This window comes from Dendrobates tinctorius, unplaced genomic scaffold (genome assembly GCF_039654945.1).
Source record: "Dendrobates tinctorius isolate UK_male_01 unplaced genomic scaffold, ASM3965494v1 ptg000383l, whole genome shotgun sequence".
NCBI classification, from domain to species: domain Eukaryota; kingdom Metazoa; phylum Chordata; class Amphibia; order Anura; family Dendrobatidae; genus Dendrobates; species Dendrobates tinctorius.
The window spans coordinates 295,871-440,049 of record NW_027362049.1 but is presented as its reverse complement, the minus strand read 5'-3'; the positions used below and the strand labels follow the sequence as shown (position 1 = coordinate 440,049).

The 144,179-nt window shown below is 44.2% G+C and overlaps 1 protein-coding gene across 1 annotated transcript; it reads left to right on the top strand.

The window, feature by feature from the left end:
* The first annotated feature begins 37,348 nt into the window (after positions 1-37,348).
* Positions 37,349-117,693, top strand: CYGB (cytoglobin). The gene is made up of 3 exons (XM_073563193.1): positions 37,349-37,757; positions 101,969-102,200; positions 116,514-117,693. The coding sequence occupies exons 1-3, from the start codon at positions 37,615-37,617 to the stop codon at positions 116,676-116,678; spliced, it is 540 nt and encodes a 179-aa protein (XP_073419294.1). The 5' UTR covers positions 37,349-37,614; the 3' UTR covers positions 116,679-117,693.
* Positions 117,694-144,179: the final 26,486 nt, after the last annotated feature.

Here is a 144,179-nt window from a genome sequence, read left to right as displayed (position 1 = left end):
ACACTAGTCAAAATAACATATTATGCATTACCCTTCATTACCCGGTCCTTTCCCGCACTGTGGCCAGGGAGCAGGCCACCAGGATGCCAGGGTGCAGGCGCTCCGAGTAACATGGTTCCACCTGCACCTCCACGCCCTCCAGTGGTATCGGGGCGCGGATCGGCAGAGCCACCATCGTCTGCCCCGGAGGAAGCACGAACGGGGGGCCGCCGGCACGATGACCTTGCCCAGTGCCTCACCCTCCTGACACTCCTGGAGCATTCGCACCTCCCGCACAAACCGCTGGAAGACCTGCCCCTGGGCCGTGTGAGAACTCCACTGACTTAGGGTCTCCTGCGTGGAATCGTTGAGGAGTAGATTGCCGAACTCCCGCAGTATATTCATGCCCAAGATGATCGGATGACGGTCGTTAGTCTCTCCTTGGGTTAGGACCAATCCCCGGTGGCTGAGGGATTTACCACACAATGTCATCTGAAGCCACACCACTCCAGCGACAGGTACCTGCAGTTGGTTTGCGGCCACTAGTCGTATCATGGTCCCCCACTGGGGCCTTGCCGCTTCCGGGAAATGCTGCCGGAAGTACGTTGCCGGCATGGTCATTACCTGCGACCCTGTATCCATTAGGCACCGCACAGCACGACCCTCGACTTCGGCCCATACTATTGGGCACTTAGCGACCAGTTCTTTGGGACTTCCACCACCCCTCGTGGTGGCTTTCGGCTCCGAGCGGCGTCCCCCATGCCCGGAGCCCTCTAGTTTAATGTCCGCCGGGGTGGGTATTTCCCACGCCGTGGACACTCCCGTGCGAAGTGGCCCAGTTCTCCACACTCATAACACCGGGGCGGTGAGGCTCGGCCACCCCGGGTATTGCGCGGCCCCCAGGGCCCAGAATTGTAGCCAGGTCGGCCGGGCGCGGGCTCAGTTCGTTTCTTCACTTCACCCAGCTCGCCCCGGATACTCTTCAGTTCTTGTCTCATTTCCTCAATCCATTGAGGTTCTTCGACAACACTTACGGAAGACTCCATGCTCCGGGCCTTCCCCACAGGAGCCGTCATCCCCTGCTTTTGCTCTCGCACCCGGGCCTGACTCCCCACTTCAGAGGCTAAACATGGGTTCACTCGGACCTGTTCCCGCAATGCCTGCTTGATTAGTGGGTCCTGGAGTCCAGTCACTAGCAGGTCACGCAGGGTAATGTCGATGGGCCCTACCCCTATTCTGTCCTTCCTTTCTATGGCGGTGTGTAGCTCCTGGAGGGCGTTCATATACTGGGCGATGGTCTCCCCCTCCATCCGACTGAACAACCAGGTTCTCAACTCCTCCACGTCTGTTGGATCCCCGTGGGTCTCTTCCAGGATCTGTAAGACCCTGGCAAAGGTGTTGCGACGCCCCGGGGGTCTCAACATTACCGACTTCTGGGCTTCCCCATCTAGCGCCATAAGGGCCACCTCAGCCTCTAAATCGGGGGTCATGGGGTGCATGCGGAAAAGGCCCAGCATACGTTCTGTCCAGCTCCACAACAGCGTATCGGAGCCAGAAAACTGGGGCAAGTTACTTAGCATAGCCCCCAGGGAGATGCTGGAGCGGGGACCCCCATCATCAGCAGCGCCCGCAGCCCCACTCTAATTAGGTGCACCGCCGACTGCGCTCGGAGACTGCATCCTGCTGACTACGCCAAATGTACTGTTTGCAGGTACGCAGGATGCAGTGACGAGTCGCGAGACAATTTGGTGCTTTCTATAATAATGTTTATAAGACTAGAGGGAACTTTCCTCCGTCACGGTCTGATCACCAAAAGGGGTAACACGGGTTGCCCTCGCAGGGGCTCTATACAAGCAAACACAAACGGGTAGAACACGACTACTTCCGGCAACAGCCGGTCACTATAGGGCCGCGGTATGGCCGACTACGGGTCCTTAATTATATGGTCAACATAGCTGTCCAGACGTCCCTCGCCGTTCGGGATGGTGGTCTTTCGGCGTAGTAGTTGCTGGGCCCAGTTGCTGAGGCGTTGATGAAGTCTTCGTGCGCTCCGGCACGCTGATGACACTGAAGCCCCACCGGCCCCGGCGGAGTCCTTGGATGGATGGGCCGCAGCCCCCGGCCTGGGGCAAGAGGCAACGATGTGTGGTGGCGAATGACAGGCCACCTGCGCAGCTAACGGCTGCGACGGGGAGTCCGCGGTCAGCAGAGGCCCAGCCCCTGCTGCGGACCGGAGCTGGACAGTGGTGGCCGCCGACGGCGCTGTACTTGCCGCGGCCACTGGTGAGAGCAGGGCAGCTGCGGGTGGTGGGGAAAAGGCCGCAGCCGCGGGCTGGAGCGAGACGGCAGCGGCCGCGGGCGACCGCGGGTAGGCCACAGCCAAGGGCTGAGGTGAGGCGGCAGTGGCCGCGGGTTGAACTGAGGCCGCAGTGGCTGCGGGCTGGAGCGTGGCAGCAAGTCTTTGATGATCGCCTTGGCACCGTCCCTCTGGAGTCTTCTGTGAGCGTCTTCCCTTGCACTGGTCAGTTGCTCTAGCTTTCAGTCGCTCCCACGGTCTCCTGCTGCCTCTCTCCCGGTCTGCTGACTCATCGTCCCGGGAATTCCGCGCCTCCTTTATACTGGTCCCTCCCCCAGCCCATCTGTCTGTCACAACGGTCCGTTCCCGAATTCTGTCCCCCGGGGAGTTTCCACGGAACCCAGATGACAGCTCCCTTGGTTCCGGCCCGGACAATCGATGGGGGCCGTTCCTCCCACATATGTATCACACATAATGTTAAGCGGTGAACAAAAGGGGCGAGACTTGCTTACTGTTTGATGGATAATATACTATATGTGATGTGATTAAGATGAGCTGAGCTGTAGTGTGCTAATTCTGTTGTATTGTGCCAATGCTGTAATAGTGGTGGTGATGTATAGACTATACATTAAGTAGCCTTATTGCACCTAATGCAGGGACAGACACTGACAGCTTGGGGCCCCTGTGCAAGAAATGTGTCTGGGCCCCCTCCTTTTATGGTGACAAAGCTACAGATATGAATGAATGAAATATTCCAGTTGCAGACATGTATTCATTACATATTGGAATGTGTTGAGAAAAATAAAATATAAAAATGATCAATGTAAGTCAAAATTTGAAAGGTCTGGATTTGGAATGATACTCAAAATCAAAGTGGAAAATCAAATTATAGGCTAATCCAACTTCAGTGGAAATGCCTCAAGACAAGGATATGATGCTCAGTAGTGTGTGTGGCCTCCACGTGCCTGTGTAACCTCCCTACGATACCTGGGCATTCTTCTGATGAGGCAGTGGATGTTCTCCTGAGGGATATCCTCCCAGACTTGGATTAAAGCATCAGTCAACTCCTGGACAGTCTGGTATAATGTGGCGTTGGTGGATGGAACAAGACATGAGGTCTCAGATGTGCTCTATTGGATTCAGGTCTGGGGAACGGGCACGACAGTCTATAGCATCAATACCTTCATCATGCAGGAACTGCTAACACACTTCAGCCACATAAGGCCTAGCATTGTTATGTATCAGAAGGAACCCAATACCCACTGCGCCTGCATATAGTCTCACAATGGCTCTGCATGACATCACATAGTCTGCTGCCTGCAATATCCTCCAGCATGACTGGTTTGGCATTTGGTCAGTAATAGTATTACTGACCAAATACCAAACCAGTCATGCTGGAGGATGTTGCAGGCAGCAGACTATGTGATGTCTGTCACATGTGCTCAGTGTGAACCTGCTCTCATCCATGAAGAGCACAGGGGTGTTGAATCTGCCAATCTTGGTATTCTCTGGCAAATACCGATCACCCTGCATGGTGTTGGTCAGTAACACCTGCTTGTGGATGTCATACCACCCTCATGGAGTCTGTTTCTGACAGTTTGAGCAGACACATAGATGTTAGTGGCCTGCTGGAGGTCACTCTACAGTGCTGTGACACTGCTCCTCCTGTTCATCCTTGCACAAAGGTGGAGGTAGCGGTCCTGCTGCTGGGTTGTTGCCCTCCTACTGCACCCTCCACTTCTCCTGGTGTACTGGCCTATCTCCTAGTATCTGCTCCATGCTCTGTACACTGTGATGACAGACACAGCTACCCTACTTGCCACAGTTCACATTGATGTGCCATCCTGGATGAACTTCACTACCTGAGCAACTTCATCACATAATCACCACTATTACAACATTGGCACAATAATAATAATAATAAATTTTATTTTTATAGCGCCGACATATTCCGCAGCACTTTACATTTCAGAGGGGATTTGTACAGACAATAGACATTACAGCATAACAATAATCACATACAGTAGATTATAACAAATACCAAGAGGAGTGAGGGCCCTGCTCGCAAGCTTACAGTCTATGAGGAAAGAGGTAGACACGAAAGGTGGGTGGTAACAGTTGCCCTGATTGTATGGACCAGCCATAATGTTAAGTGTGTAACAGTACAGACACAGAGGGCTAATGGATGCATAAAGCATGTGGGAACATGATGCTGGGAACCTGGTTATGGTAAAATTTTTGGCTCTGCCACACAGGGATAGGTTAGGTTAATGTGTTGAGGCGATAGGCCAGTCTGAATAAATGCGTTTTCAGGACACGCTTAAAATTGTGGGGACTGGGGACTAATCGTATTAACCTGGGAAGTGCATTCCAAAGAATTGGCGCGGCACGTGTAAAGTCTTGGAGACGGGAGTGGGAGGTTCTGACTATTGAGGATACTAACCTCAGGTCATCAGCAGAACGGAGGGCGCGGGTAGGGTGGTATACTGAAACAAGGGAGGAGATGTAGGGTGGTGCTGAGCCATGGAGGGCTTTGTGGGTGAGGGTAATAAGTTTATACTGAATTCTGGAGTGGATGGGTAGCCAGTGTAATGACTGGCACAAGGTAGAGGCATCGGTGTAACGATTGGTGAGGAATATGATCCTGGCTGCAGCATTCAAGACAGATTGGAGAGGGGAGAGTTTTGTAAGAGGGAGACCGATTAGAAGAGAGTTACAATAGTCGAGACGAGAATGAATAAGAGAAACAGTAAGAGTTTTTGCAGAGTCAAAAGTAAGAAAAGGTCGAATTCTAGAAATGTTTTTGAGGTGCAGATGACAAGAGCGAGCCAGTGATCGAATGTGGGGGGCAAAGGAAAGCTCGGAATCAAGTATGACCCCAAGACAGCGGGCATGTTGCTGGGGAGTAATAGTGGAACCACAGACGGAAATGGCAATGTCGGGTGTAGGTACATTAGTAGCGGGAGGAAACACAAGGAGTTCAGTCTTTGATAGGTTCAGTTTCAGATATAGTGAGGACATGATATTAGACACAGCGTTTAGACAATCGCCAGTGTTTTCTAGAAAGGCTGGCGTGATGTCAGGAGAAGAAGCGTATAATTGGGTGTCATCAGCATAGAGATGGTACTGGAAACCAAATCTACTGATTGTTTGACCAATAGGGGCAGTGTACAAGGAGAAGAGGAGGGGGCCTAGAACCGATCCTTGAGGGACCCCAACAGTAAGGGGAAGGTGAGAGGAGGAGGAACCGGCAAAAGAAACAGTAAAGGAGCGGTCGGAGAGATAGGAGGAGAACCAGGAGAGAACGGTGTCCTTGAGGCCAATGGAACGGAGCATAGTGAGGAGGAGCTGATGATCCACAGTGTCGAATGCTGCAGAGAGATCCAAGAGAATTAGCATGGAGTAATGACCAGTAATGACCACAATACAACAGAAATACCACACCACAATTCAGCTGTCTGTCTGTCTGATTGTGTCTGATCTTGCATGAATGTGTATGAGAAAACTAGCAAATAGATATGATATAACTGACTTGGCTATGATATAACTGGCTTAGGGGTGTTCCATGTCCAATTAAACCTTGTGCTATGTGTTAAGGCCCTTCATAGAATCATAGAATTGTAGAGTTGGAAGGGACCTCCTGGGCCATCTGGTCCAACCCCCTGCTCAAAGCAGGATTCGCTAAATCATCCCAGTCAGATGTCTGTCCAGCCTCTGTTTGAAGACTTCCATTGAAGGAGAACTCACCACTTCTCGTGGCAGCCTGTTCCACTCATTGATCACTCTAACTGTCAAAAAGTTTTTTCTAATATCTAATCTGTGTCTCCTCCCATTCAGTTTCATCCCATTGCTTCTAGTCTTTCCTTGTGCAAATGAGAATAAAGTTGATCCTTCTACAATGTGACAGCCCTTTAGATATTTGTAGACAGCTATTAAGTCTCCTCTCAGTCTTCTCTTTTGCAAACTAAACATTCCCAAATCCTGCAACCTTTCCTCATAAGACAGGGTTTGCAGACCGGTCACCATTCTGGTCGCTCTTTTCTGAACTTGCCCTTGTACACATTAGACTAACGTCAGACAAATCTTTCCATATTGATGAGGTCAGGTGACATTTTAGTGTTTCTGGGGGTCCCTTAGAGATGATTGTTTGCAGAGATAAGAATCTGACACTCGGTAGAGTATGGGAGAATTGGGTGAGATAGCTGATGGCCCAATGATCAGTTGTATAAGGGGGCTTTAGACATATACAATTGTTTATAAATATATTTATTATGCATATGCTGCAAAAAATCTTTTACATAGCATACAAATGATTGTTGTAGAAGTATTCAGACCATGGTGACTGTGGGAGTCTAAACAGTACTTTTGCCACATAAGAAGACAGAAGTACAGTACTATCAATGGTATTAATTGAGGGCCAGATTCAAGTTTTGCGCTGTAACTTGTTCTACACATGTCTATATAGAAGAAATACAGATGACAAGTCAATTTTGGTTATTCCTTACAGGTATTTTAGGAGAGCTTTTACATAAATAAAGAATTTAGAAAAACAACAAATACTAATTATGGCCATCTGATCCAGGATATGTAGCTAATTGTCATATTAGTCTGTGTAGTATTGTTTGCATTAGTGGTTAATGAGTAATAATTTTGTTAAAATTTATAAATCAGATACACATTTTTTGAATTTAGAAAAATTCCATTAAGTCACTGGAATGTGGAATGTTCTTTGTAAGCAGAGATATGTTTATATATTCTGGGTTGTAAAAAGTGATTTTCAGTCTTTGCAGAGGCATAGTAATAAGAGGTGCAAAGATGGCAGTCATTCATGGGCATAGGTTCCTTAGGGGTTACAAAGCTCACATAAAATACATCAGTAATATATGTTTTGCATTAAAGGAAGGGGTCTTTTTATAAAGTTTGCTTTATGGCCTAGTTTTGTATATAATTCATTCATAGTAGTGGGCAAGATAAAATTTTTAATCCCTGCCTGAAGAATAGGAGTCTAGGTCTAAACATTATAAATATCTTATTGCTGAGCTGATGAATGGGGATTCCAGAAGTCAGATCCCTATTCCTCTAACATATTAACAGTTCATCCCAAGGATAGGCCATCAATAGAAAGAGACAATTTGCATATTTCACAAAGTAGCATTGCGACTTAAAAATCTCCTCACCTTGGCATATCAGACTTTACATGTCACTCTCTACAACGAGAAACGTTACCCCTTGGATCCCGGTTAGACACCTCTCAGCCAGCCAAATCAGAGCTCACACTTTGCACTGACGAGGGTCAGTACCCCGAAACAGAGTGTATGGAAATTGAGATTTTGGTTTTGGCTTTTATCCTAAGTCATGTGACAAGACTCATTAAAGAATCAATATTGACTTCTAGGATTGCTAATTCCTATAGGTGGCACTAGAGTTCTAGTCCTCTTTCTGTCTGAAGATACAATTTGATAATATTAGTGTAACACTTTGTGGTGTAGTGACCACTGTGTCCGCTAGGGGGTGCTGTGTGGGTGTCCCAGGAGAGAAGATGAGTGGCAGGATGCTGAATGATCGTTATGTATCCCAAGGTAGGTGGCCTTGGGATGGAAGCTTGAATATGTGTTGATCAGCAGAGGTACTGCTGAGCTTTTGCTACACTGTGTCAGGGAGAGCTTTCCAGGTAGCTGGTGAGACGGGCGCGACCAGCTACCTACAAATCCACCCAGGGGTGTGTGTTTAAAAACGCCTATAATAAAGACTATGTGAGTGTGCTTGTAGGACCTGTGATGAGGTCATAGCCATGTGATCCAGTGGGCGTGGCTACGGACCATACAAGGTGGCCAGGGTAGGTCACATGAGTGAATACTTGGACCCGGTTGGTCCATATGGAAGGTCTCGTCTGGGCTGACGTGAGACCGAATGAGGAAGATGTGGCTGCCTTCCTAACAGCACGTGTGGACGCTGTGTTTAATGGCTGCAAGTGCCTGAGAGTTCCCAGGGGAGGGAATGGACGTCTGCAGTGTGGTGAAGCAACCATGAGGTGAGATAACTGTGAAGCTAGAGAGCCTGCGTATTGGACATTGCATAACCTGTGTGACTACAGGGTTAACAGAGTGGAGCTCTGTCATGGACGCTATGCTGTTTGATATGAACTTTCTATTGCTTTGGGTTTATGATGTGTTATGAATGAGTCACCGAAGGAGGAAAAAACAAAAATACAAGCTAAGTCCAGAAAACCGGAGAGGTTGGTAGCTATCGGATTGCAGACCCCTGATCCTATCCACAACAACTAACAGTAGCCGTGGGGGGTTCCTACGATGCCCTAGACCCCTCGATCACAGCCGGAGAACTAAATAGGCCTAAAGAAAGAAAGGGGAAATCTAAACTGCCCCAGAGCAGACCCCAAAGCAATAGGCAGCCCCCAACATATAATGACGGTGAAGCAAGATGAAAACACTAACACAGATAGAAAGATAGGTTGAGCAAACGATGGGGCCCAAGCTAACTAAAAAGGACAGGATAGAAAAGCTGCTGTCTGCAATCCGTAAAAAACCCTACCAAAAAATGTCCCAACCGTCTGATAGGAAAAACAGGCCCTGAAGTCGCTAGGACTTCAAAATGACTATATCAGCACTCAGGTAAATTCTGAAGACAGAGCAAAGAGACAAACTGATCAGAGACAAAAATGGAACTCAGCACACCCCCGACCGGGGATGGCTGAACTCCAAAAAACAAGGTAAACAAAACAAAACTAAAAGTTCAATAGCAGAGCAAAAACTTATCTTTGGGAAGCAGGAATCAGACTGGTCTCCAAGAATCCAGCAGAGAAATCACCAGCGACTCAGAAGGGCGTCGGCTGCCTTATATCCAGTCAGAAGTTCCTGTTACCCAGTCATCATCTACAAGATCAGGTGTTTGGTAATCAGCCTCACTACCTTCCTTCACCATAAGAGGGAGTTCATCAGACATCGACGGTGAAGGGGAAAATGAACTCACAACAGTACCTCCCCCTTGAGGAGGGGTCACCGAACCCTCATCCACGCCACCAGGGCGATCAGGATGGGCCCGATGAAAGGCACGAACCAATCTTTCGGCATGAATATCGGATGCAGGGACCCAAGAATTATCCTCCTGGCCATAACCCTTCCATTTAACCAAATACTGGAGTCTCTGTCTAGCCAGGCGAGAATCCAGTATCTTCTCAACCTCATATTCCACATTACCTTCAACCAATACCAGGTCAGGAGGTGCCACCACAGGAACTACTGGCCCAACAAACCTCTTTAACAGAGCCTTATGAAACACGTTATGGATCTTAAATGTAACAGGAAGAGCCAATCGAAAAGAGACTGGATTAAGAATCTCCAAAATCTTGTAAGGTCCAGTAAATCTAGGTTTAAACTTTGGAGAAGCCACCTTCATAGCGATATTCTTTGATGACAACCAAACCATATCACCCACCTTAAACTGGGGACCAATGGTCCTATGCCGGTTGGATAACCGCTGGGCCTTTTCCTGGGAGAGAGACAACTTATCCACCACTTGGTCCCAGATCTGGTGCATTCTCTCCACCACAGTGTCAACACCTTGGCAGGCAGAAGGCTCCACCTGCCCTGAAGAGAATCGAGGATGAAACCCAAAGTTACAAAAAAAAGGTGACATCAAAGTGGCAGAACTAGCTCTATTTAAAGAAAATTCGGCTAATGGCAAAAATGAAACCCAATCATCCTGATCAGCAGAAATAAAACATCTCAAATACGACTCCAAAGTCTGGTTTGTTCTCTCCGTCTGCCCATTGGTCTGATGGTGAAACGCAGAGGAGAAGGACAACTGAATTCCCAGCTTGGAACAGAAAGTCCTCCAAAATCTAGACAAACTGAACTCCTCTGTCAGATACAATGTTCTCAGGAATCCCGTGCAAGCGAACCACCTGTTGCAAAAACAAGGGCACCAACTCTGAGGAAGATGGCAACTTAGGGAGTGGTACAAGATGGACCATCTTAGAGAATCTATCACAAATCACCCAAATAGCAGTCATTCTCTGAGAGACAGGCATATCAGAGATGAAATCCATTGAAATATGGGTTCATGGCCTCCTGGGCACCGGCAAAGGCATCAACAACCCACTAGAGCGAGAACAAGGTTTAGACCGAGAGCAAGTCCCACAGGACTGCACAAAATTCCTGACATCACGAGACAAGGCGGGCCACCAAAAAGACCGACTCACCAAATCTCTAGTAACAAAAATACCTGGATGACCAGCCAATGCAGAGCAATGAACTTCAGACATCACTCTCTTCCTCCACTGGTCAGGAACATACAATTTTCCAATGGGACAACGCTCAGGTTTGTCCTCCTGAAACTCTTCCAGAGCACGTCTCAAATCGGGCAAGATGGCAGAAAGAACTACCCCCTCACCTAAGATGGTAGCAGGCTTGGTCACAACAGGAGAATCCGCAAAGAAACTCCTAGAGAGGGCGTCTGCCTTGACATTCTTAGTGCCCGGAAGAAAAGAGACCACAAAATCAAAACGTGTGAAAAACAAGGCCCACCTAGCCTGTCTAGGATTCAAGCGTTTGGCCGACTCCAGGTAAATCAAATTCTTGTGGTCAGTAAGGACCACGACTTGATGTTTACCTCCCTCCAACCAATGTCTCCACTCCTCAAATGCCCATGTCATGGCTAACAGTTCCCGATTCCCCACATCATAGTTATGTTCGGATGGGGAGAACTTTCGGGAAAAGAAAGCACAGGGATTCATTTTAGATGTTACAGGATCTTTTTGGGACAAAACAGCTCCTGCACCAATCTCAGAAGCGTCCACCTCTACCTGAAACGGGAGTGAGACATCAGGTTGCCGCAAAACCGGAGCAGAAGTGAACCTTCGCTTCAGCTCCTGAAAGGAAGAAACAGCCTCTGGAGACCAATTCAGCACGTCAGCACCCTTCTTAGTCAAATCAGTCAATGGTTTGGCAATACCAGAAAAATTAGCTATAAATTTACGATAAAAATTAGCAAAACCCAAAAACTTCTGGAGGGCCTTCAAAGAAGTGGGCTGAACCCAATCATAAATGGCCTGTACCTTGGCCGGGTCCATTTCAATAGTTGACGGAGACAAAATAAATCCCAAAAATGAAATACTCTGTACACCAAAAAGGCATTTCGATCCCTTGACATACAGGGAATTCTCCCTCAAAATCCAGAACACAGTCCGAACATGTTCCACATGAGAGTCCCAATCCTTGGAAAAGATCAAAATATCATCCAGATAGATGATCAAAAATTTATCCACCAAGTCTCGGAAAATATCATTCATGAAGCACTGGAAGACAGAAGGGGCATTAGTGAGCCCAAAAGGCATCACCAGGTACTCAAAATGTCCCTCCAGAGTAATAAACGCCGTCTTCCATTCATCCCCATGCTTAATGCGAATAAGATTATACGCCCCCCTGAGGTCAAGCTTTGTAAACCAGCAAGCACCTTTAACTCTGGAGAATAGATCAGAAATCAGGGGTAACGGATACTGATATTTAACAGTAATTTTGTTGAGGGAACGATAGTCAATACAAGGCCTTAGTGACCCATCTTTCTTAGCCACGAAAAAAAACCCAGCACCTAAGGGTGAAGAGGATGGTCTAATATGACCCTTCTCCAACGACTCCTTAATATAGGATCGCATAGCCTCGTGCTCGGGTACAGATAAATTGAAAAGTCGACCCTTGGGAAATTTACACCCAGGGCTCAGCTCAATTGCACAGTCATAACTCCTATGAGGAGGCAAAGACGCAGACACATTCTCACTAAATACATCATAAAAATCAGCCAAATAGTCAGGAACATCATGCGACTGTGGAGAAGTGTTGAAAACAGGAGCATCACTAAGGGCACACCGACAACCCCAACTCACCACAGACACAGATTTCCAATCCAAAACTGGATTATAGATTTGCAACCAGGGAAACCCCAGAACAATGGTATTATGCAACACCAAAAATCTGCAATCCTCTTGATGGTCTGGGGCGACCTGCATTACCACCTGGGTCCAAAACTGAGGTTTATTCCTCGTCAAAGGAGTAGCATGAATACCCCTCAAAGTTATAGGCATCCGCAGAGGTGTCATAGGAAATCCACAACGTTTAGCAAAATCCAAGTCCATCAGGTTCAGAGCTGCTCCCGAATCCATAAAAGCCTTAGCGGAAAATGTGGACAGGGAGCAGATCAGAGTAATTGCCAGAAGAAACTTAGGTTGAACACCACCCACAGCAAATGCGTGTGCAAAACGTTTCTCTCGTTTAGGGCAGACAGAAATAATATGCGAGGCATCACCACAGAAGGAACACAGCTTATTACGCCTTCTGAACTCCTGACGTTGCACCCTAGACAAAACTCTATCACATTGCATAGGTTCAGACATTTGTTCAACAGGTGGCAACACCTCTCGTGCGGTTTTGCGTTCACGCAAATGCCGATCAACCTGAATGGCTAATGACATAGACCAGAGGGAACAGGAAATCCCACCATAGTATCTTTTACGGTTTCTGACAAACCCTTCCGAAAGAGAGCTGCCAAGGCACCATCATTCCAGGTAGTAAGGACCGCCCACTTTCGGAATTTTTGACAGTACAACTCTGCAGAATCCCGACCCTGGCTCAATGCCAACAGGGCCTTTTCAGCCTGATCAATAGCATTAGGTTCATCATACAACAACCCCAAGGCTTGAAAAATGCGTTCACATTAGTAAGAATAGGATCATTAGGTTTCAAAGAAAACGCCCAATCCTGGGGATCGCCGCGCAGCAAAGAGATGACAATTTTAACCTGCTGCGCGGAGCTCCCCGACGAGTTAGGCTTCAAGGCAAAAAACAATATACAATTATTCTTAAAATTCAAAAATTTAGACCGATCCCCAAAAAACACATCAGGAGTAGGGATCTTTGGTTCAGAAGCATGTGAATGAGCAATATAGGTGGAAATTCCCCGCACTTCAGCAGTGAGCTGCTCCACACGATCAGACAATTGCTTCATCTCCATTGAGACAGAAAAAAAAATTCCCCCTATGGCCTCAGAGACATAGAGGAAAAAATATACACACAAAAAAAAAAAAATTCTGACAAACTCTTGCGCGACCAGCTACCTACAAATCCACCCAGGGGTGTGTGTTTAAAAATGCCTATAGTAAAGACTATGTGAGTGTGCTTGTAGGACCTGTGATGAGGTCACATCCATGTGATCCGGTGGGTGTGGCTACGGACCATACAAGGTGGCCAGGGTAGGTCACATGAGTGAATACTTGGACCCGGTTGGTCCATATGGAAGGTCTCGTCTGGGCTGATGTGAGACCGAATGAGGAAGATGTGGCTGCCTTCCTAACAGCACGTGTGGACGCTGTGTTCAATGGCTGCAAGTGCCTGAGAGTTCCCAGGGGAGGGAATGGACATCTGCAGTGTGGTGAAGCAACCATGAGGTGAGATAACAGTGAGGCTAGAGAGCCTGCGTATTGGACATTGCATAACCTGCGTGACTACAGGGTTAACAGAGTGGAGCTCTGTCATGGACGCTATGCTGTTTGATATGAACTTTCTATTGCTTTGGGTTTATGATGTGTTATGAATGAGTCACCGAAGGAGGAAAAAACAAAAATACAAGCTAAGTCCAGAAAACCGGAGAGGTTGGTAGCTATCGGATTGCAGACCCCTGATCCTATCCACAACAACTAACAGTAGCCGTGGGGGGTTCCTACGATGCCCTAGACCCCTCGATCACAGCCGGAGAACTAAATAGGCCTAAAGAAAGAAAGGGGAAATCTAAACTGCCCCAGAGCAGACCCCAAAGCAAAAGGCAGCCCCCAACAAATAATGACGGTGAAGCAAGATGAAAACACTAACACAGATAGAAAGTTAGGTTGAGCAAACGATGGGGCCCAAGCTAACTAAAAAGGACAGGATAGAAAAGCTGCTGTCTGCAATCCGTAAAAAACCCTACCAAAAAATGTCCCAACCGTCTGATAGGAAAAACAGGCCCTGAAGTCGCTAGGACTTCAAAATGACTATATCAGCACTCAGGTAAATTCTGAAGACAGAGCAAAGAGACAAACTGATCAGAGACAAAAATGGAACTCAGCACACCCCCGACCGGGGATGGCTGAACTCCAAAAAAGAAGGTAAACAAAACAAAACTAAAAGTTCAATAGCAGAGCAAAAACTTATCTTTGGGAAGCAGGAATCAGACTGGTCTCCAAGAATCCAGCAGAGAAATCACCAGCGACTCAGAAGGACGTCGGCTGCCTTATATCCAGTCAGAAGTTCCTGTTACCCAGTCATCATCTACAAGATCAGGTGTTTGGTAATCAGCCTCACTACCTTCCTTCACCAGAAGAGGGAGTTCATCAGACATCGACGGTGAAGGGGAAAATGAACTCACAACAATGATGCCTGAATAAACTGCATGGACTGTTATTGTTTTATGGAAAACCCGTACCGGATCTGGTTATTTGGCTGCAAAGTGAGTATCCCCAACCTTAAAGACAAGCGCTACCTTACAATTTGTTTAAGGCCACAGGCTCAAAAGGCTACCTCTGGCAGGCTTTGCACAAGCCACTCTGGCAGATTCTACAGAAATCTCGATACCCTTTAATCTCTGTACAGGGATCTGGTATTAAAACAGGACCCCAGTGGATGGCTATTTATGGATGGGCTACTATCCAGAGGTAGGAATAGTTGCCATGCAGGGTCAGAGTTGAGAGGTCACATCAAAGACAAAATCAAGATTTGTAAGACTAGTCAGAAACATAAGCCGAGGTCAAAACACAAAAACACTAAACCAAAAAGGAGCAGAAGACATACACCTAACCTGGACACACAAAGCTATATATGGCAGATTCTAGCAGCAAGGTGGAAGCTTTAGTGGGGTGTGGTGCTCTCCAATAGGCTGAAACAGGGAGCTGATAACTTCAGCTGGACAGCACACACCCATGCTGCCAGACTGGATGGCACCGCATATCCCATCCACTCTAACCTTAGTAGCTGGCCAGAGCTTGCTGTCCAGATCTTCTGGTTCTGACATCCCCTCTATTGCCAGCACCGCCCTCAGAATGAATATGGCGGTGCTTGGCGACAGAAGCAGACGTCGCAGGAGCAGGCTCTTGTGTAGATGTGACATTTAGGTTCAATAAAGGACATACCATGGCATGATAGGGATACTGTCTAAATTCATCTTTAACAAATAAATGTCTACAGAATTGTCATACGATGTCTCATTATGCCATGTGCAATTAAATCAGCCATTTAATGGTGCTATCTTCTGCTGCCATGAAGTCTGTATTTTAGCTGAGACTTATTAGTGTCCATTAGTGCTTTTAAAGGATCAGGCTGGCCCTATAGTTGAGCACTGTACCACGCCACTTTGATAACACCAGTTCACAAATGGTAATGATGTATACTGTAAACCTTTTCACCAATTTTTTTCTAATGAACTGTACATACCATGTAACTGAGGCTTCTGAGTTGAATAATTTTTTTTGTGTGTTTTTTTGTTTAGTTTCACCATTGCAGAGATATTAGCCATCAAATATTTGGTATCTAATGAGTTAATTTTAAGTCCAAGTGGGTGTTATTAGATATTTTTCACTGGGGGCGAGTACTTCTACCTCCTTTATGACACTGAACAAATAATTATAATCCAGACAGCAACATACTGTAGATGTGCCGAAGGACATGTGATGAGGTCATCAGAGTCATATGACCTAAGTCCACAGGTTCTGCCAGCCAGAGTGTGCAGCCTAAATAAGCACTGAAGATATATAACACAGCACGGGAGTGTGGAGCTACTAACGCCAGTTATTATTTCCAAAACTTCTGTGTTGTGTAATATACCTTCAGTGCTTATTTAGGCTGCACATTCTGATAGGCAGGACCTTTGGACTCAGGTCATGTGATGCTGATGACATCAGAGGTCCATCTGCACTTGTATGTTTCAGCCTGATTATGATTGATCACATTATACAGGAGGAAAAGTACATGCCTCAAATGAAAAATATCTATAATAACACCCACTTGGACTTAACTAAAAAGTTAACTCATTAGGTAAACAAAACCTAGAAGAAAAATAATGAACAAATATCCTGCAGTTAATAAACAAATAGTAATAGTACATATAAATAACAAAGGATACTTAGTTGATTATATTTTGATCAAAGAAGCATAAAAGGCATCCCTCAGCAACAAGGTGCTACCTAATGATGATCCTTAACGCTAGTATTTCATTCTGCTATATGCCAGTGGCCTAAAAATACATGAGGGCAGGGCAGGACCTACATCTGACTGTTTCACCCCTGGCCACGGAAAGCTAAATAAATAACATACACTCATCAAGTGCCAACTATTTTGGATATCTCTATGAAGGAGAAGCAAAACTTTAAAAAAAATGTTTTATTCTGATCTGCCACTATTACATTGTGTGTTCGGTTCAAAATGAAAAATTTGGTGAAATATTATCTTTAAATAAGTATGAACATATCCTTGTTGTTTCATAGCAATTACCTTTTGTTTGATTCTTACTGTGTATAGTAATAAGTGACTCAATGACTTTTTCAGTGGGAGGTAAAACATATTAAACTATGTAAGGTAGTAGGCCTAAGTTTGATAACAGCCTTAGGCATTTAATTTGCCACTGCAGTGATTCTGCTGTAAGACCCAGCTAGGTGGCCTCAATGGAGGTATTGGAGTATCGTTAGTTTATATAATGCTACAATCAGTAAAAAGGAAGAACAAAGTATTAAACATAGTAATGTGCAACATTTGGGTATAACATAAAAAGGAGTATCAGTTAAATAATAATATGCTACATTTTCTTCCCTGTTCCAGTGTAGTATGGAATAATATGACACATCAAGTGTGAATTGACAGTATTTAGTCAGGAAAATATGCAATAGTTTTTATTAAGCTCTCTTCATAAAAGAGCAAGGAGCAAGATATCAGGCAGCAGGATTGGTGTTGTATAATATTCCCTGTGGCCAATGGAATCCCTGAAATTGCCTTTTAAGACCAATAATAACTCTGTCTAGTGATGAGCGAGCATGCTCGGTAATGCTCGAGTGGACAAGTGCTTGTGGGCAGGGACGGTACATCTCGCTGATGGCACATTGGGTTAACATAATGGAAGCCGGGACCCAGTCAGGCCTTGGGATGGAACACGTTCTCCCGAAGCCGAGGATTGCGGGCCCTACATCAATCAGGGTTGCCCCCACAGTCTACAACTTCTGCATCTCCTCCTTCACCTCCTCTTCAGCCTACATCTCTGAAATGGCCACATCAGTCACAAGCTGGAAGCACTGCAGCACTGCCTCAGCCAAGCGGCAACAGGCTGTGCTGAAGCTAATATGCTTAGGTGACAAACTGCACAATGCTGAAGAGTTGTGAACAACTCTGAAAGAGCACTCAGATCTGTGTCTGACACCGCTGAACCTACAGCCAGGTATGGTAGTGTGTGACAATGGCCATAACCTGGTGGCGGCTTTGAGGCGAGCTCACACACGTACCATGACTGGCCCATGTGCTTAACCTCATTGTTCAACAGTTTCTCAAAAGCTACCCGGAGCTGCCAGATATGCTAGTGAAAGTATGTCGTCTGTGTGCCCATTTTAGAAGGTCAGCTACAGCTTTAGCCGCCCTTGCCGCGCTTCAGCAGTGTTTGCTTGCAGGTTTTGGCTCACCGACTGTTGTGTGATGTCCCCATGCTTTGGAACGCTACACTGCAGATGTTGGAAAGGATTTGTGAGCAGAAGAGGGCAGTTGTTGACTACCAGCATCAACAAGGCCATCGGTATTCAGTTCAGACTCCACACATAAGACCTCAGTAGTGGACATGGATTTCAGACATATGTACCATCCTCCAAAACTTTGAGGACTCCACCAAGATGGTGAGCGGCCATGACGCCATAATTAGCATCACCATCCCGCTTCTCTGTGTTCTGAAACGCTCTCTGCTCACAAACAAAGAGGATGCATTGCAGGCAGAGCATGATGAGATGAAGCAAGGAACAATACAGGGTGATTACATACAGCCCAGCCTCATCTCATCCCAACGTGGATTCGGTGACAATGAGGAACAGGAGCTAGTTTCATATGCTATAGACGATGCTACAAGCACAACTGTTATAACATCTGTTCAGCATGGATGACCTGAGGACAGGGAGGAGGAAGAGGAGGAGGAGGAGAGCATGGTCATTCATCCTCTTGGTGAGGACACGGAAGTCTTGCCTGTTAGCAGTCTGGCATGCATGGCTGAGTTTATGTTACGCTGCCTTGACCATGACCCTCGCGTTCAGAAAATTTTGGATGACAGTCATTACTTGTTGGTGACACTTCTAGACCCACGCTACAAGAACTTTCAATCTGTTATTCCAGAGGCAGGCAGGTGTGCTAAAATGGTGCAATACCAGAGTTTCTGTGACGGACTCAGCTTCTGCTGAGCCCATTTTCCTTTTTAGAGTGGACCCTCTGGGCCGTGGCAACCACCCACCTAGGGCGAGCTGACCTAGTGAGAACCCACCCCCTGTACAGGGAGTGTCAGGGGCAAGACCAAGGGGGTGAGCCACCACGACTGCTGGGACCAGACGGCCGGCTCAGGGGGACACTACGGGAGTGTCTGACGACCAGGGATAAGAGGTAAGTGCAAGGTATCTTCATTAAGATCTTCAGGATCACATTCAGTGCAAACATGAAAACAAGCAAAAGGTCCATAGCATGGTACGTGCCATGTGGCACGCCTAGGTACAGGTAAAGGCACAATGGCATCAGACTCCGGACCGCTGGCAACGATCGACATGATCAAGGCATCATGCTGCGGACATCAGCTCCGGACATCAGGCCGCAGTCATCCAGCTTACGATCTCTGGCAGCGATCGGCAGGTTCCGGCATCCGGCAGGCAAACCAAGGTTCAGGCAAGGAGGCACGTCAGATATCCAGGCATGGTGCATATTAGGGAACACGCCAAGGTCCAAGGCTAGGTGCAAGGCTAGGTGCGTGTGTAGGGGACACGCCAGGGTTCACAAAACGAGACAGGGTGCGTGTGTAGAGACACGCCAAAGCACAAGGTAAGACAGTGCGTGTGTAGAGACACGCCAAGGCACAAGGTACTAGACAGAGTCCTGCGTGTGCAAAGGGGCATGCCAGGGTCAGGCGAGGCAGAGTCCTGCGCCTGCAGAGAGGCACGCCAGGGTAAGGCGAGGCAGAGTCCTGGGCGTGCAGAGAGGCACACCAGGGTCAGGCGAGGCAGAGTCCTGCGCGTGCAGAGAGGCACGCTAGGGTCAGAGTTCCAGGACAGGGTTAGGGCCTGTGCGTGCAAGAGGGCATGACAGGGGACATGGCAAAGCCTGCACGCACTTTTAAAGAAGCACAGGGAGGTATGCCATGGGCAGGCGAGGCCTACGCGTGCTATAGAGAGCACAGTGCAGAAACAGCGTGAGGTGCAAGGGAGCACAGAGGGCACGGCTGGGGCACTGAATAGCTGATCGGGCTGCGGCACTGACAGACGGCCAAGACTCCAGCGAACCCGACTGAGGCATGGCAGGCGACACAGCTGACACTGACCGACGAGCACGGCTGAGGCACAAGCAGGCGGGCACGGCTAGGGCGGGCTCGGCTGAGGCACAAACAGGAGGCTAGGAAGGCCAGGCGCATGCAAAGAGCACACAAAGAAACAGAGCAAGGGAAGACAAGACGAGAAACAAGGCAGGGCTTAGGCAGAGTACAGAACCAGGAACGGAAGCATAGGCAGAAACACGTAACAAGAACAGAGCTAGCAGCGGAGCGTAGGCCGAAGCACAGAGCCGGGCCAAGGGAGAACCTTGGGACTAGCCTAGAATCGTGCAAGAGAGCATAAAAGGAAAGAGTCTAGCAGCGGAGCGTAGGCCGAAGCCCAGAGCCGGGCCAAGGCAAAGCCTTGGGACTAGACATGAAAAAGAGCACAAAAGGAAAGAAAGGAGGGATGGTGCGTGTGCCAGGGAGCACTACAGAGCACCATAGGAGAGAGCGAGGCAGAGCAAGCAAAGACTGAGACCATAGGGAGGAACAAGGCAGAGCAAGGCAAGGTACGAAACAAGGCATAGCGAAAACAGGCAAGGCAGAGAATAACAGAAGGACTACAAGTCCAAGCAGGACAAGGACGAACATGGCACAACGGACAAACATAAGACAAGGCACGGGACAAGAGATGGAGTACGAGCATGGAGCGTGTGCAGAGATGCACGACAGAGCAGAGTGCAAGGGCACAGAATAGAGGGCGCAACCCCACAGACCAAACAGCCATGCAGAGAAGCAACACAATACTCAGGCCCTGAGCATAGTTAGGGGCGGTCTAATACAGGGCATAGCACCTCCTCTTCCGGGTCAGGACCAGGGGAGAACTTCCTAGTTCAGATGCTCCAGGATCTCAGAGCGCAGTCACATGATCAGGGTTTCAGACATGATGAGATGATCACAGAACCAGACAGTGCAGGATCTTAGGAAACGTCACATGATCAAGGTTTCAGACATGACGAGATGATTGCAGAACCAGACAGTGCAGGATCCTAGGAAAGGTCAGATGATCAGAGTTTCAGACATGACGAGATGATTGCAGAACCAGACAGTGCAGGATCCTAGGAAAGGTCACATGATCAGAGTTTCAGACATGAGGAGATGATTGCAGAACCAGACAGTGCAGGATCTTAGGAAACGTCACATGATCAAGGTTTCAGACATGACGAGATGATTGCAGAACCAGACAGTGCAGGATCCTAGGAAAGACACATGATCAGGGATTCTAGACATGACGAGAAGATCACAGAAGGCAAAGCAGAAACGCAGGCATCTTGCAGCTCAGCAGACATGAGGTGAGTGTGCACACTGCTCTAGGGAACAAGCAGGATAGCAAACATGAGATGCGCGTGCACACTGCTCCAGGGTCATGAGGCAAAACAGACATGGCGGACATAACAGACATGGCGAGCATGACAGTTTTCTTGTTGCGGAATTATTAAAAAAAATTCCCATCTGAAAATTCTTGTGGCAGACGTCACAGTTCATTGGAAAACCAAGGAGTACAGGCAAGAGAGACACAACTCCAATCCAGCAGAGGCAGGGGAACACTGGCAAAGTTCTGGGAGAGTTTTCTCAGACTCTCATATCGCACAGATACTGAGGCGCTGGGTACTCTCATAAGGAGTGCAAAGTTTTGAAAGATGCTGAGGGAGTACCTTGCTGACCGTATCAATGTCCTCTGGGATTCCTCTGTGCCTTATAATTATTGGGTATCCAAGCTGGACATGTGGCATGAACTGGCTCACTAAACCTTGGAGGTCCTGGCTTGCCCTGCCGCTAGCGTTTTGTCAGAGCAGATATTTAATGCCGCTGATGGAATTATAACTGATAAGCGCATCCACCTGTTAACTGAAAATGCTAACAGGCTTCACAGGCTGACTCTTATAAAAAATGAACAAGGTATGGATTGGGCCAGACTTCTCAACAAAACCGAATGATAGCAGCATAACATAAACTCAAATTGAGTGACTTTTTTGGGAGGTCTATTGCCATGCACCTCTTCACACCCACACAGGGGTATATGCTTACTGATTTGACCTCTTTGCTGTAGTCCTGTTCCTTTTGCTCATCCTCATCATTCACCACCACTATACCACCAGGGTATCTGTGATCCGTGATGGAACACCAACATTATTGTTGTAAAGGGTGTTTATGATGCCCGTATACAACATTTTTAGACAGTATCTTGTTATATACCCCCCAGGGTGAAATGTTTGTCAGCCCATACACTTACTGCATGAGCATTGCAAGTATAGGAGACCCACTCCTTTGTAATGTGAACAGATTTTTAGGAGGCCCTCCTCCACGTTTCTTCATCCACCACTATTAGATCACCAGGGTGACCGTGGTCCATGATGCAACACCAACATTATTGTTTTAAAGAGTGTTTATGATACCTGTAAAAAAAATTTTTTAGACAGTATATTGCTGTATCACCCCCAGGGGGAAATGTTTGATAGTCCATACACTTACTGTATGGGCATTACAAGTATAGGAGACCCACTCTTTTGTAATGGGAACAGATTTTTAGGAGGCCCTCCTCCACGTCAGTTCAAAAGGTTATTGGGGTGCGTCCAAATTTGGATCAAGCCTTGCATTCAATGCATATTCAAACAATATGGGAGTACCAAATGAATAATGGGAACTCTGGTTTCATGTGGCCATCCAGGACGTCGGTTCAAAGGGTTATTGAGGTGCGTCCAAATTTGGAGCAGGCCTTGCATTCACTTCATGGACAAATAATATGGGAGTACCAAATGAATAGTGGGATCTTTGGTTTCATGTAGCCATCCAGGACGTCGGTTCAAAGGGTTATTGGGGAGCGTTCAAATTTGGAGCAGGCCTTGCATTCACTTCATGGGCAAACATTATTTGAGTACCAAGTGAATAATGGGAACTTTGGTTTCATGTGGACATCCAGGATGTTGGTTCAAAGGGTTATTGGGGTGCCTCCAAATTTGCAGCAGGCCTTGCATTCACTTCATGGGCAAACATTATCGGAGTACCAAATGAATAATGGGAACTTTGGTTTCATGTGGCCATCCAGGACGTTGGTTCAAAGGGTTATTGGGGTGTGTCAAAATTTGGAGCAGGCCTTGCATTCACACTTCATGGGCAAACATTATGGGAATACCAGATGAATAATGGGAACTTTGGTTTCATGTGGCCATCCAGGACGTCGGTTCAAAGGGTTATTGGGGTGCGTGTAACTTTGGGGCAGGGCAGGCCTTACATTCTATGCATAGTGTGGTGTAGTAACCACTGTGTCCGCTAGGGGGTGCTGTGTGGAGGTCCCAGGGGAAAGGATAAATGGCAGAGTATTGAGTGGCCGTTGTGTATCTCAAAGTGGGTGGCTTTGAGATGGAGATTTGTTTATGTGTGATCAGCAAGGACATTGCTGAGGTACTGCGTTAATATGTGAGGAAGAAGTCTCCAGGTAACTAGAGAGTTGGGGGGCCTGGTTACCTACAAACCCACCCAGGGGCTGTGTTTAAAGCACTGTTGTAAATAGTGTGAAAATGCCTGAAGGACCTGTGATGAGGTTAGAGTCATGTGACCCAATGGGCGTGGCTATGAACGATATAATGTAGCCAGGGTGAGTCACAAGGGGTGAATGCAGGGACCTGGTTGGTCCAGAGCGGAAGGTCCCGTGAGGAGAGTTGTCTCCTGGCTAACAGCCTGTGGAGTGGCTGTGTGTAATGGCTGCCAGCGTCTGAGAGTCCCAGAGGAGAGAGTGGATGTCTGCAGCGTGGAGCAACAGCCATGAGGAAACCCTGACGTGGGGGAGATAATGATGAGGCTGAAGAGCCTGTGTATGCTGCTATGTTTTGTTGGAAAACCTGTGCCGGATGTGATTTGTTCACTGCCTAGCGAGAATCCCCTACTTAAATGACAGCGCTACCTCACATTTGGTGGAGAAAGCTATGGGCATTGTTGTAGCCTTGTTGCTGGGAGCAACGGAAGAGGACTGCAAAGTCGGTTGCTAAGGACAACGCTGAGCCAGGAGGGCTGACGGTTGGGGAAGCCACTGCCCGGCTGTGGTTCTGGAACCGTGGGGCGCCTAGTGAGTAAGGCACTATCTGGATCAGGGAGCCCAGTGCGGCCGTTTCCCCAGGAGAAAGAGACTTATAGGATACCTCTGCGGTAGAGGGGTCCAAGAGCCTGCGCGGTCAGCAGGTGACGGCCATGAAAGTCGTGTGGTACTGACCTGGGTCAGTGGGAAAGACTGTGTTCCTGGAGAGTCAGTGTTGGGAGGATCCCTGGAGTACGTGGTATGACCTTGGACCTGGTGAGGCGTGAGTGTTGGGCAGTCTCAGGTGGAGACGGATGTCCTGAAGAGCACCCGCTGAGCCCCTGGACCTGGTGAGGCCGGTGTGTTGGGAAACCCTGGGAGGAGGGTCGGCTCCCTGAATAGCACCCGGTGCGCCCTGTGTGTTGGACGGTCTCAGGCGGAGACGGTACGTTCTGAATAGCACACAGACAGGACACGTGAGTTTTTGTGTGGTGTGTTTTTTCTTCTTTTCTCAACTCAGCCTGCGGTGGCTCAGTGGGAGTCAAGAAAGTGACAAGCGGCTTCCGGTAACTCGGCGGGGTTACGAAGTGGACAAGCGGCTTCCGGTGGATCAGCGGGTCCACGAAGACGGCGCAGCAGGAGCTGTGGCAGCACCAAAAGGAACTGGTGTGGTGTTGGTGATCAGTGACAGCAGGAGCTGTGGTGGTGCCAACAAGGACTTGTGTGGTATCGTTAAGACATAAACTGTGTTGTCTGAACTGTGGTCTGAGAAGACCGGTATAACGGACATGGGGAGATCCCGAAAGGGGGTGGAGTCCCAGAAAGGGGCGGTGACCCAAATCCGGGTGGTAACCCAGAAAGGGGTGGAGTCCCGGGAGGGGGTGGCAACCCAAAGTGGGGTGGTGGTCCAGAAAGGGGCCAAGTTTGAAGAAATGACAGCACTGGGTGACTCAGTGGGTATGTCTGAAGTACCGCAGTGTGGGTGTATGTCTTGGTCAGAATGTGGGATATCCTTTCCGGATAGTAACGATGGGCCGCAGGTGTGTACCGTGATGCTGTACCAGGAAGGAGTCCCTGGTAAGCTGGACTCAAAGAGTCAGGTGACTTTGACAGGAGCTCCGCTCGTTTTATCCCTGACTGAGAAAAACGTCAGAGTTCGCTGCGTCCACGGGGTCATTGTGAATTATAAGGTGGACAGAGTCCTGATTGAGATGACAAAGGGGGAGTACCAAGGTGGTAGTATGCCACCAAACTTAGTGCATACCTTTGAGAGGCGCTGGGACTTTGTCAAATTTGATGATGTGGGGCAGGAGGATAGAGACGTTTCTACTGTGGGGCTAGCAGACAATGAGACGCTGACGCCCCCTAACGTGGACAGGCCAGACGTAGGGGTGACTGGAGAAAGAATGGCGTCGGACGAATTTACTGACCTGACGTCACATGAAGGGTACCACAGTATGAATGAGAAGGGTGTGGTAAACAAAAAGAGCGGAGCTGACACACGGATAGAGAGTGCCTTGGGAGTTCACCATATGGTGTGGTGTGATTGTGACGTGTTGTTGCCAGTAGCCACCACTAGGACAGAATCTAGTGCTGTGCTGACTGAAACTCGTGACAGGACTGATGGTAACCTGATCGAGAAGATAACGGAAGTAGAAACACGGTCAGAGGGTAACGGGGGCTCGACTGACGGGACTAACACAGGGGTACACTTTGACGATATAAGTAAAGAAATAGTGGTGCAACACATGCTGGCCAAAAGAGAACAAGAGCAGGAGATACAGTTAATAAAAGAGACAGTGAAGGAACATCTCGAATGAGAAAGAGTGATGAGACAAACGGCCGAGCACAGAGTGGAGGAGCTCGAGAAAGAAGTCCTGAAGCTCAGAGGTCACCTGTCAACGTGGCACAGCGTGAACAACACCTTAAGAGAGGATGTGGAAGGGCTTGAGAAAGAAGTCTTGGAGCTCAGAGGTCACCTGTCAATGTGGCAAAATGTGAACAAGACCCTTAGGGAAGAGATGGAACAACTTAGAGGCGTAGTAAAAGGTCTTCTGCGGGAGAGGAGCTTGGACGGAGATGTAGAGCGGCCGGGTCCGAGTGATAACAAGATGGAACTGCCGGAACCCATCTTAACAGAGGGTAATGAAGAAATGAGATCTCCTAAAGTTGGTGAACAAAGAACTGAAGAAATCAGTCACCCGGTCGGGTCAACTGTAGGGAGGGAAGTGTCCGTGGTGAAGCCAGAGCCTCCTGGCCAGGAAAAGAGCAAGGCCACGACCTTCAAGTGAATGATTGATGTACCAGAAGACATGCAAGAAGCCTGTGCTGAGGAAGGTGTGCATGAGGCTTTCAAAGAGGCGGTCAAAGCGTGTAAGGTGCACTGGGCACCTGAGACTCGGCAGTTGGTGACAGTATCAGTCAGAGAAGATACATCAAACCGAGTAGCTGTCTTGAAAGAGATGCATTTGCAGTGTCTCCACGCCAAACAGTTGGTCAGGCAGAGTAATGTGAAGGCTGCTCGACACCTAGTTAGCAAGGGAGGCTATGGATCGGCCTGGTTTGCGGAAAGAGGTGGTTCTGGTACCCAAAGCTCTGATTGGGAGAATCATTGGAAGATCCGGGAAGGTAATGCAAGACCTTGTGAATATCTCCGGTGTGGTGAGGGTGAGGATCCCTCCTGATGATGAAGACCAGATATCCAGTGAAGTGGGTAGGATTCCCATCATGGTGGTTGGCTCCGTGAAGAGCCTGAGAGACTTTCGGATGCTCGTGGAGTATCGAGTGGGGTACCTGCAAGAAATTGAGCAGTTGAGGCTGGACCGCTGGTGAATTAATAAAGAAGTACGGAATACCAGGTGGCGGCCGCCTTCATCCCAAGATGTAAGGACCCGAAGGGTTCCGCCAGGAAGTGACAGGGCAGATGGCCGAAAAATGTCAGCAAGTGGTAGTTCGACTGGCAGGATGTTCCTGTGAGACGCTGAATGGGTCAGATGCAGACCAGACAGTAGGCCCAACTAAGACTGATGACCGCATCAACTGGGAGAGCCGGTCAGTGGGAGAAGGGTCAGGTGACAACGCGCACTGTAAGAGGTTGGTGAATAGACAGTGTCTGATGACGCAGACAGACTGTAACTGGAGGGTCAAAGATCAGGACCGATATTCTGACCGCTGGGGGCGGGGGAGGCCTAACGTAGAGAGGAGGCCGTACGACAGATGGAAAAGGTTCTCTCGACCTATGGGGCAAGGTGTAATGAGTGCCCGGTCTCGAGAGCCTGATGTAATGTTGTGTGTTCAACCCCACAAGTTTGAACAGAGGGGGGAGGTATGTGGTGTATTAACCACTGTGTCCGCTAGGGGGCGCTGTGTGGAGGTCCCAGGGGAAGGGATGAATGGCAGAGTATTGAGTGGCCGTTGTGCATCTCAAAGTGGGTGGCTTTGAGATGGAGATTTGTGTATGTGGATCAGCAAGGACATTGCTGAGGTACTGCGTTAATATGTTAATATGTGAGGGAGAAGTCTCCAGGTAACTAGAGAGTTGGGGGGGTCTGGTTACCTACAAACCCACCCAGGGGCTGTGTTTAAAGCACTGTTGTAAAGAGTGTGAAAATGCCTGAAGGACCTGTGATGAGGTCAGAGTCATGTGACCCAGTGGGCGTGGCTATGAACGATATAATGTGGCCAGGGGGAGTCACAAGGGGTGAATGCAGGGACCTGGTTGGTCCAGAGCGGAAGGTCCCGTGAGGACAGTTGTCTCCTGGCTAACAGCCTGTGGAGTGGCTGTGTGTAATGGCTGCCAGCGTCTGAGAGTGCCAGAGGAGAGAGTGGATGTCTGCAGCGTGGAGCAACAGCCATGAGGAAACCGTGACGTGGGGGAGATAATGATGAGGTTGAAGAGCCTGTGTATGCTGGACATTGCTATCAGAGGGAAACTCTGTAATGGACGCTATGCTGGTGAAATGAACTGTCTGTTGCTGTGATGGTTTATGCTGCATGATAAACCGCATGGACTGCTATGTTTTGTTGGAAAACCTGTCCCGGATGTGATTTGTTCGCTGCCTAGCGAGACCCCCTACTTAAATGACAGCGCTACCTCACAATAGGCAAACAGTGTGGGAGTACTAAATGAATAATGGGAACTTTGGTTTCATGTGGCCATCAAGAATGTCGGTTCAAAAGGTTATTGGGGTGTGTCCAAATTTGGAGCAGGCCTTGCATTCACTTCATGGGCAAACATTATGGGAGTACCAAATGAATAATGGGAACTTCGGTTTCATGTGGCCATCCAGGATGTCGGTTCAAAGGGTTATTGGGGTGTGTCAAAATTTGGAGCAGGCCTTGCATTCACTTCATGGGCAAACATTATGGGAGTATCGAATAAAGGGAACTTTGGTTTCATGTGGCCATCCAGGATGTCTGATCCAAGGGTTATTGGAGTGCTTGTAACTTTGAGGCTGGGCAGGCTATGCATTCCTTGCATAGGCAAACAGTATGGGAGTACCAAATGATTAATGGGAACTCTCATGTGGCCATCCAGGATGTCGGTTCAAATTTTGGGCAGTCCTGCCACTCACTGCATACACAATAACAGTATAAGAGACCCACTGTTTAATAATGGGAACAACAAAGCATAGCCAGCTGATGGCTCTCTAACAATAGTGAGGGCCGACTGCTGGCCCTTTAAGAATAGTAAAGGCCTCCTGATGGCCGTATATGAAATAGCCTTCATGACTTTCAGCGTACCTCCTTCATAAATGAAAAAGGATGTGTCTGATGATGTGTCACACACCACATGGCCAGCTAATGTAAAATGCTACAATGACATTTTCCAGTGAATGCATTTGTCTTGGTTGAAAGCAATGCTAAAGTTGAAAAACGCATCAAAAATGGTACGTGTGAACATAGCCCAAGTGGTGGAGGAACATTTTTGTTTTGGGTTATTTATTTTGCCTTACATATAAATCATTACCCTGGAAAGGATGTTCCTTAGCATATTTCCCAGGAAAATCCAGTTTGTTTTCGTTTCTGTATGTTTTATTGTGCGCCTGTAAAAGTGGCATCACACTCTGACAACATTGTTCACAGCTGTGACCTGAGAGTCAGAAATGCTTCCAGGGGTCTTCCCCATGATATTCCCATGTCATTTGAGCCCTGTTCCCATCGATTTCCAACGTTTTTAGACCCTAAAAAGACCCCGGGGAAGGGAGGTCGCGGCTGGGCTCGTTGCTCAGGTCGAGCACCCAAGTATTTAAATATGCTCTATCCGAGCATTTTAGTGCTCGCCCATCACTAATTCTGTCCAATCATAAGTAATGGGTGTGGCAAGGCTGGGTGAAGGCATAGTTACCAACATTGATGATGGAATACAGATGTTTAAGTACTGTCGCAAGTTCTGCCCAGGGATGACCCTCACCCTACACAGGAACACCCACTTTTGGGTAGGATTTGCATTAACCCTACCCATTTTCATCCAAGGACAGCCCTGAATTAGCTGGGATTGCATCCAAAAAATTGGATGGTCCGGGCAAATTCAGGAATGTAGGCAAGTATGATGGAAACTCCTATTAAAAAATTGTCTCCATAGTGATAGACTTATATAATGAATTGAAAACTTCCACTGACCATACTCAGATTCTACTTGCTTGGAAAATATATGCAAATTACCTCTCTACCAAGAGTAAAAAAAAGTAGCTTAGGCCGGTTTCACACTAGCGCATTTTCAGCGCGCGCACGGCCGGGGGTAGCTCCGCCCCCGATCCGGCTCTCTGCCCGGCGTGCCCGCCCCTTGCCTGTAGCGCCGCCTCCTAGCGGACGGCGGCGCCTGCGATCGGCGCACCCTATCTTTAGCATAGGGTGCGCCGATCGTGCGCAGGTCGTGCGCTAGTTGCGCTTTGACCTGCGCTGCGCACTTTTGACGGTGCGCCGTGCGCGCCAAAATCGAACTTTTCGGATTTTGGCGCGCACGGCGCACCGTCATAAGTGCGCAGCGCAGGTCAAAGCGCAACTAGCGCACGACCTGCGCACGATCGGCGCACCCTATGCTAAAGATAGGGTGCGCCGATCGCAGGCGCCGCCGTCCGCTAGGAGGCGGCGCTACAGGCAAGGGGCGGGCACGCCGGGCAGAGAGCCGGATCGGGGGCGGAGCTACCCCCGGCCGTGCGCGTGCTGAAAATGCGCTAGTGTGAAACCGGCCTCAGTGCCATTTTATAGTCACCCTATAAGTACCTTTTTAGAACCTCCAATAAAGACCTCTCATTGATACAAGTAGCACACTACTTCTCACTGATGAAGGGCAAGAACCCTGAAACAGCAATCTGCAGATGGAGGTTTTTCCATTTGGAGAAGACTCAGATTTGGCTAAATATCTTATGTGATGTGACAAGGCTTGCTAAAGATTTGACGCTGACTTGGGTGGCTTCTTTCAGAAGGCTGTAAGTTTGAAGCTCATTTGCTTTACTGCTGGTAAGGAATGGACCTAAGTGAGTGGTGAAGATGTCTAATGTAGGTGCTAGAATCAGACATGGCAAGTTTCCTATGATACAATCAAGTAGGGTCTATTTAATATCTTCCTTTTCTGACCCATAACCAAAGCTGTATTTTCCATTAGGCACATGGTGACACATACCAGGAACATAGAGTTTCTTATTTATTTATTCTTATAAGAAAGTAGTTGCAGGTAGGAAATATTTGTGCGCACCTGCATGCTAATTAATGTGCATATACTGATGTAGTGACTGTGCATATGTGAGCATGCTTTTAGAAAGTAAGCGTGCCTGTGGGTGCTGGTGAATGTGACTGATTGTTGTGTTTTTATGTTTGCATGTATGTACTAAGTGTTTGTGCCTTTTGGTGTTATAATTGTTAATATTTTCATTACCTTTAAAATGTGATAATTTATTGTGATATATTTAGCTATTTTAATTTGTACGTCAGTATGAAAGTGAGAAATATCCAGAGGTTTGTGCAGAGACATTTACTGTATAGTAGTCAACAAAAATGAGGCGCATTTTATGCGAGTGCCTAGGGTAGCATCAGAGGCATGTAAATAAACATGTTGCCAATACTTCTGGATGTACACAAGTTAGTGCTGCCTGTGGGTGGTTGATCCAGGCCCTCAACCTGTAAGCCATAGGCTGAGTTGTTTGAAAGTCCGAGGAGCACAGTGCCATAACTCATGGGTGTGGGAACTTCAGTTAAGGTTGGTACTTTGCACAGTGACCAGAAAATTGCCCACAGTAAAATTGCCCACAATAAAAATGCCCACACGGAAAATTGCCCACTCGGAAAACTGCCCACATGGAAAACTGCCCACATGGAAAATTGCTCAGCCGGAAAATTGCCCACACAGAAAATTGCCAATTGCATCATCACAAAGTTTCAGATCTTTGATATTTGAGGTGCAAGATGAGGATGTTCACATGATATCTGAAAAATGCCCACAGAAAATTGCCCACAGACATGAATACCCACAGGAAAACAGTAGCGAGTTATAGGTGAGATGCTCTGCAGAACAGAGAATAGCATAGATCTATAGATTAAATGCTCTGCAGCACAGGTGGATAGTATGCAAGTATACGTGAGATGCTCTGCAGGGCAGAAGAATAATATCGAATTATAGGTGAGATGCTCTGCAGGATAGAGAATAGTATAGAATTATAGGTTAAATGCTCTGCAGGACAGGGGGATAGTATACAGATATAGGTGAGATGCTCTGCAGGGCAGGAGAATAATATAGAATTCTAGGTGAGATTCTCTGCAGGACATAGAATAGTATAGAATTATAGGTTAAATGCTCTGCAGGACAGAGGGATAGTATACAGATATAGGTGAGATGCTCTGCAGGGCAGGAGAATAATATAGAATTCTAGGTGAGATGCTCTGCAGGGCAGGAGAATAATATAGAATTCTAGGTGAGATGCTCTGAAAGACAGGGGGATAGTATACAGGTATAGGTGAGATGCTCTGCAGGACAGAGAATAATAAAGAATTCTAGGTGAGATGCTCAGCAGGGCAGGAGAATAATATAGAATTCTAGGTGAGATGCTCTGCAGGGCAGGAGAATAATATAGAATTCTAGGTGAGATGCTCTGAAGGACAGGGGGATAGTATACAGGTATAGGTGAGATGCTCTGCAGGACAGAGAATAATAAAGAATTATGGGTGAGATGCTCTGCAGGGCAGGAGAATGATATAGAATTCTAGTTGAGATGCTCTGCAGGGCAGGAGAATTCTAGGTGAGATGCTCTGCACTCTGCAGGGCAGGAGAATAATATAGAATTCTAGGTGAGATGCTCTGCAGGGCAGGAGAATAATATAGAATTCTAGGTGAGATGCTCTGCAGGACAGGGGGATAGTATACAGGTATAGGTGAGATGCTCTGCAGGACAGAGAATAATATAGAATTATAGGTGAGATGCTCTGCAGGACAGAGAATATTATAGAATTATAGGTTAAATGCTCTGCAGGACAGGGGGATGGTATACTGGTATAGGTGAGATGCTCTGCAGGGCAGGAGAATAATATAGAACTCTAGGTGAGATGTTCTGCAGCACAGAAGCACATTTGCTTCTGCTTTTTGAGGGCAGGAGTCATGATAATGTTCTGTTGATTCTTGAACTACGTTGTCATCTTTTGTTTTGAGAATTGAATGGCACTTTGAGGAGCGATGCAGTCGGCATTGCCAAGTCACCACTGCGTTGCTAGTATGAAATGCAAGATACTCAAACCCCAAGTAAATAACTTTGTTGCTCCTCTGCCTAGAATACTTTAGATCAGGGGTCTCAAACTCAGCAGAGTAAATCTGCCGCACATAAAAAAAAATTAAAGTTGGCGGGTCGCATTCCTTTCAAACTTAATACAGTCACAATTGATAGCGGTATCTAAGGGGTTAAACGGCCGCGATCGGTGCTAATACCGATCGTGGCCGTTCAAATAGGTTGTCAGCTGCGATGTACAGCTTACCTCAGCGGATGATAGTGTCCGCTCTGCATGTGAGATGGCACTATCATCTCGCTGTACACGCACATCCACAGTCAACTGAAAAATCCAGCAATGGGGGGAAGTCATGCCTCCGCTCTCTGCGCGCTGGCGTGATGTCATTACACAGCGCCAGAGGGATGTCATCACGCAGGGCCACAGCCACTACGGAGCGGCGCACTCCTCCTCTCTTCTAGCGTGAGCAGTGGTGTAACTACAAAGTTATGGGCCCTGGTGTGAAGTTTCAAATGGGGCCCCCCCACGCCAAAATACACGCACACCTCGTACACACACATCTCCACTCCGCACACCTCGTACACACGTGGCTCCGCTCCCTACACCTCGTACACACGCGGCTCCACTCCCTACACCTCGTACACATGCGGCTCCACTCTGTACACCTCGTACGTACACGGCTCCGCTCCGTACACCTCGTACATACACGGCTCCGCTCCGTACACCTCGTACACACGAGTCTCCGCTCCGTACACCTCGTACACACGCGGCTCCGCTCCGTACACCTCGTATACATGCGGCTCCGCTCCGTACACCTTGTACACACATGCGGCTCCACTCCGTACACCTTGTACACACACAGATCCGCTCCGTACACCGCGTACACACATGGTTCCACTCCGTACACCTCGTACACACACGGCTCTTCTCTGTACACCTCGTATACACACGGCTCTGCTCCATACACCTTGTACACACACAGCTCTGCTACATCCACCCTGTAAACCCCTCCTGACCCCACACATAAACTTACCAACATCCAGCACCATGGCAACCAGCATAGACACAGACAGCAGCGTCCTGCACACACTGAGGCCCCTGATCATGTGACCCCTGACTCCTCCCCCTCCTGTGACCTCATCACAGCTCATGTGCACACAGAACGGCCATAGCATGCTCCTGAATGCGTGCCTTCCCCCTTCTACCTGCCTCAGGGGGTGAGAATGTGGTGCACCGCGGGCCGCATATGACTGCCTCAGGGGCTGCATGTGGGCCGCGTGTTTGAGACCTCTGCTTTAGATGAACTCAAAATACACTTTTATTGAAAAGAAATTAAAAAATATGGGGATAGAGCTATTAAAGTACATGCTTTAACTAACCAAAACACAATTGGCTGGCACAGTAGGAAAGCCATTGTTCACTGGGGTTGTACCAAAAGGAATGACAGGATTGCCAATTGGAAACAATGGGGGTGGGGGAGCGCTGGAAGGAACATGTGAAATAATGTCAACAAGGAAACCCAGTTGACAAAAGCAGGGAGCTGCTGGCAGAGATAGTTGTTCCTAGAAGCCCAGAAGGCACAGCAGAAAGGTGAAATTCTGCCACTTGTACCACCTTGTGTACTTGCTGAAAATGTATGTTTTTGCAGTAGTGTAACTGGAGTCCGATGGGCCCCATTGCCAAATTTGTACCTACCCCCCACCATACACCTTGTACACACCTGGCTCCGCTCCGTACACCTTGTACACACCTGGCTCTGCTCTGTACACCTTGTACACACGAAGCTCCTCACACCCCGTACACACGCAGCTCCGCTCCATACACCTCGTACACATACGGCTCCGCTCAATACACCTTGCACACACGGCTCCGCTCCGTACACACACATGGCTCTGCTCCGTACACCTTGTACACACACACGGCTCCGCTCACAACATACACACGCAGCTCCGCTCCTCCGCTCTGTGCACCTCAAACACACACGGCTCTGCTACATCCACCCTGTAAACCCCTCCTGACCCCACACATAAACTTTACTTCATCCAGCAGTGCACCATGACAACCATCACAGTAGAGCCCTGCAGCCACTGAAGCCCCTGATCATGTGACTCCTGACTCCGCCCCTCCTGTGACCTCATCACAGGTCCTGTGCACACAGAATAGCCCAGGAAGACATTGCTGGCTATGAGGTGGGGGGCCGACTGCTGGCACTGGGGCCCCCCACCGCCTTCTCAGGGGCCCGTAGCTGCCCCCTCTGCCCCCCGTAGCTACGCTACTGACCTCAGCCCTCACTCTGCTGCCTCCTGCAGCGCTGCTCGTCTCTCCTCTGCTCTCCTCCTTGCAGCGCTCCACATGGCTAATTTGAATTGAATAATTAGCCATGGGGGTGCAGGAGTCTGGAGGGGCCCCCTCTCCCCTGGGGCCCCGTTCATTTAACCGGCTGCACGGGCGGTAGGTCCGCCCCTGCCTTGCACATCAAAAATCATAGATCTTAAACTTTGTGATGCTGCAATTGGCAATTTTCTGTGTGGGCAATTTTCTGTGTGGGCAATTTTCCGCGTGGGCAATTTTTCCTGTGGGCATTTTTCCTGTGGGCCATTTTCCTATGAGCATTTTTCCTGTGGGCATTTTTCAGGGAACCACTTTGCACACGTTTCACTTTCTCATGTTTTGAGTGCATACACCTCTATTTGCCTAGCCTTCTGGCCAAGTCAATATGAGAAAAATTAATAATTCCAGCTGGAGATATCACACAATATGCATCTTTATTTTTTATGTTCCTTGTGTGTTCAATCTCCATGTTTGTTAGTCATAAGGGCTATTCTGGTCGAGGACCTTTATGGGATGTCCATTCTGAGATTCATTGGTTGGGTGTGCACCTATCAGGTTCTTTGTACAACTACTTTAGGAGGTTGACAGTCCTCAACTGTGGCTCTATGCCTAAATGAAGGGAGGCTGCCTGTCCTCATCCCTTGCTGGTTCAGAAAGATGAGTTTGTTGGCGTCCTTCTACTTTCGGAAAGGGTTTTCAATATATATCACTTCCTTTTACACTTTATGGTGTGGTATGCTGCACTTTTTTGCACTTGGGTGAAGAAAGTTACTATCTTCAGCTTTCAGTCCAAAAAGTATGAAAATTGCTTTCCTTAAATTGGCTTCCAAGTGTGCCTGTATTAATACCGTAAGCAAATATTGTAAACACGTGCATGAAAAACTATGTGTATGTCTGTGTATGGGTCTGTGTGTTGAAATTATCATGTTGTATTTCTTAACTAAAGTATTTGAATAAAATACAAATTATACATAAACAAAAGTAACTAAAGATAACATAAAGCAGAGTGGAAGGAAGTAGGGCAAAGGTAGAAAAAACAGAGTAGGAGGATAATTAATAAAATTGGAGACCATAAAAGCTGCAGGAGGAACAAAACAGATAGTAAACATGAAGCGGAGGCCAAAGGAAGGGCAGTAAAGGAGATGCAGAGTATAAAAGGGAGGACTAGAATAATAACTAACATGAACCCGTAAGGAAGGGAAAGAAATTTCATGGAAATTGAAAGGGTAAGTTGTAGAGTCTGGAGGATAATTGTTGTTTTTTCAGGAAAAAAAGAAGAATAAGCAACAAGTAAAAAGTCAAATTTACCCCAGAGATCAGAAGAAGTATGAAAATGTTCAATAAGGCACCAGGATCTGAGAAATGATTGTACAGGTTTTGCTGTAGTCTCTTAGCAGTGTGAGAAAGGAGAGCACATTAATCATCAAGTCATGTGTGACCATAGGTATCAGTAACTTTAATTATATGTTCTGTTATGTGCCATTGGCCCAGCATGTTACGGCTTAGTGTTACTAGATACTCCCAGCGCAGAAGGCTTTACAAGACAAATATGACTGAATGAAAGAGGAGAGTTGTGTGTGGCCTGGGAACACAGAGCAAGGTCAAGTCTGAAGGAGAATGAGGGAGAAGCCAAGGAAGAAAGGGGGAGGCAAAGAAAAAAATAGAAAACAAGAGGGGACAAATGGTAGAGGGATCACAAAGAAGAGGCTGCAAGATAGCAAATAAATGAGAACAGGTTACTGCAGCCGAAGAAGTGGATGCATGGATTAAGCAAAATTAACAGAGGAAGGAGAGACCTTTGCTTCTAGGTAAGTCAATTCCCAGGAGCTGGAAGATCTAAAGGTGCAATAGGAAGAAGCACTGGCGGACTCAGACAGAAAAGGGCGCCTGTGTAAGAACAATGTAAGGGCCCTTTGTAGCCCAAGAACCCAATATAATGTACAGTTGCACCTGTATGGAGGTAGAAATGGGCCCCCTTACCTCTCGGGCCCCTGTGCGGCCACACAGGTTGCACCAATGATAACTCCTGGGAGGATGGAGAACTAGATAGAAAAATAATAGATAAAATATGCACCTCATAAAGAGAAAAGTTACCAATTACTACAGAGCGCCAAGACATTCCATGGCTACGAATGTTGTGCCTGGGGGACCACAGTTTTATTTCCAGATCTCCCACCTATCTGAATCTAAGGTGGATTTGGGGTGTACGACACAGCTACAGTAACCACATGAAAAGATACACTGGCAATAGATGAAGGGGCAGGAAAAATAGAGAATAGAGCAAGGGATAGGAGGAGGCAACAAGGATAAGAAAATAAGAGGGTGGTGGAGAAGCGGGCGTATAGAATGAAGCGAAAAAAAGGCACGAAGAAAGAGTTAAGAAACAGAAGAAGGTAAAAAGGGGAGGGAAGAAGGCTGGGATTGAAAAAGAGAGAAGGAGAGAAGAGGAGGGGGAAGAGGAGGGACAGGAGATTTGCTCCCTGCCTCAGAATTCTGACAATGCCATGAAATATCTTACTTTTGATCAGTTTATTTCTGGGCTGAGATTCTCACACACACATACACACAGCAGCAATGGACTGAGCTCAGAGGTCTGACAATTAGACAGCCCTCTGAACAGACAACCCACATCCCCCCTCCTTTATACATCCTGATCTCTGCAGGGGGCTCTGATTCCTGCCTGGGGCTGTGTGTGATTCCATCCTGACGGGTCCATGGAGAAAGTCCAAGGGGAGAATGAGACAGAGCGATGGGAGAGACCGGAGGAGATAACGGAGAGCGAGAGGGACATCATCAAGGACACCTGGGCACGCTTGTACACCAACTGCGAGGACGTTGGGGTCTCTATATTGATAAGGTAATATCAGAATGCATGCTACTTGTGCTGAGGACATGGCATTTCTCAGTGAGCTATTATCTCACACAAACATAGCAAATGGAAATCACTAAGCGTCAGAATTCTTGTAGGAGAGGGAAATCCCTCCATGTGTCACCATGACCCTCTGCCAGAGCACCTGTGTACAGTCTGTTGGTAGCACATGCACAGAGCTCTACCTGCTAGTGCCACATACAGTGCTAGGTGCACAGTGACAAGGGCTTCCCCATTAGGATTCTTTAAAGAAGCACTAACCCTGAAGTCGTCAGCTTAGAAAAGTCCAGCCGATAAGTCATTCATAAATATGTAAGTTACGATCCATGACCAAGTCCTGTAGGACATCATACAGGTTTTTGTACAGTGCATGTGCCACCGTCCATTGCGTCTTGAAAAATTTATTTTGTAAGGTTTCTGAATGAATATATGAGAAAAAATTCACATACACCTCTACATACAGTATAACTGCAATAGGATAGACATAGACCTGTTGAAGTCTAAAGTCTAATGGTCTCATATTGCACATCCATGTAACACATATCTGTAATACTGCTTGTACATGGTTTTGTACAAGGGAATCTGTCACCTCATTTTGGCCTATTAGTTGCGGCCACCGCCATCAGGGGCTTATCTACAGCATTCTGTAATGCTGTATATAAGCCCCCGATGTAACCTGAAAGATAAGAAAAACAAGTTAGATTATACTCACCTGGGGGGTCCGGTCCGATGGGTGTCGCGGTCCAGTCCGGCGCCTCCCATCTTCTAGGGATGACATCCTCCTCCTTACTTCTGCCCCGGCTCCTGCGCAGGCGTACTATATCTGCCCTATTGAGGGCAGAGTAAGGTACAGCGAGATCGCTGTGTGTGACGGGGATCAGCGACCGGCCCCCCTGCCGTGTATCGCTGATCGTGTTCGATCATCCTGGGCCATTTTTTGATCGCTGGTCTCCCGCTGGCCAGCACCCATCGCTGCGTGTGGCAGCGAGAGACCAGCAATCAGCGACGCTGGATGCTGGTTTATAATGTAACCATCGGGTATCCAGGAGCCGCAGCTCTTGGATACCCGCTGTTTACCTTGGATGCTGGTTTCCAAGGTAAACAGCGGGTATCTAGGAGCCGCGCGGCTCTTAGATACCCGATGTTTACCTTGGAAACCAGCGAGTACGCCGGATTCCAAGGTAAACAGCGGGTATCTAAGAGCCGCCGCTCCTGGATACCCGCTATTTACATTAGAAACCAGCTTGCTTGCTGGTCCTGATCGCTGGAGGGTCTGTCTATGTGACAGCTCACCAGCGATCAGCCCAACGATGTCCCAGCGATCCCATCCATGTCGGATCGTTGGTGGGATCGCTGGGACATCGTTATGTGTAATGGGGCCTTTAAACTGAGGAGTAAAGTAGGTGAATGATTTAGGATGGGTTCTGAGATTCTGATGTCACAGTTTCCCCAGGGAGCTAGCTCTGTGATTTGTGTTTATGTTCAATTTTCTATTTTTTACTATTCCCTGTGCTGAGCTTGGCATCATACAGCGCAGAATGGAGGATTCTGGGAATGTCACTTTTCCATGCAGTTTTAGGGTCGACAATGATGGCGTATGCCCTACAAACCGACATCTCAAAGAACACGGTTCACTGATTAAGATTAGAGGTTTTGATTAGTTCATGAAGTTGACACCATAGGACCATCTTTTGGATGCGTCTATGTAAACACTGAATTCAATTGTTTCTGTACTATTTTAACTTATCCTGAGTATATCACAGACAGACGTGTCCTTCCTCAAGGGGATTTGCCTAGAAACCCAAGCTTCATCAGAAATCCCACAGTCATGGTGAATAAATAATTATGATGTACAGGTTTTTCATTGCATAATAGGCTCATATGCCGGGTTGTAACAAGTAACCATGGGGTGCCATAACAAAGCTTGGAGTATCGCCCCACACTACCATTATCAGCTTCACTGGTGAGCTGAGAACATGAAAAGCATATGTGGCTTCTGTAATGTACAAATTAATGCACACAGCACAGAACAGTGATAATGCTCAGAATGAAATCACACTGCGAGGATAATCTACTGATACACAATAATGTCACAGGACAGGTATTATATAGAGTGATGTCACAGCACAGGGTTAATAACACATTGCTGTCACAGGACAGGAATAATAAACATTGATGTCACAGCAAAGGGATAATAAGCACAGTTACGTCAGAGAACAGGTATAATAGACCCTGTGATGTCACAGGAAAGAGATAATAGACACAGTGATGCCAGAGTACAGAGATAATAAACATAGTAAAGTCATAGCAAAGGGATAATAAACACAGTGATGTTTAAGCACAGGGATAATAATCATAGGGAGGTCACTGCAAAGGTGTAATAAACACAGTGATGTCGTAGCACATGGACAAGAAACAAAGTGATGTCACAGGACATGGATAAGAAATGCAGTGATGTAATAGCACAGGGCTAGTAAACACAGTGATGTCACAGCTCAGTTATAATAAAAAAAAGGACTAACATACACAGTGATCTCAGCGCTACAGGGATAATAGGCATGTTTCCTTGTACTAACGACAATAGAAAATTACAGTGACTAAAAGGGAAAGAGAAGCAGATTGAAGATGGGACAAATAAATAAAAGAGAAAACTGATTCAAGAAAATGAGTAGGCTTTTGTTGCATATATAGGAGTAAAGATAGTAAAGCATGCCAATGCTACATAGAGGAAGAAGTTGTGCAGTTTCCCTTCTGTGCATGTAATTTATTATTAGCCACATAGATATATCCAAATAGGATGTGAGAAACTGATTATTTACAAAGCAGAACCATTATTCTTGTTATTTTTTCACCTAAGCCACAGATACAGCTAAACAGCTTGATGGTGTGAGGATTGGAAGAAGCAGCTCCTCATATTTCAATTTCTTGAACCCCTGATGGTGCACATAATTCTCAGGACTAAAAGAGAATGGTATTGCCACAAATACACCGTATCGCATTGCAATAGCATGTCATGGCGAATGCACAATGATTTATTACAACAACACAAAGTTGCCTTGTAGTTTTTTTCTTAAAATAAGGTCTAGTATAGACCTGAAATGCTTTGAAAAATAAACTGACTATCATTTACATTGTAGTTTCTTGTAAAGACTCATTCTTATCCATGGACATCCCGGCACACCTCTGTTCAATGACAAAAAGTAATGGTTTTTCAGAATTATATAATACACACGTTTTAAGCTGAATGGTGCATTGTGAAAATTTTATACTCAGTGCATACACCCCACGGTTTGTTTAGCACATGGGCGGGCATGTTTGTACTTGAGAAAAACCACTACACAGTGTATGGAGCTGTAGTATGTTTCACTTCTGTCTGATGAGGGATATGTGCACAGCTGAACATGGGGGTGATAGGAGTCAGACCCCAAAACAGTCTGATATTGATGACCTATCCAGTGGACATAACAGATATCCCCCATTTTACTGTAATCCTGTCACTATATTCATGAACTAGAAAACTAAAAGGGGTTTTCTGTTTTCATGCAAGTTGTGTACCTGAGTGCAGTTTGCTGGAAAACTCACCCTCCCCAGGTCCAGCGCTGAGTCTCCACCATTATTTCTGGTGTGTTCTATGGTCTGTAGAGCTGACGTCATGTTGACGATGCTACAGCTAATCAATGAGCTCAGTTGTTTTGCTCATGTAGATCATAAAAGTTACTGAGCTCAGTGATAGGCTGACCCCTTTAAATCCCTTTAAGCCACCCTTTAAATATTAGATACTTGTCAGCCATAGCGAACAGCATTCTCTCCAGACAACCCCTACAAAGGATCATTCGGTAAGTAAATGAATACATTACCAAAGCCATAATATATCAGCAGATTGGGCATCAATACTTAAAAAAAATCACCAGAACCATGATCAATAAATGAATATGTTATCAGAATCGCCATCTGTACACAAGCAGAAAATCAGAACAAAACTCACTACATGAATTTAGCAACAGAACCATCATTAGTACAGCACCAAAACCATTATGAGCACATGAATATAACACCAAAACCATTATCAATACATGAATACAGCACCAGAACCACCATCAGTACATAAATACAACAATAGAACCACCATGAGTACATAAATACAGAACCATTATTAGTATGAGTGCAGAGAACCACTATCAGTAAATTATTACATCAAAAGAACCTTCCTAAGTACATAAATACACCATCAAGTACCCCAATTACTAACTAATAATTTTACTTAGATAGCGCCAACATATTCTGCAGCACATTTTCAATTAAGCTGGGATATGTACAGTCAATAAAGACAATACAAAGTAGCACATAGGTCAACAGTTACAGGAGGAAATAGACAAGACACAATAGGTGCTTGGCATGTATGGTCCAGCCATCATTATAATAAATAGGGCATTTCAAATATGCTGCATGATCCAGTCATCAGCTAGTATTTGTCTAAGTACAGTTACCAAGTGCTATTGGGTGCATGGAGGATGTGGAGATAGATGAATTGGAAGCCCCAGATTTGTAGGAAAGTATAACAAGAGAAAGTAGGGAAGAGCTAGATTAATGAAGTGAAGTGATAGACTTATTTAAAAAGATATGTTTTTAAAACACACCAAAAAATGTGAGTGCTCGGTATTAGTCAGATTGTCTGGGGTAGTGCATTCCTGAAAACTGGTGCAGCACAAGAGAAGACTTGGAGACAGAGGTGCAAGGTTCAGATTATGGAGGATGTTAGTTTAGATCAGTTGCAGAATACTGTAGAGAGCACGGGTATGGTGATAGACAGAGATGAGTGAGGAGATGTAGGGTGGTGCAGAACTGTGGAGAGCTTTGAGGGTGAGGTAGATACATTTGTATTGTATTATGTATTGAATGGACAATCAGTACATTGACTAGCACAAAGTGGAGGCATCAGTGACATGGCTGGATATAAATATGACCCCAGCTGCCACATTCAGGACAGATTGGAGAGGAGAAAGTTTGGTTAGAGTGAGACCAATCAGTAGTTACTTGCAGTAGTCTAGATGAGAATGAATGAGAATGACAGTAAAAGGTTTTCCAGTTTCAAAGGTGAGAAAAGGTCAGATTCTAGAGATGTTTTTAAAGGGATCATGTCACCTGTTTTGGCCGAGATAAGATGCGGCCACTGCCTTTCAGGGCTTATCTACAGCATTCTATATTGCTTTTCCAGCGCCTGCAAACTGCAGTACTTTGCTCTGCCCTTAACAGGGCACGATGCTAGGGAGCGATGAAGCAAGCAGGAGGGCAGCGTCGCAAGAAGATGGGAGGCACCGGACCTTGACCTGCGACACCCATTAGACCGGACCGCACCAGATCCCCCCGGGTGAGTATAATAAAACTTATTTTTCAGGTCGGACCGGTGGTTTATCTACAGCATTATAGAATGCTGTAGATAAGCCCTGAAAAGCGGTGGCAGTATCTTATAGCTGCCAAAACAGGTGACAGGTTCCCTTTAAGATGCAGGTACCATGGGCGAGTGAGCAATTAATTATAGGGAGTAAAGGAAAATTCTGTCGCAAATATGACTCTATGACGGAAAGCATGAATGCAGCACCAGAATCATCATCACTACTTGAATACATAAGCAGAACCATTATCAGTTTAGGAATACATCAACAAGAACCAACATTAGTACATGAATACAGCATCAGAACCACCGTCAATAAAAGAATACAGCACCGGAACAACTATCAATACATGAACACATCACCAGAGCAACATTAGTATAGGAATACAGTACCAGAACCATTAACAGTATATGAATACAGCTCGAGAACCATCCTCAGTACATGAATACAGTTCTAGAACTGCCATTAGTACAGGAATGCAGACTCAAAATCATCTTCTGTACATGAATAAACATGAATAAATGACCAGAACCACCATTAGTATATGAATGTATAACCAGAACAACCATCTGTACATGAGTTAAGCATCAGAATCATCAACAGTATTGAATAAATCACCAAAACCGCAATATATACAGGAAAACAGCACCAGAATCACTATCAGTACACAAATACAGCACTAGAACCACCATCAGTACATTACTTCAGCACCGGAATCGCCATGAGTCCATGAATACAGTTGTGGCCATAAGTATTGACACCCCTGCAATTTTGTCAGATAATACTCAGTTTCTTCCTGAAAATGATTGCAAACACAAATTCTTTGGTATTATTATCTTCATTTAATTTGTCTTAAATGAAAAAACAAAAAGAATTGTCCTAAAGCCAAATTGGATATAATTCCACACCAAACATAAAAAAGAGGGTGGACAAAAGTATTGGCACTGTTCGAAAAATCATGTGATGCTTCTCTAATTTGTGTAATTAACAGCACCTGTAACTTACCTGTGGCACCTAACAGGTGTTGGCAACAACTAAATCACACTTGCAGCCAGTTGACATGGATTAAAGTTGACTCAACCTCTGTCCTGTGTCCTTGTGTGTACCACATTGAGCATGGAGAAAAGAAAGAAGACCAAAGAACTGTCTGAGGACTTGAGAAACCAAATTGTGAGGAAGCATGAGCAATCTCAAGGCTACAAGTCCATTTCCAAAGACCTGAATGTTCTTGTGTCTACCGTGCGCAGTGTCATCAAGAAGTTTAAAGCCCATGGCACTGTGGCTAACCTCCCTAGATGTGGACGGAAAAGAAAAATTGACAAGAGATTTCAACGCAAGATTGTGCAGATGTTGGTTAAAGAACCTCGACTAACATCCAAACAAGTTCAAGCTGCCCTGCAGTCCGAAGGTACAACAGTGTCAACCCATACTAACCGTCGGCTTCTGAATGAAAAGGGACTGTATGGTAGGAGACCCAGGAAGACCCCACTTCTTACCCCGAGACATAAAAAAACACGGTCCCTACAGTCAAACATGGCGGAGGTTCCCTGATGTTTTGGGGTTGCTTTGCTGCCTCTGGGACTGGACTGCTTGACCGTGTGCATGGCATTATGAAGTCTGAAGACTACCAACAAATTTTGCAGCATAATGTAGGGCCCAGTGTGAGAAAGCTGGGCCTCCCTCAGAGGTCATGGGTCTTCCAGCAGGACAATGACCCAAAACACACTTCAAAAAGCACTAGAAAATGGTTTGAGAGAAAGCACTGGAGACTTCTAAGGTGACCAGCAATGAGTCCAGACCTGAATCCCATAGAACACCTGTGGAGAGATCTAAAAATTGCAGTTTGGAGAAGGCACCCTTCAAATATCAGGGACCTGGAGCAGTTTGCCAAAGAAGAATGGTCTAAAATTCCAGCAGAGCATTGTAAGTAACTCATTGATGGTTACCGGAAGCGGTTTGTCGCAGTTATTTTGGATAAAGGTTGTGCAACCAAGTATTAGGCTGAGGGTGCCAATACTTTTGTCTACCCCATTTTTGGAGTTTTGTGCGAAATGATCAAAGTTTTGCTTTTTGCTTCATTCTCTTTTGTGTTTTTTCATTTAAGACAAATTAAATGAAGGTAATAATACCAAAGAATTTGTGTTTGCAATCATTTTCAGGAAGAAACTGAGTATTATCTGACAAAATTGCAGGGGTGTCAATACTTTTGGCCACAACTGTACATCACCAGTACCACTAGCAGTGCATGAATTCAGCACCAGAACCCCCCTCAATACAGCATCAGGACCACCATCAGTACTTGAATACCTCATCAGTACTACTATCAGTACAGGAATACAGGAACAGAACTGACATCAGTACAGGAATACAGCACCAGGACCAACATCAGTATATGAATACATGACTACAGCAACAAACTTAGATTAGTGATAGTTTTCAAAGTCATGCCACCCTATCATATCATTTGTATAACATGAACCTTTAATTCCCAGTTTGTCCTTAATAATGGTAAGGAGATGCTAGGAGTTGTTAACCGTCAACCAAACAGTTGACCCACTCCTCAGTATCTTCCCACGCTATCCCCCATGCTGATCCCTCTCCACACTGACTCACTCCACTCTGTCCCCAATGCTGAACTCTCTTCTCTGCCCCCTCTCCACACAGAAAATTAAGCAGCATTAAAAATTGAACTATTATCTGCTCCAATAGGGAGTGCTCATGTATGTCACAGTCCCCAGTACATCTATATCGTTCCTCCTCCATATATGAACCCATCTTGCTGTACATTACATCTCTCCGCTATAGTCAGCTTATGCTCAGTATATCACTTCTCTTATCTATAGTTGCATGTAAAAGTTTGGGCACCCCTGGTCAAAACTACTGTTATTATGAACAGTTAAGAAAGTTGAAGAGGACATTATCTTTAAAAGGGTTAAAGTTAAATATGACACATTTCCTTTGAATTTTAGACAAAAAATGTATATATTTTCAGCTTTTACATTTTAAAAATAGCAAATATATACCTACCTGGTAGCCACCTACCTTTTGCAAGTATCACAGTTTGTAAACACTTTTTGCAGCCAGCCAAGAGTGTTTTAATTCTTGGTTGAGGGATTTTCATCCATTCTTCCTTGGAAAATTTGCCCAATTCAGTGAGAATCCTGGGTCGTCTTGCATGCACTTCTATCTTGAGGTCTAGCCACAGATTTTCAATGATGTTCAAATCAGGGGACTGTGAGGGCCATTGAGAAACCTTCAGCTTGCGCCTTTTGAGGTCATCTATTGTAGATTTTGACGAGTGTTTAGAATCATTATCCATTTGTAGAAGCCATCCTGTTTTCAACTTCAACTTTTTTACAGATGGTGTTATGTTTGCATTAAAAATTTGTTTAAATTCAACTGATTCCATTCTTCCCTCTACCCATGAAATGTTTCCTGTGCCATAGGCTGCGACACAACCCCAAAGCATGATTGATCCACCTCCATGCTTTATGATTGGCGAGATATTCTTTTCCTGAAATTCCGTGCCCTTCTTTCTCCTCACATACTGTATCTTTGATGATTGTGCCCAAAGAATTTTACAAAAATACAAAAAAGAATAAACAGGACAATATCAGTATAAATATATAATAGATTATGAGTCTAACATCCAATAAAACATCAAGTTATAGGAAGTAAAAGGAGGGAAAGGAACATTTTAAGCCATCAATATTCCAATTATGAGGTTACTAAAATCCAATGGAAACCATACATAGTGCAGCCAGGCGCGGACCAATGCAGAGAACAGTCAGTAAAGAGAAGAAAAGCATCGGAGAAAAGGGTGGGTCACATCAGTCAGATGAAAGGCGGTAGGCATCGGATTCCTGGAATTCAATCCAGTCTCTCCAAGTCTCACAGTATCTAACAGTCAGTGAGGGATTGCGCAATCAAATGTTCCATACTATTTAGAAGGGCTATTTCACAGAACCACTCTTCCAGAGAAGGTGGAGAATTACTTTTCCAGTGACGAGGAATGATAATCTTAGCAGCCTGTATAAGGTAGCTTATTAAAGGTCTTTTGCATCTGGAGAAAATATTTGGGATCTTAAAGAGCAAAAGAGATTCAGGAAAGTCAGGCAAAGAATTCTATTTTAACCTCATCAGTCCACAGGATTTGTTTACAAAATGCATCAGGCTTGTTTAGATGTTCTTTTTCATACTTCTGTTGCAGAATTTTATGGTGAGGACACAGGAGAGGTTTTTTTCTGAAGACTCTTCCATGAAGGCCATATCTATGCAGGGGTCTCTGAAGAGTAGAATTGTCAGGAACACCGCACTACACTCGCTCACTGAGCCAGTGCGCGTGTCCTGAGTACAGAAACAGTGCTAAAAGATACCTGTGGAGCAGGGCAGCAGAGGTGATAATGCGTGCTTCAAACTATCGGTGTCAGGATCCTGTCAGCGCCGGAAAGTAAAGATGCACAGGACCTGTGGACGCTGAAGTTAGCAAGCTGGCACAGGACCTATGGTCATGTGACTGCAATGGGGAGGGGCTTAGCGTCCTGCTTTCAGATATGGCAGGACACCATACAACAACTCAGAGTCAGGCAAAACGTAGGTCACACACAGTATGGGCAAACGAGGCACAGGAGGGACAAACAGATGGGGTGGTCAGACAAAGCCAAAGGTCATACACAAGAGGATGACGTGGTACCAAGGGGACGAGCAGAGAGAAGTCGGTTCACAAGCAGAGAGTCATACACGAGAGGTAGCGCAGTACAAGAGGGACAGGCAAAAACTCGTAACAGGGACAGAACCGGATCAAAACCAAACAAGCAAGCAAGATATCAGGCACAAGGCACACGTACGCACAAGGTCAACTAACTCAGCCGAGGGCAGGAGTATAACTGACACCGGACCTAGGTCCAGTGAGCATTAAATAGCCGCCCTCTGCCAGAGAGAGGCGGAACAATTAACCCCCAGTCTGATCAGGACGGGCCAAAGCGAAACCCCGTCCTGGATCATGACAGTACCCTCCTCTCAATGGGGGGTCACCGGACCCCCAGGTCTCTCAGGATACTTGGCGTGAAAGGCGCGGACCAACCGATCCGCATGGACCGATCGAGCAGGAACCCACGACCGTTCTTCAGGACCATAGCCTCTCCAATGTACCAGATATTGAAGGGCACGACGGACCAACCTAGAGTTGACAATTCGTTCCACCTCGTACTCCGACTGCCCGTCTACCAAAACCGGTGGTGGGGAAGCTGATGATCCCTCCCCACCGGACCTCACAGGTTTCAAAAGGGCCTTATGGAAAACATTTGGGATCCGCAGAGATGGCAGGAGCCGCAACCGAAAAGCCACCGGGTTAACTGCTTCGGTAATTACATAGGGACCTATAAACTTGGGTCCAAGCTTCACAGAGGGGACCTTGAGCCTAGTATTCTTGGTGGACAACCATACCTTTTCCCCAATCTGAAACACCGGTCCCGCGGGTCATTTTTTGTCCGCAAAAAACTTAACTTTGTCCTGGGCTTTGGTTATGTTACTCTGGACCTCCCGCCATACCTCCCCCAACCGCTGGATCGTCTCATCCACCCCAGGACACCCAGAATTCAAACGGGAAAATTCTCCAAAATGAGGATGAAACCCATAATTGGAGAAAAAGGGAGATGTACCCGTAGACTGGTTAATGCGGTTGTTAAATGCAAACTCGGCCAACGGTAACAGAACACCAATCATCCTGTCGGGCTGAGGTCAAGCAACGCAAGATTTGCTCCAGAGACTGATTGGTCCGCTCGGTCTGCCCATTAGTCTCAGGAAGATAAGCGGATGAAAAGGACAGACCAATACCCAACCTCTTGCAAAAAGCCCTCCAAAATCTGGAAACAAATTGCACTCCTCTATCAGACACCACATTCAACGGTACCCCATGCAACCGCACCACATGCTCAACGAACAATCTGGACGTTTCCGCATTAGGTAGAGCTGCCAAAGGTACCGTGGTACAGTGGTACCAATTCCCCGGCCGGCCGGTTATGGGGGGTTTTTGCACGGGCACAAACATCACAAGCAGACACATATTCCCCAATATCAGAGGCTAAAGCAGACCACCAGAATACACTAGCAATGGCCTTATGGGTAGCTGAGATCCCTGGATGTCCACCCAGAACTGAGTCATGGAACTCCCGGAGGACCTTGAGGCGAAACTGAGCTGGCACGAAAAGCTTATCCACCGGCTTAGTCGGAGGTGCCAGAGACTGAGCCTCCCGAATCTCCCGTTCCAACATTTTAGAAATATCTGCCACCACCACCCCAGGCTGAAAAATGGAGGATGGAGGTTCCGGGGGGGACACCGGATCTAAACTGCGTGACAATGCATCCGCTCTGACATTTTTAGATCCTGGCCGAAAAGTGATCCAGAAGTTGAACCAGGAAAAAAAAAGTGACTATCTAGCCTGTCTGGGAGTCAACCTTTTAGCTGACTCAATGTAAGCTAGGTTTTTGTGGTCCATAATTACTGTTATAGGATGGACAGCCCCCTCCAAAAAATGCCTCCATTCTTCAAAGGCCAACTTTACGGCCAGAAGTTCTCGATTCCCCACATCATAGTTTCTCTCCGCAGGGGAGAACTTCTTTGAGAAAAAGGCGCAAGGTCTCAAATTGGTCAAAGTGGCGGGTCCCTGGGACAATACCGCCCCCACCCCCACCTCTGATGCGTCTACCTCAACAATAACTGGTTCCGACGGGTCCAGTTGAATAAGAACCGGGGCAGACATGAAACATTTTTTTAAAAACAGAAATGCCGCTACCGCTGCGGTTGACCAATTCTTGATATCGGCCCCCTTTTGAGTCATGTCTGTGAGGGGTTTAACCACCTGTGAGAACCCCCTTATAAATTTACAGTAGTAATTGGCGAATCCTAGGAAACGCTGCAGAGCCTTCAAATCACAAGGCTGAACCCACTCGACAATGGCCTGCACCTTATTAGGATCCATGCGATACCCTTCAGCAGACACAATGAACCCCAGAAAAGACAGTTCCTGGACAAAAAATAAGCATTTTTCTAATTTAGCAAAGAGATAGCTCCCGGAGCCTTTGGAGAACTGCCCGAACATGACCAATGTGAGCCTGTTTATCAGGAGAGTAGATCAATATGTCATCCAAATATACCACCATAAAACGTCCAATGAAATCAGAGAACACATGATTAATGAAATTTTGGAAAACCGCTGGAGCATTGGTCAGACCGAAAGGCATGACCAAATTTTCAAACAACCCTTCAGTAGTGAGAAAAGCAGTTTTCCACTCATCTCCGTCCCGGACTCAGATAAGGATATACGCTCCCCGTAGATCTAACTTAGAAAACCACTTAGCTCCGGACAACTGATTGTATAAATCAGGAATAAGTGGAAGGGGATACGTATTCCTCACACAGTTATCTTATTTAACTCACGAAAATCGAGGCATGGGCGTAAACCACCATCTTTTTTCTTTACAAAAAAGAACCCCGCCGCTACGGGAGAAACAGAAGGACGAATGTGTCCCTTACGGAGACTCTCGGAAATATATTCTTTCATCGTGGCCCGTTCTGGACCCGAATGGTTATACAAACGGGCTTTGGGCAATTTAGCACCTGGAACCAGGTCAACAGCAAAACCTCAGCCTCTTTTTCCGAGAAAACGTCCGTATAGTCTTTCAGGCACTCCGGAATACCTTCCAGACCCACGGACGACACAGACACCGTAACAAGACATTTTTCAGAACAATAGGGACCCCATTTAACAATGTCCCGAGATTCCCAAATAATTACAGGATTATGCAATTGTAACCAAGGGAACCCTAACACCAGCCCCGCAGGCAGGTTGTCCATCACAAAACATGAAATGTGTTCCTGGTGTAAAGAACTCACTTTAAGGTGAAACTCTTCAGTGCGAAACATAACGTTATTCTTAACCAGTGGTGTTTTGTCAATGGCATCAATGTGAATAGGAGTCTCCAACCTAACTGTCCCTAACTTACACCTGGCCACAAAGTCCGAGTCAATAAAGTTCAATGATGAACCACAATCCGCAAAGGCAGAAGTGGATGTAGAGACACTCCCACAACAAAGTTCCACTTGCAACATTTTAGAGAAGGCAGAAAAGGGTACCTGAGATCCTGAGTGACCTCCATGACAATCACCCGGGCTCAGTCGCTTGTTGGTCAGTGGACCGGAGGGGCAATCCTTTTTCCAATGTCCAGAATCGCCACAGTGAAAACAGCATTTTCCCATGCGCCGTTGTCTCCTTTCATTTTCTTTAAGATCGATGGTTCCCATCTCCGTGACTTCCCATGTATGACTAGCTCCCCTTCCTTGGGAGAATAACGGTCTCTCAATTTGCATCACTCCCCTCGCCCGTAGCCTGCGATCCATTCGGACGGCCAGTGTCATAGCCTCCTTCAGGGAATCAGGCGGAGGGTGGAGAGTCAAGGGATCTTTCAGATGTTCAGACAGGCCTCTACGGAACAAACCCTGGAGGGCGGCGTCATTCCAGCAGACCTCAGCAGCCCAGCGTCTGAACTCTGAGCAAAACCACTAGGCTGAGTGCTTCCCCTGGCACACACTCATCACCATGTCCTCAGCCATACGCATTCGATCAGGCTCATCATAAATATGCCCCAGGGCTTCAAAAAATGCATCCACATTTATACGCTCAGGGGCCGTGGTCAAAAGGGAGAAAGCCCAAACTTGGGGGGCTCCCCTTAACAGAGACATAATGACCCCCACTCTCTGACCTTCATCCCCAGAAGAGTGTGGTCTCAATGAAAAAAAAAGCTTACAGTCCTCCTTGAAAACTCTGAATTTCTTTTTATCTCCAGAAAAGGTATCTGGTAACTTAACCGGAGACTCAGGGGAAACAAATGTAACATCCTGAGCCCCCGATGAGAATACCCCCTGCACAATGTCAGTGATCTGCTGCTGAGACTGAGCCAGGACTCGTTCTCCAAGGAGTTTCTGAGACATCTGAGTCAGCTGCTTTACCTGCTCAGAAAGAGCGTGCATAGGATCCATCACATACTCAGGAGAAGGGGAGCAGAGAAAAAAAAATGGTATTGGTCAGTTATAATGTCAGGAACACCACACTACACTCGCTCACTGAGCCAGTGCACGTGTCCTGAGTACAGAAACAGTGCTAAAAGATACCTGTGGAGCAGGGCAGCAGAGGTGATAATGTGTGCTTCAAACTATCGGTGTCAGGATCCTGTCAGCGTCGGAAAGTAAAGATGCACAGGACCTGTGGACGCTGAAGTTAGCAAGCTGGCACAGGACTTATGGTCATGTGACTGCAAGGGGGAGGGGCTTAGCATCCTGCTTTCAGATATGGCAGGACACCATACAACAACTCAGAGTCAGGCAAAACGTAGGTCACACACAGTACGGGCAAACGAGGCACAGGAGGGACAAACAGACGGGTGGTCAGACAAAGCCAAAGGTCATATACAAGAGGGTGATGTGGTACCAAGGGGACGAGCAGAGAGAAGTCGGTTCACAAGCAGAGAGTCATACACGAGAGGTAGCGCAGTACAAGAGGGACAGGCAAAAACTCGTAACAGGGACAGAACCGGATCAAAACCAAACAAGCAAGCAAGATATCAGGCACAAGGCACACGTACGCACAAGGTCAACTAACTCAGCCGAGGGCAGGAGTATAACTGACACCGGACCTAGGTCCAGTGAGCATTAAATAGCCGCCCTCTGCCAGAGAGAGGCGGAACAATTAACCCCCAGTCTGATCAGGACGGGCCAAAGCGAAACCCCGTCCTGGATCATGAGAAGAATAATGTACTACAATTCCAGAGTCTGCTACATCTTTCAGAAGGTCTTTTGCAGTGAAGAGGGGGTTCTGATTTGTCTCTCTAGCAATCCTACAAGCAGCTCTCACTGAAATGTTGCTTGGTCTTCCAGACCTTATCTTGACCTCCACTGTTCCTGTTAACTGATATTTCTTAATTACGTTTTGAACTGAGTTAAGGACAACTTGAAAAAACTCTGCTATCTTCTTATAGCCTTCTCCTACTTTGTGGGCTTCCACCATTTTCATTTTCAGAGTGCTAGACAGCTGCTTAGAAGAACTCATGGCTGCTTTATTTTGGGACAAGGTTAGAAGAGACTAAGTTTTTATAAAGCTGGAAAATTTGCATCATCTGGCTCTTCCTAACGATGATCGTGAACAAGCCATAACTCTAATAGGCTAATGAAGGTCTGATACCTTGGTCAATTCTCCAAGGGTGCCAAACTTTTGCATCAACCCACTTTACTATTTATACATTTTAAAATGTAAAGAATGACTATATATTTTTTGCCTAAATTACAAAGAAAATGTATCACCTTTAACTTTAGCTCTTTTAGAGATAATTTAATCTTCAATTTGCTTAACTGTTCACAATAAGAGTAATTTTGACCAATGGTGCTCAAACTTTTACTTGCCACTGTACACATAGCCCCATCCTGTAGTATTCAACCTCCTCTAATCTATATATAGCCCCATCCTGCAGTACATCATTCCCTTAAGCTCCTCTTCATACAGCCCCAATATATCACTCCTCCCATATATAAACAGCCCTATCCTGCAAGTACATCTCTCCTCTACTCTATATTCAGTTCCATCTTGCAATATATTACTCCTTTCATCTATATAGACCTATCCTCCAACACATAACCTCCTTTAATGTATATACAGCCCCATTCTGAAGTATATCATTCCCCTTAGCACCTGTTTATGCAGCCCCATCCCACAATATATCACGCCATTCAAGTATATAGAGCACAATATTGCAATTTATTACTCATCTATATACAGCCCCATCCCACACTATAATACTCATCTTATCTATGCAAAGCCCCACCCTGAAGTTTATTACTCTTCTCATGTATATACATCCCCATCCTGTTGTATGCTCCATCTTGCAGTATATGGTTCAGTATACTTTGGTTCAGCACCACCGCTATAGTCTGACAGCCAGAGCCCTGTGCGATCTCAGAGGTCGGACACATAGCTACGGCTGACCATGATTACATGCAGAAGGCTACGTCATTACAGTACTTGTGGCCATGTGGTTATGGCTAGGTTCACTTTAATAGAGTGCTCTTCACAGCAGCCTGTCGGCGGTCATTCCTACCTGTCACACCGCAGCGATGATGACGACTTCCACCTGCGTCCATGCATCGTTAGTCGGCTCCAGCGGAACGCCAACGAGGAAATAATGGCCCAGGACATTCGAGCGTGATCAGCGATATTAAGCGGGGGGGGGGCGGTCGCAGGTACATGTCACAAGTAGCGAAATCGCTAGCGATATCGCTGTTACATCACAAAATGTGCGACGCTTTAGCGATATCGCTAGCGATATTGCTATGTGAGAAGGGCGCTTTAGATTTAATTGCAAACAAGGACAGCATCTGCCTTGTGACATTGTAAATAAAGACACATGAACAGTTATGGAGATGAGGACTTCTTATATTACATAACTCATATACGGTACATTAGAAAATAGCATCACTTAATATTCAGCCTCCCCTTTTCCAGAAGATGCAAGACACCCCCTTTAAGATAGGATGGATTAGGTTTAATATAATAATTCAAGGATGGACATCCATCTAGCAAGATGGCCGTCTGATAGTATAGGGCAAGAAACCCTTTCTGTCTCTGTGTTGTGCAAATTCCCTGAGGTAGGCTACGGTCACACTATGAGTATTTGGTCAGTATTTTACTTCTGTATTTGTAAGCCTAAACCAGGTGAGGAACAATCAGTGAAAAGTATAATAGAAATACGTCACCACATCTGTATTTTAGTAAAATAAATTTTGGCACTCAACTTGGAAATAGACGATGAATGAATTTTATTTGCAGTCAAGGGTAAACGTTTCGGTCAATACATCTGACCTTCATCAATACACCAACTGCTTCTGAAATATCCGTATTGATAGAGCAGAGGAGATATTCACAAGAGCTTGACTCTAAATGGATCAACGTGTAAGGTCCTGAAGGAGTCCTGTTATTTAGTGTAGGCTATGTGAGGGCTCAAATGCAAGACGAATATTATATGTGGTCCAGGTGTCATCCACCAATATAATCATAAATTAATAGCGATCTGCAAGGACCTCAAATAAGGACCAATGGGTCTGGGTGTTGTCCAATGCTCTATCAATACGGACATTTCAGGAGCAGTTGGTGTATTGATGAAGGTCAGATGCATTGACCGAAACGTTTACCCTTGACTGCAAATAAAATTCATTCATTATCTATTTCCAACTTGAGTACCAAAATTTATTTTACTATTATTCGGGTGTCTTTTAAGCACCATCACAGTTGTGCCACGATATACTTGGCACATCTGTATTTTAGGCCCATTCCTGGTTTTGACTTACAAGTACTGATGTGAAATACTGACCAAATACTGATAGTGTACATAGCCGTACTCTGACTATTTTGTACAAGATGCTGGGTCTTCATTCCAATCAACTGTTACAATGGAGCCCACCATAAGATAAAATCCCTCTATCTCTCAGTGTATCGAGATATAAAAAGTATATACAGTACAGACCAAAAGTTTGGACACACCTCAGTTTTCTTTATTTTCATGACTATGAAAATTGTAGATTCACTCTGAAGGCATCAAAACTATGAATTGACACATGTGGAATTATATAATTAACAAAAAAGTGTGAAACAACTGAAAATACTGTATGTCTTATATTCTAGGCTCTTCAAAGTAGCCACCTTTTGCTTTGATTACTGGTTTTCACACTCTTGGCATTCTCTTGATGAGCTTCAAGAGGTAGTCACCGGAAATGGCTTTCACTTCACAGGTGTGCCCTGTCAGGTTTAATAAGTGGGATGTCTTGCCTTATAAATGGGGTTGGGATCATCAGTTGTGAACTTTTGATCAGGTCATTTGGATGTTTTGGGTTGTCTTTATGATTTAAAAAGAGAAAGACTCAGTAGTTTGACAATAATGGTTTCACTCAACCATTAACCATGAGTGGAGAAAAAAAGGTCAAGAAAGCAAAAATTCTGCCGAGGTGTGTAAAATATATATATATAATACATATATATATATATATATATATATATATATATATATATATATATATATATATATATTTATTTATTTATTTTTATATATATCAGGATTTTCAGAGAGTTGAACATGTTGCACAACACTAGAAAGAAGGAATATGAAAAGCTGGAGAAATACCAGGGCCTCAAAGGAGAACTGGAGAAGGAGCACTTCGAGCAGTGACCCCAGGCCTCTTTCACACTTCCGTTTTTGACAATCAGTCAAGATCTGCCGATTTGGAAAAAAAACGGATCCGCCATTTTTCTTTGCGGATCCGTTTTTTTCCCCATTGACTTTCATTATTGAAATGAATGATGTTGGTGTCCGTCAACATCCTCAAAGATTTCCAAACGAAGCTTGCAACGTTTTTTTGGGTGGCGGATCCTCCAGACACTGATTTAACCCAAAATTCTGTCTGGGTGCCAGACAAAAAAAATATTCTCTCTCTCTCTCTTTCTCTCTCCCCTTCCCGGCCAGCGGTTCCTTTAAATTTCCTCATTTTGCGGATCCGTCAAAAAATGGATCCTGTGGCATCCGTTCACATCAGTTAGGAACGGATCCGCTTGTCCGCCTTTTTGGCGGATTTTAACTGACACAAAAAACTGAAGTGTGAAAGAGGCCTTAGTTGGAAGAAAGGCTACAACAGATCCCAGGAGCAACATCTGAGCTCTCTGTCTAGAAAAGCGCAATGCTGAGAACAATTAAGATCCAGCGCAGAACCTTCAAACTCCCAGGCCTCAGGTAGAGGATCCGAGAATGAGGAAGGAAAAAACATAACCCCCACTGGGGGGAGGGGTGATAAGGAAAAGAGAAAGAAGTGTGTGTATGTGATTTTATATATATATATATATATATATATATATATATATATATACACAGTATATATATATATATATACATATACATCTAATATATAAAGCTCAATGTGGGTGTGTATGTATGTATGCATGTATGGGATTGGCATCCGCACCGTCGCTCGCAGCTACAGCCACAAAATGTGGTACAGTCACACGTCTGGACCCCGAGAGTGTCATAGGCTATGTTGTGAGGCAAAATTTTAACCCCGCGCATTCCAATTCACCAAACAATTTTGCCCCTATCTGCATAATGGGGCAAAAGTGTATGTACTGTATGTATTGGCATCTGCACCGTCGTAGCTATAGCCACAAAATTTTGCACAGTCACACATCTGAGCCCCAAGAGCGTCATAGGCCATGTTGTGAGGCAAAATTTTAACCCCGCGCGTTCCGATTCACCAAACAATTTTGCCCCTATCTACATAATGGGGAAAAAGTGAAAGGAAAAGTGTTGGAGGCAAATTGACAGCTGCTAGATGTGAGCAAGGGGGACTTAAAGAATGAGAGCGATGGCGCCAAAGAGTATATACCATACAGTTGCTAAGGTGGGGCCCTGACATGGGATACTCACCACACACGGGGATATGAACACACACACAAAATGCGCCACACACTACCACGTGCTTCAACACATATACCATCCTCAGCACACATTTCACCACACATACACCAACCTCGCCACATAAAAGTCGAAACACAAAAGTCGCCACGCTGTCCCAGAGCTGTTTAAAAGATGAAAAATGAGCTATGATTGGTTGCTATCAGCAACAGTTTTTTTTTGTAGACAGTTGTGGTAACTGAGGCCTATTATACTTATCATTTCTATGGTGTTATCATCCTTCTGTAAAGCTAGAAATAACACAATTTATTACCGTGCCAACACAGACCACCCTCTGACACAGACTGCAGGGGGAGGCCAGTATCACGCAGGATAGGATTAGATACACGGTTCAGCAGTCAGTATCACACAGGATAGGATTAGATACATGGCTCAGCAGTCAGTATCACACAGGATTGGATTAGATACACAGCTCAGCAGTCAGTATCACACAGGAGAGGATTAGACACATGGCTCAGCAGTCAGTATCACACAGGATAGGATTAGATACATGGCTCAGCAGTCAGTATCACACAGGATAGGATTAGATACACAGCTCAGCAGTCAGTATCACACAGGAGAGGATTAGACACATGGCTCAGCAGGCAGTATCACACAGGATAGGATTCGATACACAGCACAGCAGTCAGTATCACACAGGATAGGAATAGATACACAGCTTAGCAGACAGTATCACACAGGATAGGATTAGATACGCAGGTCAGCACACAGTATCACACAGAATAGTATTAGATACACGGCTCAGCAGACAGTATCACACAGAAAAGGATTAGATACACGGCTCAGCAGCCAGTAACACACAGGATAGGATTAGATACACAGCTCAGCAGCCAGTATCACACAGCATAGGATTAGATACGCAGCACAGCACACAGTATCACACAGAATAGTATTAGATACACAGCTCAGCAGTCAGTATCACACAGAATAGGATTAGATACACAGCTCAGCAGCCAGTATCACACAGGATAGGATTAGATACACGGCTCAGCAGAGAGTATCACACAGGATAGGATTAGATACGCAGCTCAGCACACAGTATCACACAGAATAGTATTAGATACACGGCTCAGCAGACAGTATCACACAGAATAGGGTTAGATACACGGCTCAGCAGTCAGTATCACACAGGATAGGATTAGATGCACGGTTTTTATGTGCAATATAATCATTATAATTTGTTATAGCTAACCACAGTTGGTTACTATGCCCAGGCAACGCCGGGCTCTTCAGCTAGTATATATATATATATGCGCAGACTATACATCTACTATATTGTATATATACCATACCATATACCTAGAGATATAATTTACCTTTACATATTACACACATACATATATTTGAGCATATGTAAGTAGATATATTGATATACAGTAGATATCTATCTAGGTAGATAAATATATGTATAGATATATACCTACCTATGTACAAGTACCTGCATTTGTGTGTAATACATTAAATAAACTGTATATGTATAAATATATATATAAATTATTAATAATAATAATAATAATAATAATAATAATAAATATATATGTCTTCTTTAGCTAGCAATATTCCAATTTGGAAATTAGGTGAGGGGGAAAAAGGAGAACACTATAGAGCTGAGGAAATAGGTCATGTTGTCAGTTCTTATTTCATTACCACCAAACGTAAAGCTTTAATCTTGCTCTGTCGATTTCACACTGACTACATCCTTGTCATGTACATGGAATATCGGTTCTATACCCACATTATGAGGGCCATGCTAATCAGCTTGCATATTGCTAACCTCCATTAAATTCTTCACCTGCGTTTCTACTGTTCTAGGTGCCTACTCTACATCCAGTCATGAGTCATGGGATTGAGTAGGTGAGAGAATCATTTTAGGAAAGCCCCCGTACAATGGTCACCTGTATCATCCTCCACATTCTCTCTACCTGTTCCCTCCTCCTACTCTGTTTTCTGTGAGACCCCTCTCTCCTCCTCTTCTCTATCTGTCTCCTGCTGCTTCCCTGGCATCTCCTGGACCATTTGTGAATTAGCCGAGGGCGGCTGTTATAATTACATAGTTAATTAGCATCTGCTCATTAAATTGGAATTACATGCTGACTGTGAGGGGCCAGGCCCTGCCACTGTGCACAAGTATTAATACATAATGTGTTTATATAACATATATACTTATGGGTATTCAAGCAATTAATGAATTCCAAGCCCCTCAAGCCTTGGAATTTGTTAACCCTTTCTTTACGTAGCTCTTTTTTCTGTCGCCCACTGAGCAGAAGCGTGATTTTCAGATACCAACCATATTGTGCTGGGATGTTCTGATACTATAATATATGCACATAGCACAGCAAAAGTGCATACAAAATGCACAATACTACAAATTGTGCAGATCCACTAATATAGCACAATATTACTACTTGTACATGTCTTAGACTGAGTGACTGCATCAGAGTCACAATGTTGGATGCCTGTTTTGCTTCATGTATGTTTTTTGCTATGTCCTATTACTAAAAGTTGTTTGCATTTTAAAGGAAATCTCCAAGGCTTATATAGAAATATGGATGTGGGAGCACAGTCTCTACATAGCCAGAGGGACTTGTGCAGGGCTCACCCTGGAAACAGGCAACACAACATGAGCAAATAAAGAAGGGAGGGAACTGGTCCAAGGGTCACTCTGTCCTTTTATCTTATAGAGGATTGGAAAGGAAATGGTAAACAACAGGCCCTCCCGCTCTGGGATAAAGAGGGCTAAGGTGCGATTTGTTAACATCAAGATGGGCGCCCATTCTGATTATGGCTAGAGATGAGTGACTTTGCCTTTTTTAGGGTCGAGTCGGGTTTCATGAAACCCGACTTTCTCAAAAGTCGAGTCGAACGAAATCAGCCGACTATTGGGAAAAGTCGAAGGCCGACTGAAACACGAAACCCAATGCAAGTCAATGGGGAAGCAAAGTCGGCAGGGAGTGGAGGACAGTAAACACACCTTCATGCCGGACCGCGTTTTTTAAAGTGTGCGAAATCTCTCTCTCCGCTGCACATGTCATGTCGTTGCCCATAGTGTACGTCCTTGCTCAGTGGCTGAAAAAAGTCACGTGCAAGCATTCTTGGAAATCCGACTTTGGCGCTCGTTTTGCCGACCACATGGCCGACTTCATGCTGTGGTCGTTTGCCATAAGTCGGCGACTTATGAATATGGCCAACCTGTTTTGCTCAACTCTAATTATGGCTAAGGTTGCCCTTTATCTATCGATCGATCGATCTATCTATCTATCCCATATCTACAGCTCTAGCAATAATTAGGAGACCATTTTCAAATGTTCAGTTTGTCTGATTTTTCTCTTTATGGGTATATTTTTGAGTAAAATGTAAATTATTCTTTTAGTCTATAAAGTTCTGACAACATGTCTCCAAATTTCCAAGCAATACATTTTGTATTTTTTTCTGACAAAGAAAAATGGTCAAAATTGAAAAAAAAACAGTGCTTTCAGACCTCAAATAATGCTAAGAAAACAAGTTCATAATCATTTAGAAACAACAATACTAATGTTTTAACTCAGGAAGAGTTCAGAAATCAATATTTTGTGGAATATCCATGATTTTTAAAAACAACTTTCATGCGTCTTGGAATGCTTGCCACCAGTCTTTCACACTACTTCTGGTGCAAAAATGTAAGCAGTTCTTTTTTGTTTGAGATATATGTATATAATACAGTCCAGGGTTGTACTGTAGTACAAACAACAAAACGTTTCTGTCACTTCGACCTTCATCAGTTACGGACTACTCGTGGAGCATGTCACTTTAAGAGAAGTACTCCCTGGGGTTTTGCAATGCGTATCATAGTTTGTTGCTGTATAGTGGTAGGTGAAACAGATGTCCCAAATAATGCCAAGTCTTAATCCCATACGGGGGGTGAGTTACACCTGGATGCGGCATCCACCTCTCGTCTCCTTTGGAGATGGTGGATGCCGCATCCAGGTGTGACTCACCCCCATATGTGATTAAAGAGAATCTGTCACCTCATTTTCACGCTGTATGGAAATTAGTTGGGTCCGGTCTGATGGGTGGTGTTTTTGCTCCTTCCCGCCACCCCTCCTTGGCCGCTGTACGCAATATTTCAGGTAAATTCCATAGTTCTCATCCATATTTCGCGCGTGCGCATTGCAATCTCCACTCGCGCGTGCACAGTATGCTTTGCCCAACTGCAGGCAAAGCTGAAAAGCATTAGTGTGCATGCGCCAGAAGTACTATGTCCGTGAAGTATTTTGCTGCCATTTCTGTGTTCCGGGACATAGTTCACCGGTGCATGCGCACTAATGCTTTTCATCTTTGCCCGCAGTTGGGCAAAGCATACTGCGCACGTGCAAGTGGAGATTGCAATGCGCAATGCGCAGGTTGCTAAACTCCCCGCAACCTGGGCAATCAAGTCTTTCCAGCGGTTGTTTACTATGAGGTCAGAAAGGACATATGCCCATGAAATGGCCCTTTTTACCACAAAAGAAACACACTCCCCCTTACACCGGACAGCAGACAATCCATCAGAGTGGGATGCCACACCCACCCGCATGGGTTCCACAGTAGGCTCAGTGCTAACCTCCCTTGACCCCGGACCTCCCGCACCCAGAGGTGACTCCTTATGTCTCTGGCGAAGAGAGCGATCAACTCCAGAAACATAGCTGCCTCAAGGGAGTCAGGAGTCTCATACAGATCATCCTTCACCCTTACTGTAAGCCCCTCACAGAACAAACTATGGAGTGTGGGGTCATTCCACTTTGTATCCATGGCCCACCTCCAGAACTCAGAAAAATATTCCTCCACCGACTGGTCTCCTTGCTGAAGTTGGCACAGTCTGGATTCAGCTAAGAAGATGCAGTAGGGGTCATCATATATAAGGCCCAGTGCCAGAAAAAAAATCTCTCCACTGTGTGAAGCAGCTGAGAGTCAGACGAGAGAGAATATGCCCATGTTTGGGGGTCCTGTTGTGAATTCACTTTCTGGCCTACCTCTGGTTACTGGTGAAGGTAGTGGAGATAGTTATATTGACAGAGGGGTCGCGAGTTCTCTTTCCGGGCTCCCTCTGGTGGTTACAGGAGGTAATGGAGCTGATCTAATTAACAGAGGCCTGCCACCTGATAATGAGGAGGACGATTGGACATTGGGACTTTCTGACTGGATTTAAGACAGCCGACTCCCTCTATCCCTGCTGGTGATATTTTCCTGCCTCCTGAGGTCTTAGTTTCCAGCTCAGTCCCTGCATGCTCAAGCTAAGTGTTCTTTTGCTATTGTTCACATTTGATTTGGTTTTGTCTATTTTAGTCTTGTGTGGTCAGCCAGCCCCGGCTGGGGTTGTGCTGAATTTCCATCCTTATGTTACTGTTTGTGCCAGTTTGTTTTTGTCCCTTATTAGATTGGCCTCTCTTTGCTCTGCCTTCAGAATATACCAGAGTGCTGATAAAGTGGGCGAAGTCTAGTGACTTCAGTATTTTTTCTATCAGACGTGTTGGGCATTTTTTGCAGTGTTTTTTATGTGATTGCAGACAGTGTCTTTCCTTTCCTGTTCTGTCTAGTTAGTTTGGGCCCCATCGTTTGCTCAGCCTATTTTCCAACCTGCGTTTGTGTTTTCATCTTGTCTCACCGACAATATATGTTTGGGGGCTATCTATTCCTTTGGGGTTTGCTCTGGGGCAGTTTAGATTTCCCCTTTCTTGCTTTAGGCTTATTTAGTTCTCCGGCTGTGTCGAGGCGTCTAGAATCATCGTAGGTACGCTTCACGGCTACTGCTTGTTGTGTAGATAGGATCGGGGTCTGCAATCCGCTTAGTTACCAACCTCTCTGGTTTTCTGTGGCTTAGCTTGGTCTTGCTTTCCTCCTCGGTGACCCAGTCATAACAGGCTCCACCTGAAGGAGCAAGAATACTATCCCCACATGTTGCTCCTCTGTACCTGAGGAAACTGGATGTAACCTGAAGTACAGTTTACAGACCTCTATGAAAACAACAAACTTTTCATGCTGTAACAATTATATGGGTACTACGGAACCTAATTGCGTGGGATAATATGACACTGAGACCAAAGTTGATGCAAATAAGTATATTTAACAAGTGTAACAAAACTAACAGGGCACTTCCTGCAATAATAACGAAAACACAGCGCAATATGGAATGATGCAAGTAAAGCAAAATTTAACAGAGCATTTCCTGCAATTGTTTCGAAAACACAGCTCAATATAGAAATGTCCAGTGTAACTGAAGAGTGGGGCGCAACCGCTAATATAACCAGTCAAACAGTAATATAGCGCAGGTGTGTACAAGGCACTAAACGTAGAAGTCTAGCAGAAAGTATGTAAGCACACCTCATTTAAGTGGCAGTCCAGCGATATTAAGAATGAGCACGCACACAGCACTAAAGTGTAGAAGTCCAGCAATCATAAAGGTGGGAATGCACTTGGCACTTAAATATGGAAGTCCAGCATTATATAGAAGTGGCATTAACCAGAGAAGGTCACTATGTGTACCTTTTGGGCTGTAAGTCCCGCACAAGTCCCACACATTAGCCCACACAAGCACAGACCTAGAGGAAAAGATGATGTCAGGATTCCTTACAGGCCACAGCAGTTCCAGGGGTGAATAGCTCCAACTAGAAGTCCAGACAGTAGTTAAGCAAAGACAGCATCAGGGAGACGCTCAGAGGACTGTAGGCAGCAGAACGAGGAGAGGCAGAGCACCAAGTAACGAGCAGCAGCAGGGAGTCCACCAGCAGAACAGCAGGAGCTCAGGAGCCAACAGCAACAAAACACTCAGCAAAGAGGAGCACATGACCTGGACTTAAATAATCAGGACATACTGGAAGTTCCATGGCAGGGCGCGATACAAGACTTCATCTTGGATCAGGACAAACAGTCACAAAAAAAGTCCAGTATCCTTACACACACTCCCCAGAGAACCTGTCAGGCAACGTGACCTTGGGCTCCACTATGGTTTGCTGGGGAGATGGGAGTCCCACACCAGATGTATCAAGGTGCTGCAAAACAACCGTGCATAAATCCGCCACCTCCAGATTGAACTGCTGCTATTGCCCTGTCAGAGCAGAGATTGGCTCCATCATGGATCAGAGAAAATGGTAGCGGTCAGAGCTAATGTCATGACCCAGCTGTCGAGTGACCCGGGACCAGGGGCTCCTTCTCTGTCTCTAACATTAGGGAGTGCCCTAGCTCACCCTGTTCCCCAGGATACTTCAGATAGTGAAGATGGCCTCCACCCTTGCCTACCTCTTAAAAGAGCCCTCTGTCTGTTCTCCTCCCCAACCCATGGAAAATTGGGCACTACTGTGCACCGTAGTACAACAAACCAAAAAAAAAGGCAACACAGACAAGGGTTAACAGAAAACTCCAGGCATACAAATATTCACTCACATGTAACAGAGGAATGCACCAGGGTGTGAAGGTAGGGGAATAAACAAAAACAGAGAAGGATGAGGAATTACTATGCACCCAAACCAAGCAACAGTCACTATTAACTCCTCCAACTCTCCTTCTCATATGTGCTCCTCTCCTGCCATTAGCCAAGTAGCAAATGCTAGCTCTGATGAGGATTAGTATCAGAGCCCAGATTATAAAGGGAAAAGGAGTGGCTAACCAAGCACAGCTGAGCACAGGGATTTCAAACATGGGCGATTAACCCTTGTTCTCAGGGCTGCCACTAGGAATACTGGCAAAATGTTTTGGGCCCCCTTGAGACTCCACCCAGGCTCCACCCCAGCCCCACCCTCCACCCCTCAAACTGTCCACAGCCCCACCGCTCTCTCTTAGAAAAATTCCACTTCTCACCAATCACACATTAACAGTTCTCATCTCCAGATCACACACATAGCCAGCAGCTCTTGTTATGACCAAAAGATTTTTTAAATCTGCCACCACTAGGTAGACTCTTTTGGCTGAGCCCTATTCTACTCTAACCTATTAAACATTTGCTAAAATATCCAATACAATTTAGGTATATTTTTTTATTTATTTTTCAATTTTTAAAATGACCAATAATATCACATCCAAAGGGACAAATACCACCACACCATGCCCAGACACCATATTACCACCACATGGTGACCAATAATACCACATACAGGGAACAAATACAGCCATACCATGTCCAGGCCACATATTACCACCAGTGACAGAATAATAGCACATACAAGGGACAAATACCACCGCATCATGACCAGACCACATATTACCAGCACATGGTGACTGAATACTACAATACTGATCATTAATAAAAAAAACATATTACTATCACCATAAGTGCCATTATACACAGGAGATCTGTACTTAGTATGTAGTGTGTGTACAGGTAATACAGTGATCACCAGTGACATTATACACAGGAACTCTGTATATAGTGTCAGTGTACAGGTAATACAGTGATCACTGGTGACATTATGCACAGGACCTCTGTATATAGTGTCAGTGTACAGGTAATACAGTGATCACTGGTGACATTGTACAAAGGCACTCTGTATATAGTGTATAGTGTCATTGTACAGGTAACACAAACTCACCAGTGATGTCTCTAGGTGAAGTCCTTCATCTTTGCTTTTCATCTTTCATCCAGCACAGATCGCCATCACGTTTTCCAGCCAGGGCTTGTCTCTGGATGAAATAACACAGTTATCTAGAGCTCCACTTGCAGAACACATTACTTAATTTTTTTCCCAACTTCTACACTACACCAGATGAAGAAGAAAAAAAGGTGACATAGTGTCGCTCTGCACAGTAACAGAACCTCCCCCCATTTAAAACAGTATCCTCAAAAAAATAAAATAAATACATCACTGCAGTAATAATATCCCTTAATTAGCCCCTATGGTAATAATATCCCCCATCCTGGCTCCAGCCATATTTTCTCTCATCCTGCCCTCATGAGTATCCATTCTGCCCCCACATGATCTCCAGATCCTGCCCCATCTGTCTACATCGTATCCATCCTGCCCCATGATCCTGCAACATGCGTCTCACATTCTGCCCCTCCTGTGTCTCACTGTCACATTCTGCCCCTCCTGTGTCTCACTGTCACATTCTGCCCCCTCCTGTGTCTCTCTGTCACATTCTGCCCCTGTGCCTCACATTCTGTCCCCTCCTGTGTTTCACTGTCACATTCTGCACCCTCCTGTGTCTCACTGTCACATTCTGCCCCCTCTTGTGTCTTACTGTCACATTATGCCCCCATGTCCATTCTGACCCCATGTCTCACATTCTGCCCCATGGGCATTCTGCCCCCTTCTGTGTCTCACTGTCACATTCTGCCCCCTCCTGTGTCTCACTGTAACATTCTGCCCCATGTCTCACATTCTGCCCCCTCCTGTGTCTCACTGTCACATTCTGCCCCCTCCTGTGTCTCACTGTCACATTCTGCCCCCATGTCTCACATTCTGCCCCCTCCTGTGTCTCAATGTCCCATTCTGCCCCCCCTGTGTCTTACTGTCACATTCTGCCCCCATGTCTGCATTCTGACCCCATATCTTGCATTCTGCCCTCACGTTCTGCATTCTGCCCTCATGTCTCACATTCTGCCCTCATGTCTCACATTCTGCCCCATGACCTTTCTGCCCCATGTCTCACTGTCACATTCAGCCCCCTCCTGTGTCTCACTGTCATATTCTGCCTGCCCCCATGTCTTGCATTCTGCCCCCATCATGTGTGCATTCTGCACCCATGTCTGCATTCTGCCATGTCTTGCATTCTGCCCCCATGTCTTGCATTCTGTCCCCATGTCTGCATTCTGCCCCCATGTCTGCATTCTGCCCCCATGTCTTGCATTCTGTACCCATGTCTGCATTCTGTCCCCATGTCTTGCATTTTGCCCCCATGTCTGCATTCTGCCTCCATGTCTTGCATTCTACCCCCATGTCTTGCATTTTGCCCCGTGTCTACATATTTGGCCCTGTGTGTCTCTAATCCTGCCCCCTGTCTCCATATTTTCCCCTGTGTGTCTCCAATCCTGCACCCTGTCTCCATATTTGCCCCTGTGTGTCTCCATTCCTGCCCCCGTCTCCACATTTGCCCCTGTGTGACTCCAATCCTACCCCCTGTCTCCACATTTGCCCCTGTGTGACTCCAATCCTGCCCCGTCTCCATATTTGCCCCTGTGTGACTCCAATCCTGCCCCCTGTCTCCACATTTGCCCCTGTGTGACTCCAATCCTGCCCCCTGTCTCCACATTTGCCTTTGTGTGACTCCAATCCTGCCCCCTGTCTCCATATTTGACTCTGTGTGACTCCAATCCTGCCCCGTCTCCACATTTGCCCCTGTGTGACTCCAATCCTGCCCCCTGTCTCCATATTTGCCCCTGTGTGACTCCAATCCTGCCCCCTGTCTCCACATTTGCCCCTGTGTGACTCCAATCCTGCCCCCTGTCTCCACATTTGCCCCTGCGTGACTCCAATCCTGCCCCCTGTCTCCACATTTGCCCCTGTGTGACTCCAATCCTGCCCCCTGTCTCCACATTTGCCCCTGTGTGACTACAATCCTGCCCGCTGTCTCCATATTTGCCCCTGTGTGTCTCCAATCCTGCCCCGTCTCCATATTTGCCCATGTGTGACTCCAATCCTGCCCGCTGTCTCCATATTTGCCCCTGTATGTCTCCAATCCTGCCCCCTGTCTCCATATTTGCCCCTGTGTGACTACAATCCTGCCCGCTGTCTCCATATTTGCCCCGTGTGACTCCAATCCTGCCCCCTGTCTCCATATTTGCCCCGTGTGACTCCAATCCTGCCCCCTGTATCCATATTTGCCCCTGTGTGTCTCCAATCCTGCACGCTGTCTCTATATTTGCCCCGTGTGACTCCAATCCTGCCCCCTGTCTCCATATTTGCCCCTGTGTGACTCCAATCCTGCCCTCTGTCTCCATATTTGCCCCTGTGTGACTACAATCCTGCCCGCTGTCTCCATATTTACCCCTGTATGTCTCCAATCCTGCCCCGTCTCCATATTTACCCCTGTGTGACTCCAATCCTGCCCCGTCTCCATATTTACCCCTGTGTCTCCAATCCTGCCCCCTGTCTCCATATTTGCCCCTGTGTGACTCCAATCCTGCCCTCTGTCTCCATATTTGCCCCTCTGTGACTCCAATCCTGCCCCGTCTCCATATTTGCCCCTGTGTGACTACAATCCTGTCCGCCGTCTCCATATTTGCCCCTGTGTGACTACAATCCTGCCCGCTGTCTCCATATTTGCCCCTGTGTGTCTCCAATCCTGCCCCCTGTCTCCATATTTGCCCCTGTGTGACTACAATCCTGTCCGCCGTCTCCATATTTGCCCCTGTGTGACTACAATCCTGCCCGCTGTCTCCATATTTGCCCCTGTGTGTCTCCAATCCTGCCCCCTGTCTCCATATTTGCCCCTGTGTGACTCCAATCCTGCCCCATCTCCATATTTGCCCCTGTGTGTCTCCAATCCTGCCCCCATGTTTCCATTCTGCCAGGGATACATATTGCCCCTTTCAAAAATAAAAACTTTCTTCTTACCTGACCTCGCTCCTGCGCTGAAGATGGAGCTGCTGCTGTGTGAGCTGAAAGGACCTGTGGTGACGTCATCATCATGTGATCAGGGGGCGGATCTGATCAATGCTGAAGGCCTGTGATAATGATGACGTCACCACAGGTCCTTCAGCTCTTCTCTATCTTTCGGATGTCGGGCGCTGTGGCGGCTCTGCTGATGTGTGCGCTGCAGGCCCGATCGCAGCGCATACTTGGGGCCTGCCCGGCGCCCCTATGACGCACAGCACTTGGGGCCCGATGACTGGCAGCACAGGAGCGGGGCCCCTGATCTGCGGGCCTCCTTCTGTACTGAAGAAAATTTTTTTCTCTACTCCATATAGTCTTCAGTACAACAACATAGTTTCTATTATAAAGAAATATATTCCTGTGTTAAGCCAGGATCCAAAACTAAAACAAATTATTGCAGAAAACCAAATCACTTATGTAGCAAAAAAAGCACCTACTTTGCAGGATAAACTATCGCCTAGTCTGTATTTGAATTCCTCGCTGGAAACCATTGACACCTGGCTGAATCTAAAGGGGTTTTTTAAATGTGGAAATAAGAGATGTACTTGTTGTCAATATGCACATAAAATCAACAAATTTTCCTCATTCCATAGCAACAAAGAATATTCTATTAACAGTTTTTTGAACTGTAATTCCACCTATGTAGTATATTTGATTGACTGTACATTATGTTGTAAACAGTATATAGGTTGTACAACGGGAAAATTGAGGAAAAGAATCAGAAGACATATCTCTGATGCTATTAACCCCTCCAGCTTCAATCCATCAGCGGTCTCCAGGCATTTTTCACAACATCATTCTGGCAATTTTGATAGCTTCAGGTTTAAAGCAATAGAGTTAGTAACACGGTCTACCAGAGGGGGCGATAGAAAACGTAAACTACTTAACAGGGAATCTGCTTGGATTTTTACCTTGGAAATTAGGATGCCAATAGGCTTAAATAATAGACAAGATTTAATTAGAATATATTAAAAATCCTAAAATTATGATTCTTATGCTAATAATTATAACCTGCTCTGTCTGAAGTTCATAAATATATGTTTTTTTGAGTAAAAATTATATTATGGAAGTATTGTGGAGGATAACATGAAAAAAATCTTTGTATATATATTCTGTTATATCATGTATTGTAAAATATTTGTAAAATGTTTGGAAAAATTACTGCTAGCGTATTAGCTTCAGTTAGGGTTAACACTTGTTTTTAAATAGTTAATCTTATAGGTGGATGCTCACAAGTGTGATCTATTAACGCTTAATCAACTATAGCACCACCTATCTTAGGATCTTTTCCTTTATATATCCCAGAAAAATAGCAATGTGTATTATGGCAATGATAAAGGCTTAGCCGAAACGTGTCTTGCCGTGCGCTTTACAGCAGTAATTTTTCCCATCTCTGCCTATATTCATAATATGCTGCTATGGATAAATATTTTTAATCTACGTTTGAAATAAAGAAAAAGATTTTTTACGCACTTCAAACTTGGCTCGCTGGATTCACCTCCTTTTCGCATCTATTGTTGGCAAGAGCTCCTGTTATTTATCCGCTGCTGAGAGCCTATATAGTATAGCAGCTTATGGTTTGAACCAACTGGGTAAGCTGGCATTTTTTCCTTTTTTTTTCTTCTGTACTGATGTTCATCGGGCCCCATACAGCAGTAAGGGCTGTCATGCCCTGATGGCGGCCCTGCTTGTTCTGCCAGAAAAAATAAACCCATTTAAAATGAAGAAGTGCTTCTTAGCGCTGGAGTAGGAGCAATCAGACGCTGCGGACTTCTGGCTCCACACTGTCATGATAACCTCGTGACACTTGTATATTAGAGGTACAATAATACACAATTACTACAGAAAAAGTGGGGAAAAAAATCATCTAATTTCTAATACCTTTTTTATAATTAAATGTTACAGACCAGTAAATAACATGAATGTGTTTGGTACAATACCTTTAATCATAAAAACCCATACAATGCAGTTAACAGATTTTTTTATGGTGATCATTGTTTTATATACACAATGAAAGTATTATATTTTTTCATTGTAATAGTATATGAAAAAATATATATTATTTAACTGCTAATATGCAGGTATATAGAGATGTACTACTATATAGATATGCATCTCTATGTACAGTACTAGTATAGTATGCCTGTAAAGAGGAATATTAGGTAGGTAGAAATTTTTTTTCCTTTATTCAATAGTACAAGCTGTCTTACTGATAAGGTTTTATCTTGCCAGGTTGTAAGGTTGCAACCAATGAAAAGATCACTCTTCAAGATATATATATAATGTTGAAAGAAAAGAAAAACCAAAATATATTATGTTGCCACTTCTTCCTCCTTTGTAGCCAAATCAAGAGCCACTGGCCCACGTTTTCGTGGGCCAGTGGCAAAAGAGTCTCAGTGGACCTCTTTAACACATACCACAATTCATGATGCACATATACAGCAGAGAAATATAGGTATAGTACAATACCAAAGCGTTCACTTACTTCTTACATTACATGAGTGATATCTATTGTAAATTCTACAATAACTCAGAAACCGGCAAATTCTCACAGCACGTGCACTGAGGGGGATTCAAAAGTCTGCATTTACACAGAGTAACTAGACTTATCATTTTAGGCTGGACAGTACAATCCTTCATACAGTATTATGGGCACCACATAGGCTTCCAAAGAGGATTATAGACATCACATAGTCCTCCGTACAGTTTTATGGGCGCCACATAGTCCTCCATACAGTATTGTGAGCACCACATAGTGCTCCATACAGTATTATGGGCCCCACATATTGCTCCATACAGTATAATGGGCCCCATATTTTGCTCCATACAGTATAATGGGACCATATAAAGGTCCATACAGTATAATGGGCCCCATATAGTGCTCCACACATAAAAAAAATAATCAAATTCTCACCTCTCCCAGTTCAACCACTTGTACGGTCTCCTCAGCATCACAGAGCTGCAGTGTGATGCTAGTCACTTCTCATGGCCAAGCCGTGTGTTAGAGTGGTCAAAGAGTCCAAGGTCAGAAGCCAGGAGGGTACGTCATAAACAGAAGGAAGAGACAAAAGCATAGTCAGGTAACGTTCCAAGGTCAGAGTACCGGGAGGATAACAGATCAGAGTTGCAGGGGTTAAACTCAAACAAACAGAACTCAAAGCACAGGAAAGCACAGCACTAACCTCACAAGATGAATGTACATATGGCAGTGTTCTGGGAAACACTGCTCAGCTAAGAAGTATGGCCATTAACTGGAATATTGAACACATGAGACAGCCGACACCTCACAGTCTCTGACTGGAGAGTCGAGCTGTCAATCAACACACTGACACCTCAGCACGCCCCTGTACCAGATTGGATGGCCAAGCTGTCAATCAAAGTACTGACAGCTTCAGCACACCCCTATACCAGATTGGACAGCTGAGCTGTCAGTAACCGCATCCCAGACACATTGAGAGGTGGAACTGTGACATGCAGAGGGGAAATGATGGGAGAGGAAGCGTCAGCTGATGGCTCCCTCTCCTATCATTGTTTTCAATCCAGGATGCTGAAACAGTTGAAAGTATGATGCTGAGTGGGGCCCTGTGCCAGGGCCAGCGCCCCCTTGACTCTTGAGCCCCATAGCATGCCAGTGTCCCTGACAGTGAGTGGGCCCCCAATTTGTCCATGGCCCCGTCATTTGCATGCACCCCTGAACAACTGTCACTGTATGCACACATGACATAATGTTTTTATAAAGATATACACTGCTCAAAAAAATAAAGGGAACACTTAAACAACAGATTATAACTCCAAGTAAATCAAACTTCTGTGTAATCAAACTGTCCACTTAGGAAGCAACACTGATTGACAATCAATTTCACATGCTACTGTGCAAATGGAATAGACAATAGATGGAAATTATTGGCAATTATCAAGACACCCTCAATAAAGGAGTGGTTCTACAGGTGGGGACCACAGACCACATCTCAGTACCAATGCTTTCTGGCTGATGTTTTGGTCACTTTTGAATGTTGGTTGTGCTTTCACACTCGTGGCAGCATGAGACGACTCTACAACCCACACAAGTGGCTCAGGTAGTGCAGCTCATCCAGGATGGCACATCAATGCGAGCTGTGGCAAGAAGGTTTGCTGTGTCTACAGCGTAGTGTCTAGAGGCTGGAGGCACAACCAGGAGACAGGCCAGTACACCAGGAGATGTGGAGGGGGCCGCAGGAGGGCAACAACCCAGCAGCAGGACCGCTACCTCCGCCTTTGTGCAAGGATAAACCGGAGGAGCACTTCCAGAGCCCTGCAAAATAACCTCCAGTAGGCCACAAATGTGCATGTGTCTGCACAAACAGAAACTGACTCCATGAAGATGGTCTGAGGGCCCAATGTCCCCAGATGAGGGCAGTGCTCACAGCTCAACACCGTGCAGGACGCTTGGCGTTTGCCACAGAACACCATGATTGGCAAATTCGCCACTGGCACCCTGTGCTCTTCACAGATGAAAGCAGGTTCACACTGAACACATGTGACAGAGTCTGGAGACGGGAGGGAGTAGGGAGGTCATACAGGCACGTGGAGGCCACACACAATACATCTATTCCTTGTCATGAGGCATTTCCACTGAAGTTGGATCAGCCTGTAATTTGATTTTCCACTTTGATTTTGAGTATCATTCCAAATCCAGACCTCCATGGGATATTCATTTTGATTTACATTGATAATTGTTTTGTTTTATTGTTCTGAACACATTCCACTATGCAATGAATAAAAATTTGCAACTGGAATATTTCATTCAGAGATATCTAGGATGTGATATTTTAGTGTTCCCCGGCGGCCCGGGGGACCTACAGGGACAATGGAGGTACAGGGGGGGTGATCGGGGGACCCTATTTCTCTCTCCTCTGATGTGTGATCACATCCGAGGAGAGAGAAATGAAATGGAAAATCTGATTTTTTTTTTGCGGTTGCTGTGATATCGTTAAAAGCAGCGATCGCAACACCGGGGTTGGTAAAAGCCAACCCCAATCATGTTCTCTGGAGTTTCAGCTATCCCTGGCAGTTGAGACCCCGGAGAAATTCCGACGCTGGGGGGTGCTATAACCCTAAACCTCTGTGGTTTACAGTCATGGCCAAAAGTATTGACACCCCTGCAATTCTGTCAGATAATACTCAGTTTCTTCCTGAAAATGGTTGCAAACACAAATTCTTTGGTATTATTATCTTCATTTAATTTGTCTTAAATGAAAAAACACAAAAAGAATTGTCCTAAAGCCAAATTGGATATAATTCCACACCAAACATAACAAAGAGGGTGGACAAAAGTATTGGCACTGTTCAAAAAATCATGTGATGCTTCTCTAATTTGTGTAATTAACAGCACCTATAACTTACCTGTGGCACCTAACAGGTGTTGGCAATAACTAAATCACACTTGCAGCCAGTTGACATGGATTAAAGTTGACTCAACCTCTGTCCTGTGTCCTTGTGTGTACCACATTGAGCATGGAGAAAAGAAAGAAGACCAAAGAACTGTCTGAGGACTTGAGAAACCAAATTGTGAGGAAGCATGAGCAATATCAAGGCTACAAGTCCATCTCCAAAGACCTGAATGTTCCTGTGTCAACCGTGCGCAGTGTCATCAAGAAGTTTAAAGCCCATGGCACTGTGGCTAACCTCTCTAGATGTGGCCAGAAAAGAAAAATTGACAAGAGATTTCAATGCAAGATTGTGCGGATGTTGGATAAAGAACCTCCACTAACATCCAAACAAGTTCAAGCTGCCCTGCAGTCCGAGGGTACAACGGTGTCAACCCATACTATCCGTCGGCATCTGAATGAAAAGGGACTGTATGGTAGGAGACCCAGGAAGACTCCACTTCTTACCCTGAGACATAAAAAAGCCAGGCTGGAGTTTGCCAAAACTTACCTGAAAAAGCCTAAAACATTTTGGAAGAATGTTCTCTGGTCAGATGAGACAAAAGTAGAGCTTTTAGGGCAAAAGCATCAACATAGAGTTTACAGGAGAAAAAAGAGGCATTCAAAGAAAAGTACACGGTCCCTACAGTCAAACATGGCGGAGGTTGCCTGATGTTTTGGGGTTGCTTTGCTGACTCTGGCACTGGACTGCTTGACCGTGTGCATGGCATTATGAAGTCAGAAGACTACCAACAAATTTTGCAGCATAATTTAGGGCCCAGTGTGAGAAAGCTGGGTCTACCTCAGAGGTCATGGGTCTTCCAGCAGGACAATAACCCAAAACACACTTCAAAAAGCACTAGAAAATGGTTTGAGAGAAAGCACTGGAGACTTCTAAGGTGGCCAGCAATGAGTCCAGACCTGAATCCCATAGAACACCTGTGGAGAGATCTAAAGATGGCAGTTTGGAGAAGGCACCCTTCAAATATCAGGGACCTGGAGCAGTTTGCCAAAGAAGAATGGTCTAAAATTCCAGCAGAGCATTGTAAGAAACTCATTGATGGTTACCGGAAGCAGTTGGTCGCAGTTATTTTGGCTAATGGTTGCGCAACCAAGTATTAGGCTGAGGGTGCCAATACTTTTGTCCGGCCCATTTTTGGAGTTTTGTGTGAAATGATCAATGTTTTGCTTTTTGCTTCATTCTCTTTTGTGTTTTTTTCATTCAAGACAAATTAAATGAAGATAATAATACCAAAGAATTTGTGTTTGCAATCATTTTCAGGAAGAAACTGAATATTATCTGACAGAATTGCAGGGGTGTCAATACTTTTGGCCATGACTGTAAGTATCCTTAACTGCCACCGTTAAAAGGCGTATCAGTGGTCGTTAAGGGGCTAAATGTAACTCTCATCATTCTCCCCTGCTCGCGCCGATCGCCGGCAGAGCAGGGGAGAATGATGAGAGCCGTTTTCAGCCCCCGGCGCCGGGGAACAGCGCTTACTGCAACACTTCTTCCCTGGCGCCCGTCCGTGTGGTACTGATGCGGCACACACATGCCACACGTGTACCGCAAGTATTACACACACGAACACTGACATCTCCGGTAAAGGAAATATCAGGACATGTGAAAGAGGCGTTATAGCGGGTTTTTATGTTTGGCAGCTGTCACATGCTAAAAGACGCTTTTAGTTTTTGCATCACCACATTTTGAGAGCTGTAATTTTTCCACATTTTGGCCCACAGAGTCATGTGAGGTCTTGTTTTTTGCGGTACGAGTAGATGTTTTTATTGGTATAATTTTCAGGCACATGACATTTTTTGATCACTTTCTATTACAATTTTTGGGAGGCAGAATGAGCAAAAACCAGCAATTAATGAATTTCTTTTGGGAGGATGTTTATACCGTTCCGTGTGTGGTAAAATTGATAAGGCAGTTTTAGTCTTCGAGTCAGAACGATTACAGTGATACCGCATTTATATAGTTTTTTTAATGTTTTGGCTCTTTTATACAATAAAAACTATTTTATAGAAAAAATAATTGTTTTTGCATCGCTTTATTCTGCGAGCTATAACTTTTTTATTTTTGCTGATGATGCTGTACGGCAGCTCCTTTTTTGCATGACAAGATAACGTTTTCAGCGGTACCACGTTTATTGATATCCGTCTTTTTGATCATGTGTTATTTCACTTTTTGTTCGATGGTATGATGATAAAGCATTGTTTTTTGCCTTGTTTTTTTATGGTGTTCACTAAAGGGGTTAACTAGTGGGACAGTTTTATAGGTTGGGTCATTACAGATATGGCGACCCGAAATATGTGTACTTTTATTGTTTAGATTTTTTTTTCATTCTAATATTTATTTAGTGATAGAAAAAATTAAAATAATTGTAAAAATATTTAAAAAAATAATAAAAAAATCAATATTTAAATATTTTTACAATTATTTTCTTTTTTACATTATTCTACGTTTTACACTTTGTCCCACTATGGGACAATCATTTTTTGCAGGCTGATCGCTTATATGGCATGGAGATGAAGCTGCATCTGCATGCTAGAGAAGCTGTCAGCGCTGTACTCATTGCACACTGACCTGAGAGACTTCCTGACATGCACTGTGCATGACAGGAAGTTTCTCAGCTCTGGTAACCCGGATGTCCAATCGCTGCATTTTGGGGGCTAAAGTGCCGGGAGTGGTCCGTGACCGCTCCTAGCACTTAGTGCCGGGTGTCAGCTGACACCTGGCCACGATCGGCGGCACACCACCTGTGTGCGTGGCGGATCGCTGTGAGGTACTATACCGTCCATGGTCAAATTGTGCCGGGTCACATGGACGGTATAGTACGTCAGATAGCAGAAAGGAGTTAAAAACTTAGAAATGTAATTTTGGACATTTTGCGTTGTTTGGAAATAATTTTCATTCTAACACATAAAAATAAACAATTGAGATGGGAACATTTACGTTTTTTATTTAGTTGAATAATAATTCTGTAACCTTATATTTGCCCAATAATTCTGCACACAGATACTGTATTTTCCTAAGAAAGTCAAAACCTTACTTTTACTTTCTTAACCTTTAAGAAACCTTTTATTATTTATTTATTTATAACCTTTATTAACCTTTTTAGATTGCCCGACAGCACTATAATTGTTCAATAATAAAATTAATTGTCAAAAATACAAATTGCCTAATAATTATGCACACAGTGAAGCAACTCAACAGTATGTATACCGTTGTATATTTAGTAATGTAAAAGTATTTTTGTTACATCATAATGAATTTCCATGGAAAATAATAGTTTATATGTTTGGAAGCATTTATTTGTGTATATCCTTCTTTTATAAATGTTTCAACTTCAAGAAAATCTGAGTTTGGCAAACAAGTCTGTTATGTCCCGCTTAGCTATGGGATTAGTTATAATTACAGGATATTATTAGAATTATGTTATTGCTATAATAAACATTAGACATTATTTTGGATGTGATTAACTCTCTATGAATGAGCATGTGTGGCATATCCATAGGATATACTGGTCCCATTTTTTTTATAAATATTAAGATTGGAATAACCCATTAAATTCTCTACTATTAACTCCTTCACGATGGGGCCAATTTCTGTTTTTTACTCCCCTTCTTCTTAGAGGCATAACTTTTTTATTTTTCTGTCCACACAGACATATATATATATATATATATATATATATATACACATATGAGGGATTTTCTTCATTCATTTTACCACATAGTATACAGGAAAATGTAAAAAAAAATTCCAGCTGCGGTGAAATTGTGAAGAAAATGCAAGTCTGACATTGTTCTTTGGGAATTGTTTTTATAGTGTACATTTTATGTCCTTGTAATATGAATTCCTTCATCAATACGATTACAGTGATACAAAACGTAGTTTTTTTCATTGTTTCAGTGTTGAAACAAAAATCAGAAGGCTTCAAAACAAATTTTGTGATGGCTTAATTTTTTGCAGGGCGAGATAGCGTTTTTAAAAATACAACTTTGGGATAGATATGACTTTTTGATCCCTTGTTACAACATTTTTTTGTGAAATTGCAGTGACTAAAAAATTTAATTTTGGTGTTCTAGAATTTTTTTTCATCTACATTGTTAACCAATTGGGTAAATAGTTTTATATTTTGATATATCAGACTTTTCTGAATGCAACAATACCACAAATGTGTACTATTATTAATTTTTTAACTCTTCAGCCCTCCCCCCCTCCTTGTTTTTACCTTCGTGACCAGGCCTGACCATTGTTACTTTATGAGGTAATACCTCTGAAACACTTCATATCCCAGTGATTCTGAGATTGTTTTTTCATGACATTTTGTACATCATTAGTGTTAAAGTTTGTTCAATAAATATCGGAATTTTGGCAAAAATTTCACAATTTTCAAACTTTTATGCCCTTCAACCAGAAAGTTTTGTCACACAGAATAGTTAATACATAACATTTCCAATAATTTTTTTTTAGGAAGTTAGGATTAAAATTTATCAGTTACTTCTAATTTAATTTATTTTTTTAACTAATGTGACAGTTTTATAGGATGCGGCGATACCAAATCCCTTATGTGTACTTTTTCCTTTTTTTTTTTTTACATAAAAATACATATTTATGGGTATACTTTTTTATTATTATTTTGTGATTTTTAAAAAATATATTTACATTTTATATAATTTTTTTTACTTTTTTACTTAGTCCATCTCTGGGGCTTTAACTTTTAGCACTCTGATCATCGCAATGCTTTATACCTGTCAGTGCTGCTCCAACAGAATCCTCATAGACCATGCTCTGAGCATGGTCTAAAAGGCTTTCTGTGGCCTGGTGACCCGGACGTCATCATGGTTCAACATGGCAAAAATCAGGCCCTAGTAACATTGCCATGGTGACCTGAGGCCTCCTAAATGTTATGATCAATATCAATGATGGCATTTAGGGAGATAAACAGCCAGCTGCGATGCAGACACCACTCCTGGCTGTGAGAGCCCTGTATCACCTGCCATGTTAGCTGAAATTCCAGAGACAATTGCATGTGCACAGCTCTTGTGCCCGCAAGATCGACAGGATGTATCCATACATCCAAGGTTAGGAACCCAGGATGTATGGATACCTCCAAGGTCATGAAGGGGTTGCTATCTTTATTTTTTATGGGGAAAAAGGGGGCAATTAAAACTTTTAGGTTCTTTTTTCGTCATATTTTTAAAACTTTTTTTACTCGTCACTGTTATTGATAGCTCCTTTAGGGGACTTGAAGATGCAATCATACGATCACTTGTGCTATAAACAGTGATGCCACGGCATTGCTTCATATAGCAAAAATTTGGGTCTCCTTTGAACCACGCCCATAGGCAGGGTTTAAAAGGAGCTCTGTAATGACAGACACAGAGGTAATCAACTGAGCCCCGTTTGTCATGACAACTTATTGGTGACCCGCAATCACGTCACGGGCTGGCCGAAGAGCAGAGAGAATGACGCGTACGCTTGCCAGCGCGAGTTAAATGCTGTTGTCAGAGTTTGACAGCGGCATTTAACAGGTTGACAATCGTGGATGGAGCACTGCTACACCTGCAATTGTCAGCGGCAGGTCCTGGCTGTAATACACAGCCATCACCTGCCGGGTATGGGGCAGGCTTGAGCCTGTTCCATACACCCACTTCCAACTTGCGTTGTACATGTCCGGTGGATGTCGTCAAGGGGTTAAATATGGGAAATGTTCCGAACTAATATGCTTTGATTAACAGACTAAAAACTTGCAATTTTAGTGTGTGGGGATTTTTTTTATGCCAATTAACATATTACTTTTTAAATTTAAGGTGTATTTGGACCTCTACAAATCTGGATTATTGCATGTAACTTTAAAGGAAACCTATAAAAAACTTGAATTTCCCCAAATCATTTCTATGACTGTGTAGCCCTTTAAAAGATTAGCCAACAAATCTCTTTATAAACCCAAAGCACTGTCCTAGTAGTGAAAAATCATGTTTCAAAGTTGTGTCTGGAAGTGCATTGTGGTGTAGCGATGCACTTTTAGCTTTTCAACCTCATGTTGTATTTCCTACCTAGCAGCCCCATTGCCGGACAGGTCATTTGCTCTGATTCATGGCCACTAAACTGTTAGTCAGAGAGGGTAGAGAGTGTGCTATTGGGTAGGAAATCAACAGGAGGCGGAGAAGCTAGAAGAGCATAATTTTGTCCCAGTGCAATTAGAGACATAAATTCAAAACATGATTTTGAACATGAACATGATCGCTGCTAGAACAGTGCTTTGGGTTCATGATGGGCTTGATTGGCTTATCTTTTAAAGGGCTACATAATCATGTTAATCATTTAAGGGATTGATGGGGTTCGGGAGAAGAAAGTTTCTGACAGCCAGGTTCTGTTGTGTTATTTATTTTGGAGGTGCCACATAAGAATTCTTCCTCTCCTAAGGCCTGTTGGATACAGCTTTAATGTTAATGTTTTGATTTCTGGCACAGAAACAATAGACATTGGAGACCTAGAAGATATGAATTTTACAGACTGTCCCCAGTCTTGGTTTGCTGGGAGATGTTCTATTTGGACAACAAACTACTTCATGTGTTTTACAACCTTTACAACATATAGACAGTTCCATTTTTACTAAGACATACTTAGCTTGTGTTATAAGACTTAAGTATTCGAGATTGTCTAGATACTAATTAGAAATACAATTTTCAATTTGACTTTTAAAGCAATTTTCTTCTATATCCCCTTGTTGGCTGGGGATTTCCTCATTCCACTTGCTAAGAACATGGTAGTTGGCCAAAGGCGGACATAGACAATGGAAGGCCCCTCCGTAGGGCTTGTGTTTGCCCCCCCATCTGTCAGATTCCACTTGCATCTATAAATGCATATTTACATACATATTCACATTAGGTACATATATAAGATATGCATATTCAAATACATCAAACAGACATTTACACAATACATACGCATACAAATAGAGCAAACATGCACACAGGCATTTAATAATAATAATATTTATTTTTATATAGCGCTAACATATTCCGCAGCACATTACAGTTTGCACACATTTTCATCACTGTCCCTGATGGGGCTCACAATCTGAATTCCCTATCAGTATGTCTTTGGAGTGTGGGAGGAAACCGGAGTACCCGAAGGAAACCCACACAAACACGGGGGGAACATACAAACTCCTTGCAGATGTTGTCCTTGGTGGGATTCGAACCCAGGACTCCAGCGCTGCATGGCTGCAGTGCTAACCACTGAGCCACCGTGCTGCCCTCATTTACAAAATAAGTATACACATATCACATTTTGTTATGTTTATTTTTAAGAAGTTTATTAAAAATGACATTCTTTTAATTGTTTTTCATAATTTTTTAGTCACTTTTGAGGAAGAAATAGCCCTGATTTATTTTATCCCTAATATAATGTACAGGTACAGTATCTAGAGATATACAGGTCCTTTATACTGGTATGCAGAGATATAAGTGCTTCTCACAAAATTTGAATTTTATCAAAAAGCTAATTTATTTCAGTTCTTCAAGATAAAAAGTGAAACTCATATATTATATAGAATCATTACAGACAGAATGATGTATTTCACGTGTTTATTTCTGTTAATGTTGATGATTATGGCTTACAGCCAATAAAAACCCAAAAGTAATTATCTCAGTAAATTAGAACACTTTATAACACCAGCTTAAAAAATGATTTTAAAATCCGAAATGTTGGCCTACTGAAATGTATGTTCAGTAAATGTACTCAATACTTGGTTGGGGTATTTTGTTTAATTGCCTGAAGCAAAGAAGAATACCATACAGAACATAATAATCAATACATAGAAGAATTAATTCCTAAAATATCTAGGCAAATATCTGTAAAATAAGTAGAATTCCACAGTGTGGTTTTTAGTTTCGTCAAAGTTTTTCATTTTATGTAAATAAAAAGAAAAAGAGCAGAAAACAAGTGACTATCATCAAGAAGACATAGACAAAAAGAGAGCGGTGGAAGGGAAGGGGGAAAGGGGAGTAAAAAGAGGAACAAGGGAATCAAACCAGAAGACCCATCAATCATGACATGAAGGGCAATTAAGTCTGAGGGACAGAGAGCAAGAGACTTCCGTATTCACTAGAGTGTTGTAACTAAATTTAATAGAACCAAGTTTTATAGAAGGCCTCATATCTACTATAAAGTCAAGTCTTCATATAGATAATATGTCTTTACATCTGGAAGGCTTAAACCACCTCTGTTTTTGGTCTACTTAGGAGGGACTGCAGAAGTCTAGCAGGTTTGTTCGGCCATAAAAAGCGTTTTGTAGGGAAGTAAAAGATTTGAAAAAAGAACTAGGAATTTTAATGGGCAGGGTTTGAAGGAGATTCAAAATGTGGGGAAGGACACTCATTTTAATGCTGGGGTCACACTTGCGAGTGTGATGCGAGAAACTCACATCAATACCCGGCACTGCTGCTGGCACTCGGGACCAGAGTGTGCGGCTGCATAGAAATATATGCAGCTGCACACTCTGGTCCCGAGTGCCGGCGGCAGTGTCGGGTATTGATGCGACAGACTTTCAAGAGTTTATCGTATCACACTCGCAAGTGTGACTCAGGTCTAAGGATTTCACTATAAGCAAAGTGGACCATTTTGTGTTTTTTTTTTGCTTCCCTTCTTCCCAGAGCCATAATTTTTTTATTTTTTGGTCAATATGGCCATGTGAGGGCTTGATTTTTGTGGGACGAGTTGTACATTTGAACAACACTATTGATTTTAACATATCATGTAATGGAAAACAGGAAAAAAGTTCAAAGTGCGGTGAAATTGCAAAAAAAAGTGCAATCCCACACTTGTTTTTTGGTTTTTTTTCACAATGTTCACTAAATGCTAAAACTGACCTGCTATTATGATTCTCCTGGTCATTATGAGTTCATAAACACCAAACATGATACCTGTGGCGTCTCCATTTTTCGTAATCTCAGGTTGGGTGAGGGTTTATTTTTTGCGTGTCAAGCTGACGTTTTTAATGATAACATGTTGGTGTAGATATGATCTTTTAATCCCCATTATTTCATTTTAATGCAATATCGTGGTGACCAAAAAAAGTAATTCTGGTGTTTTCACTTTTTTTCTTGCTACGCCGTTTAGCAATCAAGTTAATCCTTTTCTTTATTGATAGATCGGGCGATTCTGAAAGCGGCGATACCAAATATGTGTATGTTTGATTTTTTTTATTGTTTTATTTTGAATTGGGCGAAAAGGGTGATTTGAACTCATTTTTTAAATTTTTTTTATACTTTTGGCATTCTTCAATAGTCTCCATGGGAGGCTAGAAGCTGCCATAACCCGATCGGCTCTGCTACACACAGGTGATGATCAGATCGCCTGCATGTAGCAGAATTGCTGACTTGCTATGAGCCACTGGGTGGCGCTCATAGCAATCCGGCAGTGACAACCATAGAGATCTCCAGGAAACCTCTGGTTGTCATGCCAACCTATTGGTGACCCGTGATCACATGATGGGGGTCAACGATGGGTGGATTTCCGGCCCAATGGCAGGAAACGTGAGTTAAATGCCTCTGTCAGAGTTTGACAGCGGCATTTAATGGGTCAATAGCCGCGGGTGGATGGCAATTCCACCGGAGGCTGTTCCGGGCAAATGTCAGCTGTTCAAAACGATATATATAAACTCGGCACACACCCAAAAATGATAATGTTGCAGAACGGTGATTTTAATAGATAGCAGTACATACATACAACGTTTCGGTCTAGGACCTTCTTCAATGTACTGAAAAATTAAACAAACATAACGAAATAAAAGAAAGTATTTACAATAAATTCCATGGGTTTCTTTACAAAGAAAAAAATTACATAATATGCTGAGACATCGGTCACATTATGGCACAAAATGTACTAGAGTGCTAGGGACACAATCATGGAGACAAGGAACAACAAATAGAGGAGAGGCACATACCATTAGAATGTACTGTGAGCTCTTAGTGATTGGGCTTTAAAGGAAAACCTAAACAAAGGGGAATGGAGCTGATGAAGCAACCATCCATATTAAGTGAAAGTGAACTCAGTGGCACCAAAAGACTGACATACCAGTACTGCAGGGAGGTAACTATAGCCGTCCTACTGTAGGAAAAGAAAGAGCACTGAGTGATTGCTTGGAAGGTGCTGTCCACACAGACTGGTTGTGTGGACAAAGAGAACGATCTTACCGTGCTATTTTGTGGCGTGTGGACGCGGTATCCGCCGCGGATCCTATGGCGCTAAGGTATGGAGGAGGTGGCGGTGTTATATAGCCCAGGTAGAGTGCTGTTTATCCTATCAAGCGCGCGCCACCGGAAGTGGGTGGGTGTGTGTATGACTGACATCATCCGGCGCATCAAGCGCTGAGAGAAGACGTGAGTGGGGGCGTGTCAGAACTAGGCCCCGGAAGTATGTCACAGCCTGGCAGGCTGGAACACTACAAAGTGAGGAGGAATATGTTACCATGGTGACAGTCGCAGCGTTACTAACAGGAGTGCCAAAAGGGGAAACAGTGGTTGTTCAGTGATTGGTGGTGAAGATTCAACAAAAGTTCACAGTTGTGGGTTCTGTAATTGAAATAAAACATAATAAACCTCTTCCTCTCTCTGACCACAACCTGCTCACATTCTCTTCCCTCTTCACTCCATGTCTACAATCCCCACCCCACAAACTTTCACACCCTCGCAGGAATCTTAAACACCTTGACCTACACTCATTCTCCGAATCCCTCCTCCCTCTTACAGATATAAGTTCCTTACACAATGCGGATGACGCTGCCGCTCTATATAACACCACAATAGCTGTAGCTTTGGAATCCGCTGCCCCACTTACACATACCAAAACTCGCAAAATCAACAGACAGCCCTGGCACACCAGCCTGACCAAAGAGCTGAGGCGAGCTTCCAGGGCTGCTGAGCGCAGATGGAAAAGATCCCACTCCAACGAGCATTTCATCGCATTCAAACAGTCCCTCACTACTTTCAAGACCACACTCGCCACAGCTAAACAAACCTACTTCTCATCTCTCATATCCTCCCTGTCTCACAACCCTAAACAGTTATTCAACACCTTCAATTCTCTCCTCCGCCCCCCAGCACCTCCTCCCTCCCCACTCATCTCAGCTGAAGACTTTGCCTCATTTTTCAAGCAGAAAATTGATAACATCAGGGACAGTTTTGGTCAACAACCCCCAGAGCCCTTCCTCCCGACTTCCCAGCCCTCCACCTTCAAAACCAACTTCTCCACCATTACAGAAGATCGACTCTCCACTCTACTCTCAAGATCACATCTCACCACCTGTGCACTCGACCCGATCCCATCCCACTTCATCCCAAACCTCACCACAGTCTTCATCCCAACCCTAACCCATCTCTTCAACCTATCACTAACAACTGGTGTTTTCCCCTCAAGCTTTAAACATGCCTCCATCACACCTATCCTCAAAAAGCCCTCTCTTGACCCATCCTCTGTATCTAGCTATCGCCCTATATCACTTCTCCCATACGCCTCCAAGCTACTGGAACAACACGTCTACCTTGAACTGTCCTCCCATCTCTCTTCTTGCTCCCTCTTCGACCGCTTACAATCTGGCTTCCGGTCACACCACTCCACTGAAACTGCCCTTACTAAGGTCACCAATGACCTCTTAACTGCCAAGAGCAAGCGACACTACTCTGTCCTCCTCCTCCTGGACCTGTCGGCTGCCTTTGACACAGTGGACCATTCCCTATTATTACAGACCCTCTCATCCCTCGGCATCACAGACTTGGCCCTCTCCTGGATCTCATCATACCTAACAGACCGGACATTCAGCGTCTCCCACTCACACACCACCTCCTCACCTCGCCCCCTATCTGTCGGAGTCCCACAAGGTTCAGTCCTAGGGCCCCTGCTGTTCTCTATTTACACCTTTGGCCTGGGACAGCTCATAGAATCTCATGGCTTTCAGTATCATCTTTATGCTGATGACACACAGATCTACATCTCTGGACCAGATATCACCTCCCTACTAACCAGAATCCCTCAATGTCTGTCCACTATTTCATCCTTCTTCTCCACTAGATATCTGAAACTCAACATGGACAAAACAGAATTCATCATCTTTCCCCCATCTCACGTGACCCCCCCTACGAACCTATCAATTACAGTAAATGACTGCCCACTCTCCCCAGTCCCACAAGCTCGCTGCCTCGGAGTAATCCTTGATGCTGATCTCTCCTTCAAACCACATATCCAAACCCTTTCCACTTCCTGCCGACTTCAACTCAAAAATATTTCACGCATCCGTTCATTCCTCACCCAAGAATCTGCAAAAACCCTAGTCCATGCCCTCATCATCTCTCGCCTTGACTACTGCAACCTCATGCTCTGCGGCCTCCCCTCAAACACTCTCGCACCCCTCCAATCTATTCTAAACTCTGCTGCCCGACTAATCCACCTGTCCCCCCGCTATTCCCCAGCTTCTCCCCTCTGTCAATCCCTTCACTGGCTCCCAATTGCCCAGAGACTCCATTACAAAACCCTAACCATGACATACAAAGCCATCCACAACTTGTCTCCTCCATACATCTGTGACCTCGTCTCCCGGTACTTTCCTGCACGCAACCTCCGATCCTCACAAGATCTCCTTCTCTACTCCCCTCTTATCTCCTCTTCCCACAATCGCATACAAGATTTCTCTCGCGCATCTCCCCTACTCTGGAACTCTCTACCACAACATATCAGACTCTCACCTACCATCGAAACCTTCAAAAAGAGCCTGAAGACCCACCTCTTCCGACAAGCCTATAACCTGCAGTAACCACCGATCGACCAAACCGCTGCACGACCAGCTCTACCCTCGCCTACTGTATTATCACCCATCCCTTGAAGATTGTGAGCCCTCGCGGGCAGGGTCCTCTCTCCTCCTGTACCAGTTATGACTTGTATTGTTTAAGACTATTGTACTTGTTTTTATGTATACCCCCCTCACATGTAAAGCGCCATGGAATAAATGGCGCTATAACAATAAATAATAATAATAATAATAATAATAATAATAATTAGTCCAAGTGAAATGGAATATCGTAATAAAATAAAGAACGAGAGAAATCAGAATTATATGGCATGACAACAGTACTGATATGTTACGTCAAGATCATTAGTATAAGATTACATCATAACATTAGGAACGGAGGAAAGCCTGTACATCATAATCTTTGTTTAACCCTTTGGGTGCCAGGGTATTAAGCTCATGAATCCAATAGGCCTCCCTTCTTTTTAAGATATTAATACGGTTACCTCCCCTACGTGGCAGATGGATTTGCTCTATTACTTGGAACTTGAGTTGGGCAATAGGGTGACTGGCAGTGATAAAATGGAAGGGGATCGGAAGAAGCATATTCTTGCACCTAATAGTAGACTTGTGCTTCGATATTCGATCCCTAATATGCTGTGTAGTTTCCCCTACATACAAAAGGCCGCAGGGGCACTTAATGAAATATATTACGAATGAGCTATCGCAAGTGTAGTATTCACGGATATTATATTTTTTGCCCGTGTGGGGGTGGTAAAAGATGCTACCTTTCTGTACATTATTACACTGCATACATTGTAGGCAAGGGAAGGTATCGAATTTAGGATTAGAAAGAAAACGTTGGTGTTTAGGGGGACTAGGAGAGCCAATGTCAGCTTTAATTAGGATGTCACGCACATTACGCGGTCTCCTAAAGCAAGGTAGGAAAGGTTCCCTAAATGCCTCTACCTGTGGGTGGGCTGTTGTTAAAAGATGCCAATGACGCCTAATACTAGAATGTATACGGTAGGCAAATGGATGGTAGTCATGAACAAAAGCAATGCGATTAGTGGCCTTTGGTTTAGAGGGGGAGGAAAGATCCAGATTATTCAAAGTGTCTATGGGGTAACCCCTCTCGAGAAATTTTGTACGCATTTCTTCCATGCGTACTTTCTGGGTCTCTGTATCGGACACTACTCTTTGAACCCTTTTGAGCTGTGACTTGGGAATTGCATTTTTCATTTTAGTTGGTTGGAAGCTTGTATAATGAAGCAAACTATTGCGATCAGTGGGTTTCCTATAGAGGTCAGTAGTTAGATGGCCTGACTCATCTTTAATGACAAGTGTGTCTAAGAAGTTAATCTGTTTGAGGTGATGTGTCATAGTAAAGCTTAAACCCGGCCAGGATGTTTGTAACATGGAGAAGAAAGAGTGTAGTGTTTCTAATGATCCTCCCCAGATACAGAAGATATCGTCGATGTACCGACTCCACACTATAGCGTGAGTGCGGAAGAGGTCATCATGATAAATGATGCAATCCTCAAGGTGAGCCACATAACAATTTGCGTAGGGGGGCACGGCGTTTGAGCCCATCGCGGTCCCCCTAGTCTGCAGATAATGTGTATCCTCAAAAAGAAAAAAGTTTTTAGTTAATATGATGGACAGTAGTTCGCAGCATAAATTAATTTGTTCAGGGTGAAAATTGGATAATTCCAATAGCCTCCGTACTGACTGGATACCCTCAGTATGGGGGATGGATGTATACAGATCTTTAACATCTAGTGTGACTAGAATGGCATCTATAGGAATGATAGCTTGGGTCTTAGGAACAGGAGTACCTTTAGACCACCCACGGGTTCACATGCTTTGGAGACTTTTATCTCTTTTGTAGACAGCAATTTCAGAACTTACGAGATGATATCCATAAAAGGCGTATACATTTCCCACCCAACCTCACTGCACTAGATCAACAAGAACTAAAAACTCTACAAGATGATAAGGATCTGATCATCAAACCAGCAGACAATGGGGGAGCCATTGTTATTCTAGACAAGAGCATGTACTTGAGTGAGATATATCGCCAATTGAGGGATACATCAATTTCTGAACCACTTAATAGGGATCCCACTAACGAAATTAAGCATCTCATTCAGACTACTTTGACAAAATACAAACTACATGGGGTCCTTGATAGCAAAACGTGTGAATACCTAACCAAACAATTCCCCATTATGCCAGTTTTCTACATACTTCCTAAAATACACAAAAACCTTGAGAATCCACCTGGCAGACCAATCGTGGCCTCCACGGAATCTATCTTCTCTCCTATCTCCAAGTATTTGGAGAAAATCTTAACACCTCTCATTAAATTAACACCATCATTCCTACTGGACACAGGAGCCTTCCTGGACGTAATTCGTACCCTGGATCACATTCCTATAGATGCCATTCTAGTCACACTGGATGTTAAAGATCTGTATACATTCATCCCCCATACTGAGAGTATCCAGTCAGTACGGAGGCTATTGGAATTATCCAATTTTCACCCTGAACAAATTAATTTATGCTTCGAACTACTGTCCATCATATTAACTAAAAACTTTTTTCTTTTTGAGGATACACGCCCCCCTACGCAAATTGTTATGTGGCTCACCTTGAGGATTGCATCATTTATCATGATGACCTCTTCCACACTCACGCTATAGTGTGGAGGAGGTACATCGACGATATCTTCTGTATCTGGGGAGGATCATTAGAAACACTACACTCTTTCTTCTCCATGTTACAAACATCCTGGCCGGGTTTAAGCTTTACTATGACACATCACCTCAAACAGATTAACTTCTTAGACACACTTGTCATTAAAGATGAGTCAGGCCATCTAACTACTGACCTCTATAGGAAACCCACTGATCGCAATAGCTTGCTTCATTATACAAGCTTCCACCCAACTAAAATGAAAAATGCGATTCCCAAGTCACAGCTCAAAAGGGTTCAAAGAGTAGTGTCCGATACAGAGACCCAGAAAGTACGCATGGAAGAAATGCGTACAAAATTTCTTGAGAGGGGTTACCCCATAGACACTTTGAATAATCTGGATCTTTCCTCCCCCTCTAAACCAAAGGCCACTAATCGCATTGCTTTTGTTCATGACTACCATCCATTTGCCTACCGTATACATTCTAGTATTAGGCGTCATTGGCATCTTTTAACAACAGCCCACCCACAGGTAGAGGCATTTAGGGAACCTTTCCTACCTTGCTTTAGGAGACCGCGTAATGTGCGTGACATCCTAATTAAAGCTGACATTGGCTCTCCTAGTCCCCTAAACACCAACATTTTCTTTCTAATCCTAAATTCGGTACCTTCCCTTGCCTACAATGTATGCAGTGTAATAATGTACAGAAAGGTAACATCTTTTACCACCCCCACACGGGCAAAAAATATAATATCCGTGAATACTACACTTGCGATAGCTCATTCGTAATATATCTCATTAAGTGCCCCTGCAGCCTTTTGTATGTAGGGGAAACTACACAGCATATTAGGGATCGAATATCGAAGCACAAGTCTACTATTAGGTGCAAGAATATGCTTCTTCCGATCCACTTCCATTTTATCACTGCCAGTCACTCTATTGCCCAACTCAAGTTCCAAGTAATAGAGCAAATCCATCTGCCACGTAGGGGAGGTAACCGTATTAATATCTTAAAAAGAAGGGAGGCCTATTGGATTCATGAGCTTAATACCCTGGCACCCAAAGGGTTAAACAAAGATTATGATGTACAGGCTTTCCTCCGTTCCTAATGTTATGATGTAATCTTATACTAATGATCTTGACGTAACATATCAGTACTGTTGTCATGCCATATAATTCTGATTTCTCTCGTTCTTTATTTTATTACGCTATTCCATTTCACTTGGACTAATTATGTTTTATTTCAATTACAGAACCCACAACTGTGAACTTTTGTTGAATCTTCACCACCAATCACTGAACAACCACTGTTTCCCCTTTTGGCACTCCTGTTAGTAACGCTGCGACTGTAACCATGGTAACATATTCCTCCTCACTATGTAGTGTTCCAGCCTGCCAGGCTGTGACATACTTCCGGGGCCTAGTTCTGACACGCCCCCACTCACGTCTTCTCTCAGCGCTTGATGCGCCGGATGACGTCAGTCATACACACGCCCACCCACTTCCGGTGGCGCACGCTTGATAGGATAAACAGCACTCTACCTGGGCTATATAACACCGCCACCTCCTCCATACCTTAGCGCCATAGGATCCGCGGCGGATACCGCGTCCACACGCCACAAAATAGCACGGTAAGATCGTTCTCTTTGTCCACACAACCAGTCTGTGTGGATAGCACCTTCCAAGCAATCACTCAGTGCTCTTTCTTTTCCTACAGTAGGACGGCTATAGTTACCTCCCTGCAGTACTGGTATGTCAGTCTTTTGGTGCCACTGAGTTCACTTTCACTTAATATGGATGGTTGCTTCATCAGCTCCATTCCCCTTTGTTTAGGCTTTCCTTTAAAGCCCAATCACTAAGAGCTCACAGTACATTCTAATGGTATGTGCCTCTCCTCTATTTGTTGTTCCTTGTCTCCATGATTGTGTCCCTAGCACTCTAGTACATTTTGTGCCATAATGTGACCGATGTCTCAGCATATTATGCAATTTTTTTCTTTGTAAAGAAACCCATGGAATTTATTGTAAATACTTTCTTTTATTTCGTTATGTTTGTTTAATTTTTCAGTACATTGAAGAAGGTCCTAGACCGAAACGTTGTATGTATGTCCTGCTATCTATTAAAATCACCGTTCTGCAACATTATCATTTTTGGGTGTGTGCCGAGTTTATATATATCGATATTCACGGATTGGGATCCTACTTGTGCACCATTCCGGTCTACATAGGGTAGTGCCAACGGTTTTGCTAGTAAGCTGTTCAAAACAGCTGACATGTCCCGGGAAAGATGTGGGCTAACCGCCGGAGCCCACATCAAAGGGAGGGAGTCCGACATCAGTGTAAATTTATGCCCAATGTCGGAATGGAGTTAATGGCTGGAGTAATGGCAGAAAATAAAGTTTGAAGATTGAATTTATATCTGCTGAAAGGAAAATGCCCAAGTACTTCAGGAACTGTGGTGACCAACGAAATGTAAGCGAATTCTGCAGTGATGAGACTATTTTAGATGAAAGATTTATATTCAGGGCCTCTGATTTATATAAATTAATTTTAAAGTTAGATATTGAACCATATCTTTTAAATGACAACACTAAACTTGGCAGTGAGACGATCAGATTAGTTATAAAAAATAACAGATCATCAGCATAGGCTGCAATTTTATAGGAGATGTTTTGAATTTTTAAGCCCGTACTATCTGGGTTGACAAAGGAAGGGTTCAAATAAAGATTAAAGGAGAGCAGTCCTGTTGAGTGCCATTTTTAATAGCAGATATCCCAGAGAGAATACCACTGGAACACAGGCGGAGGGGGTACTGTAGAGGGAAAAAAATCCACCTTAGCATGGAGCTGTGCAACCTTATTGATTTTAGCACCTCTTCCGTAAACACCCAGTTGACCCGATCAAAGGCCTTTTCCTGAAGATAGGAGCATCAAAGAAGTGTCGACTATTTTGGCTCTTTGAATAATATTCATGGCCTTGATGGTGATGTCTCTCACCTCTCTGTCGGTTATAAATCCTGCCTTGTCAGGGTCAATAACGTCCATTATCCAGTATGACTATTGTAAAGTTTTCAACTGCAATAAATTGATACAGTCTGCTTACTGAAACCATTAACATTCACAATAAATTTGATTTTAATAACCAGATATAATCACCACGTTTTAAGTTGTAGTCTGCTCCAATTAGACATACGGGAGTTTCTGTTCAACCTGGTTTATTCCTGGTTTACATGGATGGCCATTCATTATGACTTTTATAAATGGGAAATGCATAACCTGCAGAACCAAGTGAAAATAGCTCATAGAGGTTTCCAGAAACTGGGCCCACAACAGACGACCCCTTAAAAAATGTTACTATCCGTAACTTTGTAAATACTTTACTTCTTGGATAGGGGGGCTGAAAGTCATGCCAACATAAGTCAGTTATAAAGCTATTCAGCTCTGGCATTATATCCCACCAGTCAATATATTTTAGGCAACCAGTGAAGATTTGCTATATAAAAACTAATGCATTGTAACAATCAAGCGAGAATATACATAGCAGAAATGCAATGGAAAGATGGCCAAGATTATCGCCATGGGAAATTGTTCTCATCATTGTAAATATGATAGAACGAAGATTCTTCCCTGACACGAGAATGAAATATATCACTGCAAGAGGGAAACGTTTAAATCTATGGCCAGCTTTAATGATTTCAATAAACTGTGTGGGCGGTCATGTGGAAATGCCCAAAATACTCAGTTGTTTCCACATTTTAAAAGTAATGGAGTACATGCAGCAGATCTATACATTGCTAATGTAACTTTATTTAATCACAGTATTTAAAATTTTGTAAGATTTTAGATCTCAACATGTTCTGAGAAAATTCATTAAAGAGGATTATATTCTAGAAAAATGCTTAAAGAGTTTGGCCAACAGGATTGCCCCTGTCCGGTTGGGGGCATAATTATAGTGCCTGTAGTGGTTGAAACTTAGAAACATGGAGCGTATAAACCAACAAAAATTAAGTAGTAATTAAAAAGGTATATATGAAAAAATAGTTCATGATAAACAGTACAAAACATATCTCAAAATAGTTTTATCAATAACAGAGCTGTTCAAATCTGGTCAAAAGGTGCACCAAAAAATGTGGTGTCATCCCACAGGCATGAAGATGGGAGAAAGAAACACAGAACCATCATGTTCAATCAAATGTATATATAAAGTGACAGTGCAACTAATTATACAAAAAGTAATTAGGAAATGACAGGCACACTATCACCACATAGGGGGAAGTATGTAGTACCATCCATTTTATAAGGTCAGTGACCATCCAAATATTTAACCCTGGTGGAGCAAGTCATGTCATTGCTGATTCTTAGCCATACTCATGGCTGTGAGTGTAACACGTGCCCCTCTGCGCGTTTCACATTGGCTTCCTCAGGAAGCCAAGAAGATCTGTAGCCGTAGGGGTTGTAGTCACAACCAGGCCCTAAAGTCTAGAAGTGCTCAAATCTCTCTTCGGCCCATATGAGAAGACCAGTGCAATTAAAGACATGTCATAGTTGAGGGCCCTGTTGGAGATTTTGTGTTGAGGCTTGATGTTATGCCACTGACTTGGCTAAATAACCTATCAGGGAACATGGACTTCATAGCTCGGAATCAACTGCCTAGAACCCCGCTCTGAACCAAAGGAGAAAGCTATTATAGTTCTCACTTTGGAAGACTGCAACATCATCTTTGGTGTCCAGAGGCAGATCTCATATTAAAGGGGTTTTTCTACTATAACTTTCTCCAGTCTATTGGTTAGCACCTGGTTAAAATAATATAAAGAGCCATTATTATTAACCTTCTCCTGCTCTTTTGTTTCCTTTCTTTGTTCACAGGCTGCAGCGGTGACATCATGATTACAGTTCACATCACTGCTGTAGTCAATCACTGAAGTTAGCAGCTCATGCTGTTACATTGGGCTCAATATGCATTGGAATCATGATGTCTCTCAGGGCCAGCTCCAGGTTTTCGTGGGCCCTGGGCAAAAGAGTCTCAGTGGGCACCTTTAACACATACCACAATTCATGATGCACAGATACGGCAGAGAAATATAGATATAGTACAATGCCAAAGATTTCACTTACTTCTTACATTACATGAGTGATCTCTATTGTAAATTCTACAATAGCTCAGAAACCGGCGACTCGTCCCAGCGCACAGCACACAGAGTGACTGAAGACTTATCATTTTAGGCCAGACTGGATAGTCCTTTATAAAGTATTAGGGGCACCACATAGTCCTCCATGCAGTTTTATGGGCATCATATAGTCCTCCATACAGTATTATGAGCACCAAATAATCCTCAATACAGTATTATGAGCACCACATAGTCTTCCTTGCCGTATTATGGGCACAACATAATCCTCTATACAGTATTATGGGCTCAACATATTACTAGATTCAGTATAATAGGCCCCATATATTGCTGCATATAGTATAGTGGACCACACATATTGCTCCATTCAGTTTAATGGGCCCATATAATGCTCCATACAGTATAAAATGGGCCTCGTATATTGCTCCATATGTATAATGGGCCCTACATAATGCTCCATGCAGTATAATGGGCCATACATAATGCTCCATACCGTATAATGGGCCCCATTTAATTCTCCATACTGTAAGGTAGCGCTGTTATTCAAGTAGGGGATACTCTCTCAGCAGCCACAAAATCAGATCCGGCACAGGTTTTCCATAAAATCATAACAATCCATGCGGTTTATTCAGCAGCATAAACCCTTAATAGCAACATAACGTTCACTTAACAGCATAGCGTCCATGACAAAGTTCAGCTCTGTTACCCTGTAGTCATACAGGTTATGCATACACAGGCTTTCTAGCCTGAGCTTTCTCACCCACGTCAGGGTTTCCTCATAGTTCCTTCATCATGCTGCAGATGTCCATTCCCTCAGGGAATCATCAGTCACGTGCAGCCATTCAACACAGCGTTCCTTGCTGTCAGGAAGACAGCCCCATCTCTCTCAGAGGGGACCTTCCAAAACGGACCAACCAGGTCCCAGCATTCACCACATGTGACCTACCCTAACAACCTTATACGGTCCGTAGACACGCCCACCGGGTCACATGGCTATGACTTCATCACAGGTCCTTGAACCATTCACACACTTTTATCACAACGTTCTCAAACACACCCCCTGGGTGGGTTTGTAGGTAACTGGGCCGCCCGTCTCCCCAGTTACCTGGAGACTTCTCCCTGACACATTTCAACAACACCTCAGCAATATCATTGCTGATCAACACACACACATAAGTCTCCATCTCAAGGCCACCCACCTTGAGATACATAACAGTCCTTCAGGATTCTGCCACTCATCCTCTCTCTTGGGACATCCACACAGCGCCCCCTAGCGGACACAGTGGTCACGACACCACATACCTCCCCCTCTGTTCAAACTTGTGGGGTTGAACACACAACATTACACCAGGATCTCTAGACCGGGCACTCATTACACCTTGCCCCACAGGTCGAGAGAATCGTCTCCATCTGTCATACAGCCTCATCTCTACGTTAGGCCTCCCCCACCCCCAGCGGTCAGAATCCCGGCCCTGATCTTTGGCCCTCCAATTACAGTCTGTCTGCATCATCAGACACTGTTTAGTCACCACCCTCCTACAGTGCGCTTCGTCACCTGACCTTTCTCCCACTGACTGGCTCTCCCGATTGGTGCGGTCATCAGTCTTAATTGGGCCTACTGTCTGGCCTGAGTCTGACCCATTCAACGTCTCACAGGAACTAATGTCTCTTAGCCTCGTACGGCCCGTCGGACTGCCACTTGCTGACATTCTTCGGCCATCTGCCATGTCATTTCTTGGAGGAACCCTTCGGGTCCTTACATCTTGGGTTGAAGGCGGCCGCCACCTGGTGTTCTGTACCTCTTTATTGATTCATCGACGTCCAGCCTCAACTGCTCAATCTCTTGCAGGTACCCCACTCGATACTCCAAGAGCATCTGAAAATTTCTCAGGCTTTTCACGGAGCCAACCACCATGATGAGAATCCTACCCTCTTCACTGGATACCTGATCATCATCAGGAGGGATCCTCACCCTCACCACACCAGAGATATTCACAAGGTCTTGCATTACCTTCCCGAATCTTCCAATGATTCTCCCAATCAGACCTTTGGGTACCGGAACTACATCTTTCCGCATACCCAGCTGATCCATCGCCTCCCTTGTTAATTCTAGGCATTGAGCAGCTTTCATATTACTCCGCCTAACAAACTGTTTGGCGTGAAGATATTGCAGATGCATGTTTTTCAGGACAGCCACCCGCTTTGCTGTGTCTTCCCTGGCTGATATTATCACCAACTGCCGAGTCTCAGGCGCCCAGTGCACCTTACATGCCTTGACCGCCTCTCTAAAAGCCTCATGCACACCTTCCTCAGTACAGGCTTCTTGCATGTCCTCTGGCACATCAATCACAAACTTGAAGGTCGTGGCCTTGCTCTCTTCCTGGCCAGGAGGCTCTGGCTTTACCACGGACACTTCCCTCACTAAAGTTGACCCGACCGGGTGACTGTCTTCTTCAGTTCTCAGCTCCTCAACTTCTCGAGATCTCATCTCTTCACGACCCTCTGCAAAGACGGGCACCGGCAGCTTTGTCCCACCACCAATTGGACCCAGCCGCTGTACATCACTGTCCAAGCTCTTCTCCTGCACAAGACCACTTACAGTTTCTTTGAGCTCCAAGACTTCTTTCTCGAGCTCCTCAACCCTGTGCTCGGCCATTTGTCTCAGGACTCTTTCTCGTTCGAGATGTCCTTCCACTGTCTCCTTTATTAACTGTATCTCATGATCTTGTTCTCTTTTGGCCAGCACGTGTCGCACCACTACCTCTTTAATTATATTGTCAGAGGGTACCACTGGGTCAGTCCCGTCAGTCGAGTGAACTCTCCAGTTACCCTCTGAGTGTGTGTCTAGTCCAGTCGTCTCATCTCCCAGCCCACCATCCGTCATGTCACAAGACGTCAGGTGCGTACGTTGGGCAGATGTACCTCTTCTTCCGGTCAGTTCTACCTCTGACCTGTCCATGTCAGGAGCAGTCACCGTCTCAGTATCTTCTGGCCCCACAGTCGAAACGTCTCCATCGTCTGACCATACGTCATCAAACAAAACAAAGTCCCGGCCACTCTCCAAGGTATAGACTAAGTCCCGTGGTATCCTGCCCCCTTGGCACTCACCACCTTTGGTCCCCTCGAACATTACTCAGTCTACAGCATAGTTCACCATGACCCCGTGTTTACAGCGAACCCTGACGTTTTTCTCGGCCAGAGATAAAGCGAGAGGAGTTCCTGACTCTCTGAGTCCAGTCTACCAGAGACTCCTTCCCATTGCAGTATCACGGTACACACCTGTGGCCAGTCATTATCCGGAAAATACATGCCGCACTCCTCAAAAGACATACACACACACTGTGGTTCCCCAGACATACCCACTGAAGCAACCAGTGCTGCCATTTCCTCTTTTGACACACCGGCCCCTTTCTGGACCACCCCAATTTGGGTCGCCGCCCCCTTCTGGGACTCCACCCCTTTTTGGGTTACCACCCCGATTTGGGTCACCACCCCCCTCTGGGACTCCACCCACTTGTGGGCTACCACCCCGATTTGGGCCACCGCCCCCTTCGGGATTTCCCCATGTCCGTTATCCCGGTCTTCTCAGACAACAGTTCACACCACACAGTTTATATCTCTTACGATACTACACAAGTCCTTGCTGGCACACCACAGCTCCTGCTGTCACCGATCACTGACACTACCGGCTGCTGTTCACATACGGCTGCTGGTGTCACCTTCGTAACCCCGCCGAGTTACAGGAAGCCGCTTGTCCCCTTCGTAACCACACCGAGTTACAGGAAGCCGCTTGTCACCTTCTTGACTCCCACTGAGCCACCGCAGGCTGAGTTGAGAAAAGAAACAAAAAACACCACACAAAACTCACGTGTCCTGTCTGTGTGCTATTCAGGACGTTCCGTCTCCGCCTGAGACCGTCCAACACACAGAGCTCACCGAGTGCTATTCAGGGAGCCGACCCTCCTCCCAGGGTTTTCCAACACACCGGCCTCACCAGGTCCAGGGGCTCAGTGGGTGCTCTTCAGGACATCCGTCTCCGCCTGTGACTGCCCAACACTCATGCCTCACCACGTCCAAGGTCATACCACGTGCTCCAGGGATCCGATTCTTCTTCCAGAACCTCCCAACACTGACTCTCCAGGACCTTGCACACTGAACCCTCCAGGTACACAGTCTTTCTCACTGACCCAGGTCAGTACAACACGAACATCTGTCCATTACCTGTGTCGGCCACACAGGTCCTCGGGTACCTCTTCTCCGCAGAGGCACCCTAGCAATCACCAGTCTCTTTCTCCTAATTTTTCAGTCCTCTACCGTTGCTCCCAGCAACAAGGCTACAATATTGCCCTTTGCAATCTCCACCAATTGTAAGGTAGCGCTGTTATTCAAGTAGGGGATACTCGCTCAGCTTGAATACTCGCTCAGCAGCCACAAAATCAGATTCGGCACAGGTTTTCCATAAAATCATAACAGTCCATGAAGTTTATTCAGCAGCATAAACCCATAACAGCAACTTAAAGTTCACTTAACAGCATAGCGTCCATGACAGAGTTGAGCTCTGTTACCCTGTAGTCATACAGGTTATGCATACACACGCTTTCTAGCCTGAGCTATCTCACCCACGTCAGGGTTTCCTCATAGTTCCTTCATCATGCTGCAGACGTCCATTCCCTCAGGGAATCATCAGGCACGCGCAGCCATTCAACACAGCGTTCCTTGCTGTCAGGAAGACAGCCCCATCTCTCTCAGACTGGACCTTCCAAAACGGACCAACCAGGTCCCAGCATTCACCACATGTGACCTACCCTGGCCACTTTATATGGTCCGTAGCCACGCCCACCGGGTCACATGGCTATGACCTCATCACAGGTCCTTGAACCATTCACACACTTTAATCACATTGTTCTCAAACACACTCCCTGGGTGGGTTTGTAGGTAACTGGGTCGCCCGTCTCCCCAGTTACCTGGAGACTTCTCCCTGACACATTTCAACAACAGCTCAGCAATATCATTGCTGATCAACACACACATAAGTCTCCACCTCAAGGCCACCCACCTTGAGATACATAACGGTCCTTCAGGATTCTGCCACTCATCCTCTCTCTTGGGACATCCACACAGCGCCCCCTAGCGGACACAGTGGTCACTACACCACAATACATAAAAAAAATCAAGTACTCCCCGTTTCCTCTGATGCTCCGGTCTCCTCAGTGTCTTCTGACATTCTGCACTGCTAAACACAGAGGGCATTCTGTAGTGACATCATCTAGCCCTCAGCACTGAGAATAATGGGAGAGGAAGCGTCAGCTGTCTGCTCCCTCTCCTATCATTATTTTCAACTGGATTTTAAGTCCTCTTCCTCTCTGAAAAAGCAATTTGCATATTTAATTTCCCAGAAAAGCATTGTGTGGTCTATAAGTCTCCTTACTCTGGCATGTCAGGCATGTCACTCTCCACAAGAAGAGACATTCTGCAACTAAACTGCTGTGTGTATGCAGTTTAAAGTGTCAGTGGCTTATTTTACTGCATGTGTGAAAAAACCAGTGTGCAGGAAAGCAAAAGTCTGACTGTATCTCTGGTCATCCAATCTAGATTCTCTCCAAAATGGGCTTTACTACTAGTTGGAGCGTGGACTGAAAAATTAAGACAAGATATACTTCTTTCAGAGGGTGCTGCTGTATAGCTAAGGTGTGCCCTAGATACTGAACAACAGGAGCCACCAATGTGCTGATGTAAAGTGGCCTGGATTGTGTTTGTGCCGGTGTAGATGTGAATGCGCTTGCAGTGTAGTTCTTGGTTCTTTAGCAAACTTCCGTAGCATTTATTTTAGAATTTGCTTTGCCTCTGAAAACAAGTGTCAATGAATACCTTGTTGCTTAGGCCTCTTTCACATTTCCGTTTTTTTGGTCAGTTGCAATCTGTGAAAAAATGCAAAAGACGGATCCTTTTCTGTTGTGACACAACGTGTGCCACCGGACCGTTGTTTTGACGGATCCGCTGAAGTTGGAAATTTAAAGGAACCGCAGCCTGGAAAAGGAGAGAGAGAGAGAGAATTTTTTGTGCCGCCAGAACGGGATTTGGGGTTAAATTTCTGGCAAGGAAATTCTTCCGGGCATGCTCAGTGTAAAAAAGCAGATCCGTGCACACAAAAAACGTTTCATTGTCCGTCCATTCAAGTAAGCGGACACCAAAATGTTGGCGGATCCGTCAAAAAACGGATCCAACGGATGACCATCCGTCAAAATCCGCTGCTAATGCAAGTCAATGGGAAAAAAAAACTGATCCGTCAAAAAAAATGCCGGATCCGGTTTTTTTTTGCAAAACGGTGGATTTTGACTGATGGAAACAAACGGAAGTGTGAAACAGGCCTTAATAAGTAGGTTTCCCAGAACTGTGGCTCCCACCTGGCATTTATGACACATCTATCGATCAGTGGAAGGGTACAGTTCTTTAATGTAACAAAGTACTATAAGCCGTAATTAAAATAGTTTGTGCACCAGAGTTTATTGATACTCGTTAGATAAGCCTGACTCATTATACAAATACTCATCCTGGCAATGCGCAGTGTCTGTTAGCTTTGGCAGATTTACCTTTATGTTCTTTATTATTTTGCACTAATGTCTGACTCTCTTTTTCTCTTCCCTTTGTATTTGTTCCTTTCTCTGACCTGCAAAATAAAGGTTCTTTGTCAACTTCCCAACTGCCAAGCAGTACTTCAGCCAGTTTAAGGACCTAGAGGACCCTCTTGAGATGGAGCGTAGCGCTCAATTGCGTAAGCATGGCCGGAGGGTAATGGGAGCTATCAACAGTGTGATTGAAAACCTTTCAGATCCGGAAAAGGTGGCCACAGTCCTGGCTATTGTGGGGAAAAGCCATGCAGTGAAACATAAAGTGGACCCTGTATTCTTTAAGGTGAGTGGTTTCAAAATATTTTTTTACAAAATGGAGCTTTACTAATTGTTTTAGTAATGTTGTATTGTTCTGCCATTACATTTGGTCATTTTCTTCATTCACATCTAAAGCTGCCTTTAAATTCTACAAGTGACCACATATAGTAAGTCCGTATGGTTTTGAAAGCAGTTTTTAATGTGAAGGGAATATAACACAATATACAGTTGCAATCATAAATTTACATACACCTTATCCACACTGAAATTTTGACAATTCCTGAAATTTAAACCTACACTTTCCCGCTCTTCGGTCATTTAGAAACACTACTATAGTTCACAAATGCAAAATGTTAGATTTTGGGGAGTAAGGTCAGGGCTTTGTGATGCGCCATTACCTTCACTTTGTGTCCTTATGCCCTTTTGTCACAATTTTGAAAGTATGCTTGGGGGTCACTGTCTATTTGGGAGACCCACTTGCACTCAAGCTATAATCTCCTGGCTGATGTGTTGATGTTGCTTCAACATCTCCACATAGTATATCCACATATTGCCATCTATTTTGTAAAGTGCACCAGTCTCTCTTGCAAGTAAGCACCCCACAACATGATGCTGCCACCCTGATGCTTCACTATTGGGATGGTTCTTTTATTTATAAGAAAAGCAAAAGATTTAAAAAAAACCTAAGAGATAGAATTAAAAATTAGCAAAAACATTTAAAAAAATTAAAAAGCATAGAAATTCAAATCACTTATTTTTCCCCCTTTAGACAATGAAGGCATTAAAAAATTAATACATAAACATATTTGATATCACCAAATCAGTAAAATTCCAATTTATCAAAATATTGAATAGTTTAACTCATAAGTTAAATGTTGTAAAAAAAAAAAAAAATGAACCCAAGAATTGCCTATTTTTGTCGCTGCTTCATCACCGTAAAAAGCGAAATGGTATTAAAACTCACCATACAAAAAGCAAGCCCTTACACAGGTCCATTGACAGAAACATAAAAAAGCTACGGATCCCAGAAAGTGGTCACACAAGCCTTAATGTTCTTTTATGAATTTTTTTCTACTACTTAAAATTTATATATGTGTGTGTGTGTGTGTGTTTTCTTTTACAGCAAGTGTACTGCCCTAAAAAATAATTTTGTCAAGTCATTTTTAACCTTAAGAAAGAAACCCAAAAAACAATGGTAGAATTGTGTTTTTTTAGAATTGTGCCGCAGTTGTAGTTTTTAGCGATATTATTCATTTTGCCATATAATGTAGTGGAAAATAGGAAAGGCAAGTCCTTTTACAGCTATGTTAATGGAGAAATAAAAAATGTATGACTTTTAGAAGTGGAGGGAAAAATGAAAAAGCAAAAAATTGGCAGCAGCAAGATGGGGATAAAACACTGCAATATATACAGCTCAAAAAAATAAAGGGAACACTAAACAATACAATTTTTTGAGCAGTGTATATACCTCCTATTAACGCAAATTATGTCAATTAGCCCATCAAAAGCGTCTACAACAGGAATATTTTCCAAACAATTTGGAACTTTTGAAGCAACTTGCTAAAACTAAAGTTTGTTGACCTGGAAACTCCTGATGATATAAATATGAGTTTCGATGACTTCATCCTAAGTGTATGTGTTGTGAGCTCATTTTCGGGTTTGCCTCTGGCTTCTGGTGAGGGTTATGGAGCTGGCTGTGCTGACAGAGAAGTAGTGAGTTCTCTATCTGGACTCCCTCTGTTGGTGAAGGGAGGTAATGAAGCTGATCTAAATGGCAGAGACCGGCCACCTGAGGAAGAGGACTGCGATTGGACATCAGGAGTTTCTGATTGGATTTAAGGCAGCCGACTCCCTAGTTTCTTGCTGGTGATTTTTCCTGACTGTGGCTTCTGGTTTCCAGTTTGGTTCCTGCCTTCCTAAAGCTAAGTTTTCTCTGCTATTGTTCATATGAGTTTTTGTCTGATTTACTTAGTTTTTGTGTTCAGCCAGCCCTGTCTGGGACTGGGCTGAATCCCCATTTTGTCTCTGATCAGTTGATCTCTTTTGCTCTGTCTTCAGATTATACCTGAGTTCTGATATAGTGATTTGAAGTCTAGCGACTTCAGGGCCTTTTTCTATCAGACGTGTTGGACATTTTTTTTGGCAGGGTTTTTTGTGTGATTGCAGACAGCAGCTTTTCTTTCCTGTCCTTTCTAATTAGTGAGGGCCCCATCGTTTGCTCAGCCTATCTTTCTATCTGTGTCTGTGTTTTCATCTTGTTTCACTGATAATACATGTTGGGGGCTGTCTATTGCTTTGGGGTCTGCTCTGGGGCAGTTTAGATTATCCCTTTCTTTCTTTAGGCTTATTTAGTTCTCCGACCGTGACGAGGCATCTAGGACCACTGTAGGCACGCTCCACAGCTACTGCTAGTTGTTGTGGATAGGATCGGGGGTCTGCAATCTGCTAGTTACCAACCTCTGCGTTTTTTTGGGCTTAGCTTGCTTTTTGTCTTTTCCTCCTCGGTGACTCGTTCATAACATGTATGTATACTTATGGCTTCAAATGGAACTGATGATCAGAACATGTTATTTAACATTTTGGGTATAATTACCATTGGGATCATGAACTTTGCGTGCAGTCACCATTGGGATTAGGCATTGTGGGTACAGTCACCATTGGGAGTGTACATTTTAGCTGGTGTTTCCATTGAGATTATGCTTTTCTTTTGGGCTGCAGTTACTGTTGGGATTATGCTTTGCTTTTGGGCTGCAGTCATCTTTGGTATTATGCTTTGCTTTTGGGCTGCAGTGACTGTTGGGATTATGCTTTGCTTTTGGGCTGCAGTCACTGTTGGGATTTTACTTTGCTTTCGGGCTGCAGTCATATTTGGTATTATGCTTTGCTTTTGGGCTGCAGTCACCATTGGGATTATGCTTTGCTTAATCGCTGCAGTCACTGTTGGGGTTATACTTTGCATTTGGGCTGCAGTCATCTTTGGTATTATGCTTTGCTTATTGGCTGCAGTCACTGGTGGGATTATACTTTGCATTTGGGCTGCAATCATCTTTGATATTATGCTTTGCTTATTTGTTGCAGTCATCTTTGGTATTATGCTTTGCTTTTGGGCTGCAGTCATCGTTGGGATTATTCTTTGCTTTTGGGCTGCAGTCACCATTGGGATTATGTATTCTGGATGCAGTAACCATTGATAACAGCTACAACATATTAAATAAGTGAATTATAACCAGTTTTAACTTAAAGGTACCGTATATTTTCATCCTCTAAAGTAATGACATATAGCCATGAGATGCCAACATTTTTTGATCCGATTTCTGGAAACTCCATCAATCTTGAGAATTATAGGGTCGCAGCTCTAATTTAGTGCTGTCTTCCCTTCTAAGTTTTCCCTACATAGCCAAGTGCGCAGTGCACTGCAGCTGGTTCTAGTCACGTCAGTTGGGTGATGGTGCAGTTCCCCACACAGCGGGCAGCTGGAACGCCACTCTGCAGAGAAATACTGAGACGTGGATGCAGCACTAGACTAGGTGTAACCTAGCACTATACCTTCTTTTCAAAAGTTGGGAAAGCTCCATTAATTTGTTTTAAAAATACAGATGAAATATTTTCTTGACATCAGCTTCCTATTAAATACATTTTTTTGTTAATAAGTTGAGTGACAACCAATGTAGCAGTTAGTAAAAGTCCAACAATAATTGTCGCCCTGCTTCTGAAATACATATTTGACAGAAACTTGATTCACATCTGTATAGGAGGTTCTGTGGTGATTCAATCACACAATGGCTATTGTAGCAGAACCTAACAAACCCTATGGAAAGCTCATGAGGTCCATCAGGCTCCAGTGGTGTCTGACAAATTCATCACTGTGCTCAACATCTAGAAGGATTTATCCTTCAGGAGTCTGAAAACGTTTGGTGGAAACACTTGCCGAAACAGTAAAAGTTGTGAAATGATTGTCATGGCTAATTATCAGACAGCACTTGGCTGAAAAGACTTTGGGGGACATTTATTAACAAAAAGGTTCCAGAATTATGTTTAACCCCTTAGTGACAAAGCCATCTTGCAGCTTAATGACCTGGCCAATTTTTACAATTCTGACTACTGTCACTTTATAAGGTTATAACTCTGGAACGCATTAACGGATCCCGCTGATTTTGAGAATGTTTTTTCATGACATATTGTACTTCATGTTAGTGCTAAAATTTCTTCGATATGACTTTTGTTTATTTATGAAAAAAATGGAAATATGGCAAAAATTTTGAAAATTTTGCAATTTTCAAACTTTAAATTTTTATGCCCTTAAATGAGAGAGATATGTCACACAAATTTCTTAATAAATAACATTTCCCACATGTCTACTTTTGTCTACTTTACATCAGCACAATTTTGGAAACAAATTTTTTTTTTGTTAGGAAGTTATAAGGGTTAAAAGTTGACCAGTGATTTCTCATTTTTACAACAAAATTTACAAAACCATTTTTTTAGGGACCACATCATATTTAAAGTCAATTTGAGGGGTGTACATGACAGAAAATACCCAAAAAGTGACACCATTCTAAAAACTAGACCCCTCAAGGTGCTCAAAGCCACATTCAAGAAGTATATTAACCCTTTATGTGCGTCACAGGAACAAAAACAATGTGGAAGGAAAAAATGAACATTTATATTTTTTTTTGCAAAAATTTACCTTAGAACCAATTTTTTTTATTTTCACAAGTGTTAAAAGAGAAAATGAACCACAAAATTTGTTGTGCAATATCTCCTGACTACTTTTTTGGAGCACGGCAGAGTTCGCAAGAGGAGCGCCATTTGACTTTTCAACGCAGAATTGGCTGGAATTGAGATCGGATGCCATGTTGCGTTCGGAGAGCCTCTGATGTGCCTAAACAGTGGAAACCCCCAACAAGTGACCCCATTTTGGAAGCTATACCCCTTAAGGAACTTATCTAGCTGTGTGGTGAGCACTTTGAACCTCCAAGTGCTTCACAGAAGTTTATAACGTAGAGCCGTGAAAATAAAAAAATAAAAAAATCATTTTTTTCCACAAAAATGATCTTTTCGCCCCCAAATTTTTATTTTACAAGGGTAACAGGAGAAATTATACCCCCACAGTTGTTGGGCAATTTGTCCTGAGTACGCTGAAACCACTGTTTGGGCGCACGGCAGAGCTCAGAAGGGAAGGAGCACCGTTTGACTTTTTCAATGCAGAATTGGATGGAATTGAGATTGGACGCCATGTCGCTTTTGGAGAGCACCTGATGTGCCTAAACAGTGAAAACCCCCAACAAGTGACACAATTTTGGAAACTAGACCCCTTAAAAAACTTATCTAGATGTGTGGTGAGCACTTTGAACCCCCAAGTGCTTCACAGAAGTTTATAACGCAGAGCAGTAAAAATAAAAAAATCACTTTTCTTTCCTCAAAATGATTTTTTTTAGCCCGCTATGTTTTATTTTCTAAAGGGTAACAGGAGAAATTGGACCACAAAAATTGTTGTGCAATTTGTCCTGAATACACCAATACCCCATATGTGGTGAGGAACCACTGTTTGTGCGCATGGGAGAGCTTGGAAGGGAAGGAGCTCCATTTTGAAATGCAGACTTTGATGGAATGTTCTGCGGGCGTCATGTTGTGTTTGCAGAGCCCCTGATGTGCCTAAACAGTATAAACCCCCCACAAGTGACCCCATTTTGGAAACTAGACCCCCGAAGGAGCTTATCTAGATATGTGGTGAGCACTTTGAACTCCCAAGTGATTTTTTTAGCCCCCAATTTTTTTATTTTCCCAAGGGTAACAGGATAAATTAGACCCCCAAAGTTGGTAAATAGTGGAAACCCCTCAATTCTTGCTCCAACCCTAACCGCAACACACCCCTAACCCTAATTCCAACCCTAATGCCTAACCCTAATTCTTACCCTAATCCTAAATCTAACCCTAATTCTAACTGTATCCCTAACCCTAGCCCTAATTCCAACCCTAACCCTAATTCCAACCCTAATTCTAACCCTAACCCTAATTCTAACCCTAGCCCTAACCCTAACCCTAGCCCTAAAACTAGCCCTAATGGAAAAATGAAAAAAATATATTTTCTTTATTTCATTATGTTTGCCTAACTAAGGGGGTGATAAAAGGGGGGTTATTTACTATTTTTTTTATTTTGATCACTATGATAGTTTATCACAGTGATCAAAATGAAGGAATGGAATCTGCCAGCCGGAGCCTACAGATTCGCGGCGGGCACACTGTGCATGCACCCGCCATTTTCTACCGGATCCAAGATGACAGCGCCCACTGGAGGAGGCAGGAGGGATCCAGGACCATTGGGAGGGGATCCAGGACCACCGGGAGGTACCGGGGGATCGGGGACCCTATTACTCTTTTCTCTGATGTGCGATCCATCAGAGGAGAGAGAAATTAAATGCAAAATCGCGCTCACCATTTTCTTCCGGATCCAAGATGGCGGCGCCCACCGGAGGAGGCAGGAGGGACCCGGGACCACCGGGAGGGGATCCAGGATCACCGGGAGGTACCGTGGGGGTTCGGGGACCCTATTTGTCTCTCCTCTAATATGCAATCACATCAGAGGAGAGAGAAATTAAATGCAAAATTGCGGCCTTTTTTTTTTTTTGCGATTGCCGTTATAGGGTTAACGGCGATCACAAGAGTCATAAAAACTGACCCGATTCATGTTCTCTAGGGTCTTGGCTACCCCTGCCAGCCGAGACCCCGGAGAAAATCCGACACTGGGGGGCGCTATTTACTTACTCCACAGAGCCGTGAATTCATGGCGCTGTGGTTTAAGTACCCTTAACTACCGCCGTTAAAAGGCGTATCGGCGGTCGTTAAGGAGTTAAAATTGCTCTAGAATTGTTGTGTACATACCATATGCTACTTTCATGAAGGTTTTCTTCTTGCACCTCACTAAACATTTTAGAGAGTGCCTAGAAAACGAAGCATGGCTAAGGATGTTTGTAACATATGACAAATTTACTAAGGTTGCCCATCATATAGATCATTTTTTTGGCTTAAAAAGAGGCCTAAGGAAAGACATCCACTATCAGGTGTAAGCAGGGCCAGAACTGGCCATCTGACAATTCTGGCAAATGCCAGAAGGGCCTGTCTGGTCATGGGCTGCCCTCTGTCTGCTACGCTTTTAACAGAATTGGTGTTCTCAAGATAGCCATACTGTTAAGAGTTGTGACATAGCGAAAGTTGCTGACTCCGTCACTTACCCCAGCAGAAATATTTGTCTTGTAGAAAATCTTCCTTTCCTCCATCCAGGGTAATATTAGTAATATATCCCATCTGGGACGGGGACAACATGGACCTGTGTGATTACAAATGCCATGGCTGAATTCCAGCCCCAGTCCGTACCTGGGTGTAAGCGTTAACTGGACAGTCAAAAAAATCACCAGACTTGTCTTTCAGTATGAGCCATTTAGTACATTTTATAGGGAAACTATATTAATACCTGAAAGCTGATAACAGTGCTGAATGTGCACTGGAAATAGAGATCAAAGAGAATTCTGCTGATAAGTTCCCTTTAAGACTGTCAAGTCTAAGTTTATGCTATTGAAGAAGATTATTAAATATATCCTATATAACATCTTAAAGGGGATGTCCCATTTTAAAAAACCTTTTCAGTATGCTCAGTAACAGTGGCATGTAAAAGTTTGAGCACCCCTGGTATTACATACAGTTATTATGAACAGTTAAGAAGTTGAAGATGACATGATTTCTAAAAGGGATAAAGTTATTTTGTATTTTTGGCCCAAAAAATATTGTCATTTTTTACATTTTAAAAATTACAAAAGGAAAATGGGCCAATGCAAAAGTTTGGGCACCCTGTAAAGTTAGTACCTAGTAACGGCCCATTTTCACGTATCACAGCATGTAAACACTTTTCGTAGCCATCCAAGAGTCTTTCAATTGTGTTTTGAGGGATTTTCATCCATTCTTCCCTGGAAAATTCTTCCAGTTCTGTGAGATTCCTGGGTTGTCTTGCATGTACTGCTATTTTGAGATCTAGACACAGATTTTCAATGATGTTCAGATCAGGGGACTATGAGGACCATTGTAAGACCTTCAGATTGCACCTTTTGAGGTATTGAGGTCTATTGTGGGTCTTGACGCATGTTTAAGATTATTACACATTTGTAGAAGCCATCCTATTTTGAACTTCCGCTTTTTTACACATGTGTTATATTTGGATCAAGAATTTGTTGAAATTTCATTGAACCCATTCTTTCCTCTACCCGTGAAATGTTCCCTGTGCCATTGGCTACAACAACACTCCAAAGCATGACTGATCCACCCCCATGCCTAATGGTTGTTGAGATGTTCTTTTCCTGAAATTCTGTGCCCTTTTTCTCCACACATACCTTTGATCATTGTGGCCAAAGAGTTCTATTTTAACCTCATCGGTCCACAGGACTTGTTTCCAAAATACACCAGGCTTGTTTAGAAATTTTTCTGCATACTTCTGATGCTGAATTTTATGGTGAGGATGCAGAATTTTTCTTCTGATGACTCTTCCATGAAAGCCATTTTTGTGCAGGTGTCTCTGTACAGTAATGTACCAATGTACCCATTACTGCCCCTTCTGCTGTATGGGGCCTGGTGAGCAGCAGTACTGAAGGGGGCCCGCAGGTCCAGTCCGGGGCCCCGCTCTTGTGCTTCTACTCATCGGGCCGCAATTGTTGTGCGTCATCGGGCCCCAAGTGCTGTGCGCTGCGGGCCTGCGGCGCACACACCGGCGCCCGGGCCGGGAGCTTTCTCGGGGCTGTGCACGGCTGTGCAGCTCCCGCTCCCTCCACGTTCTCTGTACTTCTGGTCATGTGATGGCAGGTGAGCAATGACGTCATCGCGTACGTGTCGACATGTATCGGACGCCTGAAGCAGAGCTGCGCTGCTGGAGAGCGACTGTGAGATAAGTATGTGAAATGTTTTTGTTTTCTTTCTGAAATAAATTCAGTGGGTGAGGGGAGGAGGGGAAACTGCAAATGATGAAGTGGGGGGTTAGAGGAGACTGCACATGATGGAGTTTGGGGGTTAAAGGAGACTGCAAATGATGAAGTGGGTGTAAGGGAGACTGCACAAGAAGAAGTCGGGGGGGTAAGGGGGACTGCACATGATGAAGAGGGGGGAAGTGGTACTGCACATGATGATGGGGGAGTGGGACTGCACATGATGAAGTGGGAGGTAACAATGAATTGGGGCAGGAAGGGCATGTAAATCTAATAAATCGGGGTTAGCGTTAGAGCGGGAGGTACACAGTGGGGGGCGTTGAGGATGAAGTGACTGGTAATGAATTGGGGGAAAGCACACAGGTGCTAATTAATTTATATATTAAATGGGGAAAGTGGCTATTTATAGTTAGTGGGTGCACAGTGACAGATTATAATTTATATTTGGAATGGTGGGTTGCATAATAACCAATTATATATTGATGGTGGGTGCGCGTCTGTATTCAGATGTGTAGTGTAGAAGAAAGGGAAAAAGTGGAAAATGTGCTCTGGAAGCGGTGCTCTAGGTAACTGTTATTTTATGCAGAGACGAGTCCTAGCTGGAAGAAGTGACGGCGGTCTGTGCTAGATGAAAAAGAAAAGCAAAGATGAAGGATTTCAGCTAGAGACATCACTGGTGAGTCAGTGTGTTACCTGTACACTGACACTATACACTATATACTATATACAGAGCTCCTGTGTATAATGTCACTGGTGATCACTGTATTATCTGTACACTGACACTATATACAAAGCTCCTGTGTATATTATCCCTGATGATCACTGTATTATCTGTACACTGACACTTTATACAGAACTACTGTTAATAATGTCACTAGGGATCACTGTATTACCTGTACACTGACACTATACACTGTATATTATATAAAGAGGTGCTACTGTATAATGTCACTGGTGATCTGTTATGAATGGGTCACCGAGGAGGATAACTGATGGTGTGGCGCAGAAAAGATGGTGTAGTTCCCTACAGGTGGAGCTGTAGTCCCAGGGCAGTGTGGGTGCAATGGATGAGGAGAGGCGCAGAATGGTATAGATGCTGGTACCCAGATGTAACGGTGCTGAAGGTGTTAGCGACGAATGAATGGAGGACACCAGGGCTTGTAGTTTCAAAGCTTTACTCACAGTTCGTGGTACCCACTGGTGCCCGCCTCCGTGCCATGTCCTCCGGGGTAGAGACTCAATCAACCTCCCGGGCAAGTCAGGGTTCACCTCTCCAACACTCTGCCAACATGTGCCTTTCCTGAACGACTCCTCTATTGCGCCTTTCAATGTGAAGAGCTCCAGTACTGTAGTTCTCTGGAATTCCTCCTGTCAGATGTTCCTAGAACCTTACTTGTATGACAGACAGCTGTAGCCTCTATCGGGGACTCCTCTCAGAGTCCTGGCTCACAAATCGGTTGCTGTTGTGTCCCAAGTCTTGGATGGGAGTAGTGCATTTACAGCCAACTACTCCACCGGTGTCTGCTGCAGAACCATAAGTGTCCATACAACCTCGGGGACCGGGCCCCGGCCTTGCGCTGAGAACCTATAGGCAGGGTTCCTCTTCCAACCCACAACTCCTCTCTGTTCTCCTACTCCTTTGCGCTGTTCCTTCTCTCTCTTATGGAAGCTTAGGTTGCAGGTCTACGTCTTTCTCCTTCTCTTCTCTTTCCCATGCCAGCTGGCTCAGATCACTGAGGCAGCTGCGGCACTCTTTCTAAACTGAACTCAAACTGAACTCAAAACTAAACTTCAGAACTGAACTCTTCTCGCCTGACCTCCCGTCAGACTGACTTCATTCTCTGGGACTCACCCCAGACTGGACTACAATTCTAAACCTTCCCTCTCTTTTATACTAACTCCACCCACCTCCCAGCACATCTCGTGTTACCATGCAGGGTTCCACGAAGGGTGCTCTGCTACCCCCAGCCTGAAGCTGCTAGGCGGACCTACTGAACTAGCCTGTGTGTGGGATGCAGGTGTTGGAGTGTGGAAAGGAGTTCCCAACTTACCTAGTTGGTGGGGCACTACACCTTAGGAGAAGGTGCAGTACCTCTGTGGCGACTGAGCCTCAGGGGCGCCACAGAGACACAGCACTGGGCAAGGGTAGCATAAGTGAGGGATCAATTTTTCAATTATTTTATCTTTTATTTTTTTTTACAAGTAAAGGTATGTGCCCACAATATCTTGGTTAGGCCATTTCTGCTTGAAACCCTCTTGAAAAAGTGCTTAAAAATGCCAAATATATATAAACATAATTCACAGCAATGTGAAAAAGAAAACACTTCAGGAAAAACACCACCAGCGTTTTTCTGAACCATTTTTTGTTTCAAAAACTCAACAAGTATGCTAGCATCTAAAACACGTAGTGTGCACATACCCTAACTGAGCACACGGCTAAGACTTCCTTCCAAGTGCGACATCCCCTTTAATAGAAAATGAAAATTCAAGGTCTTTTACACGAACTACTGTATTGTAGATGGAAAAGCACCTAATAATTATTGTAGGTATCAACAGACTAAACCTATGACATCTTACATAGTATTAAAGGATATGGACATTTGGTAGCAACTTTTTACTTAAAAAGGGTTGTCACGAAAGTCTGCAGTCAGTCTGTGTGACTGCAGACTTGTGTATCTGTAATAGACACAATGATTGTGTGTCTAAAGTATACACCAGGGGGAATGTGGAGGGGGGCAGTAGTCTCGAGATGGAGCATGCGGCCGCTCCTGAGTGCGAGCCGCACGAGAGCAGGACCTGAGACACGTGACCACCGGGAAGCGGCTGGAGGTGGAGCTAACCCCTGTGCAGGAGAGAAAATGAAAGCGTGAGCCGGCAGTGCCGGGAGCAAGGTCAGATTAGCAGAGTTCAGTAACCGGAGGGTAACACAGTGTCCTAGGGATGAGACAGAGGAATGGTGCAGTACAAAGCCGAAGTCAGAAGCCGGACAGGAACGCAGTAGCCACACAGAACACAGAATGTATATGAGTTTGTGACTCTAGGTTAAGCACCTGTTCACACTTAGTTTATGCTTGGATGTGACGGTTAGTTTTTTGAAATTTGTATTCATTAGCCTTCTGACTGAGCACTCCACCTCTTAGCCGCAAGCGGTTTTAATCACAGCAGGGCCACTACCCCTCCACAGAGATATAGACTTCAGTCTAAGGAAAGTATTGACATAGATTCCCATACAGATGAAGACTTTAGTCTAAGTGTGGATTGGCATTAGGTTAGGGTCCTGGAAAACGAGTAAAGCCTTAACGATGGCTCCAGGTACACATAAATTGGCCATTTTATGCGCTAAGCTTTCTATATTTTCCATATTTCTAGTGCAGTAATGCAATTCATTTTTCATATTTCATGTTTGCATGCTATGACGCTACAGAGTATCCAAAAAGCGAACACACTGTGAGGATTCTTTGGTGCCAGCGGTGAGACCAAGTGATATGCATACAGTACTCCTGGTCACATTCCGACATGAGCCGCCTCACTCAATTCACTTGTATTGGGCAAGGAAGTGTATGCCTAGTCAAAATTTGGACGAAAGTATGCATATCTCATATTTGCGATCACATGACTGCTCGCTCTTGCTTTCAGCACTGGAGAATCCTCACAGCACGCTCATGCACATTGTGAGGATTCACAAATCTGTAGTCACATAGAGAGACTGTAGACTTTCATGAAAAACCTGGACAACCCCTCTAAATGAAAATATTTTGGAGAAAAAAAAAATCATTTTTGCAATTGGGATTCATTACAAATTTTGCATCCGTCGGTGAGCTCTTCTGATGATTGAGTTTCTAACACTTCTGTTTTTCACTGAGCTTTCCTTAGCTGATCTATGACCAAAAACCATATCAAGGAGAGCTGAACCTTCACGTGATCATAAATCATATGAGAGAAGCTCGTTAAGGCTGGTTCCTCACATCCGTGAACCTTGAGCTGTGCTTGTATCACAATAACTTGCCCAACCGCCATGTCTCCTTGCATGAGCTAAAGGGGCATTCTCTAGTTGTCTCTTGAGAAGCTCAGAGCAATGCAATCTCCTTACAGTTTCCTGGTTACATCCTGGTGTTTAGTATAGAGGTCTCTTCTACTTGAGTGACAGCTTCGGTGTACAGACCTGTAGTATTAGTAGAACTATTAAGCCCAACACCTGTTCTTTATTAGCTCCTATCCTTCCTATATCAAGTTGGACAGTTCCAGATTTGGGTTTCTGCCCCACTTCTTTGGTGGTGAGACAAATGTCCCGCCTTGCCCTCATCGGTGTAGCGCTGCGCAGCATGAGAACTGACCCAGCTGAGGTCACACTGAACATCGCTGAGTTTCCCTCCCCTAAAAATACAGAAGCAATTTATCACCTCTGTGTGTCTTCTCTCCTGCAGGCAGAGAGCTCTCAATGTTTTGTTGCTTTTTTTTGTCATTTTCTGTGTCATCCTCTTCAAAATGGTGCACGTGGTTCATGAATTTTTCACACAAACAGAAATGGTCTTTTTTATTTTCTCTAATCCGCTCTGTAACTTTTTTAGGTCAAAAAGCTTTATGTTTTGCCAAATTGTGCGCAATTTGGGCCTCCAAAATAACTGGCATATATTAAATTACTCCAGGTTGGGGGAAGGAGAGTAGGTGGTTGGTGGGCCAAATTTGGTGACTTTTTAAAAAAGCTGCATTTGAAGAATTAGTATAAAGCATCTGGAAAAGCCACATTGACGTAAAAAAAAGGAAGCAACTAAAGACAAGTTTAAAAAAAGAGCAATGATGAATGATGAATGTGTCTCAAAATCAAAAAGTCAGTAAGAAATATTAATGCAACCAAAAATTGTGAAAATGCAATGATGAATCAGGCTCCAAGTTTCTACCACTGATCAGTATTGGGAAGATGTATCTGGTGGATTCACAGCTCAGTTCTGTGCAGTTAGAGGAAATGCCAATTACTGTCTCGGTTCCTGGCATCTGTCTTTCAGAGTAGAGCTGACATTGCTACTCTGGTTTCCTGTTGGCTTTGGACTTGTTCAAGTCTTCCTGTCCTTCTCTGAATTTGATCTGTGCTGTATTATTTTAACTGTATTTCAAGGGGATTTATGAAAAATGCAGCATAATAAATCCAATCCTCCCAACAGAATTATCTAATCCTGAGAGCAAATAGGTTAAAATAATGTCATAAACCACACAAACAGGCACATGTGCGGGAACGGCATGCCGTGTAATGGAATAATTTGTACTAAGCCTCATCACATGGTTTGCCATTTGTTGATATATAGTACATTGTATGGTAGTTTGTTACTGTGCTTTGTTATGTCTCTCTAATTTTAGCTTCTTCTTGTCTGCCCTAGATCCTGACCGGGGTGATACTGGAGGTCATTGCAGAAGCATTTGCCAAAGATTTCACCCCTGAAGTATCACTAGCCTGGAGCAAATTACGGAGCCACATATACAGTCATGTACTGGCAACATACAAGGAGGTTGGCTGGACACAGTACCCCAGTAATTCAGTGTGAACACGTCCATCTCCCAGAGAGAGCCAAGCCAATGACTTCAGAACCTAGCTATCTCAGATCTCTGGGACAGCTGGGAAGTACGGGTGGTGGGAAAATTAGGCTTGGGTAGCTGGGTGGGCATGGGGGTTATAACTACAGGGTCTCTACAAACAGGGCGGGATGGGCTTTTTAATATGGCAGAAAAGTGCGATGCGGTTTCTTTGACCTAGCCACAAGCAAATCCAGTTTATACAATAGGACAATAGATCAGTGTCAATCTCCGTGGAAGGGAGGTGAGACATATCATTCCGAGAATCAGTGCAGCTTCCATGCACATCATTAGGGTGGAAATATCTAGTATTGTAAGTGAGGCTATTTTGAGATTGTCCTTGCCCTGTTATTCTCTGTTCCATATTTTCCACATTTTCTGTGTTCTATAAGGCACGAGAAACAGATGGTTCTTAAGATATCCGTAGCTCATAAACGGGGCCCCTGTACATGACGGGGTTAACATTAGATCATGGCTAAGTTACATCTCCACTCTAAATCCCACTGTTTTTGCTTGGCATGCACTTGTATATGGCAATTACTCTTCTTTTCTCTCATTTTTACTTGGCTGGTTCTCATTTGATCAAATGTCTTCATGAGACCAGTGTATATAAATGGTTCAGTAGTTTCCACTAGCCATCTTATTTTATCTTCACTTATTAAAGATTCTTTATGGGACCAAATGTACAGGGAAATTTAGATTTATATGGTATAAATTATAGCATTATACAGAAGAAGTTTCAGCTTCACCTTGCAGTATATCAGCATGGAAATGCTAACTCCCTATGTCAGTAAGTAGGCCCAGAAGCCACTACTAAGGGATTATGACTTTAGGCAGAATGTTTTGGATGGTGATGCGGGAGTGAAATTGTGGAATAGAGATATATACACACCTGGCCTGTGACAAATTGTGTCAAAATGTGTCTGTCCATATATAATGTTCTGTTTTACCGTGATATAGAAATAAAACATACTATTGGATCTATAATGGAGTTGGCTTCTATGTGAATGATTATCGTAATAATGATGATATACATATTTGAATACTCCAATACCCATACAAGTCCAAGTGAGCTATGGACATTTTTTACAGATCATATGCTTATTGAAACTGAAAAACTGCTCAGCTGAGATGGACACAAGAGTCTTGAGACAATTCTTGGATATCAGTTTTCTTCTATATTTCTATTTCATTATATAACACAAGGATGTCCCAAAAAGACTTATGGTTGGATTCATCTGGACTCTTGAACATGAGCATATTTGGGCTCCATACCATTACCCTGTTGTACAGAGGCATAATGTGGCTCCCAAGTTTTATAAAATTATAACGTGCAAGATGGTATACCATATTATGGAAATATTCTGCCTTGGGTGCACTGCTTTTAGAAGAGTATACATCTAGAATGTGGTCAAATTAGAAGTGCTGTAAGGGGTGCCTCCATATATTGTGAACATAACACTGTATAAGACCTTAAAGTGGGTGTCTGCTATAAAAAATAATACCTTCAAATACCCTATTTTGGATTTTCAAATTAATAGGATGAATCAAGTCATTTGGGTTTTATTAGCCAAACCTTGTGGGTAGGAAGGAGTCTGTCTTTTTTGTGAGGTTCTGTCATGTTCATGCATTAGTGACTAGAGTTGAGCGAATACAGGTGCATCTCACAAAATTAGAATATCATCAAAAGGTTAATTTATTTCAGTTCTGCAATACAAAAAGTGAAACTCATATATTATATAGAGTTATTACAAACAGAGTGATGTATTTCAAGTGTTTATTTCTGTTAATGTTGATGATTATGGCTTGCAGCCAGTGAAAACCCAAAAGTCATTATCTCAGTAAATTAGAATACTTTATAACACCAGCTTAAAAAATAATGATTTTACAATCCGAAATGTTGGCCTACTGAAATGTATGTTCAGTAAATGCACTTAGTACTTGGTCGGGGCTCCTTTGACATCAATTAGTGCATCAATACAGCATGGCATGAAGATGATCAGTCTGTGGCACTGCTGAGGTGTTATGGAAGCCCAGGTTTCTCTGATAGCAGCCTGCAGGTCATCTGCATTGTTGGGTCTGGTGTCTCTCATTTTCTTCTTGACAATACCCCATATCAGTGATGGTTTGGGAAGCCTTGTCATCTGCTGGTATCGGTACACTGTGTTTTATCAAGACTAGGGATGAGCGAGTACTGTAGTTTTCGGACTCTCTGTACTCGTTACGAGTACCTCCTAATACTCGGGTACTCGCAACAAGTACCGAGTCCAATGTAAGTCTATGGGAAATGCAATTAATGGGCGGGGACTGTGATGGACTGGGCGGGGACTGTGCGAAGACTGCCAGGCTAGGCGGGACTATGCTGGCCTGTGCGTGGACTGTGCCAGGCTATGCGGGACTGTGCTGGCCTGTGCGGGGACTGTGCCGAGCTGTGCAGGACTGTGCTGGCCTGTGCGAAGACTGTGCTGGGTTGTGCGGGACTGTGCTGGCCTGTGCGAAGACTGTGCCGTGCTGTGCGGGACTGTACAGGACTTTGCAGGTACTGTGCGGGACTGTGCTGGGCTGTGTGGGGCTGTGGTGGGCCGTGCTGGGCTGTGCGGGGACTGTGCCGTACTGTGCGGGACTGTGCAGGGCTATGAGGGCTGTTGTGAATATTGCGAGGTGAGTAGTGAAATACTCGCGAGGATTCGAGTACTGCCAGTACCGCATTACTCGCCGAGTACCGAATCCTCACGAGTATGCTCGCTCATCCCTAATCAAGACCAAAGTTAGCTCAGCTGTCTACCAGGAAATTTTAGAGCACTTCATGCTGCCCTCTGCCGTCAAGCTTTTTGGAGTTGGAAATTTCATTCTCTAGCAGGACTTGGCACCTGTCCACACTGCGAAAAGTACCAATAACTGGTTGAAAAACAGCAGTTTCACTGTGCTTGATTGACCAGCAAACTCGCCTGACCTTAAAGAGGAACTGTAAAGAGGAAAGATGAGAGAGACACCAGACCCAACAATGCAGACAAGCTGAAGGCTGCTATCAAAGTAACCTGGGCTTCCATAGCACCTCAGCAGTGCCACAGGCTGATCGCCTCCATGCCATGCCGCATTGATGCAGTAATTGATGCCAAAGGATCCCCAACCAAGTATTGAATGTATTTACTGAACATACATTTCAGTAGGCCAACATTTCAAATTTTAAAGTCATTTTTTCAAGCTGATGTTATAAAGTATTCTAATTTACTGAGATAATGACTTTTGGGTTTCCATTGGCTGTAAGCCATAATCATCAACATTAGCAGAAATAAACACTTGAAATAGATCACTCTGTCTGTAATGACTCTAATATATGACTTTCACTTTTTGTATTGAAGAACTGAAATAAATTAACTTTTTGATGATATTCTAATTTTGTGAGAAGCTCCTGTATGTTCAGAATCGGTCTCCAAATATGAATTTTCCATATTTGTGCCGTATTGTTACTTTTTTTCGTCTTCTACTATATTCTGGCCCATTGGCACTAATTTATATCCACTTACTTCCAGTCTCACAAGTTAAACCTTCCCTATGTGTGTACGGTAGGGGAAACTCCCCAAGTCACCTTGTCACACACGGAAGAAGACAGCAAAGCCCCAATCATTTCTGAAAATAGAAGGGAAGTTGCTACATAGGCAGCTGCTACATTTATTGAGTTTTTATAAAGTTACCGTTTTTCATGGTATAGGGCAGATAATTAAATGTGGTCATGTTTCTATACCACTGACAGATGCATTACCGTAACTCAGGATTTTATTATTGCTGCTTACAAAACCATTAAGTACATTGAATTAAATCATTCTAAATGAAAACAAAAAAATATATCCTCAAAGCAGCCAACATTGGGTACAACCCATCTGCTTCCAATACTGATATTCATATATACCTCATATCCGGCAACAATATAAAATCTGTAAATAGTATGCAGCTTATGGATCTCCAGCTGTGAAAGCATCATTTATACATGCAGCATGCCTAGGAAAAGACCTGCTTAAATGAAATTTACATTACTTCTTATCAAGGGTTTTGTTCACATACAGTGGTACATACATATTAAATAATGTTTTTTACTGTAAAAATTGTGCAACAAAAAATGCAAAACTGCAGCAATTCATCGTAAAACGTGATAAAATGTAGCCAGGCCTGTTGACATGTCACATTTATTTCAGTTTATATAGTGCAATCATATTCCGCAGCACTTTATAGACATTATTGGCACTGTTTTCATTGGGGCTCACAGTCTAAATTCCCTATCAGTAGGTCATTGGAGTGTGGGAGGAAACCCACACACACACGGAGAGAACATACGAACTCTTTGTAGACGTTGTCCCTGGTGGGATGTGAACCCAGGACCCCACTGAGCTACTGTAACACTAGTCACAACCCACGGCCAGGCCGTGAGTCGGCGGAGTCAGACATTCTATGGTCAATACCAAAATAGTACGTAGTAAACCAAGGGAAAATACAAAGTCGTAAGTCAGGTCACTTGCCAGGGTGAGAATACCGGAGAAATAGTAGATAAGCAAAGGGGCAATAACAATCGGGTAGTCAGAACATGGTCCAAAGGTCAGCAGCAGAATATCAGATGCAAAGGGGCAATAACAAACTAATAGTCTGAACACGGTCCAAAGGTCAGCAATGGGATGTTAGATGCTAAGGAGCAATAACAAACGGGTAGTCTGAACACAGTCCAAAGGTCAGCAGCAGAATATCAGATGCAAAGGGGCAATAACAAACGGGTAGTCAGAACCTGGTCTAAAGATCAGCAGCAGAAGATCAGAACTTACAGCACAAGGATCAGGTGAACACACACCAGAGAGCACAGGCTTAGAACAAGCTTTTGACTGTCAGTGATCTTGGCCACACAGCTCACCTAATTAGTAGGGCAATGGCCAAGAACAGGAAGTACCTGTGGAAATCTCTGCACCTCCCAGTCTCAGAAAGGTCAACCAAGCTGTCAATCAAAGCACTGACAGCTCAGTACGCCCCAGCACAGGATAGGATGACAGAGCTGTCCATCAATGAGTCCCAGACACTCTGAACAGAAGATTCGTGACAACCACTTTGCTGAACATATGAAAGTTCTATGAAAGCACATAAAACAAGACTTTTAGGAAAAAATACATCTGAACATTCAGCATCCAAGATAAACTGGACCGTTTGGAACAACACCTCTTCATGGAATCAGAGAAATATGGCGGTAGAATCCTATAAAACTGTATGGGTTCTCCATTATGAAACCAGACTAAGCAAAGCCATAACATGACCATGGGCATAGGCCTTTTACCTGAGTACACATATTAGTTATGTTGCGCTGCTGGCGTCTCAATGAATGAGGATGTCCAGAAAGAGATTTAGAATCAGAAATGCGGTTTATTCTATGCATTTTGAAGCCCAACTGACTCTTATCACAAGTCTTGTGTTGCTCCTGATGAAGTCAGTTGGACTTCAAAACACATATAGATTGTACTGTATTTCGGAATCTAAATCCCTTTCTGGACATCCTCACTCATTGAGACTCCTGCAGCGCAGCATAACCACATCTCCACATCAATTGATTTCAACGAGTGCCAACCAGTGGAGCAGCAACTAGACTCTTGTTTCTGTGATATTCCAAGAGTTGTGCTTTCTCACAACTTTACATGGTGAGCAGGTTCTACAGCCCAAAAATGCCTGTTGTCTGGTTAGTGCCCTATCTTGCACTCTTTTATCCTTCCAGCCCGTAATCATCAACACCATAATATAGTTTTATGACGCACAGCATATATAGTGAAATGTCTAATTCAGCTTTGCTACATCTGTTAATTCTAATTTACCTGGAAAGTGAGGGAAAGTAAGGCTGACTTGTCAATCTGCGTAGAAAAACACTACCCAACACTTCCACAATCAAAGGATATTCCGGAGAAGATGAGAAACAATGTGGTTGTACTGTAACAGTATCAGGTAAGGCTTTGGGATTCATAAAAAAAAGTCTCAAGTTCAACCCATCACAGAAGAGTATCGAAGGGCAACATTATTTCCCATCCTCATCTAAGGTCAGGGGTTCGTGATTCTATCATGAAAAAAAAGACTTGGAAATCAATTTCAGTCTGAAGCCGTATTAGAGATAACAGCTGCCGTAGATCCACTGGTCAAAATGGTGAACAACTCAGAATATTCAATTTGGGAATTTCGTGAATATTATCCACGCTGCTGTAAAAATAAATGTCCAGGCGTGTTGAAGATAGGAAATGATGGTTTATTCTCTCAACGCATTTCAAAGTCAGTGGGACTTCTTCAGGAGATGCTATCGAAACGCGTTTAGAGAATAAACCATAATTTCCTATCTTCAACACACCTGGACATTCATTTTTACAGCAGTGTGGATGATACCCATGAAATTCCCAAATTGAATACTGTCCAAAAGGAGAAACCTTACCCCTTAGACCTCAGTCCAGAGCCTCTCACCTAGCTAAATCAGTTCTCATACTTTGCACTGACAAGGGCCAACAGCCCAAAACACTGTTTCTGCAAATTGAGATTCTGATTTGGCTTTTATCCTAATACATATTGCAAGACTCATTAAAGAGTTGATTGTGACTTGTAGGATCGCTACTACCAACAGGTGGCGCTATAGAGTTCAAGTCCTCTTTCTCTCTGAAGAGGCAATTTGCCTATTAGATATATCATAGTCATGTTTAGTGTGTCTGGAATTGTGAAAGTTTGCTTAAAAATATGGTAATCATATTATTACATTAGGAGGTTCCTGTGGGAAAGTATGACATAAATTAGGGCTTTTCTTTCATCTCTCCATGCATAAAATTAACCATCCCACTCTCACCTGCCCAGGAGGAGGGGTGAGTAGTGTTGAAGAGGCTCTTTATAATATCTCATCCAGAAAAACTAATTTTCAGATCGAGGAGATACAATCTGAATTGTAGATTTTTCCAAATTTCAGCAGTGATCTCTTCTGCAAATAATTACTTCCATATCTAACAATAATGGATTTCTTTATTTATCCCTTTCTGTTTTATATTGTTTTTGCCTTTTATATATGTGTATTTACTATTTTATATTTTTTTTACTTTTTAAGCACTGTACCCTCTTTTGTATATTATATCTAAGATTGAATAAGTTTGTTATTTACCCACAATCCCAAAGAGGGAGAGTATAGCCTGGCCAGACACAGGGCAGACGTCTCGCTGCCCTATCAAATCTGCGAGTGGTGGTAGCAAGAAGTGTGGTGTGGATGTGAGAACTGGCTATTGGGGTGTACTAAGTTCATTGTCGGCCTACTGCCACAAGTGAGTGGATGAGTGAGCGTGAGAAGTGGAGTCCCCATTTACTGTCACATCTGAGTCATATGTACAGCGAGTGGATGGGGTTCATGACATAATGTCACAACATTAAAGGGAAATTGTCAATCGATTCATGCTTTCCAAGCCACAAGCAGCATGAGTCAGACCCTTTTTGCACAAGCGCAGTCAGGAATACTTTTCTCTGAAATGCTCCAGAATTTCAGAGAAAACATAATAAAGAGGTGGACAGAATCTCCTGCCCCGCTTCAGTTGACTTACAAGTCTCTCTCATATGTGTACATAGGGAGAAAACTGACAATCAACTGGAGCAGGGCAGGGAAAATCCGGCCCAGGGTGGCGCCAGACTAATCAGATCTCTCCCTATGGTACCCTGCCAGCTCTTCAAACTATGTTTTATCTGAAAAAAATGTTTAAGAGAATAATATAGTTGGCTGCTTTATGAAGCCAGATACTGTATGCCTTGTGGCTAAACTAGCACTACATGGGTATGGGAGGGGGGTGTCGGGAGAGATAGATATCACTGAAGAAGGGCATATGGGTGTGTTGAATATATCCAGCACATACTCAGTACAATATTATCCATTGCCACCAGTCCTCTGGTAGTAAACTCACATTCATTTAGACATCACATGTTCATAGCAGTTAATCACGACAATTCCAAGTGAGGACCCCTTTAACCACCCTTCTTTATATCTTCCTATGCTGTAAATGATGTACAAGCAGGGAGGGTTTGATAAGTTTAGTGCTAGCAGTTGGATTAATTGCCCAGGTTGTGTAGTCAAAGAGATGAGGATTCAGCTAACGAAAGTCTGAGACTGTATTAATGTTACTGAGTGGTCACCACCCACTTCGTTGGTCTACTTGTCAGATTAAATTATTGTCTACATAGCCATCTGTATTCCTGGCCATTATCTCATTTCCCCGCAGAATACACAAATGCAATAAATATAAAATATAACAACAAGCTCATAAGTAATAATAAATGTAAACGCCATGAAAATATCTACTAACGATGTGACAACCCAATAACTGGCAGGAAGATAAACCTTCTGTTCCAAATGAAACATGGATCACGCACAGACCTACCGCGGTCTAAGTGGTCCCTGATACTGTTCAGCCAGGAGGTTGGAGATATGTGGACCTTGTGGGTGGGAGAATGTTTCTGGTTGTCACCAATTAAGTTATTGCTCCATTATTAGGGTTGGGTTGGTTAGTATGGGACTATTCATGGCTGCCAAACACATAACACTGTCTGGATCCATGCAAGATGTTCTTTCTCATCAGATGCTGAATCTTGAAGGGTTGGGACAGCTGGTCTTTGTTGGACACACAGATTAGAGGAGGAAATGGATAATGATCATAAATAAAAGTTGATTCTAATGACCAATTCTTGATAGAATTCTTGGTATTTCTCTTACATTCCCTCATAAAGCTTGCAAATTAATGATTATTGGATAGCCTTATACTGTTTTCTGGCTTAACCCATTCACAGCCAGAGGGCTAACATCAGGGATTCAAGGGTTAAGGCGTCAGTCTGTGTGATAAATGCGTGGGTGACAGTTGGTGGAACCATGCAGATCCAGAGGTGACAAGCAGCATCTGTATGAGCTGTCACATCCCCAGCACCAGAGAGAAGAGGTCACAAAACAGGAGTCAACCCCCTCCTCACTCTCTCACGCATGGAAAAGCAGGGATCCAGCTATAAAACAGCTGAGAGGAAGCCTGAGACCCTTAGAGACCTGCAGAGCATTGCACAACCAATTACATAGCATGTAAAAGCATTGCAGAGACAATTACATACGATAAGCTGTACCCAGTAACCTATAACATGTGTATGGCACTGCGGGATGTTGCATAATAAGCATTAAGGTTGGAGCATTGCACTGTCAGTGATATATTACCTGCCGAGCAATTTCTAAATGTCATATAGACTATTGCATTCCAAGTTACCAATGACCATCCAGTTATATAGGAAAATTCACAACACGATTCAGTAATATACACAAGTCTCCTGAGCTAAATACAAGCTGTCAGCAGGAAAATGTGTTATGCAAGTGTACAATCACTAATGCAAATCCATACGGTTTGATAGTTTCCCATTTATATATATTAACCTGAAAGAATGCTATCAAGCAACACTATTCATTCCTGATAAAATATTTCCTGACACCTATTCTTCTTGTTCTTCAGTAATGACAAAGAGTAGGATAATATACCATATGCAGTACTGTCTGCTACAATGGGATATGTTGTTTTAGAGATAATTCTCACTTGTTCAAGATAAAAAGGGGTCTGCTTCTTCTTTTCCAAAAAGAACATCACTCTTGTCTATGGCTTGTGACTGGTATTATGATTAGCTTCAGGATTAGGCTATTGTAGATGTGCTAGGTTGGAAATGGGCCCTTTCCCATATCTCTGACAATAAGCATACACTCCTCAAATTTAGACACAGGACGCTGCGTGTTGTTGAAGTAATGGTCAGAGAAGCCTCTTTATTATAATATGATATCTATACAGACAAAATATTACTTGTCATGTTATAACTCATGAATTAGGTAATCTTGAGGTACTGGCAACCCAGGAGGCGTTGGATAATTTTTTTTATCTGCAGTACTATACCCTAGTTACATGGTGTCAACTCAAGGATTATAAATCTATCCAAGGCACTATCTCCTAGTTTAATTTTTATTTCTGTTCCCTAGGACTGCCCTTACGAGAATACCGCTGGCCATTAACCCTATCACTCAATTAAAGAGGAAAAAACATACCTCCAATCACTTCCAAGCCAACTCAATGAGTACCACCCATGACCTATCCTATCCACAGACCATAGTAACAAAAGATGAAAACGTCAAACTCTGGCCAAAATGTATTTGGGTGGGTTGCTTCTGGTCTGGGTTATAAGGGGAAATGGCTTTCTCCACTTTTACCCTTCTCAGATACCTCCTACTCACTTCTGGTCTGGGTTCCAATGGGGAATGGCTTGCTCCACATCTACCCATCTCAGGTACCTTCTACTGTTCTCTCTGCACTAATTATTGACAGGTCCTGCTTCTCTCATGAAAACCTAAGCCTGACTAAGCTTAACCCCAAACCACCTGCTATTACCTTAAAACCTTCTGTCATGGTGAGTAAAATACTATGATGTTTTGATAGCTCTTTTATTTGATATGCTACAATGTCAAGAATCAGAGTGGCATTGTCTTGGGCAAACTCTTCAGAGAAACAATAGATGTACTGAGGAAGATATTCAACAAAAACCCCTTCTACAGATCTGACAACAAATAGTACTGTAAGAGTGTGACACCGACTGTTGTATACCTGGCCCTGAACACAACAATTGGTGTAATGAGAATACTTACCTGTGGTTTTACTGCATTTTTTTTTTGTGTTTCATGTGAAATGTGTAAAGTGTAATGCGATTAATGTAAAGTGTTATAAGTACTGATGCTGCTGTGTGGGTACTGCAAGGTAATGCCTAAGTTAACTCTGGTACACTAAGCTCAGGTTTAGTAAAAGTATAGTATATAGTTTAGAGTTTAGGACATAGAGCAGATTAGACAATACTGAGCATTGTAAGTATAATATGTTAGAATATAGTGACTGTAGTTAAGTAGGTGAAAGGTAAATGTTGCCCAGCTGGGGCAGACAGAGTAAAGAGACAGTTAATGATTGGTCAAGCACACAGGGGTTAAGGCCAGTAATAGAGAACCATTTCCTGAATGCAGCGAAGTCCTCCGATCTACAAATGAGTGCAAAGTAAACTTCACAGCGAACACATATCTACTGGGACACTTTTTGTGCAGTGCCAGGGTGTGGAGAAGCAGCAGTTCACCCACAGCTATCCTGGGCATCCTACAGTACTACGACACGTTGACATTTTGATGCTGTCTGACAGGTCCTGAGCGTTCAAGGCAAATTACCTCACTTCACCTTTCTGACATGAGCTTGAGCGCCATGGGAAAATTTACCTAAAATTTCACACGGCGCTCACACTGACATCACATAGGTGAAGTGAGTTTGTTGGCTGTGAACTCACAGGACCTGTCAGATGGCACTGCGAGTAAGAGAACTTTCTTTCACTTGCGGTGCCGTCAGACAGGGAATAGCAATTCATAGGCCAACACTGAGCACACGGTGCTCAGTTTCTCTGCTGGATGACAGGCTGCATATTTAAGGCCCCGTCTCACTAAGCGATCTCGGTAGCGAGATCGCTGCTGAGTCACAACTTTTGTGACGTAACAGCGATCTCACCAGCGAGATCGTTGTGGGTGGCAGCGATCAGCGAGCGGCCCCCCTGCCGGTATCGCTGATCGCTCTGGGAAATCTCTGGACATTTCTTTGGTCGCTGGTCTCCCGCTGGCCAGCACGCATCGCTGTGTCTGACAGGCGGGAGACCAGCGATCAGGTGTAAAAAATAATAAAAAAAAATAAAAAATATAGTTATTCTCACCTTCCGACGTCCCGTTCAGCCATCCTGCCTCTCTCCACGCTCCGGTCCCAGTGATCCTTTGCACGAATGACCGCGAGACTTTGTTATCCCTCGAGACCGTGACATCTCGCGGTCATTCTCACAAAGGATCACTGGGACCGGAGCGTGGAGAGAGGCAGGATGGCTGAACGGGACGTCGGAAGGTGAGAATAACTATATTTTTTATTTTGATTCTATTTTTTACAGCGATGGCAAGCGATGCCGGGCGCTCGGCATCGCTGTGCTGATCGCTGGTGAAGCTGTCTGTGTGACAGCTCACCAGCGATCACATAGCGACTTACTAGCGATCCTGACACCTTGATATCGGTGTCGGGATCGCTGGTAAGTCGCTTAGTGTGACGGGGCCTTAAGTGAGCTAAAATCTCCATAAATCTATTTAAGCTGCTAGGCACTATTTGCACTCTGCAGGCGCATTTATTATTATGCAAATCAATATGAAGTGTATTGAACTTTGTGGCTATGTAAAGGTGTCATGAACTATTGCACTTTATAGATGGATTCATTCATTCATTATATGGCATTTGCAATAATTATGCATAAAAACTTTGCTGCTATGCACTATTGCACTTTTCAAAGTTCAATAGCCTACTAAGGAATCTTTTCCTATGAGATTGCTGATAATATATACTGTTGTATTTATGCAAGGATGTTTTTGTAAAATACCTTTTTGGTTGTCTATTCTAATTTATTTATTCATTGTATAGACACTTATGTGTTTTTCAGTTTTGGAAAAATTTATATTTATTGTAGACTGTTTATCTAGTCACATACAGTTAGGTCCATATATATTTGGACAGAGACAACATTTTTCTAATTTTGGTTCTAGACATTACCACAATGAATTTTAAACAAAACAATTCAGATGCAGTTGAAGTTCAGACTTTCAGCTTTCATTTGAGGGTATCCACATTAAAATTGGATGAAGGGTTTAGGAGTTTCAGCTCCTTAACATGTGCCTCCCTGTTTTTTAAGGGACCAAAAGTAATTGGACAGATTAAATAATTGTAAATAAATTGTTCATTTCTAGTACTTGGTTGAAAACCCTTTGTTGGCAATGACTGCCTGAAGTCTTGAACTCATGGACATCACCAGACGCTGTGTTTCCTCCTTTTTGATGCTCTGCCAGGCCTTCACTGTGGTGGTTTTTAGTTGTTGTTTGTTTGTGGGCCTTTCGGTCTGAAGTTTAATCTTTAACAAGTGAAATGCCTGCTCAATTGGGTTGAGATCAGGTGACTGACTTGGCCATTCAAGAATATTCCACTTCTTTGCTTTAATAAACTCCTGGGTTGCTTTGGCTTTATGTTTTGGGTCATTGTCCATCTGTAGTATGAAACGACGACCAATCAGTTTGGCTGCATTTGGCTGGATCTGAGCATATAGTATGGCTCTGAATACCTCAGAATTCATTCGGCTGCTTCTGTCCTGTGTCACATCATCGATAAACACTAGTGACCCAGTGCCACTGGCAGCCATGCATGCCCAAGCCATCACACTGCCTCCGCCATGTTTTACAGATGATGTGGTATGCTTTGGATCATGAGCTGTACCACGCCTTCGCCATACCTTTCTCTTTCCATCATTCTGGTACAGGTTGATCTTGGCTTCATCTGTCCAAAGAATGTTCTTCCAGAACTGTGCTGGCTTTTTTAGATGTTTTTTAGCAAAGTCCAGTCTAGCCTTTTTATTCTTGATGCTTATGAGTGGCTTGCACCGTGCAGTGAACCCTCTGTATTTACTTTCATGCAGTCTTCTCTTTATGGTAGATTTGGATATTGATACGCCTACCTCCTGGAGAGTGTTGTTCACTTGGTTGGCTGTTGTGAATGGGTTTCTCTTCACCATGGAGATTATTCTGCAATCATCCACCACTGTTGCCTTCCGTGGGCGCCCAGGTCTTTTTGCATTGATGAGTTCACCAGTGCTTTCTTTCTTTATCAGGATGTACCAAACTGTAGATTTTGCCACTCCTAATGTTGTAGCAATTTCTCGGATGGGTTTTTTCTGTTTTTGCAGCTTAAGGATGGCTTGTTTCACCTGCATGGAGAGCTCCTTTGACCACATGTTTACTTCACAGCAAAACCTTCCAAATGCAAGCACCACACCTCAAATCAACTCCAGGCCTTTTATCTGCTTAATTGAGAATGACATAACGAAGGGATTGCCCACACCTGTCCATGAAATAGCCTTGGAGTCAATTGTCCAATTACTTTTGGTCCCTTTAAAAACAGGGTGGCACATGTTAAGGAGCTGAAACTCCTAAACCCTTCATCCAATTTTAATGTGGATACTCTCAAATGAAAGCTGAAAGTCTGAACTTCAACTGCATCTGAATTCTTTTGTTTAAAATTCATTGTGGTAATGTCTAGAACCAAAATTAGAAAAATGTTGTCTCTGTCCAAATATATATGGACCTAACTGTATATTTATTTTTAATAGAGAACTTCTCTTAGCACTTAAAATATTTTCCAAATACTGAAATAGAGGGTAATTTGTACCAGTGTATGATCTGTGATCAGTAGTCCTATTTTGCAAATGTATATCCATTATCTAATTTTAATCATATATGTTTGAATAAAGATGGATTATCATTTATGAATACAGGGTGTATACTTCCATTTTTTTGTAGGAATTGTTTATATATAAGAAGTGCCATTGCTAGGCCTTTGGAATCCTTTTGGTTATATATAGATGTAGCAGTGCTGAGCCCGTCGTGAGACTAATGGATTAAAAGCATCTCTGTGGAAATGTGAGGAATTTTGTTGTTGTTTTTTTACCTCTTTTGCAGATGACAGAATCGAAGGAATGGGCGAGGTCATAAGAATGGTTTAATTAAGATTATTAAAAGAGTATGTGTCTTTCTTTCAATTAAAGGACTATGTGGTTTAATAAATGCGGCGTCTTATTGAGGCCTCTCCATTACTAACCTCAGGGCTTGATGTCACCAGACAATTCAAAGGTGACATCAACCCCCCCAACTTATATCACTGTGCTTGTTTGGCCAGGAAACTCATCTGACCTTAATCCCATAGGGTATTGTCAAGAAGAAAATGAGAGACAAAAGACTCAACAATGCAGTCGAGCTGAAGGCTGCTATCAAAGCAACCTTTGCTTCCATAACACCTCAGCAGTGCCACAGGTTGATTGCATTGATCAGATTGATGCAGTAGTTGATCGGATTGATGCAGAAATTGATGCCAAAGGAGCCCTGACCAAGTATTGAGTGCATTTACTGAACATACATTTCAGTAGGCCAACATTTCGGATTTTAAAATAATTTTTCAAACTGGTGTTATAAAGTATTCTAATTTACTGAGATAATGACTTTTGGGTTTTCATTGGCTGTAAGCCATAATCATCAACATTAACAGAAATAAACACATGAAATAGATCACTCTGTTTGAAATGACTCTATATAATATATGAGTTTCCCTTTTTGTATTGAAGAACTGAAATAAATTAACTTTTTGATGATATTCTAATTTAGTGAGAAGCACCTGTATATATATATTCTGTCTATTCTATTCTAGCCTGTCACTCTGTGTGCAGCAGATGAATTGCCGGCTTTTATTCTATCAATCCAGTGTTGGAATGGGGTGCCAAGGGCCCACCAGTAACATTGACTTTGGGGGCCCACTTTTCACCTGAATACAATTGTTAGACTACCTTCGTTCACAAATTTACCTAAATCTCTATATAACTAGATGGAGGCCCGATGCTATCGCATCGAGAGGGCGGTAATGTCATGATGGGGGCAGGCTTTGCAGCGTTGAAAATCTCTCCCCCCATGTGCTCACCCACCTATCCACTCTCTCTTTCCCCATGTGCTGACTTCTCCCGTCTGTGCTCTCTTCTTTGACATATCCATGTGCTATCCCCCTTGTCATTGTTCTGCGGTAAGTCGGATAGCCATCCTTTTCTTTGATGGTATATTCTTGGTATTTTTTGATGTTGGCGTTGATATTTGCTTTTTAAGGGTGTGTGCACACGTTGCAGATTCTGCTACAGACTTTTCTGCGCAGATTTGGCTAAATATGCAGGTAAATCCGCAGGTCAAATGACCTGCGTTTTACCTGTGGATTTAGTGCGGATTAGCCTGCGGTTTTCCCCTGCGTTTTGACACCTGGTAATGGAGCAGGTGTCAAACTGCTGCGGATTCCGCACAAAGAAGTGACATGCTGCGGATTTTAAACCGCAGCAAATCCGTGCGGAAAAATCCGCAGCATGTGCACTGCGTTTTTCATTTTCCATTGAATATAAAGGTACTGTACAACGCAGCAGAAACTGCTGCGGATCCGCAGGGCCAAATCCGCTGTGGATCCGCAGCAGAATCCCGCACGTGTGCACATAGCTTAAAGGGGTTTTCCCACGAACAAAAGTTAATTTTAAAAATGTTCTGTGTCTGACCGTGTACAGAACATATCACGGCTCCAGGGCAGGGGAGGAAGCAAAAGACAATACAGCAGGAGATCGCAGGGGATAGATTTTGTGAGGTAAAATATTGTTTAAAAGCAGTCAGTGAAATATTTTACCTCACAAAATGAATCCTCTGTGATCCCCTGCTGTAATGTCAGTATTGTCTTTTGATTCCTCCCCTTTTTAAAATGAACTTTTGCTCGTGGGAAAATCCCTTTAATGTGACCGGCTTCCTGTGCCTGTAGACAGGTCGCGCATCTGCCGCCGGGATCAGCCGAATGATTCACTGCGCCTGCGCAGAATTCACGCAGGCGCAGTAAATCAGACCACCGCCATCTTTGTGCAGACAGATAGTGGCAGTCACATTAAAACTGCGCATGCGCTCTGCCTGTACAAAGATGGCGGTGGTCAGGGAATCATTCGGCTGATCCCTGCGGCGGCATGTTCGCGACGGTGTTCTGCTGGTGGTACCGCACAAGAGGCTGCATACAGCGTATGCAGTGTGTGTGTGTGGTGTGTATGGCATATACAGTGTGTGTTTGTGTGTGTGGTGCATACGGCGTATACAGTGTGTGTGTGTGGTGCGACAGTGTTCCGCTGGTGGCACCGCGCAATAGGTTGGTACCACCAGCAGTATCCATATTGAGACACCCATCACTAGGATGTCCCAATATGGTGGTCGGTGAACTTTCGCCGCTTGGAATTCTGGGACGGAACAGGAAGTGAAGACATTACAAGTTAATTATATATTAGATAATAAATTGGATAGTTTGCTTGAGGAATTATAAGATGCTGCTTTTTTCTGTACAGAGTGAATCAATTGATTTATGCCAAGTACTGCCCTTACCTTGGGGTTGGGGGCCAAGATCTGCACAGAGGCTCACCGGGGGATTCCCCTGTTACCCTATGGACCAGTCCGAGCCTGTATCTATCTATCTATGTATCTATCTATATATTATATTCAGTGCCTTGCGAAAGTATTCGGCCCCCTGGAATTTTTCAACCTTTTCCCACATATCATGCTTCAAACATAAAGATACCAAATGTAAACTTTTGGTGAAGAATCAACAACAAGTGGGATACAATTGTGAAGTTGAACGAAATTTATTGGTTATTTTAAATTTTTGTGGAAATTCAAAAACTGAAAAGTGGGTCGTGCAATATTATTCGGCCCCTTTTACTTTCAGTGCAGCAAACTCACTCCAGAAGTTCATTGTGGATCTCTGAATGATCCAGTGTTGTCCGAAACGACTAATGATGATAAATATAATCCACCTGTGTGTAATCAAGACCCAATATAAATGCACCTGCTCTGTGATAGTCTCAGGGTTCTGTTTAAAGCACAGAAAGCATCATGAAGACCAAGAAACACAACAAGCAGGTCCGTGATACTGTTGTGGAGAAGTTTAAAGCCGGATTTGGATACAGAATGATTTCTAAAACTTTAAACATCCCAATGAGCACTGTGCAAGCGATCATATTGAAATGGAAGGAGTATCATACCACTGAAAATCTATCAAGACCCGGCCGTCCCTCTAAACTTTCATCTCAAACAAGGAGAAGACTGATCAGAGATGCAGCTAAGAGGCCCATGAGCACTCTGGTGAACTGCAGAGATCTACAGCTGGGGTGGAACAGTCTGTCCATAGGACAACAATCAGTCGTACACTGCACAAATCTGGCCTTTATGGAAGAGTGGCAAGAAGAAAGCCATTTCTCAAAGACATCAATAAAAAGTGTCATTTAAAGTTTGCAGCAAGCCAACTAGGAGACACACCAAACATGTGGAAGAAGGTTCTCTGGTCAGATGAAACCTAAATTCAACTTTTTGGCAACAATGCCAAACGATATGTTTGGCGTAAAGGCAACACAGCTCACCACATTGAACACACCATCTCCACTGTCAAACATGGTGGTGGCAGCATCATGGTTTGGGCCTGCTTTTCTTCAGCAGGGACAGGGAAGATGGTTAAAATTGATGGGAAGATGGATGGAACTAAATACAGGGCCATTCTTGAAGAAAACCTGTTGGAGTCTGCAAAAGGCTATGACTGGGACGGAGATTTGTCTTCCAACAAGACATTGATCCCAAACATAAAGAAAAATCTATAATGGAATGATTCACAAATAAACGTATCCAGGTGTTAGAATGGCCAAGTCAAAGTCCAGACCTGAATCCAATCGAGAATCTGTGAAAGAGATGAAAACTGCTGTTCACAAACGATCTCCATCAAACCTCACTGAGCTCGAGCTGTTTGGTAAGGAAGGATGGGCAAGAATTTCAGTCTCTCGATCTACAAAACTAATAGAGACATACCCCAAGCGACTTGCAGCTGTAATCGCAGCAAAAGGTGGTGCAACAAGTTATTAAGTTAAAGGGGCCGAATAATATTGCACGCCTCACCTTTCAGTTTTTGAATTTCCACAAAAATTTAAAATAACCAATAAATTTCGTTCAGCTTCACAATTGTGTCCCACTTGTTGTTGATTCTTCACCAAAAGTTTGCATTTGGTATCTTTATGTTTGAAGCATGATATGTGGGAAAAGGTTGAAAAGTTCCAGGGGGCCGAATACTTTCACAAGGCACTGTATCTACTATATATTCATGTAATTCTGTCTGTCTGTCTCTCTGTTTGTAACGGAAATCCCGCGGCCGGCCGTGACCAATCAGCGACCGGCGCAGTCCGACCGCGAATTGGCGCGGAATTCGAACGACGCATGCCTCTGCTACCATCGTGAGATCTGCGGCGCTAGCCGCTGATCTTCCAACGGTGGCCGCGGGTCATCTCCTGCCTCACGGATTTGCCGCAATCAGCAAGATTGGTGCGGAATCTTCATAAATAAACTACATACATATTCTAGAATACCCGATGCATTAGAATCGGGCCACCATTTTATATATATATTTATCACAAAACTCAAGATAAAAAGCGGACGGCACCGCTGTTACCGTGTAACTTCAAATGATGTGCGGCATACAGAAGTCCAGCAGCTGGGAATCTCGGGTGCCAGACCTGGAAACAGTCAATCCTGGGAATCCATGCAAAGAGAAGAGGTCGCACTCATCGAGATGAAAGTTTCACTGATTTATTGACATATCATGAACTTACATACTTACTCACAATGCATTCACTTTTGATTGTACGTGGTACCGTCAAAATGTGGGTACCGCGATGGGTACTCCGGCACAGGGCCGCCATCAGGGCATGACAGGCCTTACATGTGTATGGGGCCCGGTGATTAGGGGGGCCCGACCATGCTGGCAGCCCGATCCGCACTGGGGCCCCCCTACATTTTATACAGGCTTCTGCAACTTTATTTTAAATTCAGACTCAGCGCCTGCCGGGCCCCCCGGGCCCCTCGGGCAGGCCCCCCCCGCACCATGGTCCAGCCAGCGCCGAAATCCCCCCTGCACAATGGTCCAGCCACAGCTCCGCCCTCACCTGACGTCACACACTGCTCTGCTCCTCCACTTCCTCATTCAGTCAGTGTGCCACGTGGGACTGGGAGAGGGAGGGAGCCTCGCCGCTGGAGCACAGCCAGATAACAAGGTAAGAAGAATTTATTTTTTTTTTTGAGAGCGGCTATCCAGGGGGCCTGGGGCAGAATGCTGGACGCTGGGGCAGAATGCTGGGGGCAGAATGCTGGACGCTGGGGGCAGAATGCTGGATGCTGGGGGCAGAATGCTGGATGCTGGGGGCAGAATGCTGGGGGCAGAATGCTGGACGCTGGGGGCAGAATGCTGGAGGCAGAATGCTGGACGCTGGGGGCAGAATGCTGGGGGCAGAATGCTGGACGCTGGGGGCAGAATTCTGGAGGCAGAATGCTGGACGCTGGGGGCAGAATGCTGGGGGCAGAATGCTGGATGCTGGGGGCAGAATGCTGGACATGGGGCAGGAATGCTGGGGGCAGAATGGACATGGGGCAGAATGCTGGATGCTGGGGCAGAATGCTGGGGGTAGAATGCTGGATGCTGGGGGCAGAATGCTGGACATGGGGCAGGAATGCTGGGGGCAGAATGGACATGGGGCAGAATGATGGACGCTGGGGCAGAATGCTGGACGCTGGGGCAGAATGCTGGACGCTGTGGGCAGAATGCTGGGGGCAGAATGCTGGACACTGGGGGCAGAATGCTGGGGGCAGAATGGACATGGGGCAGAATGCTGGACGCTGGGGCAGAATGCTGGACGCTGGGGGCAGAATGCTGGGGGCAGAATGCTGGATGCTGGGGGCAGAATGCTGGACGCTGGGGGCAGAATGCTGGGGGCAGAATGCTGGACGCTGGGGGCAGAATGCTGGACGCTGGGGGCAGAATGCTGGGGGAAGAATGCTGGATGCTGGGGGCAGAATGCTGCAAGCAGAATGCTGGACGCTGGGGGCAGAATGCTGGGGGCAGAATGTTGGACGCTGGGGGCAGAATGCTGGGGGAAGAATGCTGGACGCTGGGGGCAGAATGCTGGGGGCAGAATGCTGGACGCTGGGGGCAGAATGCTGGGCGCTAGGGGCAGAATGCTGGGAGCAGAATGCTGGACGCTGGGGGCAGAATGCTGGACATGGGGCAGAATGCTGGACCCTGGGGGCAGAATGCTGGACGCTGGGGCAGAATGCTGGACGCTGGGGGCAGAATGCTGGGGGCAGAATGCTGGACGCTGGGGGCAGAATGCTGGGGGCAGAATGCTGGACACTGGGGGCAGAATGTTGGACACTGGGGGCAGAATGCTGGGGGCAGAATGCTGGACGCTGGGGGCAGAATGCTGGACGCTAGGGGCAGAATGCTGCAAGCAGAATGCTGGACGCTGGGGGCAGAATGCTGGACATGGGGCAGAATGCTGGGGGCAGAATGGACATGGGGCAGAATGCTGGACATGGGGCATAATGCTGGACACTGGGGGCAGAATGGACATGGGGCAGAATGCTGGACGCTGGGGGCAGAATGCTGGACATGGGGAATAATGCTGGACACTGGGGGCAGAATGGACATGGGGCAGAATGCTGGACGCTGGGGACAGAATGCTGGACGCTGGTGGCAGAATGCTGGATATGAGGGCAGACTGTGAGACGGGGCAGAATGCTGGACGCTGGGGCAGAATTCTGGACATGGGGCAGAATGCTGGAGACTGAGGCAGAATGCTGGGGGCAGAATGCTGGACATGGGGGCAGGCTGTGAGCTGGGGCAGAATGTTGGACGCTGCGGGCAGAATGGTGGACGCTGGGGGTAGAATGCAAGACACTGGGGCAGAATGCTGGACATGGGGGCAGAATGTGACAGTGAGACACAGGAGGGGGCAGAATGTGACAGTGAGACACAGAAGGGGGCAGAATGTGACAGTGAGACACAGGAGGGGGCAGAATGTGACAGTGAGACACAGGAGGGGGCAGAATGTGACAGTGAAACACAGGAGGGGGCAGAATGTGACAGTGAGACACAGGAGGGGGCAGAATGTGACAGTGAGACACAGGAGGGGGCAGAATGTGAGACACCGGGCATGATTGGAGATAGATGGAGCAGGGTCATGGGGCAGGATGGATACGATTTAGACAGATTGGTCAGGAGGGGAGATCATATGGGGCAGAATGGATACTGATGAGGGTGGGATGGGAGAACATATGGCTGAAGCCAAAAATGAGACACACGGGAGTCAGGATGGGGGATATTATTACCATAGGGGCTAATTAAGGGATATTATTACTGCAGTGATGTATTTTATTTTCTTGAGGACACTGTTGTAAATGGGGGGGCGGTCCTGTTACTGTGTAGAGTGATACTATGTCGCCTTTTTTTCTTCATGTGGTGTAATGTAGAAGTTGGGAAAAAATAAGTAATGTGTTCTGCAAGCGGAGCTCTAGATAACTGTGTTATTTCATGCAGAGATAAGTCCTGGCTGGAAGACGTGATGGCGATCTGTGCTGGATGAAAGATGAAAAACAAAGATGAAGGACTTCACCTAGAGACATCACTGGTGAGTTAGTGTGTTACCTGTACACTAACACTATGTACAGAGGTCCTGTGTATAATGTCACCGGTGATCACTGTGTTACCTGTACATTATATACAGAGCTCCTGTGTATAATGTCATTGATCATTATATTACCTGTACACAGACACTGCATACTAAGTACAGATCTTGTGTGTATAATGTCTCTTATGGTCATAGTATTATGTTTTTTTAATTAATGTCAGTATTGTAGTATTCAGTCTCCATGTGGTGGTTATATGTGGTCTGGGCGTGGTGCAGTGGTATTTGTCCCTTGTATATTCTATTATTTGGTCACTTTGTGGTGGTAATTTGCGGTCTGTTCATGGTGCGGTGGTATTTGTTCGTTGTATGTGATATTATTCGGTCACTATGGTAGTAATATGTGGTCTGGTCATGGTATGGCGGTATTTGTTCCTTGTATGTCTTATTATAGGTCACTATGTGGTGGTAATATGTGGTCTGGACATGGTGTAGCGGTATTTGTTCCTTGTATGTGGTGGTAAGTTGTGGTCTGGACATGGTGCGGTGGTATTTGTTCCTTGTATGTGATATTATTGGTCATTTTAAAAAATTGAAAAATAAATAAAAATATACCTAAATTGTATTGCATATTTTAACAAATATTTAATAGGTTACAGTAGAGTAGGGCCTGGCCAAAAGTGTCTACCCTGTTATGGTGGCGACTTAAAACAATCTTTTGGCCAAAGCAAAAGCTGCTGGCTATATGTATGACCTGGTGATGGGAACTGTTAATGTGTGATAGGTGAGAAGTGGAGTTTATCCAAGAGAGAGCGGTGGGACTGTGGACAGTTCGAGTGGTGGAGGCGGGGCTGGATGGAGCCTGGGCGGAGTCTAAAGGGGGCCCCGAAAATTTTGCCAGTATGGGGCCCCGAAATTCCTAGTGGCAGCCCTGCTCCGGCAGCATGTACATTTGCCAATCTCTTTTTGGGTGCCCTGGAAGAAAAATATGTCTACAATGCCAAACAATTTTTTCAACATATCAGATTGTATCTCAGGTATGTGGACGACGTGTTCATTGTCTGGGATGGCACCAGAGATTGTTTTGACAAGTTTGTCAGTCACCTAAATGAGGTGAACCAGATGAACATGCTGTTCACACACAATTTTGGAGGGACACGGCTGGAATTTCTTGATGTCTTGTTGGAAGTAAAGGATAATGAAATCTGCACGTCAGTTTACAGGAAACCTTTGGCTACCAATTCCATATTGCGTTATGATAGTTTCCATCCATCACATACCATTAATTCATTGCCATATGGTCAATTTTTGAGAGTCCACCGTCTAAACAATACCTTGGAGGGCTTTGAAACACAATCTAGAGAGTTATATAATAGGTTCAGACAACGGGGATATCCTAAGGTTCTATTAGATACCACACTCGAAAAAGTAAAATCTCAGTACATTAATAAAGTTAGAGGAGTTGTGCCTCTAAAAAATAAAAGAGTCGAAAATGAAAAGAGATTTACCTTCTGTTTTCGATATAGTCCCATGGATCGTCAGATACGAGCAGCAATTAGAAAAAATTAGCATATTTTGGAACAAGATAGGGATTTAAGCGACATAGTATCTAGAGGGCCCCTTATCTCATGTAAGCGGAGTACAAGAATTAGAGATATTCTGGTTAAGAATCGGATCGTCACTAAGCGTGACACTTGGCTGAGTAAAGGAACACCACAAGGGAATTATAGGTGTGGCCATTGTCCATATTGTAAATTTCATCGTACTGATCGTACATTACACATGGGCGCGGTCACGCATACAGTAACAGATTTGATCACATGCAAGACAGACCATGTAGTCTGTGATTTTTTGCACATGTCGGTTTTTCTACATAGGTAAAACCATACGTCCGCTATACATTCGTTTTCGTGAGCATTTTAAGTCCATTAGAACGGGAAAAGGAGTCCCACGTTTAATTAACCATGTAAGAGATGCACATGGAAATGACCCTAATGTTCTCTCCTTTGCAGGAATCGAGAAGGTGGTTTTACCGCCGCAGGGAGGGCATTTAAATAAAATCTTATTGAAACGAGAATCCAGGTGGATTATGAATACACAGGCGACAGGTCCTCTGGGTTTTAATGATAGAATAGACATGGCTGTTTTTTTATGAAGGAGTTTATATTTTCCCTCATTTCCCTTGAAGTTGATAGGAGAACTAGGTTACATATGTATACATGCACCTTTTCTGGTTGGTACCTTTCTTCTGGAGTCTCGTATTGCAGCTTTGATGAACTTCCACATATTTGAGGCAAAGACATCTTTTTGAGTTTGGTGGGTTTTCTTTCCTGTAGCATTTGAATCGTTGAGTGATTTGTTTTTTGTCTGCATAGTATACATGCACATATACATTGTGCCTTTTCGGTGCAGCGTTTTTTTTCCGCTATGATTGAGATTTGTCATTGATAGTCCATTATTGTGTTTATCCATAATAAGATACAGCTATGTAGGTATATAGTAGTTTATGAGAATCTTAAAAAAACAGATATCAAGTTGCACACAATTTACATTTTTCATTTCAGGATAAGAATTTTTTTTGATAAAAAAAAATTTTTGAGAGAATTTTTTTGAAAATTTTTATTTTTTTTTTTCTCTCTGTGAGTATATTAATAGTTCGATACAATAATAGTGAGACAGTTTGGTCTCTGGATACATATGATTGTAGATGTTTTCCATAAGAAAAAAGAAAACAATAGTAGTTTTCGACATATGAAAATAACAGTAGTCTTCAATATATGAATATGCATTGTAATTTATCCCTCGATGTAACCATTTTACTGCTTGTGCAGTAAGTTGTATTTATACTTTTATATGTTGTAATGCATCTCAGCATGTTTTTAATTCACTAATGTCACTTAGACAGCAGCTGTGGAGGGAGGAGGTACGGAGTGATGTGATTTCCATATGAACCCGGCACTTCCCCCCACTGTTTGACCCGTTGAAGCGCTCAAGTAGCGCGAAACGGCCGTTGTCAGCCTTTCTTGCGCTCCTTATGTCACTCCCCCGACTTGACATGTTCATGATATGTTAATAAATCAGTGAAACTTTCATCTCGATGAGTGCAACCTCTTCTCTTTGCATGGATATATATATTTATATATGTGTGTGTGTGTATTTTAAAGAATATTTCCTTTGAAAACAATGTGTAATTGACAGAGAATTGCTGTATGTAAAAGCTCATGTTAAAAACGCATTGCATTCGGATGTTAATCGGATGCTAGGTGTGAAAAATCGGATTGTACTCCCATGACATTCACACAGGGCCGGTTTTAGGCAAAGTGGGGCACTAGGCAAAGTTTAAAATGGGACCCCAAATGCTTACATATTGCACATCACACAAAAGCATTTCGGTTGTAGTTACATGCGCTGAGTTCAGGCCACTAAATGAGTGTGATTGACAATATTGAAGTCGTTGAACACTTGTTTCCCACCCTCTTTCCACCATCTGAGAAAGAATGATGGAGACGGAACAATCACTAATGTATCAATAACAGATCACCATACAGTATCATGTTATCAGCAGCACATCTACAGTTTACACTCCACAGTCCTCCATATAATATAATATGCCCCATAGTCCTCCATACAGTATAATACACTACCTATAGTCCTCCATATAATATAATGTGCCCCATAGTCCTCCATATAGTATAATACACTGCTCAGTCCTCCATATAGTATAATATACTCCTCATAGTCCTCCATATAGTATAATAAACTCCTCATAGTCCTCCATATAGTATAATACACTCCTCATAGCCTTCCATATATTAAAATACACTCAGTCCTCCATATAGTATAATACATTACTCTGTCCTTCATATAATATTATACACTCCTTAATAGTCCTCCATATATTAAAATACACTGCTCAGTCCTCCATATAATATAATACACTCCTCATAGTGCTCCATATTGTATAATACACTGCCAGTCAGCCATGTAGTACAATTCATTCCCCATAGTATATTGCACCCCATAATTCTTCATATATTATAATGTATTCCCCATAGCCCTCGATACAGTATAATGCAGCCCACATATAGTATAATGCAGCCACCCCATAGAGCATAATGTAGCCACCCCACAGAGTATAATGCAGCCACCCCAGAATATAATGCAGCCCCGCCATACAATATAATGTAACCCCCCATAGAATATAATGCAGCCCCCCTCATATAGTATATTGTAGCCCCTCCAAAGAATATATGGCAGCCCCCTCATAGGGTATAATGCAGCCCCTCATAGAATATAATTCAGCCCCTTATATAGTATAATGTACCCCCTCCATAGAATACAATGTAGCCCTCCTCATATAGTATAATGCAGCCCCAATAGAATATAATGTAGCCCCCTCATAAAGTATAATGAAGCCCCTATACAATATAATCTAGCCCCCCATAGAATATAATGCAGCCCCCCATAGAATACAATGTAACCTCCTCATATAGTATAATGTAGCCCCCTCATAGAGTATGATGCAATAACCCCCATAGAATATAATAAATATAATACAGCCCCCATAGAATATAATGTAGCCACGAATAGAATAGAATACAGCCCACCTCCCCATAGTATACAATGTAGCCCCTCATATTATATAACACAACCTCCCCCATAGAATATAATGTATAATGTACCTCCCATGGTATATAGCACAGCCACATAGTATATAGCACAGCCCCACATGGTATATAGCACAGCCCCATATGGTATATAGCCCAGCCCACATGGTATATAGCACAGCACCACATGGTATATAGCACAGCACCACATGGTATATAGCACAGCGCACATGGTATATAGCACAGCCCACATGGTATATAGCACACCACCACATGGTATATAGCACAGCACCACAAGGTATATAGCACAACCCCATGGTATATAGCACAGCACCAAATGGTATATTGGAGAGTCCACATGGTATACAGCACAGCCCCACATGGAACAGGACCACATAGCATATAACACCCCCCCGAGAATGGCCCCACAGTCCAGTACTCACTGTTACATTAAGGCTATGTGCCCACGTTGCAGAAATGCTGCCGAAATGTCCCCAGCTCCGCAACTCCCTGCCGCGGGTAAAACACATGTGGAATTCGCATGCGTTTTCCCGCAAAACACAAGGGTTTTGCAAGCGTTTTTAGCTTGCAAAATGCTAGCGCCTTTCCAAGCGATTTGAAGCATCGCTTGGAAAAGTGATTGACAGGTTGGTCACAGTTGTCAAGCATAGTGCTCGACAA

What these genes read in the sequence shown, in the direction of transcription:
- CYGB (XM_073563193.1), top strand. Translation starts at nt 37,615, where the DNA reads ATGGAGAAAGTCCAAGGGGAGAATGAGACAGAGCGATGGGAGAGACCG. An exon ending in GGGGTCTCTATATTGATAAG is followed by an intron (nt 37,758 to 101,968) that starts GTAATATCAGAA and finishes TGCAAAATAAAG; the next exon opens with GTTCTTTGTCAACTTCCCAA. An exon ending in TGGACCCTGTATTCTTTAAG is followed by an intron (nt 102,201 to 116,513) that starts GTGAGTGGTTTC and finishes TGTCTGCCCTAG; the next exon opens with ATCCTGACCGGGGTGATACT.